Genomic DNA, 110,560 nt, shown 5'->3' on the forward strand with positions numbered 1-110,560 from the left:
CAGAGGCTGGAGGTTGCCACCCATCTCCAGAAGCCCAGCCGCCCGCTTGCTTTCTCCCTTTACACAGCCTGCTTCGTACATCTGAGATGCCCATGTTCTCACCAGACTCCGTGATTTGCTTCCAGGAATGCCTGCCGTCTGCAGCCCCGGCATGACACCCATGACCTTGCCACCGCCAGCCGTGACTGCCCGGCCCCGCTGCAATGAGGAGGACCTGAAGGCCATCCAGGACATGTTCCCTAACATGGACAGGGAGGTGATCCGCTCTGTGCTGGAGGCCCAGAGGGGCAGCAAGGACGCCGCCATCAACTCCCTGCTGCAGATGGGCGAAGAGTCCTAGAGCCGCTGCGCCTGGCCGCACGCCCCCAGGGCCCCAGGGCCGGCGGCCCACCAGACTCCTGCGAAGTCTCCGAGCTCCCCCCGGTTGTCGTGCCCCTGCCCGTCCTGGGATGCATGTGGTTTTCAGTTCTCGGCAGCCTCCGGGCCGTCGGGCGGCAGCTCCCTCCGTGCTCGGGTTGGGCAGTGGTGGCACCGCCACACCCCTGCAGACCCCTCCTGTTGCTTGGGGACGCGCGTCTCCCTCCTCACGCTGTTCTGGAAAGCCTTCCTTAGAAAGCAGCCGCCCTGCCAGGTGTTAGACACTGTTGCGCGTCCTTTTGGGTCCCCAAGTGGCATGGCGAGACCCGGGAGCTTCAGGCAGAACAAGTCCACGTGCTGTGACCAGGTCCGTCCGGGCACTCTCAGGCTGAGTGCTTGTGTCCCCTGCCGCTTCGTGAGCCTGGGCCACGCCCTGGGCATGGGCACGAGCTATGCTCCTAGCTACAGCCGCAGGCCCGGCTTCGCCTGGTCTCTGTCCCCTCCAGGCCTCGGCGATAGATTCTAGCGTGGTCACAGAATGGGATGGGTCTACGCCTGGTGTGTGAAGGAAGCCCCTGGGCCGGCCAGGCCCTACCCTTGCCCACTGGAGGCTGCCTGTCTCCTGCCACCCAGGCCCAGCTCTGTGAGGCCATCCCAGGTCTCCTTCCCGATTGATCCTCCCCACAGGGCCTGACGTCGGGGAAGGAGGTCCACGCAGGCGCTGAGGTGGTCAGGCGCCATGGCTACTGCTGTAACGACACGTGAATGCCGTGCGCCAGCACTGTGGTCCATCTGGACGGTAGAAGTAGACACCTGGTGAATGTTCACCTCGGGAGGCCTTGGGCTGGCCCGGGGTCACCTCGCACATCTTGGCTGCGGGTGCATGGACCCACATCCTGCTGCACGGGAGAGTCGGGCGGTGGGCGGCCTCCTCGTGGCTTTCTCAGAAGTGACGCACTTTAGTGACAGGCACCGTGAGAAGCTAGCTGCGCTGCTCGCATGTTTGTGGTCTGGTTGCTCTGCAGTTAAATTGCAGTTGCTTTTTGTTGTCTGGGTGTCGCCCCCAGCCTGGCCCTCGGGTATGAGAGCCCACCTATTCAGGCATGAAGGTGAATCCTCACAATTTGGACTTCTGTGAAAGACCCAGAATGAGAAAATTCATGCTAAGTTTCCATCTTTTTTCCCCTCTAAAAGCATAGGGTAAGTCACTGTCAGCTAGGGAACCTTGCTTTCTGCCACCTCCTGGGTGCTTTGGTCAGGTGCATTGCTCATGGATATTTACTGTGTAAACCTGAAGGGCATGAGGTGGCGCGGGGGAGGGGGGGCGGCGCGGGGGTGGGGGGGCGGCCCTGAGTGCTCGTCCTGGTTGTGGATCCTGAAGGCTGTGATTCTCATAACAAAGGACACCGATGTTTGTTAAGTAGACCGGCCACCCGCTCTAACAAGCGGCCCTGGCGTTCTCTCCCAGGCTGCCGTGTGGTCCCGGCCTGCAGAGCTGGTCCCCGCACGTGAGGACGAGGTGTCTGCCGGCCGGGACCCTCCTGGGGATTGGCAGTGCGCGCCTGCAGCGCGTGGCCGCGGGCATCTGGCTTCTGCCTTAACACTGCCGTGGTGCCCATGGCTCTGCCTGGTGTGTGTGGCTCTGCAGCGCCCCGCCTGGGGAGAGCGCCTCCAGGCAGGCACAGCGCCCGTCGGAGGCGGCACTCGCAGGTGGCGCTCACTTGGGGAGAGCAGTAGTTTTAAGATGACTTTGAACTTATCATGGTCTTTCCTTTTTCATGAACACTTTATTTTTTTAATAGATCAAAGAAAGATTGCGTTTTATAAGGCCTTCCGTTAACGATTCTTTGTTTCCCTTTTGTGCCGTCCCCGTTTGGAGTGTCGCGTGCACACAGCCTTCAGCATGGCGGGACGTGGTGGTGCTGTAGCACGTGCCGGGAACCTGCGCACAGCACGCTCACCCCCCTCGGTCCCCCGTGTGGGGGGAGAGCAAAGGCCGGCACCGTCAGGAGTGGCTCGAGCCCAGCTCACAGCGGAGACCGCAAAGTCCAGCGCTGGGAAGAGTCAGAGCCGGAGTTTAGATGAGGAGTGAGCCTTGCGGGGCAGGCTCGTCCTGTCTGAGGGCGCAGGTTGTTGGCAAAGCCGCGAGCAGTGGGTGGGACGGCCCGCGGGCAGAGCGCGGGCTCAGGCCGGGGCTGGCTGTGTCTTGTGGGTGCGGGTCCGTTGGAGTCGGAGCCCACAGGCACCCATGGCCTGCCGTGGCCTCGCTCCCATCTCTCCTGTGATGGCACCTGCGTGGCGAGAGGAGTGACGTGCAGCGACTCGGCCGTCCTCTCGGCCATCTCTTCCCCGCAGACACTCTGGCCTCCCAAACTCTTGCATGGGTGTTGGTGGGATGATTCTCAGAACTCTGTGTTCTTGTTGTTTGGGGAGGGGGGTTCGTGTCCAGATTTTTCTTTGATTGTAAAATACATTTTTACTTTTCAGCCTTCTAATTTAATACGTGGTCCATACAAAAATAGATAAATAAAATCCTTTAAGGGAAAGTTTACCATATTTGTTCCCGAGTGTTTTTGACAGTGTGCATGCAAGGCAGGATTAGTGAACCAATCAGAATCTATCAATTCACTCATTGATAAACTCACTGAATGGAAACACTGGAAGTGTACAGGGAGGGCGGAGGGTGCGGGGAGGTGCAGGACGTTCCCTAAGCACCCAGCCTGCGTTCTGTTCTGTTTTGCAGTGAGAGGAGAGAATCCCAGTGCCAGGTGCCAAGGGGGTGGCAGTGGGTGTGGGTTAGGGTTGTGTTTCTGGCTCCTCTTCAGAAGTGCCGCTTCTGCCTGCACTGTACTTGTAACCCCTCTTTCCCAAGCCATTTCAGCCTGGTAGTGTGCACAGAACTGGCCCCCAGCGGTCCCTTTCTCAGGGCCTGTTGTGACTCCCGCTCTGGGCTGGGTGAGCCCATGTGGCGTTTGGCTCATGCTTAGCAAGCCCAAGGCAAGCTCCTCGCAGCCCCGAGGTGTGTGGGCGCGCTCCCCACCACAGGCAGCCCCGGCACGTTAACGTGGCTGGGCAGGCAGCGCTGGTGGACCGCAGCGGTCAGGGTGGGCGTTTCCTGTGGTCGTTGGGTGCGGCGGCAGCGCTGTCCTCCCTTAAAGCAGGCGGGCCAGGTGGGACGGGCCATCACACACAGCGGCCACCACCGTCCAGGCCGCCGGGGCTTCTGCAGCGGCCTTACCGTGGCCCTGCTAATGTGCTGCGGCCTTCCATCCCCAAGCCTGCGCCACCATGAGTGCTCACCGCCCGGTGCGGCCGAGAGAAGTTGAGTGTGTCTTAGTACTAACTGGGTGTGAGAGGTGAAGGACTCTTACTCTAAAAGACGTTCCAGGACGAAACACCAGGAATACGGGGAGACCCACAAACACCCTTCTAATGCGGAGCTGGCCCGGAAGAAAGTGAGAAGTCCCCAGGGCGCGACTGCGCGGGACATCAGCGGGCCAGGAGGGGCTTGTGGTGCTGCGCTCCCTCGGCGTGGTGCAGCACCCGCCACTGGGACAGGCCCTCTGCCCGTTGACACTTGTGGGCACACACTGAGGTCAGCGCCCTGCCGTACAGGCACTAGCTGATGGCTGGCCTGGAGCCCTGTGCTTCAGTAGCAGGACCGGGGCTTAACTCCAGAACAGACCTGTCAAGCCAGGACGCTAGAGAGGTGGCACCTTCGTTGTGAGTCCCGTTGGGAACTCCCGCCCGTTGACAGCAGCGAGGAGGGCCCTGCCTGAGCGCTGGGCTTTGGTCTGCACTCCTGTGTGGTTGGGGAAGTCCCAGGTGAGCACAGGCGTGGTCTCCTGGAGGAACGTGTGGTCGACGTGGGCTCTTAGGATCCCAGCATTGACAGACAACTGCCAAGTGTGTGTTTGCAGTAAGGAATTTAAAACACTGGGTTTGTGGTGTTTTCAAAACATATGCTAAAATGCATTGCAAGCGCAGAACAGCAGACCATTGAAAACACTAGTGGAGCATCAGAAAGGACCAAACAGGGCTTAGAAACGGAAGGTACAAGCATTGGGATGTACATCTTCACCGACAAGTTTATTAGCAGGTTGGACGCGGCTGGGCAACGAACCGGAAGATGTAGCTGAAGAGGTCGTCCAGAAAGCTGCACCGCAGGGGGATCGGGAGGCGAGGGAATAGGCCTGACCTCTAACTGGACTCGGGAGTCGGCGAGGACGGAGTGAAGCTGCGCGACTGCGTGGACCGTGCGTCGTGCTGGATGGCCCTGCGTCTTAGAGGAGTGGGCAGAGGGTCACATCACTGTGGGTTGCTGGCTCTGGGCTCTCTGCCGCCAGCTTCAGCTCAGGCCTGTGCACTGGCTAGGGCGATCCCTGCAGACACGGTGCGGTTTGACTCTGGCCAGTACTGAGCAGGCATAGCAGTTGCTGTTGACGCACCTGAGCAACCCTCGCAGGCGCGTGAGGTCTGTTAGCAGGTGGATGGATGGGCAGCCCTGGGCCACTCTAGTGCCTGCCCCACGCACCCTACCTAGCCGGGGCCGTCTGTCTACAGCCCTGTCCTGTGTGGACAGCCCCTCCCCTGCACACTCCTCACTGCCCGCCTGAGGAGAGCATCCTCCAAGCTCTGTCAGTGAGCAGCTCCAAGCCTTCATTCCCATCTACACACACACACTTTTCCACCAGAAGGCCCGTCCGGTCGCTGCGTTCAAGTCATCTGAAATACTTCCTTTCCTGTCTGTGGAAGCTTCGTGCATGATGACAGGTAGACACATCGGTTTTCTGTTGGGCTCCGGTTTCAAGTAGTAATTGTAATTTTAAATTTTAAATTTTGGCTTGGTTCTATAGTAAGTAAAATATTTTAGGTTTCAGAGTCACCATGCAAAACAGGATGAGTGCAGAGCCGGCGTTCTCCCTGGCCACCCACCCGGCGTGTCCTTGGCTGTGGATTCCGGCTTCACCTCTGGCAGCTTCCTGGGATAGCCAGTCATGCAGCCTCTGCGGCCTCTCCGCCTTTCTCAGGTCAACAGCCCTCTGCTGCTGGGACTTCCTCAGTGCTGGGGCTGCTGGTTATGGTGGCGCACACTTGTAATCCCTGCATTTGGGAGGCTGAGACAGGATAGCCTCAGCTACTTAGTGAGGTCCTCTGCAATTCAGTGAGACCCTGTTTCAAAGTAAAGAAAAAATAGGGTAGGGGGTGTAGCTCGGAGGTAGAATGCCCTGGGTTCCACCCCCAGTACCACACACATACACGCACACACGTGTGCTGGGCTGTCCTGGCCGGGGGGGCACCCCTCAGCTGCCGAGTGTCCCCAGGTGTCTATGACTTGTCACCACCATCTTTGGGGCAGATCGCTGGCTGGGTTCCAGGCGTGCTCCCGGGCACTTCGGGCTCAGCTGCTCGGCCCTCCAGGGGGCGTGTTTCGGGGACACTGGCCTCGCTCTCCTTTCTCGTGAAGGGTCTTGTCCCATCCTGGCCCTCGCCTTCCCCATCCCCTCACGCCTTCCTGTGTTGCTCTCGATTGAGTTTCACGTGAGGTCCTTCTACCCTTTGTTTTTTATGTATTTATTTATTTTTGGCGGGTCTGAGGATGGAACCCAGGAGCATTTGACCTCCAAGCTATACCCCCTGCCCTAGTTTTTTTATTCTTTATTTTGAAACAGGGTCTCACTAAGTTGCGGAGGGCCTCACTAAGTAGCTGAGGCTGTCCGTGAACCACAATCTTCTGGTCTCAGCCTCCCAAATGCTGGGATTACACGCGTGCGCCACCACGCCCGGCTCGTCTTTCTACCCTTTATGCATCCAGTGTTCACGTGTGTCAGCCCTTTCCTTAGAGTCTCTGGAGTGTGTGTGTGTGTGGGGGGGTACTGGGGGTGGAACCCAGGGACCTTCCACCTCTGGATTTGAACCTGTGCAATCCTCCTGTCTCAGCCTCCAGAGTGCCGGGATTACAAGTGGGTGCCACCAATGCGGTGCCTGGGTTTTTACTCATGATCAGGAAAGCTCGTTGCACTTTGAGGGTTTAAAGAAGCTTGCCCATGTTTCCTAGGGCCCACGTAGTCTACCTTCTTTTCCTCTGCATGTAAGTCACTGACCTGGGAGGATGTGTCCTGGGCGCAGCCGTGGTGGAGCACTCCCCAGCATGCATGAAGCCCTGGGTTCCGGCACGTGTGTGTGCACGCAATGGGAGGGAACCGAGGTACGAAGGCGGGATCTGAGTGAGTCGTTTCCCAGCCGCCACCCAGTTATCGCAGCCCGCAGCCCGCGTGCCTGCCCGCACCTTGTCCATCTCTACTGCGTCTTTTTTTTTTTTTTTGGTGGCACTGGAGATTGAATCCAGGGACATTCTCCATCTGAGTACCCTCGTCCTAGTTTTTATTTTGAAATGGGGTCTCACTAAGTCGCCGAAGGTCTTGCTAAGTTGTCCAGGTTGGCCTAGAACATCCTGTCTCAGCCTCCCAGGACACGCACTACCCGCCTGGCTCTGGGCTTTGTTTTAATATCTGGCAGGGCTGGGCCACACCATAAATACTATTTTTGGCATTTTTTCTGGCTGTTGTTGCTAGGCTCAGAAATAAACTTCACAGTAAGTTTCTTTAGATCTGGAGAAAAGGGTGATCTATTATTGGAATAAACTCACACAAATTAGGGGAAATCCACTATTACGAGGTCGAGTCCCGTCCCCAGCATTGCCTGGTTTCCACATCCCAGCCTGTCTCATGTACTGAGCATCCGTGGTTGGTACGCTGCTCTTCCTGCTGTTTCTGTTTTGTTTTCCTGGCTGCCAGTCTTACGACTCTTGGCTTCCACACACGTGAACACTGATGAGTCGCAGGCCCCAAGGCAGCTTGAGATTACAGGCAAGATGTAGGGCTGTGGCTTGAAGGTGGCCAGGAGCGGCCCCGTGGGGGCCCAGGGCCGGGCCCATGACCTCGCAGCACAGCTGCGCTGGAGATTGGGCACCCGTGTGTGGATGGAGGCAGGCGGGCACTGCAGGATACTGAGGCCCTTGTCCACCTGTGGACTTGACGGCCTCCAGGGCACTGGCCGGGTTACAGAGAGCTCAGTCCAGGCTTTCCCAGGCCATTCTGTGAGCAGGTAGACCAAGGCTGGAGGGTGGAGTGGGTGGTGTGTTGTGCCCTGGCACGCTGGGGTCCTGCACCTGCCTCGGTGCCCCTCCAGCAGCACCGTGCACTTCGTGGGCTTGTGCTGTATCTTCTGTCTCATTTGGGTGGTGGACAGAGACCAGCTCCCGCCCCGCCATGGCACTGACCTGCTGGCTGCACCGGCGGGCCCTTCATGAAGTGCCAGCCACTCCTGGCCCCTGAGGCCTGCCTTCGGGCACTCCTTGTTCCCAGCCACCCCCTTCACACCCATGGGCCTGGCATACATGTCCTTGCCCAGCTAGTCTGTGCAGATCTGCCCAGCAGCAAGCGCGCCCGCATGGGGCTGCCCCCTGGCCACCAGGCTCCCAGCCTGCTGGCCTGCAGGTGCCTGGGCTGCCCCAGGGAGCACAGGGTGGGGCATCTCAGAGCCCTGCCCCAGCCCCAAGCAGTCCTCACTCCCCATTTGTTAACAGCGCAAGCCAAGGATTGACACTTCTCTTCCATTTTTGTTTTGGGGGGAAAAAAAAAAAACCCTCAAAGCAGGAGCTATGGCACATGCATGTACTTGGAGCGCTGAGTCCCTGGGAAGTTGGGACAGGAGGATCGCACACTTTACGTGAGCCTCGGCAACCTAAGAAGACCCCAGCAACTTAGTGAGACTCTGCTTCAAAATAAAAATAAATAAACTGGGCATAGTATTGTATGCCGGCAATCCCAGTACTTGGAAGGCTGGGGCGGGAGGCTACCAGGTTCAAGGCCAGCCTTAGCAATGTAAGCAAGACTCTCCGCAACCTAGTGAGACCTCATCTCGATGCAAACGGAATCAAAAAGGACTGGAGGTATAGATCAGAGGTGGAATGCCTCTGGGTTCAATCTCTAGTACCACAGGAAATAAAAGGGGCCTAGGGGCCTAGGGTATAGCTTGGAGGTAGGTAGAATGCCCCTGGGATCAATCCCAGTGCCACACACCTGGAGGAAGGGAGGGAGAGAAGGAAGAGGAATTTGAACTGGTCCCTTTGAGCTGCAGATTTCTGCAGAGCAATCTCGAAGCAGAACCCCACAGTGGAGGTTCATTTAAAAGCTGAAGGACCAGTTACGGGAATGGGGGCAGAAGCGGGTGGAGGCAGCTACCCCCAGCGCTGGCAGAGCCCCCTCCTCATGGTTTTATCCCCGAGAACATGGTGGTGCCCCTTCTCCAGACAGTCATCCTGCCTGGCCTGCGGCTGTGTGGAGCCTGCCGGGAAAGGCAGCAGGCGTCCTGTGGCTAGCGGGTAGGCAACATTTCCCAAGTCCAGGAGCAGCACAGGCACGTCGTCAGCCCCATGCCCACAGTGCGGAGAATGGCGTCCGCGTCCCATTCTACCCGGTGTAGCGCTGTTGCTAAGAGCTCGTCTGGTGTGTTTGAGCCAAGCGTGCCTCACCTAGGGGGAAGGGAAGGAATGGGGGCTCTCAGAGGGGAGGTGCCTGCCTTCGTGGGATGGGAGGATGGGGAGCCCCTGCATGGTGGCTGAGGGTGGCTTGGGCTGAGGCACCAGCCTCGTGTCAGCGCTGAGCTGACGCAGGGTGCCCGCGGCACACAGCTCACCCTGCAGGCCCCCGCGCTGCTCACATCACGGTCCAGGAAAGGGCCTGCTGTCCACGCCAGCCAGCTGCCACCCACCCTGAGGCTCGTGACCCTGCTGCTGCAGCGCCTGGCCCCAGGGCCCAGGACAGGCTGAAGAGTCCTCGGACCTCAAGGGAGCTGATGGAGGAGAAGACAGGACCCCAGGGTCACCCAGAAGCCAAGGGTCCCACAGACCTCCCCTGTTCCCTCGTAGGATGGCGTAGGGGAAGCCAGGGACATTTCACTGGGGAGCCAGCACCACACGCTGGAGTGGACAGCAAGCCTGCCCCGCCACCATGGCCCTCGACCCTGCTGAGTCCCCAGCAGGTGGCCCTGGACAAGTGTCTTCTGTAGTGAGCCTGCTGGTAGGGTTGGCTCCTGGCTCAGGGCTGCCGCCACCTCACAGGGACTCAGGTCCCAAGGCCAGGCGCTCACAACCAGGCTGAGGCCCACCCTGGTGGCAAGGGCTCCCACGGTCTGGACTGAAGTCCAGCCCGAGTCAGAGCCCCAGGTCTGGGGTTGAGGCTGGGTGCCCAACGGCAGAACTTGCCTGGAACCAGGTGTGAAGGGATGGTTCAGGTGGACCTGCTCTTGGCTCTGCCTCAGTGGTGGAGTCCTGGACGGGACCCTGGGCAGGACTGCCCTTGAGCACAGACCTGGCGTGGTACTTGCTCCTGGCCCAGGGTCTCAGCTGCTCTTGACGGCCTGGCAGTACAGCTCGTCCAGGCCAGACGGTGGCTTCAGGAGTGTCCAGGCACCAGGCTCAGGGCTGCTCGAGGATGCGGCTTTCCTCTGCTCACTGAGCTTTCAGTGGGGACCACGGGACTGGACATGCCACCCAGTGCTGGCAGGATCCGAGGTCAGCAGCTGGTGGGGTGGCCCATGCCGCCCAGCCGCACACCAGACAAGACTCGCAGGCCCAAGCAGAAGGCCACGGAGGCAGAGTCGGGCAGCCCTGTGCGGGAGCCTCGGAGCCCCTTCCATGGCCTGGCCGGAACCAAGGCTCCAATCATCCAAGGCCTGTGGTCCGTCTTGCCAGTGAGGCAGGATAGGAGAAATAACAGTAATAGAAATGGGGGAGAAAGGAAGGCCGTGTCTTGAGTCTAAACGCTCCACGATGGCCTCACCTCCACCCTGAGTGTGCTTTCCTTCACACCTACACTCCTGAAAGGTCAGTCAGTGTCAGCGCCACGCATCCAGTTACTGGCTCTTACACCTGTCAACCTACAGAACACATGGCAGACTGATACGTGCAGTCTAGACTGAAACTTACTTCCTTTCTTTCTTCCTTTCTTTCTTTCTTTTTTTGTGGTATTGGTGATGGAACCCAGGCACATTCCACCTCCGAGTTACACCCCAGCCCTATTTTGTATTCTTTATTTTGAAACAGGGTCTCACTGAGTTGCAGAGGGCCTCACTAACTGGGCTGTCGTCATACTGCAGTCCTCCTGTCTCAGCCTCTCAAATGCTGGGACGACAAGCGTGCGCCACCATGCCCAGACTAGGCCTAAAGTCTTCGAAGGCTCAGCTCGTCCCCCTCACGTGCTCACCATTTGCCCACCCCTCATGGAAGTCCTGTATAAAGAAGAGCCCTGCGATCCCGAAGCACGCCCCCCCCCTTCTGCGTTCTCTCTTGAATGCATATTGCTTACTTTCCTGGAGGAACCTCTGCTCTGCTCTAACCAGCACACGCTGACATTCTTTCCTGTCACATGTGCCAAGATCCCACAGAGCCCTAGTTGAACCGACTCTTGCTTGACGTGGGGACACCTCTTTCCAGGAATACAGCAGAGAGCGGTGGTTTACTGAGACCCTTCTTCCAAGGACAGCCCAGCGTGCTGCATAACATATTTACCAACTCTTCCTGCCCTTGCTTGTTTTCTTTGCGATGCTGGGGATGGAATCTGGGCCCCATGCATGCTCGCAAGTGCTCTACCACTGAACTACACCCTAGCCCTCCTCCTGGAGCTTTTTAAAGGACGTCAGTGGGCAGAGGGGCCCGGAGAGGCGAGCGCAACCCACCGGAGCTGTAACCCTTGCGGCTCCACAGGGCAGAGCGTGAGGCATCAGAATGAGTGCGCGGGGCCCAGCCACTGAAATGCTAACATGGAAGGCGTGCATTTCTCTCAGTCCACAGACAGCACAGCCTCATCGAAGTCTCGCCAGCCAGGTGTTATTGCCGTCGTAAGAAACAGACGGAGCCCAGGGGACTGCCCAGAGACCTTGACAGGCAGCTGCAACCACAGCGGGGCGCAGCAGAGGGGCCAGACCCCTGCTGCACGGCACTCAAACGTCACTCCTTGGGCGGATTCAGAGCTTGCGGTGGGCCAGGCACGGTGGCCCAGAGCAACTCGGGAGGCAGAGGCAGGAGGATGCAAGTGTGAGGCCAGCCTGGGCAACTTAGCAAGAACCTGTCTCAAAATAAATAATGAAAGGGCTGTGGATGAAGCTCGGTGACAGAGCACTCCTCGGTTCAATTCTAAGTATCACCACAAAAAAACAAAAGAAAAATTCATTATAGTGGAAAGTGAAACTATTGTGTTTTCAGGAATTAACCTGGAAGATAAGATTCCTGATCCCAGGGCAACAAAGGGGTTTCGTGTGTGTGTGGTACTAGGGGTCAAACCCAGGGCGTTCTACCTCTGAGCCATACCCCTAGCCCTTCAGCCCTTTTTATTTTTTATTTTGCAATAGAGTCTTGATAGGTTTCTGAGGTTCTCCGTGTGTTGCCAAGGCTGGCTTTGCACCTGTGATCCTCCTGTCTCAGCCTCCTGAGCGAGTAGTGTTCCATCAGACCCAGAGGCGCTGGTGAGCCTGTTGTGATGGTGGCATTCTGTCGTGGTGCTGTTTGCCGGTGTGCTGCTGCCTTTGGTGCGCTGGAGTGGGCGCTCTCTGGTCGCCCTGCACGGTGGGAGGTGGCCTCCGGAATTCCCGCGTGTGTGGCAGTGATGCTAGCGCCCGAGGCAGGTGACGTGTGTGACAGGTGAGCACACATTTCCAGGTGGGAAGGGCCCAGCCATAGGCTCTGCAGGTACGACTCTGAGGTGCAGGTCAACAGGGAGGTTGGCCCCTTGTCACCTGCCATCCCTGAAGCACGCCCCTGCAGCTCCTTAGCCCCTGGACCACCTCTGGTCCAGACCTGGGCGGGCAGGTCGGAAGGGTACAGCTCTGGCCATGACCACCGGGGGCACCTGCTCTGGGGCGGGGGAACCCGCTGAGGTTTCCTCGGCTCCTGGCCACACCGTCTGCCTCCCCGGGTAGCAGCCCCACTCGTGACCACCCCTTGGCACTTGGAGGTTGTTTCTTGCCTCTGTGCAGCCACACCCAGAGCTGGGGCCTCCTCTGTGTCCCCCATGCTGTGCGTGGGTCCTGGTGGGAGGGCATTTCCAAGCCGTGGCCTTCCGGCTGACCTGTGATCGGCCACCAGCCATGGGGTATTCTCTGGTCTGGACAGAGGGACAGAGAAGAAAGCGGATGTCCGGCCCTCGTGGGCTGAGAGCAGAAAGGCCACGTGCGCAGGTTACTTGTGACTGTGCCGGCCACTCCCAGGGCTGGCAGTAGCCTGTGCCCCGTGCGTGTCTCTGACTGGGCGTCTGGCCAATCTCCTTGCCCTGGCAGCCTTTGCATGCAAACCAGGTCCCTCAGTCTACTCCCACATCCAAGTGGTGGCTAGGCTATGTCAGGGCCTTGGCCAGTGCACCCACAGCCTGAGACTGACCTCCAGTGGTGCCCAGGGCCCTGCCCATCTCTCCCAGTGACCCTCCAGCCCCTGGGTCCTGCTGGATCCTGCCCTGTCTTCAGCAGCTGGAACAAGGCCCGGCGAAGGTTGGAGGAAAAGATGCCAGGACAGATACACACAGAATGCCAGGGTTTATTGCAGCTTAGGGCTGATGAGCCAGGGGCACTTGGCCAGCCCCCCGGAACCCCCAGCCATGGGAGCCTCAGCCCAGGTACCCTCCAGCAAGCTTTGAGGGCAGATGTGGGCAGGCAGCCCTCTAGCCAGATGCCCCTCCTGGCGCTGGCCTGGCTTGGACAGGCCGCAGGAGGCACCGGCGGAGGACCGTGCTCGTGGCTGCTGTGGGTTGGGGGCACTGGCACCCTGCTGAGGAGCGGCACCACACAGGGGCTCAGCTTTGCCTCAGGGTCTGGGTGCCATCAGGGAAGGTCAAGCCCCAGGTGGGGCAGGGGTCCCATGGCAGAGGTCCAGTTGTGGAGGACCTCTGAGGCCGGGACCTGCCTCTGCCCTGCTCAGATGGGCCCTCGCCAGCCCATTCCAGGGGTGCCAACTTTACCCACTGGGCAGGTGGAAGGCTGGGCAGAGGCGGTGGGAGCCTGAAGGGTTTGTGGGGTCTGGTCCACCGAAGAACCAGACCTGGCCAGGGGCACATGTTCCAGCTCCAGGCAAGGAACCCGGGCAGGGAACCTGGGCCCAGTGTCCTCGGCAGTGGCCCCTAGACGGGGGTGTTCGTGGAAGCCGCAGATGGCGAGGCGCAGAATGAGGAGCAGTGGCACTCGTCCACCAGGGTGAAGGTGTGCTGGAGGGCCGTGCCGTCGGGGCACCGCAGCATCATGGACTCCTCGTGGGTCCTGGCCTCCTGGCAGCAGGCGCACTGGTGCTGCATGGACTGAGCCTCCATTGAGTACCTGCAGACACAAGCTGTCCTCAGCGCGGCCCCGGGGCCCCGGCTCCTGGTGCTGCCCTGCCCACAGGTGTTCCCTGAGCACCAGCCACCCTCCTAGGTGCTCTTAGAGCCCTGCTCCACCTTCTGTGGCCCCGTGACTCTGCCCCGAGCCAGCCTCTCCGATCACTGGCCCCGTCAACCCCTCCCCTGGGACCCGCCCTCTGCCCTAAGCCAGCCTATGACCTGTCCTCTGGCCCAGCCCTCCCGCCCGCCCCTGCTCTCAGCTGGCCACCACCCCGGGGCCGTCTGGGGGTCTGCGGAGCACTCCACCACTGCCCACCCCTGGACCAGGTCCACATTGGAGGTGCCCGTCCCTCAATCCGGCTCCACCCAGGCCACCCCTGGCCTGGCTGGGAGGTCAGTTGCAGGCTCTGTGCAGGTGAACGTGGAAAGAGGGCTCCCTCCCACCTTCCTATCGCGGGCTTGGCCTCCTGACCAGAGCAGGGCAGCCAGCCAGCAGATGGGCCTGGGGGCGTCAGCTCAGCCACACTCCTGGATGAGGCCAGCCAACTCACGTGGACGTCCCAGGGCAGAGGCCCTCGCAGAATGTGACGTTGACTGCGGCCTCCGACTGGCAGCCCTGGTGTTGCAGAGTGATCGTGTTGAATTGCACTCGGCATTTGTCTAGGAAGAAGACAGGCAGGCACAGAGCCCGCCCGCACTGTGAGGTCCTGGAGGGGGCGCCCCCATAAATAACCACCCCTTCCCGCACTCTGGGACAAAGGTGGGGCCGGGGTGGGGGAGCCAGCCTCCACCTACCCTCCTCCTCACAGGAGTAGCAGCAGCCGACCCTCCTGAGGACCCCCTGTGGGCAAGACAGGACAGGCTGGGGAGCGAGGCCTGGGGCCGGGGCCGGCCGAGGTCTGCGTGGGGCGGGGCTCAGCACGTACCCTGCAGCTGGACACCAGGGGGCAAGGCACAGGCTGCGGGGTGAGCACGAGCACCCCGCGCTGCTCCGCGCAGTAGTACACTGTGCAGTTGTCCACACGGCTGTTGATCCAGGTCTCGTTGACCTGGACACAAGGCAGAGAATGAGGCCAGGTGGAGGCCGGCGTGCCCATGGCTCTCCAGGGAGGGGCCTGCCCTCCACACCGCCCGTGGTCCCTCGCTGGCACCTGGACTAGCTGGCCCTCCGTGGTGAGGCAGGAGGCCTGCACACACTTCCCACAGCACTCGCCGTCTTTCTTCCTGTACTGGAAGCCCTGTGGGGACAGAGCGGGACAGGTGTTTCCCTGGCCCCAGTGCCTACCTAGCAGTATCTGCCTGGGGCATGTCCCTGCCCAGAGCCACACCCTCACTTCCCACAGTGGGCAGCTGCTTATATTTATTTATTTATTTATTTATTTATTTATTTATTTACTTATTTATTTATTTTGTGCGGTACTGGGAATGGAACCCCGGGGCATTCTACCTCTGAGCTACACCCACAGGCCTATTTTTTTATTCTTTATTTTGAAACAGGGTCTCACTGAGTTGCAAAGGGCTTTGCTAAGTAGCTGAGTCTGGCTGCAAACCGTGATCCTCCTGTCTCAGCCTCCCAAATGCTGGGATTACAAGCGTGCGCCACCATGCCTGGTTTATTTGTTTACTTTTCCTTTTTGCAGTATTCAGGATGGAACGCAGGGGCATTCTACCTCCAAGCTACATCTCCAGCCCTAGTTTTTATTTTTTATTTTGAGGCTGTCCATGAATATGGATCCTCCCGTCTCAGCCTCCCAAATGCTGGGATTATAAGTGTCTGCCACCACATCTGGCTCGCAGTGGGCAGCTTCTATCAGGCACTACTGCCCTCCAGGACCCTGGTCCTCACCCCATCCCATCAGCCTGTAGGTCCTGTCCCCCAGCCCACTTGGTCTCCAACCCTCCCTTGGGGAAAAGCAAGACCCAGTGTGGGCTGCTGGAGTGCCAGGTGGCCGGGCGCCTCCATGGCCGCGGGGCGCCAGTTCACCTGGGGGCAGGCCGTGTTGCAGATGTCCTTTTCACACTGCACCGTGAGGTTGCGGGTGCCCAGAGCGACGCAGGTGCACGTGTGGCAGGGAATGGCCCCGGGGAAGGTGGCACCGACCTGCAGTGGCACCGAGGGGACAGCAGCCATGACCCTCCTCACCTAGGACCCTGTCCCCTCCAAGTGGGATGCAGATGTGTCTCGGGCGGAGGACAGGGGGGATGGTGTGGAGCCCGGCTTCTGGCTTCCTGGGGTCCCTGACGGAGTACCCACCCCTTGTCCTGGCTCCCAGGGGTCTCGTGGAGGAGTAGGGGTGGAGGGGTACCCCGTGTCCCACCCTGCCTGGGCAGAGTCTTACCCCATAGACGGTGCCGTTGTATGTGCATAGCTTAGGCTCTGAAAGGAAAGATTCTGTCTGAGCGAGGAAGCCGGGCCTCCCTGCCCAGCCCCACCCGGCGAAGTCCCGGGCCACCCACTCACCGCAGCTGTAGCTGGGGCAGCAGTTGTCCTCATCCTGGGTACTAGTCACCTCCTCCTCTGGCCTACAGGTGGGGAACTTCTGGGGGCAGGTTTTCGTGTTGCAGACTGGGGAGAGACGGGCCCCGTCAGGGCCGCCGCTCTGCCGGCCGGCCACCACCCCGTGCCCCCGAAGGTGCTGGTCCCAGGCGTGTTTTTCCCTTGGGGGAGGGAGTGCCCCGTGGCCCTCTGGGTCCCTTGGATCACCCTGAGCCTCCCCAACCCCTAGGCTGTGGCGGAGGTCAAGCCGGCCGCCTGCCCACGGCCAGGCGGGGCCGAGCTGCTGTGCCCGGTCGCCCTGGGGAGCTGACTGCCCGCCTCCTGCCAGCGGCGCTCACCACACAGCGTCTCATTACAGCACTGGTTGTTGGCCTGGGGCCTGGTCACGGCCACGAAGCCGGGACGTTCGCACTTCAGGGGCGAGCTCTGGGCCTCGCAGCGCACCGGCTCGCAGTGCACGGACACGGACTTCTCACACACACAGGCCTCGCAGTTGCTGAGCCACCGCTCTCCCGGCTGGAAACACCCCAACCAGGCCCCTGAGGCCCCACCTCTCCGCTGCCCTCAGCAGCCCGTCAGGCCTCGGGGTCCAGCCCTCTGCAGGCTGAGTGAGACGGACGCCCCCCGCCCCCCGGCCACGCGAGCCAGCCACCAGAGATGGGCGTCCCCTCCTCCCTCCTTCCTTGGCTCAAGCAGGGGACAAGAGCAGGTAGGGACAGAGCCACTCACAAACTTGGGGTATCCATTTGGTCCCACGCACGCTGGAAGGAAGGAGGAGAGGCGTCAGCAGGGTGCTGGGCTCTCAGCCAGGCAGGCAGGTCCAGGTGCGGACTGTGCCTCCAGGGCTGGCTGCCCGCCCGACTGGACAGAACTCCAGCCCTCCAGTGCCGAGCAGCGTGCTTGGGAAGGGCAGTGACCAATTCCCAGAGGCGGGGGCCATGCCGCGGGGTCCTGCGGGGCCCGGTGTCTGGCTGTGACCATCTCATGAGCTGCTCTGGTGGGATGGGGCCAGTAACGCATGGGGCCTGGCCGCATGGGTGAGGATGGGCACCTGAGGGGCAAGGGAATGTCCGGCGCAGGGCGCATGGTGCTTACGGCAGTCAGGCACACACTCGTCCATGTACCAGCTGAAGAGCATCTGGCCGTCAGGGCAGAAGCAGCCCTCAGTCAGCCCCCTGCTTGGAGTGGCTAGTCTCCTGAGGTGAAGAAAGCAGGGCTCTGAGCCGTAGGGCTGGAAGAATGTGCCCCTCCAGGGCTGTGGCAGAGCTGTCTACCCAAGACAGGCGTGAGGAGAGGGGGTCGTGGCCAGAGTGCCGGGCGGGGCGGATGGTCTCCGGCTGAGTCTCCGGGCTGCTGGCTCCTCTCGGTTCCTCGGGCAGGCCCTGGAGCCAGAAGAGCCTGCTGCCCTACCATCCCCCGCACCCAGTGCTTCTCACCTCCAGGAGTCACAAGATGGTGGCTGTACGGGGCCGCAGGGCTTGTACACCTTGGTGGGCGGGCACAAGAACTCTGTGGGCAGAGACAGGTATCAGACAGGTGTCCGCCGGGGCCGGGAGGCTGGAGCCCAGGGCCGCCACGCTCACCGCACTGTCCGCCGGTGGCATTTCGCCAATTCGTACACACGCCCCGCATGAGGCAGAGGGCCGCGTAGGCCTCCAGGTTTTGGCAGGGTGACGTGTCCTGGCAGCTGTCCTGCTTGCAGGTTTCGAAGAAGGGGCCAGGTGGCACAAATCTGTGGCACTCCCTAAAGACCCTAGAGGCAGGGGAGCCAGGGCAGAGTTCAGTACCTGCAGTGAGCCTGGCCCAGGGGTGCAGCGCCAGGCCCACCACACCCAACACCGCGGACTCACGGGCTCAGCAGCACCTCGCAGAGCTGCGCCCTGGGGCAGGTTGTGGAGCTGGCCGTGCTGGACATGACCTCGGGGCTGGTGCTCGGGGTTGGTCTGCTTGGCACCCTGCAGCCCTCACTGCTGCTCCCAGGCACCAGCCAACCATGGGCCATGTCCGGGCAGGAGGGGGCCACCGTGCCGTCTGGCCGCCGGCACTCGTCCTGCTGATTGTTGGTGCAGGTGCCTGGGGAGCAGGGCGGGCACCTGTCGCGTTGCTGGAACCCACTCCCGCCCCCTCCCAGCAGCTCCAGCCCGGGCCACGGGGCAGCCGGGGCAGGGGCAGCTGCAGGCCAGGCCCTGCCACTCACCACACTGGCCCTCGGTGTTGTAGTGGAAGTGGCTGTAGGAGAGCAGGATCTGGAAGATGTGCCCGTCGAAAGTGACACTCACGCCGATGGCAGGGATGTCCACGGTCATCCTGGTGCCCGTGCTTATGGACACACTCACGCCGCCCTGGCTGAAGCTTCGGCTCACCCGCTCTTGGTTGAACAGGATCTGGGGGTGTAGAGGGGGCCATAGCCAGGGGCAGGGCTGCGGAGCGTGGGGCACTGCCCTGTGGACCCCTGCTCCAAAGCGTGCGTTTCCCTTGGGGGCGCCTGCTTGGGACCAGGAGCGTGCTCTGCCCCGCTGGGGTGGCTCAGGGAAAGAAGGGCAGCCCAGGCTCCTTCTGAGGCCTGGTCTGCAGCTCGGCTCCCGCCCCCGCATGGGGCGGGGCTCACCAGGCACTCCTCCTTCCTGTTGCTGCTAGTGGTGGTGCTGAGGACGATCTCCATGGACCTGTAGTGCACGGCCAGGGCGCGGGGGCAGCTGGCACCGCCCGCCTCGCAGTACTGGTTGTACAGGAGGATGGTCAGGTTCCCGTAGCGAGGGCGGATCTCTTTCACGAGGACGTAGGTGCAGTTGCCCGAGAAGGAGTAGGAGGTACCGTCAAACGTCGAGTAATGCCAGTGGCCCCATCCGCTGCAGGAGCCTGCGGGACACACCTGGCTGCAGGTCTCCCCGCCGGGCCTCTGGAACCCGGCACCACACACTAGGCACTTGGCGCCCGGGCCTCAGCTGCCTCGTCTATAAAGTGGGCGTCACGGGCCAAATGGAGTCCCCAGGTCCATTTCTGCCCCAGGACTTGTGACTGTGGCCTCTTTGGGAAAGGAGTCTTTGAAGATGACTCACTGGGGAACCTTGAAATGGGATCGCCCTGAAGTCCATGCTGAGGTTAGAGCGAGGTGGCCCCGGGCCCCGGTGCCTGGAGCCCTGCCACTGGAAAAGGCTGGAAGGACCCTCTCCAGACCGGTCAGCCTTGACCCCAAGACTGCGAGGAAGGGACAGCGGTCGTAAGTCCTGGGTGTGGGGCGATCGCTAGGTGCCCTGCACCCTCAGGAGCAGACAGCGTCATCAAGGCCCTGGGAAGGACCCCCTGGAGCTCCGCCTGCTGCCTCTGCTCTGCTGGGTCTGGGAACTGCAGTGCTACCGCCCTTCCAGCCCTCCCCGGGGCCACTGACAGCCCTGCTCCGCCCCCCCCCCCCCCGCCCGGCCTCCCCGCCCCCCCACCCCCCCACCCCTGCCCGGCCTCCCCGCCCCTTCCCGCCCGGCAGCCTGCTCACACTCGCACTCATAGTGGAAGTGGCAGGGCTGGCTCTGGTTCTCCACTCTGACGGGCGGGTGATTGTTCACACAGGTGACATTGGGCACAGGCTCTGGCTCCAGCAGCACGATCTTGTTGTCGCCCTCACACTTGGCTCTCATGCAGTTCTCCAGGGGCCACGTCTCGTTCACCTGGCAGGGGCATTTGGGTGCTTGCCTGGGGCGGCCCACCGGACCGGTCCTCCAGCACCCACGCCCTCCCAGCTTCCACTCTGTGGCCCTGAACCGCAGTGCAGGCTGACTGGGGCCTTGGGTCCCGTGAGCCTCCCCCAAGAAGAGACAAGGATGAGGTGGCCGAGCGCCCAAGAGTCCCCAGGAGCTAGGGTGGTGCCCGACGTTGGCTGCGCTAAGCTTGCCTGGGGCCCTTGGTCCTGTGCCCACAGCCAAGAGCGGCAAAGGGCAAGGGAATCCCACCTGTCGAGGGGGCACAGTGTTGTTACAGCCAGGGGTCAAGGGCGTCAGAGAGGGCGAGGGCACGGGGGTGGACGACGCTGCTGGGAAGGGGGTGGTGCAGGGGCCCTGGAAGCGGTCGATGGCACAGTGCTGGCTGCACACGGCATAGAAGCTGCACCCAGCTCTGTCGGTCCGATTGTAGATAACATCCCCTGCCGGAGAGGAGGCCATAGAGGACGTGGCCACACTGTGGCCGAGGGCAAGGCCAGCCAGGGAAGGCGGGCGGAGGCGTGCTCCCAGATGGGGTGGGGCTGAGCATGGCGGGCGGGGAGGGTGCCCAGGTGGCCGGCACACAGAGCAGAGGCAGGTTCTGAGACTCACCGGGTGAGAACAGCTGTCCAAATGCCTGGCAGAAGCAGGGTGATGGGGAGAAGGGTGGGCTGGAGAAGGCGGTGGACCCGAGGGTGCTGTGGCCAGTGAAGGACATGGTGGACATGGTGAAGGTCAGCGGGCTGCTGTGGGAAGCTGCAGGAACATGGGTGGTCTCTGGGACAGTGGAGGGGGGAAGGGCGGTGCCGGCAGAGCCAGAGGTGGCTTGGGTTGTCGACACTGAGGGTGCGCGGCTGGAGGTGGCCGTGTTAGAGCTGGGGGCCACAGGTGAGGTGGCCGGCGTGCTCAGCAGAGGGGTTATGCGGGCAGTGCCCATGGTGGAAGAGGGGACCATGGTGGAGCCAGGTGCCATGGACGAGGTGGCCCTGGGGGTCAGCACTGAGGATGTGTGGGCCGAGGCATATGTGGTGCCTGTGGGCAGAGTGGTCCCTGTGGTCAGCTCTGGGGCTGTGGTGATGGTCCCTGGGGTAGAGGAAGGAGCTGTGGAGTATTGAGTGGTTGTGGGCAAAGAGCTCCTGGTGGTCTGTGCTGGGGTAGACCTCGGGGCCGTGGTGGAGGCAGTGGCCGTGGGGGAGGTGGTCTGGGCGGTTGTCTGCGCTGGGGTAGAGTTCAGCACCGTGGTGGAGGAGGTGGCTGTGGGGGAGGTGGTCCAGGTGGTGGGCTGCGCTGGGGTAGAGCTCACAGCTGTGGTGGAGGAGGTGGCCGTGGGAGAGGTGGCCCGGGTGGTGGTCTGCGCTGGGGTTGAGCTCGGGGCCATGGTGGAGGAGGTGGCCGTGGGGGAGGTGGCCCGGGTGGTGGTCTGCGCTGGGGTTGAGCTCGGGGCCATGGTGGAGGAGGTGGCCGTGGGAGAGGTGGCCCGGGTGGTGGTCTGCGCTGGGGTAGAGTTCAGCACCGTGGTGGAGGAGGTGGCTGTGGGGGAGGTGGTCCAGGTGGTGGGCTGCGCTGGGGTAGAGCTCACAGCTGTGGTGGAGGAGGTGGCCGTGGGGGAGGTGGCCCGGGTGGTGGTCTGCGCTGGGGTTGAGCTCGGGGCCATGGTGGAGGAGGTGGCCGTGGGGGAGGTGGCCCGGGTGGTGGTCTGCGCTGGGGTAGAGTTCAGCACCGTGGTGGAGGAGGTGGCCGTGGGGGAGGTGGCCCGGGTGGTGGTCTGCGCTGGGGTTGTGCTCGGGGCCATGGTGGAGGAGGTGGCCATGGGGGAGGTGGCCCGGGTGGTGGTCTGCGCTGGGGTTGAGCTCGGGGCCATGGTGGAGGAGGTGGCCGTGGGAGAGGTGGCCCGGGTGGTGGTCTGCGCTGGGGTAGAGTTCAGCACCGTGGTGGAGGAGGTGGCCGTGGGGGAGGTGGCCCGGGTGGTGGTCTGCGCTGGGGTTGATCTCAGGGCCATGGTGGAGGAGGTGGCCGTGGGGGAGATGGCCCGGGTGGTGGTCTGTGCTGGGGTAGAGCTCGCTTGCATGGTGGAGGAGGTAGCCATGGGGAAGGTGGTCTGGGCAGTTGTCTGCGCTGGGGTAGAGCTCGCCTGCATGGTGGAGGAGTTAGCCGTGGGAGAGGTGGCCCGGGTGGTGGTCTGCACTTGGGTAGAGCTCGGGGCTGTGGTGGAGGAGGTGGCTGTGGGGGAGGTGGACTGGGCGGTGGTCTGCGCTGGCGTAGAGCTCACGGCGGTGGTGGGGGCCGTCACAGTGGGTGAGGTGCTTGGGGCCCAGGTGCTGTGGGTGGGCAAGGGCAGGGCCGTGGTGCTGGTGGGCACGAAGCCCGTCCCGGGAACCGACGCCGTGGTACTGGACTGGGTGGTGGTGCAGTGGCTGGTGTCACAGCAGAGGACACGGATTTGGTAGTTGAGGCAGATCTTTTCGGGTTCCTCCTGGTCCTGGTTCCTGCACACCAGCCCCACGTCCAGGCTGCAGCTCACCACCTGCTCCAGCTCCTGCAGGGGCTTGCTGGGCTGGTCCGCAGCACGGCACTCCAGGGCCTGGGGCTGTTCGCACAGGGGCACTCCAGACGCACGGATGTTGGCGTAGGTCTCGTATTCGCCCCCCAGGGCCCCGGGGATGGGGAGGCTTTGGTCGAGCCAGCCTGTCCAGGCGCACCGAGGCCGGCAGGCCGTGGGCCTCACCTGCGGCGTCGGGGTGAGTCCCGCGGTGGAGCCCTCGGGGGCTGACGTGGTGTTGGACGTGGCCCAGGCTGTGTGTGCGGCAGTGCTGGGGGGCACGGGAGCGGTCGTGGACGGGGAGGTGGCCCTGGTTGTCACCACTGTGATGCCTGAAGTAGCGGGCGTGTGGGGCGTCTCTGGCAGTGCCGTGGGCGAATGGCTGGGTGGGGAGGGCCTGCTGGCTGTGGTCAGGGTCCCGGGGAGTGGCTGCCCCGAGGTGGAGCTGAAGCCGGCGGCCGTGGTCAAGGTTGTGGGGGGACTGGAGATGCCCCCGGTGGTCGTGGAGAGGGTGGAGCCGCCCCCGGTGGTTCTGGTGATGGGCTTCGGCAGTGGGGACGCGCGTGTGGCCGTGGTGGTCACAGCCTTGGTGCGGGGCCTGGGCGTGGGCATGGTGGAGGTGGCCGGTGGGGCGGCCGTCCCGGGGCAGCGGCTGTAGTCATTGCAGCAGAGAAACCTCACGTTGTAGTTGAAACACATGCGGGAGCCGCCCCGCTGGTCCTTGTTCCTGCAGACCAGCCCGGTCTCCAGGCTGCAGCTGACCACCTGCCCGACCTGGTCGATGCTCACCTCGGGGTAGTTCTCCGCGCGGCACTCGATCCTCACGGGCTGCGGGCACAGCGCGCCGCCCGCGGCTCTGATGTTGTCGTAGGTCTCCGAGTCGCCACCCTGTATCCCCGAAGTGGGGGAGTCCATGTCAAACCACTCGGTCCACTCGCACTTGGGCTGGCAGCGCGTGGTGCCGAGGCTGGGGGTGGCCGTGGCTGCGGTGCTCAGCGGGGTCTGTGACGCGGGTGTGCTGGGCTGGGCTCGGGAGGTAGACAGCTGGCGGGTCGACGTCAGACTCGTGGTCAGAGGCTCTGTGGGCCGGGGGCCGGCTGTGCTTGTCGGCAGCCCTGTTGTGGTGGTGGCTGGGGACATGTGTGTCGTCACTGAGGGTGACGCGGATGGCGGTGACGTGCTCCTCGTGCGAGGCGCCGCTGTGTTTGGGGGCGGAGTCACACTGGTCGGAAGGACCACCGTGGTGCGCTCAGGGGTGGGGGTTCCTGCGGTGGTCAGCTCTCGGGTTGAGCCAGGGGTCCCTGGGGTGGAGGAGGAAGCTGTGGAGTGTTCAGTGGTCATGGGCAGAGTGGTCCTGGTGTTCAGCTCTCGGGTTGAGCCAGGGGTCCCAGGGGTGGAGGAGGGAGCCGTTGAGTGTTTGGTGGTCGTGGGCAGAGTGGTCCTGGCGGTCAGCTCTGAAGTTGTGCCAGGGGTCCCCGGAGTGGAGGAGGGAGCTGTGGAGTGTTCCGTGGTCGTGGGCAGAGTGGTCCTGGTGGTCAGCTCTCGGGTTGAGCCAGGGGTCCCCGGAGTGGAGGAGGGAGCCGTTGAGTGTTTGGTGGTCGTGGGCAGAGTGGTCCTGGCGGTCAGCTCTGAAGTTGTGCCAGGGGTCCCCGGAGTGGAGGAGGGAGCTGTGGAGTGTTCCGTGGTCGTGGGCAGAGTGGTCCTGGTGGTCAGCTCTCGGGTTGAGCCAGGGGTCCCCGGAGTGGAGGAGGGAGCCGTGGAGTGTTCCGTGGTTGTGGGCAGAGTGGTCCTGGTGGTCAGCTCTCGGGTTGAGCCAGGGGTCCCCGGGGTGGAGGAGGGAGCCGTGGAGTGTTCCGTGGTCGTGGGCAGAGTGGTCCTGGTGGTCAGCTCTCGGGTTGAGCCAGGGGTCCCCGGGGTGGAGGAGGGAGCCGTGGAGTGTTCCGTGGTCGTGGGCAGAGTGGTCCTGGTGGTCAGCTCTCGGGTTGAGCCAGGGGTCCCCGGGGTGGAGGAGGGAGCCGTGGAGTGTTCCGTGGTCGTGGGCAGAGTGGTCCTGGTGGTCAGCTCTCGGGTTGAGCCAGGGGTCCCCGGGGTGGAGGAGGGAGCCGTGGAGTGTTCCGTGGTCGTGGGCAGAGTGGTCCTGGTGGTCAGCTCTCGGGTTGAGCCAGGGGTCCCCGGGGTGGAGGAGGGAGCCGTGGAGTGTTCCGTGGTCGTGGGCAGAGTGGTCCTGGTGGTCAGCTCTCGGGTTGAGCCAGGGGTCCCCGGGGTGGAGGAGGGAGCCGTGGAGTGTTCCGTGGTTGTGGGCAGAGTGGTCCTGGTGGTCAGCTCTTGGGTTGAGCCAGGGGTCCCCGGAGTGGAGGAGGGAGCCGTGGAGTGTTCGGTGGTCGTGGGCAGAGTGGTCCTGGTGGTCAGCTCTGAAGTTGAGCCAGGGGTCCCCGGGGTGGAGGAGGGAGCCGTGTAGTGTTCGGTAGTTTTGGGCAGAGTGGTTCTGGTGGTCAGCTCTGGAGTTTTGCCAGAGGTTCCAGGGGTGGAGGAAGAGCCTGTGGAGTATTTAGTTGTTATGGGAAAAGTAGTCCCGGTGGTCAGTGCTAGGGTTGTGTGAATGGTCTCTGGGGTAGAGCTCGCCTGCATGGTAGAGGAGGTGGCTGTGGGGGAGGTGGTCCGGGTGGTGGTCTGTGCTGGGGTAGAGCTCACAGCCGTGGTGGAGGAGGGAGCCGTGGGAGAGGTGGTCTGGGCAGTTGTCTGCACTGGGGTAGAGTTCAGGGCTGTGGTGGAGGAGGTGGCTGTGGGGGAGGTGGTCCAGGCGGTGGTCTGCTCTGGGGTTGAGCTCTGGGCCGTGGTTGAGGTGGCCGTGGGGGAGGTGGCCCGGGTGGTGGTCTGCGCTGGGGTAGAGCTCGCAGCCGTGGTTGAGGTGGCTGTGGGGGAGGTGGCCTGGGTGGTGGTCTGCGCTGGGGTAGAGCTCGCCTGCATGGTGGAGGAGGTGGCCGTTGGGGAGGTGGTCCGGGTGGTGGTCTGTGCTGGGGTAGAGCTCACAGCCGTGGTGGAGGAGGTGGCCGTGGGGGAGGTGGTCTGGGCGGTTGTCTGCGCTGGGGTAGAGTTCAGCACCGTGGTGGAGGAGGTGGCTGTGGGGGAGGTGGTCCAGGCGGTGGTCTGTGCTGGGGTTGAGCTCACAGCCGTGGTGGAGGAGGTAGCCGTGGGAGAGGTGGCCTGGGTGTTGGTCTGCTCTGGGATTGAGCTCGGCGGTGACATGCTCCTCGTGCGAGGCGCCGCTGTGTTCGGGGGCGGGGTCACGCTGGTTGGCAGGACCTCTGTGGTGCCCTCAGGGGTGGAGGGTGCTGAGGACTGGGAAGGCACTGTTGAGCTCTCTGTGAAGCCCGTGACCACGGTGCTGGTTAGCCTGGGGCGCCTGCTGGCGGCCGTGGTGCTGGTGAGGGGAGCTGAGGTCACCCCTGGGCTGCCAGTGGACTGTGGCTGTTTGGACGGGGCCTGGGCGGCCGTGGTGGCCGTCTCTCGCGTGGTGGCCTGCGCGGGCAAGGTTGCAGTGCCCCTGCAGTGGTCGCTGCTGCAGCACTGTGCGCGGATCCTGTAGTTGAAGCACATGGGGAAGGGCTGCTCCTGGTCCTTGTTGTGACACACCAGGCCGCTGTGGAGGTCGCAGGTCACCCGCTGACCCAGCTGGTCCACGGGCTTCCCGGGGAACATCTCCGCCTCACACTCGATGGCCTGCGGTTGCGCGCAGATCTCTCCCCCCGCCGCCCTGACCCTGTCGAAAGTCTCAATGTCTTCCCCGGCACTCTCAGATTTGGGGTAGCTTGTATCGAACCACTCTGTCCACTGACATCGGGGCTGGCAGGTGGTGGCGCCAGGGGCCAGGGTGCTACTGGCCGAGCTGGTCACTGGCACGACCAGCGGGGTGGACGTGGCCTGCGTGCTGAGTGTCACCGTGGTCCGGAAGGTGAGTGTTACCGGTGGGGTGGTCTTTTTGGGTGCCGGGGTCTGGGAAAGGCTGGGCAAGGACCAAGGTTGGGCTGTACTGGGGGCCAGCGTAGGCAGGGAGGTCTCCGAGGTGGTCTCTGGCTGGGAGGAAAGGGTGCTGGTTGCTAGGGAGGTGGAGGGCCCACAGGGCACGTGGTCGCAGCATAGAACCCGCAGCTCGTAGTTGTGGCAGAGTGGGGGGCTCTGCTCCCTGTTGCGGCACACCAGACCCCGGGCCACGTCACAGTCCACCTTCTGGCCCACAGTCTGCAGGGATACGCCGGGGAGCATCTCTGCTTGGCACTCGATGGCGGCAGGGTCCTGGCACACCGGGTACCCCCTCTGCCTCAGGTTCTGAAACGTTTCAAAGTCCCCGCCTCCCATGCCGGACTCTGGACGGCCACTGTCATACCAGGCTGACCAGCGGCAGACTTCACGAACACACACGGTGGACGGGGCGGGTTCCGAGCCTGTGGAGGTGGGAGGGCAGTCAGCCTCCTCTGGCCCTTGCCACACTCCAGGAGGAGCAGGTGACAGGTGGCCCCACCCAGGGCTGTCCCAAGCCTCCCTGCGTGCTTTCCCGCCTGCAGGGTTAGGCCTGGCGGGTCTCGAGGGAGCTCACTGGCTGGGGTGGCCTGGGCTGAGGGCAAGATGGTTCAGGAGGATTTATGGCACCTGGGGACTTTGCCAAGAATTTAGGGATACCCTGATTACGTGCTGGGATAGTGGGCATCATGGACCCCCGGCAGGGCCCAGGCAGCAGCCAGGAGGTCAAGATCCAGGGGTTCCCCCGCGTCTCCCCTGTCCTAGACATGGCCCAGCTTCTATTGCACGATGGCCCAGGGCCAGCGCTCCTGGAGAGCTTAGTGGGCCTTACCTGTCGTGGAGACAGGAGCTGCGCTGGTGGTAAAGGTGAATGGTGTTGTGGACAGGACTTCAGGACAATCCACGGCTTTCCGGATTACAGTCCCGTTGTCTCCGCAGATGGCAGTCAAGCAGCCACCCAGGCCGTCAGTGGTGTTGTAGATGACGTCCTTGTAGTGGTAGGTCTCGCCCTCATAGGTGCACGTGCAGGCTGGGGGTCGGCAGGTACCAGCTCACAGGAGCTGCCCAGCCACGGCCCAGCCCCAACCCCATCCATCGGCTTGTCTTACCTGCAAGGCTGTGAGCACACTGGAGGCCAGCAGGAGTGCAGCGACTGGAGGGAGAGCGGGTGCTGAGGGTGTGTGGTGCACGCCCACTGCCCCCCTCCCCGTCCCTTGGCCCACCGCCCCGCCCACAGCCCACTGCCCGCCCCGCAGCCCATTGCCCCACCCACTGCCCGCACCCCAAGGCCCACCGCCAGCCCCGTGGCCCGCCACCCCGCCCACAGCCCACCGCCAGCCCCGTGGCCCGCGCACCAGCTCTGGCAGTTCTCAGAGGTGGGCACCGTCGTGTTGATGTCGTGGTAATTTCCATCCTCATCGTAGCAGCCACACTGGGCCACACACTTCATCTGGTCCTCGTTGAAGAAGGGCTGGCCGGGCGGGCACTTGGGGTAGCAGCCTGGGGTGGGCAAGGGTGCTCACTGGGTCCCCGCCCACTGGAAGCAGAGATGCTTCAAGGGAAGGGGGCCCCGCGCAGGGTGTGGGCCTGGGGTCTCGCCCAGGACCCCTGCTCACCTTCCAGGCCAGGCAGCTCGACCAGGCAGTGTCCACTGGGGTTCCGGCAGGTTTTCAGGCAGGGGGCGCCGCAGGGCTGGTAGTGCCACTCACACTCGCCCTGGGAGTTGTAGTAGTCGCAGAACAGGGCTAGGCAGAGAGCGCAGGGCTAAGCGGGTGCCCGCTAGGCCAGGCAGGGGGGCAGGTACACTTTCTAGGATGGCTTCCCCAGCCTGCCCCCACAGCCCACCCTCGAGACCCAGCCCATCCTGGAGCAGCCAGTGGCCTGGCACAGATCTGCATCTGTGCCCAAGGTCATGCGCACGCGCGCGTGCACACACACACACACACACACACACGTTGGGCACCTGCGTGCCTACGTCCATCGGGACCCACAGTCAGGCCAGGACGTAGGCACGGGCTGCGCCTCCTCCTCCCGCCAGCCGCCCCTCAGCACCACGGACAGAGCCCCACTCACGGCAGATGTCGGGCGTCCGCCAGGACACGCACACGCCCGCGTCGTGGCAGGCCTGGGCGTAGGCGGCCACGGCGGTGCAGAAACACTCGCAGTCTCCCCCCGAGTCGCAGGCACACGCATCACCCACGCAGGCCTCGTAGTACTTGGTGGGCTCCACCTGGGGCGGGGGCAGAGCTGTGCCTCAGTGGGGACATCACCTGCTTCTGTCTGGGACAGTGTCCTGGCAGGTCCCTGGAGCAGTAGCACGTCACAACCCCCATCAGCCATCCGAGATCCCTGTCCCGAGCTGTAAGCACCGTTGGCTCACGCCAAAGGGGACGGCCTGCGCCGGCCTCTTCAGCTCACCTGCAACGCGCCCGCACTCCCACTCCCTGGGTCCTTGTATCTTGTGAATCTGGCCATGTGGCCCAGAGTGTCCGGCCCACCTGGGCCTCGCCCTGGCCTGGCCTCCACCCTGGCGTCTTGGCTTGCTCAATTCTAACGTGCTGCCTTCCGCCTCACCTCGGCCTTCCTGCTGAGCAGCCTGGTGGTCCCCCACTTGGGCACCATGCAGAGCCCTGCCCTGAACACCCTGAGGTCTCACTCCCCCAAAGGTGCTGTGAGAGCAGGTTTCATCCCCCATTCACTGGGAGAGCCTGGCGCCCGTGAACAGGCCCGGAAAAAGTGGTGATGGCATTGATCAACTCCCAGGCTGGCACGCTCCTGGGCAGTGTGGGTCCCTGCCCTGACAACCAGGAGCTGCTTTCCCCAGGACACCGGGGTGTGAAGTCTTGACCCATACTGCTTCCAGGAAGCAGACCCTGGTGTGGACCGCGTTCTCACTTGGGCCCTGCAGGTGATCTCTGAAGCTGAGGTCAGCCTTGTCTGCCACTAAGGCCCCTCTAGGCCAGGGAGGAGGGTAACCTAAGATACACCTCTGAGAGCTGCCAGGGGCTCCTCAGAGGCGCAGGTGCGCTGGCTGCCAGCTGCTTCCACATGAGCCTTCTGTGCGCTGCTTGAGGTCCCAAGTTAGGAAACAGCGTTCCCAAGCAGGCAGTCGGCCTCGGCTGAAGCCACGGGAGACGGCTTCTGGAAGTCTCCAGTCACCGCTTCCTCTGGGGAAACCTGCCTAGCTTCCTGTGTTGTGAACTAGACAGGTCTGGGGCCATCAGGGAAGATGTCAAGGGCCCTCAGCTGGGAGCCTTTGATGGGACATGTGGTCAAGGGCGGGCCCCCAAATAGTGGAGCTGGCTCTGTTCTGGGCATGAAGATCGCCAGCACCTGCCTGGTAGGAGATCAGACCAGGGACCCCATAACTCTGGACCACATGCTATGTGCCACGGTCAGATCAAAACAGTCCTCAGAGGATGCCCAGCCTGGGTCAGACGTCACCACCACCAGAAAGTGAGACACAACTGCAAGCCCACCAGCCCCTGCCCACCAGGCCCACAGCTCTGGGCCACGCTGAGCACTACCTGAGAGTGGCAGGCCTCGAAGACCGCGCTGTTGATGATGCTGCACTGCCTCTGGGCCCAGGCCTTGCGGTACGGGTTGGCAGTGCAGGGGTCCCTGGGCACCAGGGCATCTGGGCAAGTTGGGGAGAACTTCCAGCTGTTTCCAAACTCCAGCACATTGCCCACCACGGCCTGGCTCCGCGTGGTGAAGTCGTTTAGGGCATTGCCGTCAAAGTTCCCGCACAGGCCACAGACCTTGCCCTGCAGAGGCAGAGAGAGAGATGGAGCCAGGCAGCTGGGGGAGGGGCACAGGCCCCGCCATGCAGAGAGAGAGAGAGAGAGAGAGAGAGAGAGAGAGAGAGAGAGAGAGAGAGAGAGAGGCGCAGAGAGAGGGAGCCCGGCAGCTGTGGGCGGGGCGCAGACCCTGCCATGCAGAGCCACAGAGAGAGATGGGGCCTGGATGGCCAAGGCGGTGGCACAGAGCCAGAGTGTGGGCACTGGCTCTCCTGGCCAGTGCCCGTGAACTTGCAAGGACAGCAGGGCTAAAGCGGGCTCTGGGGTAGGCAGGTGGGCAACGCTTGCCCCCCGTGGAATCCTGTGCCAGTGAGGAGGTGGAGCTGGCCAGTGCTCTGGTGCCCCATTGGTAGGTGTGTTCCCAGCATGCCCCTCTCAGAACCTGAATGGAATGGCCTCATCCCCCAGGGCTCAGCGGGTTCCCCGCAGGGCCAGGACAGGAGCCGGGTCCTCAGATGGACTCACCTTGTAATGCTGCTGCAGCCGGATGAACACGCTGGTCTTGCGGTCCCAGGACACAACCATCCCGCCGCGGGTCTCGATGACCAGGAAGATGCCCATGGAGCGGATCTTGTAGGGCAGAGCCCCGCCCTGCCCCCTTTCCACCACCTTGAAGGTGCCCTCGTGAAGGGTCAGCTCATAGCCCTGCAGATGGAGACACACGGCATGGGGAGCTGGGGCCGGGGCAGGCCACGCGTCAGCGGCTCGTGGTGTGAGGGGCTGTGGTCAGGGCTGGCGGAAAGGGCTGCTGGCCAGCTCTCAGGCTGAGAGCCAGCAAAAGAGCCCTCGAGGCTCTGGTCCAGCTGCTCAGCACAGGCCTGCCATGTCACTCTCCTCTCTAGCCCCTCCACCCTCGAGCGAGCCCCAGCCAACAAGCCTGCTTTCTGTGCTGGGACTGGTCCCCCTTTGCTGGAGATGGCTGTCCCCGGTGTGCTGAGGTGGACCGAGGCCCCAGTCGAACCCCCAGGACCTGTGACTGTGGCCCTCTTGGGAAAAGGGTTTTTGTAGATGACTCAGTGGGGGATCTTGGAATGGCCTCACCAGAATGCGCTGGGCGGGGCTTAAAGCCCTTAATAGTGTCCTAGGAAGGGACAGCGGAGAGTCACAGAGATCACCACAGAGATCACGAGAAGAGGGAAGGAGGGATTGGAGCAGCGTGGCCACAACCCAAGGATGCCTGGAGTCCCCAAACTGGAGAAGGCAGGAAGGAGCCTGCCAGAGCCTCTGTAGGGAGGTGGCCCTGCCTGCCTTGACTGGGTTTCCAGCCGTGACAGCAGGGGTCTGCAGGCCTCGGTTCTGGCTGGGGTTCTACTAGTCTCAGCACACAGCAGTGTAGCCAAGAGCCCAGGGCTCCTTCAGGGGCTTGGAGAGAGGGAGCAGGCCCCCATGGCACAGTGCCCACCTCCAGGAAGATCTTGATGGCCTTGGAGCAGGTGGTGCCCGTGGTCCCACAGGGCACATTCTCAGTGAGGATTTGGAAGGTCCCGCCAGCGCTGGCATTGCCCCCGCAGTAGTCCTGGGCAGCGAGAGAGGGAGCGTTGGCCAGGGCCCGAGCGGGCAGGCCCATGGGAGGGCCCGGGGCCACCCACCTGTGCCAGTGTGTACTCGCAGCTGCCCTCGAAGGCATAGCGCTCCCCGTCAAAGGTGAGGAAGTGGCCGTCTCCATAGGCCACGCAGGTGCTCAGGCAGGGTGCCTGGCTGCATTCCCACCGGCGGCTCCTGCAAGTACTGTGGAGGGGTGCCTGCTCGTGGGCCAGCCCATGCCAGAGGCACCTGGCCAGCTCAGCCCACAGCCGGGACACCTCCCTGCCCACTGCCATGACGACCCGGACTCACCAGGTGTTGCAGTCCACCTGGATGGTCTCCCCAGGCCTGTAGCTGGCCTCGTTGTGCATGCAGGGGCAGTCCTCCGCTGCCACGCAGCCCCCTTTGCCGTCTGCCACCAGCCCGTCGGGGCACACGCAGCCCGAGACGCAGTGTGAGCTGAACTGTGGGGTGCAAGGGGCCTAGTCAGGGGCTGGGAGAAGGGCTTACTCCTCTGTCCCTGTTCAGGGTCCCAGGACACCAAACCCATGGGCGCTGTCCACCCTGGGGGTGGGCACACAGAGGCCACGAAGGGGATGGAACCACTGGCCACATCAGGACCCCTGAGCCCGCAGCGGCTGCGTCCCCACCGCTCCCCACCCATGGGGACCGTGGAGGCATCCTGGCGGTGCCCAGAAGACTCACGCAGTCCATGTCCAGAGTGTGGCAGCTTCGGAGGCACTCGACCCCAGAGGTGCCTGCAGAGGCATTGCTGCAGTCCAGGTACACCATGGGCGCTGCGCATCCTGGGGGGGGCAAACACGTGGGAGGGGCCCAGAGCGGGCCAGCCTGACCCCCAGCCCACCGAGCCCTTCCTGCGGATCGAGTTTCTGGCCCACGCTTCCATGCCGCGGCAAGTGCAGCTCTACGTGACCCGGCCCAGGGCCTGACCTGCAGGGCGCCCACCACGGTGCCGGATGGGGACCTGCTGCCCGCTGGGGCTGCGCAGCGCCCAGGCAGTGCTGGGCAGGGCGGGGCGGGGCGGGAGTGTTACCTGCGCTGTTTTGCAGTGTGTCTCCCAGGCAGGTCAGCTTCCCGGTGGCACATGAGCTACAAGAGACAGACCCCTGCTCCTGGACCAGCCCTCGGCCCGCTGCGCCCCAGGCCTCAGCACCTCCTCCCTGCCAGGGTCTCTATGAGGCCCCAAATCCCGAAAAGGTGCTCCGTGGGCGCGAAGGCAGCTGGACAGGTGTGGGGTAGGACCCTCAGCGGTGTCAGCCTGGATCGTGAGTGCCCCCAGCGGCCCAGGCGTGGGGGCACTATAGGAGCTGGGGCCTGGAGGGAGGAAGTTAGGACGCTGGGGGGGTGCCCTCAGGGGACGCTGAGGCCCGGCTCCCTTCCTCTCCACAGATGAGCGCTTTCAGTGACACTGCCTCGCTGGGGCACTGAAATCATGGGCTGGGTCCTCTCCACTGTGAGCCGCAACAAAGCTTCTCTCTTTATTTTTTATTTTATTTGTGGTACCGGGGGTGGAACACAGGGTCGTTCTACCTCTGAGCTACACCCCCAGCCCTATTTTTTAGTCTTTATTTTGAAACAGGGTCAGTCTCACTGAGTTGCAAAGGGCCTCACTAAGTAGCTGAGGCTGGCCGCAAACTGCGATCCTCCTGTCCCAGCCTCCCAGATGCTGGGACCACAAGCGTGCGCCACCACGCCCGGCTGCTTCTTGTTGTTATTATTGTTGTTGTGGTGGTGGTGGTGCTGGTACTGGGGATGGAATCATGGAATCCAGGGGCATTGTACCTCCGAGCTACACCCCCAGCCCTAATTTTTTAGGGTTGTTATTGTTGAAACAGGATCTCAATGAGTTGCCAATGGCCTCGCTAAGTAGCTGAGGCCGTCCGCGAACCGTGATCCTCCCATCTCAGCCTCCCCAATGCTGGGATTACAAGCGTGGGCCACTATGCCCGGCTTAACCTTCTCTCTTTTCTTTAGTAACAGAAAGCTAACTAACATGGCTTATAAAGAAGTCGTCCTTAAGGCCAGGTGGGGCAGGCAGGGGCGCACCCTCCTGGCCCCAGCAGAGCGCTCTCCAGCAGGACGTCCCCAGGTACATCCGCCCCGGCCTTCCGCCGTCCTTACCATAGCACGCTGCCGTCCTGCATGACCTCCCCAGGGGCCACCACGGCGCCGTGCAGGTAGCAGGGACACTCGTGGGCAGGCACGCACACGCCTACATCGTTCAGGAAGGTCCCGGCCGCGCAGGTGCAGCCGTCCACGGGCACAAAGGGGACTTCGCAGGTGACGTCGGCCTGGCTCAGGGCACGGCAGGTGGGCGTGCAGCTGCTCACCACGTAGGCGTAGCTCTGGGACTTGGGGCAGTTCTTCATGTACTTGGCTGCGGTAGGCAGGGGTGAGGGGCCGGGTCAGAGGCTGGCACTCCCCCCTCCAGTGACTAGACTTGAACTGCACGCTGAAGGTCATGAAGACAGGCAGGCCTTGGCCGAGAGCCCCGTGCACGAGGTGGCTGCCCCTGGGTCCCGGGCACCCCGCGAGCCCTGGCTGAGAGTCACGTGGGGTCCCCAGTCGCCTGCGCCCTTCCGGGAGCCGCACTCACCGCAGACGCCATCCCTCCAGCCGCGCAGCAGCACGCCCTTGGCGGCGCAGGCGTGCACGTAGGCGGACAGGGCGGCGCACAGGCAGTCCTCGCTCTTCTCACAGTTGCACGTGTCGAACATGCAGTTCTGGGGCGGAGCGGCGGCGTCGGGTCAGGGGTGGCCCCGGGCCTCAGTGGCCCTCCCGCCTCCGACCCGGGCTGGGAGCTGGGCCTGGGGGAGCTGCCCAAGGGTGGGAGGTCGCGATGGGGGACTGAGGAAGGCACACAGCGGCAAGCTCAGCACCCCTGCGGTCCTCATGGGGTGTGGCTGGGTCCGCCTTACACATGGAGACTGAATCAGTGAGGGGAGACCGAGGCAGGGGCTGGCGGGAGGCTGTTTGTGGGATAGGATGGCCTGCTGCCTGGAGACAGGGGTCAGATCAAGAGCGTTACAGGGCTTTGGGCTCCCAAGTGGCCGTGAAGCTGCCGTTAAGTGTTGAATCATGTCCCCACTAAGCTGGGCTGGAGACCTTCTCCAGGGCCGGCAGGGGGCTTCATGTGGGAAGGGTCTCTGCAGATGTAAATGGGTGAGCAGGAGGCAGCCCTGTTCCAGAGACGTGGCACAGACAGCCACGTGAAGGCTGAGGCAGGAGGACCCTCCCCAGAGCCTCCGGGCACGAGTCTGGGGCGGCACTATCCACTCCCAGGTGGGTTGGGGGAGCCTGAGGGAAGGGGCTCCTGCTGCCCACACCCGGGCCTGCAGGCCACAGTCTCTCACCGAATAGAAGGGCGCAGGGTTGACAGTGGAGTGGCAGGCGGCGAAGGCGCCGGCAGGGTCGGTCATCCGTGAGCACCAGTGCTGGGCATAGTTCTCTGGGAGGGGAATGGACACTGCCCCTCACCTGCCTCCCAGGCTCTGCCCCTCAGGCCAGGACTGGGATCTGGGGTGTGGGCTCCCGGGCCTGTCTCCCTCCTCAACCATAGCGCCCTCAAGCCTGCCTGCCCGCCCGGGCTCCCTCCCCTCCCCAGGGTCAGGAAGGGCTGTCCTGGGGCCAGGTGCCGGGGGACACAGGTACCGTTCTCCACGCTGAGCGAGCAGGGGTCCTCGAAGCTGTTCTTGGAGTTGGGGCAGGAGGCCTGGGTCTTCCAGGTGTTGGAGAAGGCGGCGCCTGTGCCCTCCACCACGCCGCTGAGGGCGGTGAAGTCATCCGCCTGGTTCTGGTTGAAGTTCCCGCACAGGCCTGAGGCCGGGAGCCAGGGGATTAGCGGCCCGTCCAGCCGGGTCCATTCTCCCCAGGACACTGCTTGTCCCTCTTGACGCTGCCAGGAGGCAGGCCGGCCTGAGAGCCCCTTCCTCAGACTTGCTTCCAGAAACATCTGCAGATAAGCCTCCGTGCGGGCCAGCCTGTGCCCACTCACTGTCCTGCCTGCTCTGCGCAGCAGTCGATTGTGAGGTGTCCTGCCCAGTGCCCTCCTCCACCCACCCCCTTGTTCTGCGCTGGAGCTGGTCCCGCCCCAAAGCCAGGCCCTGCCTCACCGCACATCTGGCCGCGGTAGGAGGGGTCCAGCCGGAGGAACACTTGCATCAGGGGCACGAGCTGCACCTGCAGCTGTAGGCCAAAGGCTGTCTGCACCAGGATGAAGAAGCTCGTGGGGTTGAAGATGGTGATGTTGGCTGTGGGGAGGCGTGGGGTGTGGCTGGCCAGCGGGCACCCCCAGGGCCCGGCCACCCCCGCCAGGTGCGTAGCGTGGGCAGGAGCTCCCAGGACCATGCCTCCCGCGTGTGCATGAGTCCTGAGTGACCTCTGACCCTCCCCAAAAGGACAAGAGTGACTGTGCCAACGCAGGGCCCCGCAGCAACCTGGGGTGGGATCTCTGTCACCCCCATTTTGCAGAGAAGGAAGCTGCCTACTGAATTGCCCGAGGCTGCAAAGGTCTTGACCGGCACAGAGCTGGACCCTGCCTGAGCTCCCAGAGTGCGGCCCACTCAGGATTGTCAGCCCCGCCCAGCTGTTTCTGGGACCACGTACCTGCCGACATGGGCAGCTGGGTGTAGATGGAGTTCATGAACACACGGCCGTTGGCCTGGACCTGGATGGTCTGGAGTGGGGCAGGCTGTGGTCAGTGCCCGCCCGTCTGCTCACGGGGGAGCGAGCTGTGGCCTGGGCCCCTGCACGTGGGGCTGAGCCCTCACCATGTCCCCTGGGCCCCCGCACGCGGGGCTGAGCCCTCACCATGTCCCCACCATTCAGGATGAGCGTCACCATCCGGAGGCAGTTCTCCGTGTCCGTCAGGCCACACTTCCGCAGCTCCACCAGCACGGTGAAGGTGCTGTCTGCACACCTCTGTTGGGAAGCCCAGGGTGAGGGGTGAGGGGTTAGGGGTGAGCGGGGGCGTGGGGTGCCCCAAGCGCATGCCCATGAGACTGAGAGGGCTGCAGTCATGACCTCAGGCGCGGGGTCACCCCCAAGCTGCTTGTCTTGGCCTAGAACCTCATCAGCCAGGGGTTCACCTTGGGGCAGAAGGGACCGAGGCCCCTGGACCCTGCCCGGTGGCCGCACCTTGGACAGGACGTAGCTGCAATCCCCATGCACGTCATAGAGCTTCTCGTCGTAGGTGGAGATGTGCGACCCTCCCTGGACGGAGCAGCTGCCGGGGCACGGCAGGTCCTGGCATTGCCACAGGCCCCCGGAGCAAGTGCTAGGGGACAGAGAGCATGAGCAGAGGGGACATGGGGGAGGAGGCAGGCCCACCCACACGTCCCACAGAGCCTGCGTCCTACCAGGAGCTGCAACTGGTGTTGAAAGAGGCCCCGGGCGTGTAGGTGCGGCCACGGTGGGTGCAGGGGCATTGTGCCAGGGCCAGGCAGCCAGAATGAGTGACATCGTCCAGCACAGTGCCTGAGGACAGGGAGGTGGTAAGCACAGGGCACAGGGCACCTGGCCTCTGAGAGCCCAGCCCCGGGATGGGAGTGAGAGTACTCTGGCCCCTGCCTGAGCCCCAGTGGCTTGGGGTGATTGCTGTACTCCCCTGGACCTCAGTTTCCCCCCCCCCCGACCCTCATGCCAGCTCTGACTTCCTCTATAGAGCAGCAGATCTCCAGCTTCCTAATGGTCAGCATCCACCCTGCCCTTGGCCCGGGGCAGGGGCAGGACCCCCAGCCCATGGACGTTGGAGGCAGTGACCGACTGTGCCCTGGAGATGGCGGGTGTGGGCCTGCCTGGGGGGCAGAAGCAGCCGTCAGTGCAGTGGGTCTCGCAGAGCTGTGAGCGCTGGGGGTTGGAGCAGGTGTCCACGCAGGGCGAGCTGCACTCCTGGTACTGCATGCTGAGCGGGCAGGCCCGGGCTGCAACCGAGGGGCGGCACTGAGTCCAGAGAGCTGCATCCTGTCCTGACCGCCCTGGTCAGCTGGGGCCGCACCTCCCTGCCTCCCGCCCTCCAAGGTCCCCCAAGCCACCTTCTGGGTGAGGAGGAGGCAGGAAGCGGGTCCCAGCACCTCCCACCTGGCCTACTCGAGGCCACTGCTCCCCCAAGACCAGCCACCCTCGCCTGTGTTTCTGGGTGATGTCCGCACCCGGGAGCTGGGCCTAGCCGTGCCCCAAGGCCCCCGGCCACGTGCCTCCCCTCCCCTCTCCCCACTTGGCCACCCTGCGCTGTGACCACTGAGAGACTCCCCCTGCCCTGCCCCCAGCCAGATGCTGCCGCCGTGTGCCCTTGGCCCAGGCCCTGGTTGGAGCACTCACGGCAGAGGCTGGGGCTCCTCCAGTCCAGGGGCTGGCCCCCCGCGTGGGCACACTGGCGCGAGTACTCAGTGAAGGTGTCGCATGGGCAGGAGGGGCAGCGGCACAGGTCCTGCACGCAGGCAGCCACGTAGGGAGCCGCGTCCAGCAGCGTGTTGCACTCAGAGAAGGCCGGGCTATGCAGGGTGCGGTAGCAGAAGTCCTCCTGGGGAGCAAAGGGAGGCCGGGCACCCTTGACTCCACACAGGGACCACCGTGCTCATGTGGGCATCCTGCCCTTTGATGCCAGGCCAAGGAGCCCCCTCCCCTTTGAGGCCCCTTCCACCCACCCACCCGCCTCTCCATCCATCCCTTATTCCATCTACCCATCTACATATCCATCCATCCATCCACTCATCCACCCATCTACCCATCTACATATCCATCCATCCACTCATCCATCCATCTGCCCGGGGGAAGGGGTGGTGGGCACGCCCATGCACCCTCAGGCACTCTGCAGGCTCAGTACTGAATGTCCCCCGACCCCGGGACCCCGGACTGGCTGTGTGCGAGGCTGCAGCTCCCAGGGCTTGCTGACATTCTCATCCCACTTCACGACTCAGGCTTAGGGATTTTCCTGGCTTCCTGAACACATCCCAAAGAAGGGTCCTCCCTGCCCATGGGCTGCTTCTTACTCTGGGTGCCTGAGTGCCCCACAGCCAGCCTGTGTGGACGTATGCACACAGTGGTCCCGCAGATGAGCACACACAGTCCCCGCACAGCCCCTGGGCACTCGGAGCGTGCGCACTGGGCGCACCTCACTTTCTCCTAGCCTGTCCTGGCGGGAGCCAGGCCCCGCCCCGCCTCCCGAGTCCCCAGTACCAGCATCAAGAGCACCAGCTGCTCCGTGACAACATGAGACCAGGGCCCCTCTCGCCTGTCACTTGACTTCCTCAGCACCCGTGCCCTGGGTACAGTCCTGCTGTGCCCGTCCCCGGGGGCAGCGGCTGAGCGCCTGGAGAGGGCCTCACCTCGTCTGTGCAGTTGTCAGCTGAAGAGGCCAGGGCGTCCTGGCACTGCTCCGTGGGACCATCCAGTTTCTGCAGGTTCCCGAACTGGAGAGGGGTCAGCTTGGTGTCTGCCGAAGAGAAAACACACGCTCAGTGTGGCCAGCTCCAGGGTGCGGGGCTTGGGCATGGGGTGGGCTCCGCCCCGAGGCAGCCGCCAGGAGAACCCACCCAGCTCAGGACCCTGCACCCCCTCAAGGGCGCCCCATGCCCAGTGCCTCTGCCCCTCCGCCCCCTGCGGGCGTCTCTGGGTCTGCCGGCCCTTGGCTGGCCACGCTCATCCTGGGCGCTGCTGGCACTCACTGTGGAGGTAGAACTCGTTGATGGCCGGGAGCCCGTTGAAGTCCCCGCACAGCCCACAGGTCTGGTTGGCGTACTTGGGGTTCAGCCCCACCTGGGGAGGGAGGAGCAGCTGTGGCCTGAGGAACTCCAGCCCCAGGGTCTCCCCGGCAGGCCAGGACCTGGGAGGGGCACCTTACCAGGGCATGGTCGGCTCCGTTCCACAGGAAGTTGAAGAGCAGCCGCGCCTGCACCTTCACAAAGCCGTTGCTGTGCTCCACCAGGAGGCCGGCCTGGCCGTAGGGCAGCTCCTTCCTAGGCAGCAAGCTCCAGTCCACGCTCAGCCAGGGCCTGGCCGGGCCGGCACCCCCCTGCCCGCTCTGAGCCGCACCCGCCCTGCAGTCCCCAAGCCAGCCCGGCGCCGCCCCGCAGGGCGCACTCACCGCCGCCCGTTGACGAGGACGGAGCCGTTGAGCAGGTCCAGCACCAGCCCCTGCACCTCGATGATAATGTGGGTGATGGTGGGCCGGGACCCCACGAGGCTGCGGCGCATCTGGATGCTGAAGTCCTCGTAGGCGGCGGTGCAGTGCGCGGAGAACACGTAGTTGCAGAGGCCGGGGAAGCGGAAGATGTCGCCGTCGAAGGTCTTGTAGTGGAAGTCGCCCCAGGTGCTGCAGATCTCCCTGGTGTGCACTCGCCTTGCGGCTGCCCTTGCGGCTGCGGCAGCCGCAGGGTGGTCACTGCTGGGTGCTGCTACCCACAGGCAGTGCCCACCGGCAGCCCCCTGCCACGCCTGCCTGCTCACCCAAGACCACAGCCCCCACCTGCCCCAGGGTGCTTAGCGACAGCCCCTGCCCAGCTGCACCAGCTTCACACAGACCTGGGACTCCCACCCTGGGCCTGGGAACCCCTCCCCGGCTGGCCGGGGCTCCGCCCACTTACACTTCATCCGGGGAAGGCCGGTGACAGGTGGGATGAAGGTCACAGGCTGGGACCAGGCTGTGGGGCTGGCTGGAGACAGCCGGGCACAGTGAGAGCCCTGCCCTCCCTCTGTGAGGCCTGCTCTGGGGACACTCAGGAGGCCAGGACTAAGGGGCTGGCTGGGAGGGGAGCTGCTCATCCCCACTGGTCACTGCTGGACTCTCCCTGTCTGCCCCAGACTGCTCCTGCCCTGGGTGGTGTGTGTGTGTGTGTGTGTGTGTGTGTGTGTGTGTGTGTGTGCGCGCGCGTGCAGCTGAGGTCAATGCTGTCTCCAGGCAGCAGGGCCCTGGGACGGTCTCAGCATGGTGAGGGCTGTGTGAGAAGGGGTTGGCCTGCCTGGTCAGGAGCTCCCAACCCAGAGCCCAGCTACATACGGCTGTCCATCCTCTGACTGTCCGCTGTGGGCTCTGTGCTCGGCTCCGTGTGGCCCTGGGTGTCTGCAGGAGAAGGGCCGGGGTGAGCAGGAAGCCAGGCTCTCAGCCCCTAGCCTTCCTGCGCCCATGGGCCTGTCTGCTGTGGCCCAGCTTGAGGCCCATGGACCGGCTTCAGCCTGAGCCTGGTCTCCTCAGCAGCTCAGCAACCTGACACGACCTGGCCAGCAGCCCCTCCCCGTGGGCTGCAGCACTCTCCGCCTCTCCACGCCACGGAGCCGGCCTGAGCCACCTGTGACTCCTCAGCTCTCAAGTGACTGGCCGATGCCCCTCCAGCTTGAGGAGGAAAATGGAATCAGGAAACGGGCCTGGTCCCAGGGACGGGGTGCAGCCCCATCCCTCCTGTCCCTCAGAGGACAAAGGCCAGCTTTGTTGGCGAGGACAGAGTGGGAGGCTTCCAGGCATGACTTAGCAGAAACCCAAGACCAGAACCAGCCCCTGGCAGGAACCAGCAGTTGGGTCAGGGTGGCATGAATGTCTGGCCCTTGGTGCAGGGTGGCTGCCCAAGGTGGCCTGGACTGTCTGCTGCTCCAGGGAAGGCCTCCCGCTCTTCACCCCACGACCCAGGCCCCGAGGTCCCAGTGGCCCATGCAGGGCCCTGTCCCGCACCATCCATGTCCCGGTCTTTTGGAACTCAGGCTGGCCTCTCACTCCAGCACCATGGGCAGCTCAGCTTCCTGTTTGACTTTCCCAGCCTGTCCTGCTGGCATTTGGAAACCGCAGGGACTGGCCTGGCATTCATCTTCGCTCTCGAGGGCCCGCTTGACTGCGTTTCCCAGAAACAGAGCCCCTCCCGCCGTCGGCCCTGACCTCAGACCCCAGCCTCACCTGTGCACGCATGTATGGCTGGCCGGCCTGACACTGCTGCCTGCTGGGCTCCAGCCCCGAGGACCCGGGTCCAGGGCCCTCAAAAGATACGGGGTACACAGCACCCCTCCTCCCCTCTCATGCAGACCTGCCGTGGTGCCCGGGTCTCCATCATTCGCCCAGAGGAATAGCACCGAGGTCTGGGTGCATACTACCACAAGCCTGGCGTGCCCAGGACAGACCTGGGCTCCCTATGCGGCCAGCCTTGCCCAACCAGCCACGCTCTGAGAGCTGCGTGCTCCCAGCCACAGGCTGGACCTGTCTCGAAGGTGGGAAGAGGCTGGAGGTGGATGGGGCTGCCTGTCCAGATCACATGGCCCAGAAGAGCCTGGGTATGGGGCCACTAGCATCCAGCCTCGGCCCTGTCCACAGCTTCCCAGACCCCAGAGATAGGTCCTGCAGGGAATCCTCCGCAGACCCCAAGGGAGGGAGATCTGGGGGGACCAGCCACTCCCCTCGGTGCCTCCCCTCTGCCGCAGATGGAGAGAGCTCCCTCCAGCTCCAGAGGGAGCCACGCCTTAGGGTAGCTGGGCCCTGCCAAACCCAGCCAGGCGCAGGCCAGTCTCCGGGGGCCACATCTTCCGTGTGGACACTAAGTATTAGCATGGTGGCTTTCCCGAGAGGAGACAGACAAGGAAAACAGCTCGGCTGACAGGGGCCGCGAGCGGAGTGCCATGAGAGCCGGCGGCAGGCAGCACGGCCTCACCGTCCGTTGCTTTGGGCACTCATTTGCCAGCCTGGTTCCAGCCTCACCCCCTGGAAGTAGTATGACCCTCACCGGAAGGACCCAGGCCCTGGGGGGGGGTTGCCTGTTGGCCGTGACTCCCACCGTGGCAGGCTGGGAGGCTGCGTAGGGACTGTCCTCCTTCACCCTGAGTCTGGGCCTCTCGGGGCCCCAGAGACCTCAACCTCTGTCACCTCTCTCTGAGCCTGTCCCCAGCCAGGGCCCCCACGGGCTTCCCAGGGCTCTGCCTGAGGTTAGCCCCCACTCTTCCTTCTGACGCCCTGGGTTCCCGACACTGCGCTGGCCACCGTGTGGGACATAGGCGGGGGCCGTGGTGTCTAGGACACACAGAGGGGCAGTGTCCACCTCCACAGCCAACCCCTGGGCTGAGGCTCCCTGCCGGGAGGAAGGCATCAAGCGGGCCTGGGGCTTACCTGCCAGCCACACCAGGAGCAAGGCTGCCAGGGCCCACTGCAGCACCCTGCTCCTGCCCCCGGAGCCCATCCTGGGGCTGGCACGGGGTGGCAGTGAGGAAGGAGTGGGCAAGGCGCTCGCTCCCCGGGGGCCTGGGCTTATGTAGCGGAACACCTTGGCCCGCTCCTGGGCCACGCGGGGCACCGGCCAGTCCTGGGGCAGCCACGTGTGTTTGCTTTTGGGGAGGGGCTGTGGCCGGCAAGAGGCCTGGAGGAGGAAGGATTGCTGCCCTGCCATCAGACACGGGCGCCCCCGCCCCCTGCAGCTCGAGGGTTGGAGGAGAGGGCAGGGCCCCTCGTGGTGCTGACTCGAGGGAGGGCGGATGGCAAGCCTGCGCCAGGCCACCTCCTTCTGGAACCTGGCCAGCGAGGGATGGGGTCAGGGTGGAGACCTCGCCTGCGTCAGCTGGGGGAGCCAGGTGGAGGTGTTCGCACCAGGGCCCGAGGAGTGGGGAGGGGCCGGCAAGTGGGGGCTGGGACTCCCGCTCAGCCTGGGAGGGGCCCTTGGCGGGTGTCAGGGTGGGGTGCCTGTCTGTGTGTCTCGTGGGGACCCCAGGGGGAGACTCCATGTTTAGCCTCTCTCAAGCTCTGTGAGGTCACGGCTCCTGCCTGTGGCGAGGTTCAAGCGAGGGGGAAACAGGGCCAGTGAGGGCCCAGGCAGGCCTCTCCCCCCAGCATCCCGCTGGGCCTCCACCTTCCAGGGCCAGCTTGTCAAACTCCTGCGGGGGACAGAGGAGACAGCCACTGCCCAGGGACCACAAACAAGAATGGAGGGAGCCAGGTGTGTAGTGCACGCTTGTGATCCCAGCATTCGGGAGGCCGAGACAGGGAGGGCTGGGGTGTAGCTTGGAGGTAGAATGCCCCTGGGTTCCACCCCCATACCACACACAGACACACAAAATACCCAAGAATGGTGGCATGCACAGGGGCTGCAGAGCCCCAGAGCTAGAAGCTGGGCCTCCTGCCCACCCGCCCTCACGGGAGCCTCGGGGGCCAGCCCGACGCTTCCCAGGGGCATCCCTGCTCGTTGGCACCCCCAGATGACACGGTTAGTGCTTATCTCCCAGCAGGCAACCGTGCCATGAGCCTGTCACCCAGGACCCCAGCCTGACCCAACCCAGCGGGCAAGTGCCATGTGGCTTTAACCAGCCCTGTGGAGCCTTTAGGCGGATCCCAGATTTGCAGTGTTTTCTGCCAGCATCACGGGGAGGGCCGCGCTGATGCCCCAGCCCGGCCCCACATTTGTCTTTCTCAGGAAAAATTTGTAGAGGTTGAATTGAAACCCATGTTAAAAGCCGGGCGTGGTGGCGCATTGCTTGTCATCCCAGCATTCACGAGGTGGAGACAGGAGGATACGGGTTTGCAGCCAGCCTCAGCTACTTAGTGAGGTCCTTTGTAACTCAGTGAGACCCTGTTTCAAAATGAATAAAAAACTAGGGCCGGGGGTATAGCTTGCAGGTAGAATGTCCCTGGGTTGCATCCCCAGACCCGCAAAAATAAATAAGTAAATAAAAAGCAACGCAGGCAGGATGAGGTGCCGGCAGCCACTCAAAGTGGCAGGTCACTGTGGGGAGAAGCCTGGAGGCTCCTCAGAGGGCTACAAATAAAACCACCGATGGTCCAGCAACCCAGTTCTCGGTATATGCTCACAGAATCGAAGGCAGGGACTCGGACACCACACAGCTGTGGTCCTCCCAGCGAAGCTAGTCACCAAGACCTGAAAACATCCAGGTCTCCATCTTCAGATGAGCAGACACACAAAACGTGGTCCATCCACACCGTACAGGCTTTTATTATTTATTTATTTGTTTATTTATTTATTTATTTTGCAGTACTGGGGATGGAGCCCAGGGTGTAGAATACCTCCAATCTACACCCCCCCAGCCCTATTTTTTATTCTTTATTTTGAAACAGGATCTCACTGAGTTGCAGAGGGCCTCACTAAGCAGCTGAGGCTGGCCACGAACCGCGATCCTCCCGTCTCGGCCTCCCGAGTGCTGGGATTACAAGCGTGCCCACCATGCCCGGCTTGCACAGACTTTGAGAGGAGAGAGTTCTGGCACAGGCGCGAGGCTGGGTAAACGAAGGCCTCTACGCTGAGTGGGCGAGCCAGGCGTAGAAGGACAAGTACTGCAGACCCGCTGCTAGGAGGCCCCTGGAGCCGTCACATCCATGCAGGGAGTTGGATGGGAGCTGGGCACGCTGGGTCACACCTGTAACCCGGTAACTGAGAAGTTGAGACAGGAGAATTGTGGGTTCAAGGCCAGCCGCAGCAACTGAGTAAGAACTTGTTTCAAAATAAAAAAGTAAAAAGGCTGGGAATGTAGCTTGAAGGTAGAATGCCCTGGGCTCGATCCCCAGTACCAAAAAAAAAAAAAAAAAAAAAAAAAACCCAAAAGACTTTTGAGACATTTTGCCCGGTCACCCTTGCTTGGCCCTCAGCCTGGCCCTTGGAGTCCCCGTGCTGGTGGCCACGCTGAGACCTGCCTCTTCCTCCTCCGGTGTCTTCTGCAGGGCACAGAGCCACCTGTGGCGGAGACCCCGGGCTCCTGCACAGGGTCTGAGTGCTCTAGATTATCCCAAATGAGCCAGGCGCCGATCTCTGCTCCCCAAACCTTTTGGCCAGGCCTGTGCTGCCGCCAGCTACTCCTCACCCTGTTATTTCTGAAGTGGAAGGTTCCCAGGGCTGAGGTTTTTGGGGTCTCCAAAGTCCTCTTTCATACCCAGACCCCTGCCAAATGGCGCCCTGGGAGGGTCTGGAAGGACGCCACGAGGCGGGCTGGGGCAGGCTGGCGCCCCTCTGCCTGGACCCTCTGGGCTCCCGGGCTGCAGCAATGCCCAGGCCCCTGCTGGGCCCCATCCTCCTCAGCCATGCCCACCTGCTCCTCTCCACCCCTACCTGGAAGGAGCCCCACATGTAGGCGCTGAGCCAGGGCCTGCGTAAAACGGGGTCCATGCGGCCCCCACCCCATGCTGCCCTGAGCCCTCCGAGGACAGGGCAGGGCTGGCCCAGTGAGGCCTGCCAGGGTCACTGCTATTGAGACACCCCGGATGCGGCCCACGGCCCAGCCTGTTTGCTTAGCCTACCGGAGTTTACCTCTTCACAGTTGAGGGAGCTGGACACGAAGGAGAGACGGCCGTTCCTGCTGGGAAGGGGGCCGGCCGCAGCCTCCAGGGCGTGTGGGGCTGTGGTGCCAGGAACCTGTCCTGCGGCTTTGATGGCGGAGCTCAGCCCGGCCTGGGGCGGGCCTCTGTCCCTCACCCCGGCCCGAGTCCAGGGCCAGCCAGGGCAAAGGGACTCGCAGAGCCCAGGGGTGAACGAGGTGACCAGGAACAAGAGCCCTGAGCCACAACGCCATGAAGGGTGTCAAGCCTCCCCCGGCACAGACACCAGGCCACACAGAGCCAGGCTGGACGCCTCCCACCAGGACCGTGGGCTGTCTTGGACCCCAGTGGCCGGTGACACCTATCATCCTCTGGGGTCTGTCCCAGGGCAAAGGCAGCCTGCCTGGCAGTGGTGCCAGATCAGCCCGCTGCCCACTGCCCCCAGCGGCCCAGCCGTCGGAGGACAGCTGTGCAGGGTCCTCCACCAAGGCGGGGGCCCCTTCTCAGCCCAGCCTTCCCCCAGGAAAGCTGTGTAGACTCAGGGACACAGGTCTGGGGCTAGTTGAGATTTTTTTGGCTATTTTTGGGGTGTTTTGTTGTTGATTGGTTTAGTTTTGTGCTGGGATTGAACCTGGAGACATTCTACCTCTGAACTACACCCCTAGCCCTCCTAATTATTTAATTTAAGCAATTCTAAGTTGTGAGCAATGTTGCTATAAGAGGAACACAAGATTATTATTCTCCCCAAGTGCGCTGACACACACCTGTGATCCCAGGGTTTGGGAGGTCAGACAGGAGGATCACAGGTTTGAGGACAACCTCAGCGACTTATATATATCTATATATTCCGCACTTTCCATTCCTTTGGGTATATGATGGGGAATGTGCCGGTATTGGAAAATTGCTTTGGTATTCATTTCAAAATGTAAAAAGTTGTCAGGGCCTGGGTGCTACGCAGGCGCTCAGGCAGGGAGGGGAGGCAGCTTGTTATAATGCAGAGTTCCCCTCGCCAGAAGTGATTACCAAGTACACAAAAGAGTGGCAGCCCAGGGCCTTCATATTTTATTTTATTTTATTTTATTTCTTTCTTTATTTTTATTTATTTATTTTTTGAGGGTCTGGGGATGGAACCCAGGGGCATTCAACCTCTGAGCTACACCCCCTGCCCTATTTTTTATTCTTTATTTTGAAACCGGGTCTCACTGAGTTGCAGAGGGCCTCGCTAAGTAGCTGAGGCTGTCCGCGAGCCACGATCCTCCAGTCTCAGCCTCCCGAATGCTGGGATGACAAGCGTGCGCCACCACGCCCGGCAGGCCTTCATATTTTAAAGACAAGTTGACATAATAAATAACTTCTAGCAGAGAGATATTTAAAAAAGACTAAAACTCCCCAAGGACGCTGGAGGATGGTACAGGCCTTCCTCAAAGAGGGCATATACCATGTGACCCTGACTTTGTTAACCAAGTAACAAAGGCTTGCACTAGAGCTAATGGGCGGGCCCACACCTGCACCAGGAGCAGATAGGAAGGCTATCTATTGGTCAAGCAGGATGGAAGATAATGAATCCTTATAAAGACTGTCCTCTGTTCAAAAGACCTCAGTGTCTAACTTTCCAGGCACTCCACTGCGTCTCTCTCTCTGACGCAGTGCTTTTTAATTCTGTCCCCTCTTTCTACCTTTGTAATAAAATTGCTTAAGCTCGCAGCAGCGTAGTTCTGGCTACCTTTTCTAAACTAGCTAAGAACGAGAACCCACATCGCCATCTCACAGCGTTACAGTTTATAGCCAGGAGCAGAGCTGGGGGGCCCTAGGATGCTGTGACACGGCACCTCTAACTTGCTTCCCGCAGCAGCGCGCCATGCCGTCCCAGCAGCAGTGTCCGGTTTCCCTGGAGTCCTTCACCATGCCTTGACGATGTGCATTTTCCTGGTCCCAGTATTCTTTGAAAAAGCAAGTTTGTTTGTGTCCCTGGTCCATTATTGAGCTGGGCCTGTTGTCGATTTTAGTTGTTTAGTTCTTTGTAATTTCAGATATTGGTCCTCTGTCATATTTGACTCGTGGACATTTTCTGCTGTTCTGTGCTGTCTTTTCATTCTCCTGGCACACAAGGTTTTAACACTGATGAAGTTTGATTTATCTGTGTTCTTCTGTGGCCTGCGCTCTGACTGGCATCTCCAATACCATCGCCAAATACAGGGTTTGCGTTTCCCATTTCCCTCTAGGATTTCTACAGCTTCAGCTCTGTGTCTGTGCCTCTGATCAATTTTGAGGGTTTTTTTCTGTTCATTGATGTAAAGTAAGGGTCCAGCTTCACTGTTTTGCATGTGCTTGTCCAGTTTTTCTGGCACCGTTTGTTGGAAAGACTGAGTAGTTTTAGCATACAAGCCACAAATCCATGGAGCATGTGTGTGAGTGTCTATCTCTGGCCTCTCCATCCTAGCCCGTTGGTCTGTCTGTCCGTCTGTCCTGTGCTGGCAGTCTGCTGTTTTAGTTGTTGTCATTTCTTACTAAATTTTGAATCAGAAAATTTGAGTCCTACAACGTTTTTCTTTGGCTAGTCAGAGTTCCAGGAGATTCCACGTAAACTTCAGGGTGGATTTTTCTATGTCTACAAAACACGTTATTGGAATTTTTATAGGAGTCGTGTGGAATCTGTAAATGTTGGGGGTGGTATTTTTGTCTTTTCAATACTAAGTCTTGAAATCCATGAACACAAGATGTTTTTCCACTTTGTGGTTTCAAAAAAAATTTCAGGCCGGGCGCGGTGGCGCACGCTTGTCATCCCCGCGCTTGGGAGGCGGAGACAGGAGGATCGCGCAGGTTCGAAGTCAGCCGCGCTGGCTTAAAAGACCCTGTTTCCAAATAAAAATATAAAATAGGTCTGGGAGTGTAGCCCGGAGGTAGAAGGGCTCCCAGGAACCCCAGTAACACACACACACACACACACACACACACACACACACACACACAAGAATTCAGCAGTGTTTTGTGGTTTTCCATGTGCAGCTCTATTGCCTCTGGTTAAATTGATTTCTCAACATTTTATTCTTTTTGGTGCTATGTAAGTGAAATTGTTTTCCTAATGCTTTTACTTTGGTGGAATATTTCAGGTGCTCTGCACACAAGATCATGTCATATGCGAAGCGACATTTCTTTCCTTGTCACTCTGGCTGGGACGTCCAGGGCTAGGCTGAGTAGAAGTGCTCGGTGGGCATCCTCTCCTTCCTCCTGACCTTGGAGGGAAGGCTTCCAGTCTCACCACCAGCCCTGACCCTTCCTATTGCTAGTTGTCTGAGTTGTTTCTTTTTAAACCCTGAAAGGGTTCGGAAGTTTGGCAAGTGCTTTTAATCCATCAGAAGAGATGGTCATGGGAGCCCCTCCCCTTTGTTATACTGATGTGATGCATCTCCTTGATTGAAGCTCATATCACAAGGCGTCTCTGCATCTGAGGAGTAAAACGTACGTGGTCATGGCACCGCGCACTGCACTTTAAAACGCTGCTGAGCCGGGCGTGGGGCGCACGCTCGTCATCCCCGCGCCTGGGAGGCGGAGACAGGAGGATCGCGCGGGTTCGAAGCCAGCCGTGCTGGCTTAAGAGACCCTGTTTCCAAATTTAAAAGTATAAAAATAGGTCTGGGAGTGTAACCCGGAGGTAGAAGGGCTTCCAGGAACCCCAGTACCACCAAAAAAAAAAAAAAAAAAAAAAAAAAAATCCTGCTGAATTCAGTTTGCTAGAATTGTAAACATTGGAATTTACATCATTTTATGAGGAATATTAATCAGTCTGAGTTTTCTCTTTCTGCAGTGTCTTCATCTGGCTTTGACGTTAGGGAAATCCCAGCTCCACTGCATGAGTTAGGAAAAGGTCCTTCTTCTTCAGCGAGGCCGCCGAATCCCGGGGTTGCCTTTTCTGGGAAGGTTTTGGTGATGATCCAATCTCCTTAGTAGCTGTGTGTCTATTCAGCTCGTGTGCTTCTTCATGGATCAACTTCATTAAATTGTGTTTCTAGGAATTCGTGATTTCTTCTGGGTGAGCAGATTTGTTGAGTATCATAGTACTCGCTCACAATAATTTTTTTATTTCTGTGATGTTGGTAGTGATGTCTCTTCTATTTCCAAATTTAGTAATTTGAACCTTCTCCTTTTTTCTTAGCCAAAGGTTTGTCAATTTTGCGGGTCTTTCCAAAGAGCCACCTTTGGGTCCACTGATTTCCCTTCTGCTTTCCTGTTCTCCGTTTTATTTTTGACTGAGCTAACTTTCTTGTCTTGCTTTCCAGCTTCAGGCGCAGTCCTTACTCCTTTCCCAGCTCCTTAGGGTGCAGTTAGACTCGAGGCCTGTCTCCTCTCCTAACACAGATGTCTACGTGTCCACCTGTCTGTGCGCTTTTGTTCTCCTCCTATTATTGATTTGTGGTTTCACGCCTTTGGCTGAAAACACACCTGCTCCCCGACTGGCTGCTCTGAAAAGCCATCTTTGCGCTGTTCCCGGGTTCGCGCCCTGCGCGCCGCCACAGACTCAGAAACTTCCTCGCCTGAGTCCCCCATCTCGCTTTCTTCCCATCCGGCTGCTTTGGCTCACCCGCGTGCCCGCCACGTCAGACGCGGCCCTGGACACCAGCTCCGAGACCACCACCAGGGACTCAGAGGAGGAGAAGGGGGTTGTGGGGGAGGCAGAGAAGGGAGAGACGCCCTGCTGATGGGAACGCGATGAGGAAAACGGGAACAGGAGGCTGACCGTGAGTAGATGAAGAAGGGAAGAAGGCGGTGAGGAGGAGGAGGAAGGTGACGGTGAGGAAGAGGATGTAGATGAAGAGGAGGAGGCCGAGGTGGCAAGTGGGCAGCTGAAGAGGAGGAGGAGGACAATGTTGACGCCAAGAAGCAGAAGACTGATGCGGATGGCTAGACAGCAAAAAGGAAAAGTTAAACCAAACTAGGCCGCCGTGACCTCTTCACCCTCCACTTCCCGTCTCAGAATCTAAACGGGGTCACCTTCGAGTAGAGAGGCTCGCCCGCCCACCGTGGGCAGCGCCACCTCAGATGACACCCGCTCTCCACCACCCAACCAAAACCACAACGCGAGTTTGCAACAGGGGGGGAAAAAAGAACCCTAACTCCCAAGGCCCTGCTTTCTTCTTAAAAGTACTTTAAAAAAGGAAAAATTGTTTGTATTTTTATTTACATTTTATATTTTTGTACATATTGTTAGGGTCAGCCATTTTTAATAATCTCGGATGACCAAACCAGCCTTTGGAGCGTTCTCTGCCCTACTTTTGACTTTACTTGTGGTGTGACCATGTTCATTATAATCTCAAAGGAGAAAAAAAAAAACCTTGTAAAAAAAGCAAAAGAACAAAAAACAATCCTATTCCGAGCATTCCAGTAACTTTTTTGTGTATGTACAAGCTGTACTGTAAGTCGCTGGTTTGTATGAGATGGTTAAAAAGGCCAAAGATAAAAGGGTTCTTTTTCCTTTTTTTGTCCACGAAGTTGCTGTTTATTTATTTTTGTCCTGTTTGATGTATGTGTGGAACCATGTTGTCCAACAATAAACCAGAATTTTATTTTGCTGAGTTGTTCTAACAGAAAAATAAAGAAAAAGAAAACACGCTTGCTGTGATTTCGGTCTTAAAATTTATTATGACTCTTTTGGGGATCATAATACGTAGTTTATCTTGGAGAATGCTGCTTGCGTACCTGAGGAAAATGTCTCTCCTGTTAGCAGAGTGCTCTGTATCTTGCATGGTCTAACTGCTTCAATGCTGTGGAAGTCTGCTTTCTAGTTATCTAGCGCCTCGATCCTACATATTATCAAAAGTGTGATGTCGAAGTCCCAAATGTTATTATAGAACTACCTTTTCATTTTATTGTCAGCATTTGCTTCTTATGTTTCGAGTGCTGTTTGGTGCATACATGTTTATAGCTGTTAGGTCTTCTTGTTGATCTGACTCTTCCGTCAATATATAATGTCTGTTCTAGTCTGCATTTTTACATCTTTACTAATATGACTGAAATATCCGACACACAAGACATTGAGGAAGGTATTTATTTATTTATTTGCAGTTCTTGGGATGGAACCCAGGGGCATTCTACCTCTGAGCTATACCTTCCAGCCCTATTTTTTATTCTTTTTTTTTTTTTTTTTTTTTTGTGGTACTGGCTGGAAGCCCTTCTACCTCCGGGCTACACTCCCAGGCCTATTTTATACTTTCTTATTTTTGGAAACAGGGTCTCTTAAGCCAACGCGGCTGGCTTCAAACCTGCCCCATCCTCCTGTCTCCGCCTCCCAAGCGCGGGGATTACAAGCGTGCACCACCACGCCCGGCTTATTCTTTATTTTGAAACAGGGTCTCACTGAGTTGCAGAGGGCCTCACTAAGTAGCTGAGGCTGGCCGTGAACCGCGATCCTCCTGTCTCCGCCTCTCGAGTGCCGGGATCACAAGCGTGCGCCACCACGCCCGGCCAGAGGAAGGTTTTTATTTGCTCACAATTGTGAAGATTTCAGTCCACGTTAGGCTGGGTCACAGCTGCAGAGTTCAGAGCACGGCAGCAGGAGGCAGAGAAAGGAAACAAGTGAGAAAGAGAAGCCTAAGGTGGCCCGGCCTGGGAAGGACACTGCCCTGTCCACACCCGGGAGCCACCCCTCCAGCCTTGTCCCACCTCTGAACATGGCTGCCTGTCTAACACACGAGGTGTTGTAGGGCATCTTAAATCCAAACCATAACGATGTCTTTCTTTGTCTGAGAAACCTAGTGAGTCTTTTGTCTGACAGTACGGTTACCCCAGCTCTCTCTGGCTACGGTTCGTGTGGGGCATGATTTCCCTTCCTCCCTCTCGGCCTGTGTGTGTTGAGCTCTACGGAGCCTCTCGTGCGGAGGGCAGAGTCAGGTCATGGGGCTTTTCATCAGCTCCACCGATCGCTGCCTTTGCAGTTGAAAGTTTAAGCCCATCACCCGCGTCAAGTGCTCACCGCAGGATGACGTCCCGCTGCTGTGCTTTCTGCCGTTCTGGTCTCTCCGCTCCTCGCCTGCTCCGTCACAGTCTCGGTGCTTAGTTGGACTTTTGGAGTGACAGCTTCTGATTGCCTTCTCATTTCTGTCTGTGTATACCCTACAGGTGTTTTCTTTGCGGTGACTGGGGATTACATATAATTAGTTATAACGGTCCAATTTGAACTGACACCAACTTGACTTCAATTGCATCCAGGAATTCCACATCTGTACAGATGCATCATCTCCTTTGTGTGTGTGTGGTACTGGGGGTTGAACTCGGACATTCTACCTCCGAGCTATGCCTCTAGCCCTATGTTTTGTTTTGTTTTTTTGCAGTGGAACCCAGGGGCATTCTACTTCCAAGCTACACCCCCAGCCCGATTTTGTTTTGTTTTGTATTTTTGTGGTACTGGAGGTGGAACCCAGGGGCTTTTCTACCTCTGGGCTATACTCCCAGACCTATTTTATACTTTATTTTGGAATCAGGGTCTCACTAAGTTGCTGAGAGCCTCACTAAGTGGCTGAGGCTGGCTTCGAACCTGTGCGATCCTCCTGTGTCAGCCTCCTGAGTGCTGGGATTACAAGCGTGCGCCACACGCCCGGGCTTCCCAGCCTGACTTTTTATTCTTTATTTTGAAACAGGGTCTCACTGAGTTGCAAAGGGCCTAAGTAGCTGAGCGGCTGGCCTCGAACCGTGATCCTCCTGTCTCAGCCTCCCAAATGCTGGGATTGCAAATGTGCACCACCTCGCCCTTTTGTGTTACTTATGTCACAAGTTATCTCTTTAATCTTGTGTAGCCAATAATAGATTTATAATTATTTTATGCATTTGCTTTTTAAAGCCTGTAGAAAGTAAAAGTGGAGCTGCGAACCAAAATGACAAGGACACTGCCTTCCTGTGCCTGCCCTATCTTAGTTACGCATGTGGTCTGGGATCCGCGGACAGACGTGGCTGGGATGACGGAGGCCACCCGTGTGGACGGCAGTGTGTGGACGTGAGCTCCTCTGGGTGCGTCCCCTGCCCCGTTTGCAGGGACATGCACCCATATCTATGGGGCAAAGGGGCATGCTTCTCAAACTAAAGTGGTTAGAGAAAATATTTAGATACAGAGAGAAAGAGCAAATAGTAACACCCTCGGAGCAGAAGCGGCACCGGGGAATCGGGAGAGGGCGCAGGAGCGCTGGGCGCCGCTTCTGAAACTCACCAGTAAATTCAGAATCATATCAAGATCAGAATTCCCCGGTGAGCTGAGCTGGCTGGAAGAACGAGCTGGTGGGAGGTGAAAGAGGCCATCACAATAGCCTCCCTGGACGTGGACGCAAGGGTGGATGTGGGGCAGCTCGAGGAGGGAGAGGACTGGAGGGGGGGTGGCCCTGGGCGGAGCCCACCTGAGCAGGTAGCGGAGGAGTGAGCGTCCTGAGGATGCGGCTGGCCCGAGCCAGGCTCCCAGCCTCCTTGTCCCCACCCACCCGGTGCCCCCATATGGGCCCGGGCTGTGGGGTGGCCCTAGTGCCGGCAGGCAGGGTGGGGATGCAGGCGGCGTGCCGAGAAGACAAAGCAAGCCGCAGGCCCCAGGGCCACTGCGTTTGCTCAGGATTAGACAAGACGGAGAGCAAACAGGAGCGGGGGCTGCGTGTCCTGTCCCGAGTGTGGTGCCAAGAGTCAGTGGGCAAACAGGCCCTCCTCTGCTCCAGGAACCTGCTGTTGACTCAGTGCCCACAGGGTTTGCAGAGGGGCCTGGTGTGACCGAGGCCACCTTCCCGCTGGCCCCGTGCTAGGGGGCCCCTGGTACCGAGGCTGGTCAGGCATTCACGCCCGGGCCCCTCTTCCCACCAAGCTGCCACACCTGACCTGGCCTGGCTTCCCGCCGTGGTTAAGGAGGCCTCTGCCCAGCCCAGGGGACACGCCCAGGCTGGGCCTGGCCACTGGGACGGGGAGACACAGCTGCTCTGCAGGGCCCGTCTCGGTCTCTTGCGGGGGACAGATGTGACCCATTGCCCCACCTTCCTGCCCCGATGTCTTCCAGTCCCTGTTTTCTGGCTTTCCGGGGACCCTGCCACATCACCCTTTCCGGGGACCCTGCCATATCACCCAAACCGGGGACGTGGAGTGAACGCTCCTGAGGTGAGTCCACGCTCCTGGGTGGAGGGTCAGAGTGCCCGAGGCCAGCTGTCAGTGGACCGTGCCGAGCTGTTCCTGGGGTGTTAGGAAGCTCGGGCGGGGGTCGCAGACGTGTCTGGGGGAGCCGGGCCTCTCACCCAGCTCCGCTCAGGTACAGCTGCTGGGGACACGAGGAGTTGCCTGGCCCGTGGCCAGCTGAGGCCTGCCAGAGCTCAGAGCTGCGGCCAGGGTCCCCTCTCAGGAATGGGCTGTGCGGGAACAAGGCACAGTTGTCCAGGACGAGGAGACCCAGCCAGAGGAGGGCACCCTTCCCGCAGGCAGGCCTCCCCGTGATCCCCTGGTGGACACATCTGTTGATTAAGCTGGGGTGCTGTGGCGAGTACTGCACACACCTACGTGCAAACGAGCAAGCATTTGCACCCATCGCTCCAGAAAGTCTGCAGAACTGGTCCAGCCGTCACTGCAGCCAAGGCCCAGCTGGAGGTGAGGACACTGCCCTGGGACCCGTGCTGCCGAGGGCCTGGGGGAGAGGGGCAGACTCCGCCCTTGACCCTGCAAGGAGGTAGGGTCTCGGACACAGGCTCAGGCACCCTCTTGCCTGGGGACTCCTGGGGGCTGCCCGCTCCTGCACCGCCTGGCTCCACGTTGGGCACCTGGTCCTCAACCTGGAGTGGGGCCTTCTGAAAGGGGCATGGGCTTGGCCACTTGCCCTGGAGGAGGGGCACCTTTGTGACGGCCGTGTCAGTGCTGCACTCTGTCTTGGGGACCCCCGTGGCACACTCCTGCAGCGCCCTCAGGCATGAGGCCCCAGGGGAGGGTGCGGGGCCTGACAGAGCAGCAGGCAGGAATGGGTGCCTTCCTGAAAGAAAGGTTCAGGGTTGGGAGCGAGGGAAAGACAGAGGCCCCTGGGCCTAGGGCAGGCTCAGCCTCGGGCCTCCAGATATCTGGGAGAAGCCAGTGGGGTGGCTGCCCAGACGGCTCTGCCCAAATTAGGGCGCCAGCCCTCAAGCTATATCCTTACAGCCTCTGGCAGGCCTGAGTGTAATGGCGTAGTGTGTGGGGACAGGGGCTGCGGCCGGGAGAGCCGGGCGGGGACAGGTCAACCTGGGCAAGCCCAGGTGGGACCCCGCACAGGAGCCCGTGCCTCCCCCACCCCACAGTCACACATAAGGTGGCTAGTCTGGGAAGGACCGGGGATCCCCAGACCAGGGACATGGGTGGGCCAGCTGTGAAAGGTAAAAGGCTGGGGGAGGTATAAAGGGTAGGTAAACCAGGTCACCCCGGACAGTGCAAGATGAGATCAGAAGATGGAACACAGCCTCCACATCAGGACCCTCAACGGGGCCCTCACCGGGCCTCCCTGGACGCTCAGATTCCAGGTGGCCGCCGCATGATGGGCAGCCTGTGTCACACCCCCTTGGAAGCGCGCCACGTGTCCCGTGCCTGGCGGGCGCGGCCCTCCGGGTGCACAGCTTTCTGTACTCCAAGCCTGGTGTCCCTGTGCTGTGGCTCCGTCCCAGGCCAGGACTGCGCCTTCCAAGGTCGCCCCCAGGTCTCAGGTTCCCTCTGTGGCGTAAGAGGGGAAAAGCCTAGTGGGCTTAGGCATGGCGTGGCCTCCTCTGGGACGAGGAAGAGCCGCTGCCACATGGGAAGCAACGTGTGGGGGCTGGGGGCACATTCTGGGCAGCTCTGCTCTGGCTGCCTGCTGGCACACGAGGCACCGGGGGAAGGGGCCTCTCCCTCCTCTGGGCTGCCCCCGTGGGCCATGCAGTCATGAGCAACAGGAGGCCCCACAGGCTGGAATCCAGGAGCGCCCGGCCTGAGGAAGGCCCATTGACCACTGCCCTCCCTGGGTTCACTGCCCCGTCATTCCTGCTGAACCCCCAAGATGACCACAGGACCCCAGGGCCCCGACTCTAGCCTCAGGCCACCTGCCTTGCCCTGGGGTCAGAGCAGGCTAGGAGAACCCTGGGGCGGGGGAACAGGAGGAGGCCAAGAGCCCAATCTGCCCCCAGAGCCCTGCGTCCCTGCCCACCTGATCCCCACCTCTGCAAGCACCCAGATCCTGTATCTGGCAGAGGCTGTCCCAGCATGGACCCCAAGTGTGAAGGAGGGCAGGACTCAAGTTTGTGCTCCAAGGGCGGCCCCCAAGATTAGGCCTACCCTGGGGCCAGCCCTGCCCACGGCCTCTTCCTGCTCCCGTCAGCTGTGACAGGTCATTCTGACCCTTCTCTGGTTTGGGGGGGCGGGGATTGGGGAGGGCGGCCACCCACAGGCAGAGCAGGGGACCCACCAAGGTGTTCCGGGCCACATCCAGCACTGCGGCTCTTTCCAGAAATGGGGATTTGCACAATCTGGCTGGGGCTGTGGCGGGCAGGGTGGCCCTCCGCCCAGGACATGCGATCTGATTATTTCCGGCTACTGTGCTGCGGTTCCAGGCAGGGAGGTGACGCCCGTCCGCGAATGCTCTGGGGGGTGGAGGATTAGTCACTGTGGTGTCCACCCCGCTGCCTGAACAGGAAGAGGTGGCTTGCGGAGACACCTGATCCGCTCCGGGGGCAGCGGTGCCGATTAGGGGCAGCAGTAGCGGCTGAGAGGTCCGTGGGGTCAGCCAGTCACAGCGCAGAGCTGCAGGGCTGGCCGAGCGCCCAGACTGTGCCTCCCACCGCCCCCAAAGGTCACAGCCAGGGAGGCCCCTCAACTGCCCCCACCTCGGTCTCTGGTGGTTGTCAAGCCCTGAGGTCAGTTCTGCAGTGCACTCGGCTGGGAGCAGACGTCCCTGTCACTGACCAGGTCTGGGGGGAAACTCAGGCACCCCAGCCTACCATGAGGCCTGCCCTTGTAAACCAGCAGCCCAGCAAGGACTGGACCCTTGCTTTTCCCCACCTGATCTCCCAGCCCTGCAGACAGCACCCAGGCAGGTCCTGTGGGGACCAGCACAGGCCTTGAAGTGCAGGGCGAGGCAGAGGGCACGCCTCTGCCCAGTGGCTCGCTATGGAAACTCTAAGGGGCTAGCCTCACCCTTACACAAAGCCCTGAGGCTTTGGGCAGTCCCCCCAGGGATGACCTCAAGGGACGGTCAATCTAAGAAGGACACAGCCCAGACCATGATCGGGGCTCCAGACTCAGCCTGAGCTCTCATGGTGGCCAGAGGAAGCCCGGCCACACTCCTGGAAACAAAACTTTGGTACTGCCGCTGCCCAACCCGGACCCTGGACTCAGCACAGCAGAGCCTGGTTCTGGAAACTGGGGAGGCCTGGGGTTGGAGCAATGGGCATCGGACTCCAGGTGCCGGGGCTGGAACAGTCTCCTGCACAGACCGGGGGCACGAGACGATGCTGCAGCCGCCAGCCTGACACCTTGCCGGGCCTCGGTTCCCTTGGTTAGACAAGGACTGGGACTGCAGACCATGTCCCTCCTTCCTGGAGCTCAGGGACGGCTGGCTGCAGTGTGACCACGCCACCCTGCTGGCTGTTCCTGCCCCGCGTCCGGGGCTCTCTGCCTAGGCTGGCGGGAGGTCTGGGCAGGATCCTCAGCCCCAGGGGCCCTCGGGCAGCCAGCACTGTGCAGCCCACCCACCCCCGGCCTCTGTGGTCCAGCCCAGCCTCCAGCATTGGCTGGCTGAGGTCTTCTGAGGTCCATTTGGCTGACGCCTCACCCCACCGGCATCTGCTCTGAGTGCCCTTCCTCTCCTGACCAGGCCTGGAGCCCACTGGACACTGGAGGGTGTGGCCTGGCCCCAGGGCTGACCGCAGGCCTGTCTGGGCAGTGGCTTCCCCAAGCTACCTGGCTCAGCCCGGTCACCGCCATGAACTTCTGCCATCTGAGAATGAGGGGCCGGAAGCTCCGACCACCACACCCAGCACTGCTGTGTGGCCAGGTGTCTCTGGGGGCGTGGGCCTCCACAGAGGAGGCCGCCGGGCCCTGGGAACCCGGCGGCTCTGCGGGCGGGTGGAGGCCACAGGGAGGAGCAGGGGAGAGGCAGGCCCAAGGCCGCCGCACTGCAAGGTCTGAGGGTCCTCTGTGGGGCTGTGGCCTCTCCAGGGCCAGCCATGTGCATGCGCGACACGCTCCCTCTCACTCGCCTCCCTCATTCATTCACCCAGGCACTCTCCCTCTCATTCATCCACTCTCTCATGCTCTCTCCACGCCTGGGCCCCCTCAGCCATTCACTCCCCATACGTGCACCGTGCTCTGACCGCATGCCTCCTTGACTTAGGGCAGCTCTGCAGGGTGACTGACCTCTCAGATGGACCCGCAACCGTGCTGTCCTCTCTGAGTGCACGGACGCTCTCCCTCCCCGTAGTTGGCACCAGCAGGGCTCCCGCAGGTGGTCCTCACCCGGCCACCCAGCTCCCGTTGGCCGGCCTCGGTGTGAACCCCTGGGGCCCGGCCTGATACCACCGATTCTTGGATAAATGGACAAGTTAAAAAACACAGAGTCCACAAATCGCAAAATGCTCCAAGTGTATTTACGAAACAGTTGGGCCATCTCCCAAGAAGAGGGGCACAGGCGGCCGAGGGAGGAGTGCGGCCAAGCAGCCGATCCCCAGGTCCAAGTGACCGTCATTGCCGAGACCCTTGTGTGACGCTGAAGTCCCCCAGAGAGCAGGCTGGAGCCCCGCTGCCCCCGTGTTCCTGGGCAGGGGCTGCACGTGGATAAGGGCCTCCCCACCTCCCCACGCAGCTCGGGATCAGAGCTCCCCTTGGAAAGGAAAAGGAAGTGGTGGTCGGACAGCGTGTCCAGGACTCTGGTCACCTTGGCGAGGGCACATGCTCCCCCGGCCTCGGAGCTGGGGTCGGGGACACCAGCCGGCTCACCGGGCGGGCCTGGGCAGCCCCTCCCGGCTCCTGCGCCCTGACTCCCGGCTCTCCTGTTATCTCTGCCTGGACTCCGACTCTGGGGACTCAGAGGAGCTGGCGTCCTGCGGCGAGTGGCAGTGCTGGCCCGCACAGCCGCACTCCTCCACCTGGGTGTAGCTGAAGTCCCGGCTGGAGCCGTCGGCGCAGTGCAGGGTCACGTTCCTCTGCGAGGTCCGCAGCTCCTGGCAGCATTTGCAGGTGTGCTCCACGGCATTGGCTTCCAGCGAATACCTGCGGGCACAGCCACTCAGCGCCAGGCACTGCCCGACCCTCCCCAAGCCCCAGTGGACGCCGCAGCGGGCCGGGGCATCGCCAGGGTGCGCCGGGAGCCCTGTGGCTGGGTTGTGCTGACTCCTGTGCCAACTGTTTGGGGCAAATGCTCCTGCCAGGGCTAATTTTGGCGGCCATTATGCTAGCACGTGTCCTAGCGGTGGGAAGAGACAGAACCGGCCTCAGCAAGTTGCTGATGAGGCGTGGCCCACCGCGGCTCCCTCCGAGGCCCTCGGCTCTCTCTGTCCCCTCCAGGTTGTTTTTCATCTGGCAGCACCCTGAGCCCTGGGGGCCTGACTGCACCCCACTGCCGACCACGTCTGTGCACTCCTCCCGGTCCCATACATACATGGAGGTGGTGTTGCCGCAGTTGCCCTGACAGTAAGACAGACGCACGGGCCCGCCGGAGCTGCAGCCCCCCTGCCGGATGGTCTGGGTCCTGTGGCGCAGGGCGCAAGTCGACTCTGGGGGGACAGAAGAGAGGGCAGAGGTCAGCAGCTGCCCAGCAGCTTCCTGGGTCTCCAAGGCCAGAACCCGGTCTGCCCGGAGGACGCGGCCGCTTACCGTTCCAGGCGGGGGGACAGAAGAGGCAGCAGCCATCCGTGCTTTGCTGGGCCTGATCCTGTCCCAACCAAGGGATGCTGTGAGTGCCCAGAGGCGGCTCAGCAGGCCCCAGAGATGGGGCCAAGCTCAGCGAGAGTGGACCTCCGAGGAGGCCGAATGCTCTGCTGGCCCGGCAGGCCCCTCGTCTGCAGGAGAGGCCCCAGCTAGCAAGGGGGAGGCGGAGGCCAGAGCTTACCCGAGGACAGCTGAGCGGGGGGCACTCCTTCTTTGTGGTCACCACCACAAGCCCGTCTTGGTACCTCTCACACTTGTGGGTCACACAGTGGTTCCCAGGATCTGACCAGGACTCGCCAGGCTGAAAGGAGGCCCAGCCTCAGTGAGTGTCCTCCCCTGGGGCGCCCACCTCACCGGCCCGCCGGCCCCCAGCCTGTGGGCTTCCGGGGAGACCCCGGAATTGCCCATGTGGGTGCCTGACAGAGAGCGTCCCAAGAGCCCCAGTGCCCAGGACCCTGCCCACGCGGCCTGTCTATCAGTATCCCTAGGACTCTGCATGCTCAGCCTAGCACCCCTAGTACCACACCTGCGCAGTGCTCCCAGGGCCTGCCCCCTCAGGACTCTCTGACCCCATGCCCTCCAGATCCGCAGGTGGGGACCTGCGCCTGGGCCCGAGAGCTCCTGTGACGGGGCGGCGGCTTTACCCCAGCCTGTCTGGCGCCCATAGCTGTCCTCCCAGGAGCCCAAGCCTGGGCCCAGGGCCCCTGCTGCAGCAGTCACCTGGAGGAGGCGGGCCGGGCTGCTGCTGGTGTTCAGAGAGCAATTCACTTGCACGCACTGTCCGCAGCACTGTCCGCTCGGGACCTGGTACTCGAAGCCCTGGGGGAGGGGCATGCGGCCTGAGCTCGGGTTGGTGGTGGGGAGGGTGGGCAGGAGTGGGCCGCTACTCACCACGGGACAGTCTCTGTCACACATCTGCGTCTCACAGTTGACCATGAAGCTGCCTGACTCGGGGCTGCTGGGCGCCTCGCACCTGCAGGTCTCACAGGGACCAGAGGAGACCACGGCCCCGGGCTGGGAAAGCCGGGCCAGGCATCAGTGGGCTCCAACTGGGCCGATTGCCGCGGCCTGCCTACCTGTCCAGCCGGCACTTAGGGGGTGGTCCCTCATGCCACACACTCAGAGGCCCCCTGGGAGACTGCTCCACTCAGGAGGGTGTCGATGGTGGCAGGCCGCTGGAAACCTTGCCGGCCCAGCTGCCAGATATTGGCGCCCCTGGGGGCCCTGGGTCCTCAGCCGCGCCGAGCTGTGGGCTGTGTCCACACACTCGGTCCCCGGCCTGGGCAGGGAACTTTGCACCAGGGATCTGCAGGGGCTCAGAGCTCTGCTGCTCTGCAGGTGGCCTGACCCCCAGGGGCTGGCCCAGGACACTCGGGCCCTGGGGCTGGGGGCATCTGAGTGTCAGCTGGTTCTTACCTGGTAAAGCGTCCCGTTGACATTGCACGCTGTTGGGCCTGTCAAGAAACACACAGGCTGCGACACCAGCCGTGCAGGACCCGGGGGCTCTGCCACCCATCCACCCACCCGCCCGCCCCGGCTCACAGCCTCCTGGCCACCGTGCCTTCTGGACAGGCCCCGAGCAATGGCCAACGTCAGACAAGCCATGGCTCCGTCCAGCGGTGCCCTGGGAAGTCCCAGGCCTGGGCCCTGCCTGCGGTCCAGCATGGCCAGAGCAAGGGGCAGGGGCACTCACTGCACTTTTGGCTCGGGCAGCAGGCCCCCTTCTCCTGGGTGAGGGTCAGGTGGGAGCCCTTGGGACAGTCCAGGGTCTCCGGGCAGTAGCTGCGGTTGCATACTGTGGGGTGGGAGAGGTGAGTGGTCAGGGACTCACTCCCACCCACCCAAGAGCCCATCCCTCCCCCGGGAGCGCTGCCAGCCCAGGAGGCCCGGGAGCAGACTCCTGACCCCTGGACAGAGGAGCCCTGCCTTCCCTCACCCCTAGAGTCCCCAGAGACCACCTGCTGGGGGCACCAGAGGGGTGCAGCCTGGGAGGGAGCGGCCTCCGCAGTGCCTCGCACGGTGCCCAGCTGGCCGGCCCCAAGTAGGACATGGTGACCCCAGCCGAGTCAGCCTGCCCCACCCACTCCAGGTGTGGACAGCAGCCCATCCCCACCCCACCAGGGCTCACCGCAGTGGTACTCGGGACAGCACTGGCCAGGCTTCAGGGCCACAGGCACAGGCACGAAGCCGGCCGTGGGACAGGCGGGGGGCATCGGGCAGGGCTGTCTGCGGCAGGACATGGTCAGCGTGCTCTCCTCGCAGGTGCACTCCTGGCAGTCAGCGCTGATGGTGCGGCCCAGCTGCAGGGGAGGGCGGCGTGAGCTCCGCCAGCAGCTCACGTGAGCTCCAGGGCAGCTGAGCCAGGCGGCCACCCGCAACGTGAAGCCGCATGCGGGACAGTGGGGAGGGGCTTCCGGCGCAGGTAGAGCTCAGGGGTTGGGCCTTGAGGAGGGGGCGTCCTGAGTTCCATGGGGTGCGGCCGGCTGGTCCTCTGAGCCTCTGGCACTGAGAGGAACCCCCAGCCCCAGCCCCACAGGCCATTTCCAGCCCTGCATTCCAGGAGCCTCCTGCCTTAGGCTCCTAGGGCTCAAGGACGGCCGCTCACCTCCACCGGCTCCCCGTGGAGGCCCTGGCACCCTGCAGGGGAAGAGTTCAGAGGTCACCATGGGGCAGCCATGGGACGGGCAGGGCAAGACCCCGCAGCGCCCTGCCCACCCGAGCCAGCGGGGGGGACGTACTGCGGCAGTCGGCGGGCACACAGACTGGCACGTCTGTGCTGAAAAGCATCATACTGTCCGGACAGAAGCAGCCTTCTGTGATGGGGCCGGCCTCCGGGAGGGCCCTGTGGGAGCAAGGGTGGGCTGAGTCCCCGGGCCCGGGGTCACCGGGGAGGCCCCAGGGTGCTCTGGCCCGTCGGCGGGAGGGGTGTGGGCACCTACAGGAAGCTGGTGCTGTCCTTGCCGTGGCAGTAGGGCGGGTCGGGCTTGCCGCAGGCCCGGTACACCTTGCCAGCAGGGCAGACAAAGGCTGTGGGGAGGGAAAGGCCACACTGAGCACCCGCCCACCAAGCACCAGCACCCCTCGGTAGCCATCAGTGGCTGCCAGTGGCCACCCGCAACCCAGGCTCCACCACTACCGCCCACAACTACTGGCACCCAGTGCCCTAGGGCCACAGGGAGGCTGCCTTGTGTGCCTCCTCCTCCTCCTCTTCCTTTTCCCCCTCCAGGAAGCCCACCCGGATTGCCTGCCCAGTGCTTCTGGGCCCCGGACAACCGAGACCGGTTGGCAGCCAGGCTGGCACTCACGGCAGGAGTTGTTGGTCTGGCCCCTCCAGTCTATGCAGACGCCTTGGGCCGCACACAGCGTCGCGTACAGCTCCAGGCTGGAGCACACCACCTCCAGGTCAGTTATGTGGCAGTGGTCAAAGACACAGCCCATGTAGAATGGCAGTGGGGGGATGATGGCGTGGCAGGCCTCAAAGACGCTGCGGACAAGGGGGGTGGGTGTGGCGGTGGGCGCAGCCCTGCCTGCCCCTCCTGACTGGCAGCCAGCTCTGCGGTGGGGCTTCAGGACACTGGCAGACCCGCGGAGGCCAGTTTCTGGGCAGCGACTCGGGACCCAAGCCAGCCTGGCTTCGATGAGGACGGCTCCCAGCAGCGCTGGTGCACCAGGAGGATGAGCCAGCACCACCCGTTGTTCTTCCTGCAAATTCCTCCCCACAGGGCTGCCCTCGCCCTGCAAACCTGGGTCTGCCCAGGCACCGGATAGCGACCAAGGCCCACAAAGGCAAGAGGGGCCAGCAATGGGCTCCAGAGACCCGCCAGCCTGGCCGCAGCCGGGCCCCACAGCGGCACCCAGCAGCGACCAGAAGCCAGGGCCCCAAGGACAGCATCGCCCCCCTTGGGAACCCTGAAGCCCCAGCCCTCCTCCTCACAGTCTTACCTGCTCAGGATCAGCTGGCAGATGGATGACGAAGGGCATGGGGTAGGCTGCCTTGTGGGTGCCACCGAGGTGGGCGCCGGGGGCGGCCCGAGGCAGTACTGCTGGCCAGGGTCGGTCACTTTCCAGTGGCCTGCCATCTGCGAGCAGGAGTCAGCCACCGCGCCCCCGGGCAGGCGGCACTCATCCTTCACGTCGTTGGTGCAGGTGCCTGAGCAGGTGAGGCGGGTCAGACAGGGCAGGGTGCCCCGGCGGGGGAGCCAGTGAGTCAAGCCGGCTTCGCAGCTCAACATGGGACCTGCCCTCCCCCGAGCAGCCCAGCCGGGTGACTCCTGGTGTGTGGGAAGCCACAGTGCGGACAGGCGTGCTCCTCGGGTGTGTGCGCCGATGCTGGGACGGTCTCAGCCCCCCAGCTGCTGCCCTGGCCACCCAGCAAAGCCCCTGTGGGCTCATGTGGAGAATGGGGATGGCCACTGTACCGTCTAGACCCCACGGCGTCCCCAGCTCCTCCCCGCCACCCCTGCAAAAGCCATCCACAGCCCCCAGCTCCCTGGAGGGGCCCAGCTGTGCGGAGAGTGTCCCCCCCCCCGCTGTCTCCCTCCCACAGCGTGTTACCAGGACAAGAGCGCTCACCACACTGGCCCTCGGTGTTGTTGGCAAACGTGCTGAAGGGCACCTCCACGGAGAAGATGAGGCCCGAGAACATGACCTGCACGCCAAGCTCGCGGATGGTCACGTACATCTTGATGCCGATGCGGGAGACAGCGATGCCGTCCTTCTGGAAGCCGGGGCTCACCACCTTGCCATTGAACAGGATCTGGATGTGGGCCAGCGACAGGAGGTCAGGAGGGCGGGCGGGCTGCGCACGGGGCCCAGACCAGACCCCCGCCACACGGGGGCGCCCCACCTGGTTGGTCATGACCCCATCGACCGGCCGGCGGGTCAGCACCACGCGGTCCTGGTGGTACTCCACGATGATGGACTGCGGGCAGGAGAGCCCGTCTTCCAAGTCACAGAAGTAGTTGTCGACGAGCACGCGGAAGTGGCCGTACACGGGCACGATCTGCTGCACCAGCACGTACGTGCAGTTGTCCAGGAACGTGTAGTAGGTGCCGTCGAACGTGATGTAGTGGGGGTCACCCCAGCCACTGCACACACCTGCGGGGCCGGGAGGCTTACGGAGGGCCAGGCGGGTGCAAGGGGCTGCAGGGCCTCCCCACGATGGCGCGGCCCACACCCATAAGTGGAGCACGGGGCCTCCGTGCCGCCAGAACGCAGGTGGCCGGCGGGCGCCTGTGCGCTCAGCCCTGCAGGTTTCGAAAGGCTTTTGAGAGGCCTTCCCCTCTCCCGCCTGGCAGGAGGGCCTGCTAGCTCTGGGGGCCCCACTTTGTCCACCCATCCCCGCCTGAGGCCAAGATGTCCTTCCTGGTGTCCGCCCCACTCCACCCTCCTGTCCTGCGCCACCCATGGGGTCCCCGGCTTACACTGGCACTGGTAGTGTTGGCAGCAGCTGTCCTGGTCGGCCACCTTCAGGGCCGGGTAGCCATTGGCACAGGTGGGCGGCGTCAGCTCTGGGCACGGGCGCTGGTGCACGGAGACGATGCCCTGGCCCTTGCAGGTGGCCTGGGAGCAGTTGGGCATGGGCCAGGTCTCGTCTTTCTGCAACAGCAAAGGTAGCTGAAGGGCCTGACCCTGATTTGCAAGGCTCCTTCAGCTTGTGAGGCAAAGTCTCTGTTTGCTCATGTGGGGAGCGGGGACTGGCCACTGTACCGTCTAGACCCCATCCGGTCCCCAGCTCCTCCCGGCCACCTCTGCCAAATCCCACCCACAGCTCCCAGCTCCCCCGGGAGGGGCCCAGCTGTATGGAGAGTGTTGCCCTGTCTCCAAGGTCACCTTCCCCACTGTGTTACCGGGACAAGAGTGCCAGCTCCCACCTTATACTCAGCCAGAGGCGGTTCAGCTCAGGCCTGCGGGCCCAGCCACCTGGCGAGCCACCCACCCAGAGTCCTAGGGGCCCGACCTCCCGGTCCACACAGACCCATCTCGCCACGGTCGGCCTACAGGGTACGGGGGCCAGTGACCTCATAAGCGCATGTGCTGAAGTCTAACCATGAAAACACTGGATCCCTGCGGCAGTCGCAGCCCCCCTCTCAGGGCAGGAGGCAGGATTACCTCTCGTGGGGGAAGCACATTTGGACATCCATGTTTGGCGCCATGCTTGGGGGTGGGTGTCCACAGGGATGATGCCGGGGTGGTGGGAGGCGTCGTGGAGGGACAGGCTTGGTCAACGCCTCGGACCACGTGGCAGTCCTGGTTGCACAGGGCATAGAAGCAGTGGCCAGAGAGGTCCACCTGGCGGTATATGATGGAGCCTGCAGACCAGGAGACCGGGTGGTAGGTACCATAGCTTAGCTGGTACACGTGGGCAGTTATTATCCCAAGTCCAAGGGCCTGTTCTACTCCACAGTGGGCAGAATAAGAACTTAAAAGATGTGTATGGCCGAACGTGATGACAAAATATAGCCCACATCACGCGAGAGACTGCTTAACCTCAGAGCACGGCGGCCTTCATAGCAAGAAACCCATGCCAGGATCCCTGGCATACCACGGGTACATGCTTACCTGCAGGGAACAGCTTGTCCAACACATTGCAGAAGCAGGTGGTGGTGGGTTGTACCGCAGAGCTGGATGGCCACTCAGAGGACACGGCTGAGGTGGATGGGGCTGCAGATGAGCTGGCTGTGTTCATGGAAGTTGTGCTGGCTGTGTGCACAGGACCTGTGCTGGCTGTGTGCCCAGAGATTGTGCTGGCTGTGTGCACAGGGACTGAGCTGGCTGTGTACACAGGGGATGAGCTGGTTGTATGCATGGAAGTTGTGCTGGCTGTGTGCACAGGGGCTGAGCTGGCTGTGTGCACAGGGGCTGTGCTGGCTGTGTACACAGAGGTTGTGCTGGCTGTGTGCACAGGGGCTGTGCTGGCTGTGTGCACAGGGGCTGTGCTGGCTGTGTGCACAGAGGTTGTGCTGGCTGTGTGCACAGGGGCTGAGCTGGCTGTGTGCACAGGGGCTGTGCTGGCTGTGTGCACAGAGGTTGTGCTGGCTGTTTGCACAGGGGCTGAACTGGCTGTGTGCACAGGAGCTGTGCTGCCTGTGTGCACAGGGGCTGAGCTGGCTGTGTTCACTGAGGTTGTGCTGGCTGTGTGCACAGGGGCTGAGCTGGCTGTGTGCACAGGGGCTGAGCTGGCTGTGTGCACAGGGGTTGTGCTGGCTGTGTGCACAGGGGCTGAGCTGGCTGTGTGCACAGGGGCTGAGCTGGCTGTGTGCACAGGGGCTGTGCTGGCTGTGTGCACAGGGGCTGTGCTGGCTGTGTGCACAGAGGTTGTGCTGGCTGTGTGCACAGGGGCTGAGCTGGCTGTGTGCACAGGGGCTGTGCTGGCTGTGTGCACAGAGGTTGTGCTAGCTGTGTGCACAGGGGCTGAGCTGGCTGTGTTCACTGAGGTTGTGCTGGCTGTGTGCACAGGGGCTGAGCTGGCTGTGTGCACAGGGGCTGAGCTGGCTGTGTGCACAGATGCTGAGCTGGCTGTGTGCACAGGGGCTGAGCTGGCTGTGTTCACAGAAGTTGTGCTGGCTGTATGCACAGGGGCTGAGCTGGGTGTGTGCACAGAGGCCGAGCTGACTGTGTGCACAGAGGTTGAACTGGCTGTGTGCACAGAGGTTGAGCTGGCTGTAGGCCCAGAAGTTAAACTGGCTGTGTGCACAGAGGCTGAGCTGGCTGTAGGCCCAGAGGTTGAACTGGCTGTGTGCACAGAGGTTGTGCTGACTGTATGCACAGAGGTTGTGCTGGCTGTGTGCACAGGGGCTGAGCTGGCTGTTTGCACAGGGCCTGAGCTGGCTGTGTGAACAGAGGTTGAGCTGGCTGTTTGCACAGGGCCTGAGCTGGCTGTATGCACAGAAGTTGTGCTGGCTGTGTGCACAGGGGCTGGGCTGGCTGTGGATACAGAGGCTGAGCTGGCTGTGTTCACAGAGGTTGTGCTGGCTGTGTGCAAAGAGGCCGAACTGGCTGTGTGCACAGGGGCTGTGCTGGCTGTGTGCACAGAAGTTGAACTGGCTGTATGCGCAGAGGTTGTGCTGGCTGTGTGCACAGGAGCTGAGCTGGCAGAGTGCACAAAAGCTGAGCTGGCTCTGTGCACTGGGGCCGAGCTGGTTGTGTGCACAGAAGTTGTGCTGGCTGTGTGCACAGGGGCTGTGCTGGCTGTTTGCACAGGGCCTGAACTGGCTGTGTGCACAGAAGCTGAGCTGGCTGTGTGCACCAGGGCCGAGCTGGCTGTAGACACAGAGGTTGTGCTGGCTGTGTGCACAGGGACTGAGCTGGCTGTTTGCACAGGGCCTGAACTGGCTGTGTGCAGAGAAGCTGAGCTGGCTGTGTGCACCGGGGCCGAGCTAGCTGTAGGCTCAGAGGCTGAACTGGCTGTGTGCACAGGAGCTGTGCTGCCTGTGTGCACAGGGGCTGAGCTGGCTGTAGACACAGAGGTTGTGCTGGCTGTGTGCACAGGGGCTGTGCTGGCTGTGTGCACAGAAGTTGAACTGGCTGTGTGCACAGGGGCTGAGCTGGCTGTAGGCCCAGAGGTTGAACTGGCTGTGTGCACAGAGGTTGTGCTGGCTGTGTGCACAGGGGCTGAGCTGCCTGTGTTCACAGAGGTTGAACTGGCTGTGTGCCCAGAGGCCGAGCTGGCTGTGTGCACAGGGGCTGGGCTGGCTGTGTGCACAGAGGTTGAGCTGGCTGTGTGCACAGGGCCTGAGCTGGCTGTGTTCACAGAGGTTGTGCTGGCTGTGTGCACAGGGCCTGAGCTGGCTGTGTGCACAGAGGTTGAGCTGGCTGTGTGCACAGGGCCTAAACTGGCTATGTGCACAGAGGCTGAGCTGGCTGTGGGTGCAGAGGTTGAACTGACTGTGTGCACAGAGGTTGAGCTGGCTGTGTGCACAGGGCCTGAGCTGGCTGTGTGCACAGAGGCTGAGCTGGCTGTGTGCACAGAGGTTGTGCTGGCTGTATACACAGGGGATAAGCTGGCTGTGTGCACAGGGGCTGAGCTGGCTGTGTGCACAGAGTTTGTGCTGGCTGTAGGCACAGAGGCAGAGCTGGTTGTGTGCACAAAAGCCGGGCTGCTTTCACTGGGTCTTGGGGTGCTTGGGGAAGCCCTGCTGGTTTCATTGTGTCTCGGGGTGCTGGAAGGCATGGCGGGCAGCTGGCTGATGCAGCTTTTGGGTGTGTGGCAGCACAGCGCACGCAGCTCATAGTTGAGGCACATTCCGAGGCCGCCCTTCTGGTCACGGTTCCGGCACACCAGGCCCACCTCGGGGTCGCACCGCACCACCTGGCCCAGGCTCTCGATGCTCACGTCCGGGTGGTTCTCTGCCCGGCACTCCAGCCCCGCGATCTCCCCGAGTCCATGGCAGATCCTCTCTCCCTTGCTGAGGATGTTGCTATAGGTTTCCATGTCTCCACCATGGGGCCCGGGCACTGGGAAGTCCACGTCCAGCCACTTGGTCCAGTTGCACTGTGGCTGGCATTCTGTGGTCACGGGCAAGCTGACCGTGCTTGTACTTGCAGTGGACACTGTTGCTGTGTGGACGGCGGTGGGCTGTGTGGAAGGAGAGTGCGTTCCTGTGGTAGGGTGTGTCCGTGTGGTGTAGTGCGTGGCGGCTGATGCCGGAGGGACGGTAGGGGTCCCTCTGCAGCGGTCCACCACCTCGCAGCACTGGATGCGAATTTCATAGTTGTAGCAGATTGGCGGCAGCTGGTCCTTGTTCAAGCATATTAGCCCTTCCTGGGCGTTGCAGGTGACGTCCTGGCCCAGCTCGGCCAGTGGTGTGTTCGGGAAGAACTGGGCTCTGCACTCCACGCTCGTAGGGCTTTTACAGAACTTGAATCCTTTAGATCTTAGGTTTTGAAAAGTATCGAAATCTCCACTGTTTCTGCCAGGCCCAGGGTAGCTGCCATCCAGCCACGGGGTCCACGTACACAGCTCCTTTAAGCAGGTGACTGGGTAAGTTTCAGGGGACGTCAGCTCACCTGTGACCGCAGAGCTCCCTGAGGTGGACATGGAGGAGGTGGCTGTCGTTGTTGCTGGCGTTGGGCCAGAGGTCAAGAGAGACGTGTCAACGGGCGTGGAGCTACCTGAGGCAGGTGTAACGCTGACCGTGGCTTGCATTGAAATCGCCGTAGGGACAGTGGCCGGGCCAGTTGTGGTGACTGGGGCTGGGGAGGCTGTGGACGGTCCCTCCGAGGCTGGGGAGGCTGTGGACGGTCCCTCCGAGGCTGGGGAGGCTGTGGACGGTCCCTCCGAGGCTGTAGCTCCAGTCTGGCTCTTCCTGGAGGTGGCCGGGTAGCTGGAGGTGGGACAGGTCACGGGGCTGCAGCACAGGACCCGTATCTGGTAGTTGCGGCAAAGTCCTGAGGCCTGGTCCCTGTTATAACACGTCAGCCCCCCCGTCCGGCTGCACTCCACGCGCTGCCCCAGGGTGCGGAGGGGAGCCTGGGGGGCATCCTCAGCTCGGCACTCCACCTCTCTGGGCTCCAGGCAAACCCGGTAGCCGTGGGCACGGAGGTTCTCCAGCGTGTCGAAGTCCCCACTGTCGACGCCCCGCCCGGGGTGGCTGACGTCCAGCCAGTGGGACCATCGGCACTCCTCCCCACAGTCCCCGTCGGGCTGGACGGAGGCCGTGGCAGGTGTCTTCCTGGAGGACGTGGTGGTGGCTGTGGACGCAGCAGTGCTCGGGGAAGCCGGGGGTGCTGTGCTCTGGCTGGGGCCAGGAACCGTGCTGGGGGGCTGCGTCGAGCTTACCACTGTGGACACAGAAGGCGGCAGGGTGGGCTGAGCTTCGGGCCCTGCCCATCAGCCTCCTTCCCAGGCCGCTAGGTGAACCTGTCTGTTCAACCTGACCTGCAGCAGGCAGGTGTGGAGCGCGGCAGTTCAATAAACAGAAAAATTAACCTCGTTTAAAGGGAAGCCCAGGCCATGCCCCAAGCAAAAGCCTCACACAGGCCCTTGAACACCAACCAGTGTCACGCGCTGAGAGTGGAACGGCCCCCAGGACACCGTGAGAGAGTGAGGAGCAGGTGCCTGGTACCCCCAGCAGTGAGGTGACCGGGAAGCCCTGAATGCCCAGTACTTTCCAACGCCCTCTGGGGCTGTCCGGGCCACTCTGTGCGCCAATCCTTGGCCAGGGCCCATACTTCCCCACGCTCAGGCCAGCAGCTCAGAGCTGAACTAGGTCTGTGGGTCTGCAGTGCAGCTCAGGAGGCCGGCCCCTTGCCCTGCAGGCACCTGGCAGAGGGGCGTGGCTCATCCCTGTGCCCAGCACCTGCTGCTAGGCCCCTTCCCGGCCACCGGCGCCAACAGTTGGGTGTGAACTTGGTGTCCGGCAGGAGCTGTGCAGGGCGAGGGGCGCCCTGCGGCTCAGCTGCTTCTGCCTTACCTACTGGGGACGTGAAGAAGGAGAAGGTGGTGGTCGGCGTGGGGGAGGTGGGGCTGCAGGCGTAGACCTTCCTCTCCACGGTGCCGTTGGCCCTGCAGTGGGCAGAGATGCAGCCGCCCGTGCCATCCGCCGTGTGGTAGATGAGATCGCCCGGATGGAAGGTCCGCCCGTCGTAGATGCAGACACAGGCTGCGGGAGAGAAGGTCCCCACGTGAGGGCCCGCGGCGCAGGCAGGGACCCCGGCCCCGGGCCCGAGGGGGCTGCAGCTGCTCACCGTCGGCATCGTAGATACAGCGCACACCGCTCTCGGTACAAACACTGGTGAGAAAGGAAGAAGGGGGCTGTGGCTACGGGGGCCGGCCACACTGCAGGACAGAGGCCTCGCCAGGCCCCACCTCAGCTCTTCCAGGTCAGGGTGCCAAAGTCACACCCTCTCCAAGACGACCCCTGCTGCCCATCAAAGGCCCCCAGGGGGCTGAAGCTCCGCCATCGCTCCCCAGGCAGTAACGCTGAGGGCATCCACCCCCGCAGTCCCTGCCGCATCTCAGCTCAGAGCCCCCTCTCCAAACCTGTGCCCCAAAGGGTCCAACAGGCAGCTGCCTCCCAGCTTCATCCCTGAGCCTGGGAGACAGGGACGATGGCCCCTGAGGAACACAGCTCACGGCGCCTGCACCAGGCCCACGGTGGATTCCAGCAGTCGGGAGGTCCTTCCTCCCTGCAGCCCCTCCCCTGAGACCCTGCCAAGGGCCCTGCCATCCACCCAAGACCCCGGCCCTGGGCCCCTCCTGCCCAGGCTGCGGGCCTCCTCCTTTCCCCTGAACTCAGCTCTGGGGACCCTCTGGGCCCTGAGGGGTGAAGGCCTGGAGGCTGGGTGGGTTGGGGCTGGCCCGGATCCCCACATCTCCAGGCCCCATGCCCTCTGCTGAGGGACTCACCAGGAGTGACAGCTCTCCTCCGAGGGCACCTTGGCACCCGGCCAGTACGACATCCCACGGACACGGCAGGGTGGCGCTGGTGTGGGGGCCGGGCACTTGTCCACACATAGCATCTTGTCCTCATCAAAGATGGGGGCCTCCGGTGGGCACTTGGGGTAGCAGCCTGCAGGCCAGAGAGGCTTGAGTCCCAACCCGACAGACCAGCCACTACCTTGCCCAGAGGGCCAAGCACTGTCCCAGCCCCGCTCATCCCCACAGCACACGCAAGGCTGAGGCCCGGGCAGGGCCGGGGGAGCAGGCCCGGGCCTTGGACCCCAGGACCCGAGAACAAACCCCAGCCCCGCCCAGGCAGGCCGGCCCAGACCTCGGCTCCCGCCCGCTCCCGGCCCACCTTCAAGGCCGCGCACATCGTGTTGGCAGCGCCCACTCGGGTTCCGGCAGGTGCGCATGCAGGGCGCTCCGCAGGGCTGGTAATGCCACTCACACTGGCCCTTGGTGTTGTAGTAGTCACAGAACAGGGCTGCGGACACAGACAAGCTCGTCCCAGGGCAGCGGCGGCGCCCCCTCTAGACATTTCCCTCCCCTGTGCCTCCAGTCCTGTGCCAGGCAGGAGACAAGGAGGGCGCGCCAGGCCGAGGTCGCCCCCGGGTTCCCAGAGTGCCAAAGGAACTGCTGGGGGAGGGGTCTGCAGTCAGAACCCCCCACACACATACTATACCTTCTTTTTTGTGGGGGGGGTCTGGGGACGGAACACAGGGGCATTCTACCTCCAAGCAACACCCCCAGCCCTATTTTTTTTTTCTTAATTTTTGAAACAGGGTCTCACTGAGTTGCAAAGGGCCTCGCTAAGCAGCTGAGGCTGTCAGCCAACCGGGATCCTCCGGTCTCAGCCTCCAAATGCTGGAATGACAAGGGCACCACCACGCCCGGCTCACACTGTGCCTTCTTCCCCGTGTTCACTCTGCCGACCCCCCTTCCAGAAGGTCCCACAGTGGCAGCAATCCCCTCGGCAGCACACGCACCACCATTTCACGTTTCTTTGCACCCTCTGGACCCCCCACAGGCAGGCATGCGGCCAGGCACACTCCCACCCCCGGCCACTCACGGCAGATGTCGGGCGTCCTCCAGGACACGCACACGCCCGCGTCGTGGCAGGCCTGGGCGTAGGCGGCCACGGCGGTGCAGAAACACTCGCAGTCTCCCCCCGAGTCGCAGGCGCACGCGTCACCCACGCAGGCCTCGTAGTACTTGGTGGGCTCCACCTGGGGGAGGCGGGCTTCAGACTCCAGCGAGCCCCCGCCTCCCTTGGGCTCCCTCAGGCGTGTTCAAAGTCCACGCCCCTCCGCACCACGCAGAGGCCGAGCCAGCACACCGGCCTGAGCCCACTCCACCACCCGGCCCCGAGCCCCAGCAGCCCGGCCCTTCTCATCCGCCCCCTCCCAGGACCACAGCCAGGGCGCCACCCCAGATACCGCCCTGCCCCGGCCCCACTGGCCATACGTGGGCATGGCAGGCGTCGAAGACCGCGCTGTTGATGATGCTGCACTGCCTCTGGGCCCAGGCCTTGCGGTACGGGTTGGCAGTGCAGGGGTCCTCGATCACCAGGGCATCTGGGCAGGTCGGGGAGAACTTCCAGCTGTTTGCAAACTCCAGCGCATTGCCCACCACGGCCTGGCTCCGCGTGGTGAAGTCGTTTAGGGCATTGTCGTCAAAGTTCCCGCACAGGCCACAGACCTTGCCCTGCAGAGGCAGAGAGAGAGATGGAGCCAGGCAGCTGGGGGAGGGGCACAGGCCCCGCCATGCAGAGAGAGAGAGAGAGAGAGAGAGAGAGAGAGAGAGAGAGAGAGCGAGCGCTGGGGGAGGGGTGGTCACGGAGCCTGCCCTGAAGAGGCACAGGAGAAGGGGTGTGGGCCAGAGGTCTCCACAGCCTTTTTGGACCCGAGGTCTCCACAGCCCCACCAGCACTTGAGCTTCCCGAAGGACACGCTCCCAGGAGGGGCAGGGGCGTGAGGTTTGGAAGGCGACCTCATGAGGCCCGGGGCCATCGCTGCGAGGCACCGGGGAGGTCCTGCCTGTGCCTCTGGGGAGGCCGCGAGCTCAGCCAGTCTCTCCCTCCACTCTCCTGAGCAGCAGTCTCTCCTCTCCTCCCCGCTCAGAGCCCTGGGCGCGAGGCCTGGTCACTCAAAGGTCTGGTCTGTGCTGGAGTGAGGGAGCCGGGAACGCGGCAGTGGGTGGTCAGATCCGCGAGCCCCGACCACCCCCGAGACTGCCTCATCAGAAAGAGTTCTGCAGCTGTACTAGGACAAGGTCACACTGGGGAGGAGCCTAAAAGCCCCACACCCTGGGTCCCTATAAAAGAAGGCATGTTGACCCGGCACACCACAGGGGCTTGGGATGGCAAAGGACCGGCCAGAAGCCAAGGATACCCGGGCCCGGCCTGGAGCGCTGGGCTCCCTGAGGGCAGCCTGCTGGCTCCTCGCTGGACCCCAGTGTGCAGAGCGAGGGACCCAAGACCCAGCCTGGGCGGGCCGGTCTAGCAGGAGCCCAGGCCTCAGGCATCTGCCGCCCTGCTGCAGACCGGTCTCCGTCCCTCCCTGCCCATCGGTGTCTCTGGCCCGCCTCCGTCTCTGCTGCACCGTTAGTCTCTCCACCTGTCTCCCTGTCTGGCTTTCCCTTTGTCTCTGTCTCTTTCTCTAGTTCTCTGTCTCTAGCACTCTGTGTCTCTGTCTTTATCTCTCTGCTTCTGCCTTTTTGCCTCTGTCTGTTTCTCTTCATCTCTGTCTCTGTCTGTCTGTCTGTCTGTCTCTCTCCATCACTGCCTCTCTCTGTCTCGGTCTCAGTCTCTGTCTCTGTTTCTGTCTGTGTCTGTCCCTCTCTGTCTTTATCTTTCTCTCTCTCTCTCTCTCTCTCTCTCTCTCTCTCTCTGCCGCTATCTCTCTCTGTCTCTTTCTCTCTTCCTCTGTCCCTCTCTATCTCTCTCTCTGTGTCTGTCTGTCTGTCTGTCTGTCTGTGTGTCTGTCCCTCTCTGCCTCTATCTCTCTCTCTGCCGCTATCTCTCTCTGTCTCTGTCTCTGTCTCTTTCTCTTTCTTCCTCTGTCCCTCTCTATCTCTCTCTCTGTCTCTGTCTGTCTGTCTGTGTGTGTGTCTGTCCCTCTCTACCTCTATCTGTCTGTCTCTCTCTGCCTCTATCTCTCTGTGTCTGTGTGTGTCTCTCTCTCTTCCTCTGTCCCTCTCTGTCTCTCTCTGTCTCTCTCTCTCTCTCTGTCTCTCTCTCTCTCTCTCTCTCTCTCTCTCTCTCTGCCTCTATCTCTCTGTCTGTCTGTCTGTCTGTCTCTCTGTCTCTGCTCCTCTCGCCCTCTGGGTGTCCTGTAGCCCTGGCAGGGGTGACGGTAGCATCCCGGCTGTCGGGGCCTCACCTTGAACTCAGGGCTGAGCATGAGAAATATGCTGGTCCTCTGGTCCCAGAGCAGCACCAGGCCGACATCGGTGTCCACCACCAGGTAGATGCCCATCTGGCGGATGGTGTAGGGCGGCTCCTGCCCGGTGCCCCTCTGGACCACCTCCACCTTCCCGTCGACCAGCTTCAGCTCGAAGCTCTGCACACAAGGGGTCCCTCAGGGCCTGGCCAGGCCCTGACCCCTCTAGGTGCCCGTGGAGCCCCAGGGCCCCCCGCCCTGTCCCCACCCGTGCTCACCCCAGGGAGACCTTGATGTCCTTGGACAGGTGGACCTGGGCCCCCTGCCTGTCCCCACCCCTGCTCACCCCCAGGGAGACCTTGGGGCAGGTGGACCTGGGCCCCCCCCCAGCCTGTCCCCACCCGTGCTCACCCCAGGGAGACCTTGATGTCCTTGGACAGGTGGACCTGGGCCCCCCGCCTGTCCCCACCCGTGCTCACCCCCAGGGAGACCTTGATGTCCTTGGGGCAGGTGGACCCGGGGTCCCCGCCCTGTCCCCACCCCTGCTCACCCCCAGGAAGATCTTGATGTCCTTGGAGCAGGTGGTCCCCGTGGTGCCGCAGGGCACGTTCTCCGTGATGACGCGGAAGCCATCCTGGGTGCTGCCGTTCCCAGCACAGTTGTCCTGGGGAGCGGAGGCCACGGGCACCAGGGGTCAGGTGGGGCCCCTGGGACTGCCACGTCCCGTGCCAGGCTGTGCCAGGGAGCCCACAGCCCACTTACCTGGGCCAGCGTGTACTGGCAGTCCCCACTGAAGCTGTAGCGCTGCCCATCGAAGGTGAGGAAGTGGCCGTCCCCGTACACGGCACAGGTGGCCAGGCAGGGCTCCTCCGTGCACCGCCACATCCTGTCCTCACACGTGCTGCGCAGGGTGCGGGGTCAGGCCGGGCACCCCTCACTGCGGGAGCCCTCAGTGCCCCCGGGAGACCCAGCAACACAAACATGTGCAGAGTCTCGCTGTCCCAGGCACCCCAGGTGGCCCCCTCCCGCCCAGCACCCATGCCTGAGTGTCGGCCCAGAGCCCCGGGCTGGGGCCGGCTTATTTCTAACGGGGGCCTCAGATGGACCTCGAGGCTCTGAGCCCCACATACCAGGTGTTGCAGTCCACCCGGATGGTCTCCCCGCGCCTGTAGCTGGCCTCATTGTGCACGCAGGGGCAGTCCTCCAGGGCCACACAGCCCCCCTCACCGTCCGCCACCAGCCCGTCGGGGCACACGCAGCCCGGCACACACTGGGTGCTGTACTGTGTGTAGGGCAGAGGGACACAGCCGAGTGAGTGGGACAGCCTGGCCGCACAGGTGCCGGGCAGGGAGCAGCGAGCCCGGCCAGCAGTGGCCCTGCAGCCCTGCCCCGGGAGCACCACGTGAGCAGGAGGGTCGTGGGAGGGCCGCCACTTACACAGGCCATGTCCAGCGTGTGACAGCTCTTCTGGCAGCCAGCCCCAGCAGCCCCGGGCGTGGCGTTACGGCAGTCGAAGTAGACCATGGGTGCAACACACACTGGGGAGGAGAGGGGCCGTTCAGGAGACCCCACCCCTGCCGGGCCTGCTCTGAGGGGCACCGGCTGCTGCACTGCTGACAGCCCAGCGTGGGGGGTGGCCCTGTGCTGTGTGTGGACATGATGTGAGGCTCGGCGGTTTGTGCTAAGTGAGTCTGTGAGAACCAGTGTGCCCCGCACCTCATGCTCCCTCTTGCTAATCCCAGAGGGCGCAGACCACGCCAGGCCCAGTGGTCAACAACCGCCTGCCCGCTGCTCTGGGGTGGGTTTAATGCAGAACCAGCGTGGGGCCTCTCATGGCGAACACGGGCCCAAGGGCAGCGGCGTGCCCTCGCTCGGGGCTCACCTGGCGTGGGGGCCTGGCCTCCGATGCAGGTCAGTGTCCCCTGTGTGCAGGTGCTGTGAGGAGAGGGTGGTCAGTAGGTCCGTACAGGCCAGCGAGCACCCAGGCCACCCCCAGCCGGCACGGCTCTCACCAGACGGCCCCACTGTCGTGCACAGATTCTCCGTTGGGGATGGCGGAACCCCGGTGGTAGCAGGGGCAGCTGGTCGCCTGCACACACTTGCCCGAGTCGTCCAGGAAAGTGCCGTTGGGGCAGGCGCAGCCGTCCACAGGCACGAAGCCCAGGTGGCAGGTGACATCCTGCTGGCTCAGAGAGCGGCAGGTGGGCTGGCAGGTGCTGATGTGGTAGTGGTAGGTCATTGTCTTGGGGCAGCTGGTCGTGGGCTTCGCTGTAGGAGGCCAAGGAGAGGGGCACTCAGGACACCGGTGGGCACAGGGCCTGGTCTCTGGCTCCCCCAGACACTGTCTCCTGGGCAGGGTCTGGACCACCGAGTGCTCCCAGCCTCCCAGCGGTGTGCCCTTGGGGCGTCTACTTAGCCAGCTAGGGGACAGGCAGGGGCTCCGGGGCAGCAGGAGAAGGGAGGGCTGCCACCGCACTCACCGCAGACGCCATCCCTCCAGCCGCGCAGCAGCACGCCCTTGGCGGCGCAGGCGTGCACGTAGGCGGACAGGGCGGCGCACAGGCAGTCCTCGCTCTTCTCACAGTTGCACGTGTCGAACATGCAGTTCTGGGGCGGAGCGGCGGCGTCAGGGGCCGTCCCTGGCCGCATGCATCCCGCGCTGCCAGACCCATGTCCAGGAGCCTGTCCCAGCAGCTCCCTGCCTTCCCTCCCCCTCCAGGCCTCCTCCAGCCTCCTTGCGTGGGGCCTCCCTCCTGGAGCCGAGCCCTGGGGGCTGACCTCCCCTGCTGAGCAGGGTTCCCGGGGAGACCTGGCTTCTCTATCCATGACCCGCCCGCCAGGTCCAGCCCTGCCTGGCCAGCCTCAGACACCATACATCAGCCGATTATCTGATGAACTTGGTGCCTGGGTCCCGTTGTTTGCAAACCCTCAGGGTCGCCCCTGTGTCTGGTTCAGGGCGGGAGGCATGAGATCAATTCAGCGAGCGTGTGGTGGGGGAATGAGTGAGTAAGTGAGTGAATGAATTAATGAGTGAGTAAGTGAATGAGTGAGTGAATGAATGAACGAGTGAGTGAGTGAATGAGTGAGTGAATGAATTAATGAGTGAGTGAAAGAGTGAGTGAATGAATGAGTGAGTGAATGAATGAATGAATAAGTGAGTGAGTGAGTGAATGAATGAGTGAGCAAATGAGTGAGTGAATGAATGAGTGAGTGAATGAATGAATGAATGAATAAGTGAGTGAGTGAATGAATGAGTGAGTGAGCGAATGAGTGGGTGAATGAATGAGTGAGTGAATGAATGAATAAGTAAGTGAGTGTGTGAATGAATGAGTGAGTAAGTGTGTGAATGAATGAGTGAGTGAGTGAATGAATGAATGGGTGAATGAATGAGTGAGTGAACGAATGAGCAAGCAGTACTGGGGATGCATCTAGACCCCGCTGCCCACAGCCCTCCTCAGCGCCCTCCCGGCCCTCCCTGGGGAGCCGCCTGTCCCGTGGTGGTGGGCAGGCATTACCGAATAGTAGGTGGCAGGGCTCACGGCGGTGTGGCACTGGGCAAAGGGGCCTTGGTCATCAGTCAGCCGGGAGCACCAGTGCTGGGCAAACTTCTCTGTGGATAGAGGGAGCCGTCAGGCGCCACCCAACCCACCCCCGGCTGCTCCTGCCTGGGCCTGGGGTGACCCCTGGGCCCGGGGTGTCCAGGCAGGCAGGCACGGCCAGCCCTGGCACACTGCGTGTGACACACAGGCCGAGTGTCGTGTCCTGAGACCTCTCCAACCTCTTTCTGGGCCAGTGGACACTTGCGTGGACCACAGGAGGGAGAAGGAGGCCGGGACCTGTGGAGAGCGGGCCACATCTCCCCCGGCCCTGCCCATCACGAGTCTCCTTCCAATTTTCCCCTAAGCCAGGACCCCAAATGCACCGTGCTCCATATAAAGCAGCCCCGGCAGATGGGGTGCCTAGCGCCTGCGAGCTGTCACGAAGGCCCCTGCTGGCCTCTGTGTGCCCTGGACACTCCCTCCCTCTTTATTTCTCCTGGGCTGGCCTCGCTCAAAACTTGCATCTATAGGCCAGTTCACCTGCCCCTCAGGAGGCAGTGGACAGCTGGACCTTGGGCCCAGCTCAGGGAGCATGGAGCATGTGACCAGCTCAGACATGGATGCAGGTGTACTGGCTGCCAGCAGCCAGCCACACGCACCGTTCTCCACACTGAGGGAGCAGGGGTCTTCGTAGCTGTTTTTGATGTTGGGGCAGGAGGCCTGGGTCTTGAAGGTGTTGACGAAGGCGGCCGCTGTCCCCTCCACCACCCCGCTGTTGGTCCGGAAGTCGTCGGCCTGGATGCTATTGAAATTCCCGCAGAGACCTGAGGGCAGGAGGGCAGGTTGCAGCCCCGCGCATGCTCAGCGAGGGGTGGGCTCGGGGCCCCCCGGGCGATGGCGTCACTTACCGCAGGTCAGCCCCCGGAACTCGGGAGCCAGCTGCACAAACACCTGCATGGTGGGCACCAGCTGGATGTCCAGCTGCAGGCCCAGGGTCGTCTGAGCCATGATGAAGAAGGTGGAGGGTCTGAAGAGGGTGACGTTGCCTGCAACACGGAGGATGAAGGTTTCACTGGACGTACAGGGCAGGACCCCCGAGGGCCCACGGCAGGCGGGGCCGGCCCTCACCTGCAGACACCGGCAGCTGCGTGTAGATCTGATTCACAAACACTTCCCCGGTGGCCTTCACCACGATGACCTGGAAGAGCCAGAGCCAGCAGGGTCAGCGTGGGGCTGGGCAGATAATGCATCTGTGATGCTGGGAGGCCATCGGGGTACAGCCCTGGGCTCAGCCTGATTTCTGAACTATCTGAGAATGGTACATGTTTTGGGTTGTGGTGGTGGTGGTGCTGGTGGTGGTGGTAGGTGTGTGCATGTGTGGTACAGGGGATTGAACCCAGGGGCAGTCTACCTCCAAGTTACAACCCTAGCCCTTTTTAGTTTTGAAATAGTCTTCCTAGGTTGCTGAGGCTGGTCTTGAACCTGTAATCATCCTGTCTCAGCCTTCCAAATACTGGGATTACAGTAGCACCCCACCATGCCTGACTTCCCAGATGTTTTTAATAATATGAAACCCAAAGTCAAGCCGGGCATGGTGGTGCACACTTATAATCTCAGCATTTGGGAGTCTAAGACAGGAGGATCGTGTCTTGAGGACAGCCTCAGCTATTTAGTGAGGCCCTTTGCAACTCAGTGAGACCCTGTTTCAAAATAAAAAATAAAAACTAGGGCTGGGGGTGTCGCTCAGAGGTAGAATGCCCCTGGGTTCCATCCTCAGTGCCACAAAAAAAAAATTAATAAAAAAAATTAGCCGGGCATGGTGGCGCACACTTGTAGTCCTCGTGCTTGGGAGGCAGAGATAGGAGGATCGCGCAGGTTCGAAGCCAGCCGCGCTGGCTTAAGAGACCCTGTTTCCAAATAAAAAAGTGTAAAATAGGTCTGGGAGTGTAGCCCGGAGGTAGAAGGGCTTCCAGGAACCCCAGTACCACCAAAAATAAATAAATAAAATTTAAAACAACCCAAAGTCCGTTCGTAAACACTGATTCCAACGGAGAAGCCAGAGAGCTGCTGACTCTCCCCTTCTGGGCTGGCGGCCGGGGCCAGTCCCTGACCTGCTCCATTAGGGACAGCCATGCAGTGGACCCTCAGTGGACCCCACAGTGGGGGGAGGGTCCTCCCTCGCTGCTCCGCAGAGCCAGGGCGACACGGCCGTGCCCTTCCCCTCCCAGCACCTCCCCGTGGTCCTGGCCCCTGGACTCACGGTCTGCGTCCCGCCCAGGCTCAAGGTCACGCTCTTCAGGCAAGTCTCGCTGTCGGTCAGCCCACACCTGCGCAGCTCGGCCAGCACAGTGAAGGCGCTGTCGTGGCAGGGCTGCAAGACACGGGTGGGTCCTTACCACCATCTGGCCCAGACCGCCCAGCCCTCCTGCCTGCGTGCCTGCCCCTTGCTGGAGCCCCAGTTGGCCACACCCACACGCTTAGGGGGTCTCCCAACTCAAAGAGGGCGATGGTACCGGGAGCCCCTCCCTGCAGCCAGCCATGCCGAGTGAGGGCATCCGAAGAGGCCCCACCAAGGCCGACTGTGGAGAAGGTTGGGAGGCCCATGTTTTGGGGGTCAGCGGGAGGGTGAATGGGGCGCGGGCTCTGTGACTCAGTGGCAGTGGACACGGGCAAGTGAAACGGATGCCCGCACTAACATTTTCCTGATATTAGTAATAGGAAAGCTGTGCTGGGAGGAGGCCCACTTGGGGATTCTCTGGGCTTTCAGTTTCTGTGTAAACCTAAGATTGTTCTAAAAAAATAAATCTATTACCAAACTAAAGGCCAAAGAGATCAGGCCACTGGACGGTGGTCACCCAATTCCGCACCCAGCAGCTGAGCCAGCCCGGCACCAGGGGCTCAGGGCTCCCTGCAGGGACACGGGGCCAGGCGGTGGCAGCTGGGCAGGGCCCACAGCGCAACCGTACCTTGGTCAGCACATAGCTGCAGTCCCCGTGCGCGGTGTACCACTTCTCATCGAACGTGGAGACGTGAGCGCCGCCCAGCAAGGAGCAGGTGCCAGGGCACGGCGCCGCCTGGCAGCTCCACCGGCCTCCGGAGCAGGTGCTAGGAGCGGGAAGAAAGCGCCTGTGTGCCAGCCCAGGACTCCCAGCTTCCGCGCGGCCTGTGCGGGCTGCTCTGGCCACGGCGGGCCTGTGACCACTCCCAGCCCATCGCGTGTGACTAGGCCTGGATGGGCCCTGGCCCTACCATGTGGTGCAGTCTGTAGAGTAGCTGGCTCCTGGTGCATAGGAAGTCCCGTTGTACACGCAGGAACACCGGGACACGGGCACACAGCCAGTGTGGCCGATGTCATCAAGCACCGTCCCTGCAGGGAGCAGCCAGACATGTGGCAAATGCCAGCAGAGCCCAGCTGGCCCCCGAGGCCCAGGGCACGCAGGGCACATCTTGGGTTGTGTGTCCGCAGGGCAGGGCCTCACCCTCGGGGCAGAAGCAGCCATCGGTGCAGTGGTCCTCACAGAGCCGTGAGCGCTGGGGGTTGGAGCAGGTGTCGGTGCAGGGCGAGCTGCACTCCTGGTGCCGCAGGTTGAGTGGGCAGGCCCGGGCTGCGGGGGACGAGGAAGGCGGGCTCTGTCACCTGGCCACCTCCGGTCCTTCCCTGATACCCACGGGACCCTGCGCTGGCCGGGGAGGGCACTCACGGCAGAGGTCGGGGCTCCTCCAGTTTGGGGGCAGCCCTCCAGCGTGGGCACACTGGCGGGAGTACTCGGCCAGGGTGTGGCAGGCGCAGCTGGGAGCGTCGGCCTGCCCGCAGCGGCACAGGTCTTGTCGGCAGGCCTCCACGTAGCTGCTGACGTCCACCAGGGCCGCGCAACCAGAGAACAGCTGGCCTCCCAGGAGCTCCTCGCAGATGCCCTGTGCAGAGCCCCAGCCTGCCCTGAGCCCAGGCTCAGCCGGAGGCGTCCGGGCACGCGGGCTCAGGGCCCCTCCCCGCCCAGCCCCTCAGTCGGAGGCTTACGAGGCCGGTGGAGCAGTTCCTCGGGGGCTCGGGGGCGGGGTCCTGACACTGCTCTGTGGGACCGTCCATTTTCTGCAGGTTTCCAAACTCCACAGGTGTCAGCCTGATGTCTGCGGGCAGCGCAAGGGGGTCAGCCCAACATCACAGGTGGCACAGAGCAGGCTCTGCCCGTGCCCCCTACCCAGCACCCTGGCAGCAAGTCCCAGGGGCTGGGACCCCTGGGAGGGGTAGAAGGGCCCCGGTTGAGGATGCTTGAGCCCCTGCTCTGGCCTTCTGTCCTCACTGTCCTGGGACACTGGGACTAGTGTGAGGAACCAGGAAGGAGCCTGGGCCCCAGGGGCAGGGTGTCAGGCTAAGGCTTTGATGGACACAGAACCCTGGTCCTGCTGCCCAGGCTGGAGACTGAATCTGAGCTCCACCAGCCCTCGGCGCCTGGCTGGAGTGGCCAGGGGCGGCTGGGCTCTTGGGCAGCTGGGCTCAGTCCCCCATGGCTGGACATGGGGGCGTGGCTGGGCCTGGACGAGATAGTCAGGGATGCTGGCCAGGGCCACCACGTTTGCAATGCCACTATTGGGTAGCAAAGACCCGAGGGTCAAATGGCAGATGTGACTTCCAGTGAGCGTGTGTGGACGCGGCCACTGCCCAGAGCAGGGCACTGAGAACGAGGCCTGGCGGGGCTTGTCGGGGCTGTGTGTACACGTGCATGTGTGTGCAGGTGCATCTGTGTATGCACAGGTCCACGTGTACATGCGATGGTGCACAAGTCCACGCAAGGATCTCCGTGCTCGGAACATGTGCAAGCGTGTTGCACATGCCCTGGAGAGGTCTGACTTGAGATTCTGGAAGGCTGAGCCTCGGGAGCACCAAGGAAGGGCCGGCGCGGGTCGTGTCCCCACCCCGCCTGGCAGGGAGCCTTACTGTGGGAGAGGAACTCATCAAACACCGGGATGCCGTTGAAGTCTCCGCAGAGCCCGCAGGTCTTGTTGGCGTACTTGGTGTCCAGCTCCAGCTGGAATTGGAGGAGACCTCAGACGCCCATCCCCACAAGGGGTGCCCAGCAGGCGAAGGACACTCCCAAGGAGGGGCTGGGAGCTCCCAGAGGAGACACGGGCCATGAGACCCTCACACAGTGCAGGCTGGGGGTTTCCCCACACATGCAGGGCCTCGTCTTGAGAGTGCAGACCTGAGCTCAGCTGATGCCCGCGCCCCCTTCCCTGCTGTGTGGGGTGGGACTGGCCTCACCCTCCTTGCCCAGAGCCCTTGGTATCCTCCCTGGAACAGTGATCAGGGCAGACGTGGAGGACCAGAGCTGGGCACCCTCCTAACCAATCTCCCCGGGAGGCCCGTACACCCCTGTCCCCAGCCTCCCCAGAGACCTGTCCACCCCATCCTCCCAGCCTCCCCAGGAGTCCCGTCCACCCCGTCCCCAGCCTCACCAGAAGGCTGTCGTCATCCCGGTTCCACATTAAGACCAGGCCCAGCCTGGCTACCACCTTCAGGTAGCCACTGCTGTACTCCATGAGGACCCCAGACTGGCTAAAGGGCAGCTGGACCCTGTGGAGAGAGGGTGGGCGGAGGTGCCAAGGGGCAGTGCTAGGAGAGGGCCCCTCCGGCGTGTGTGATTGGGACGGGGCCTGAGCTCTGGTTCCTGGGAGAATGGGCAGGCCCCCCAGAAGGGACAGGTGGGCCAAGTGCAGGCTGGGGTGCCTGCCTGCTGCTCTGGGGGCCTCTCCCCAGCCCCTCATCCCTCCTGGCACTATAGCACCGCACTCTACCCCCACCATGTGCAAATACCCCCCAGCGCCCCAGCGCCGTCCTGGGGCCCAGACTCACGGGCGGCCGTTGACCAGGACAGAGCTCTTGTTCAGCTCGATGACCAGGCCGTCCAGCTTCATGACAACCCTGCTCAGCACAGTGGCATTGGACTCCTGGCCACGGCGCAGCTGGATGTTGAAGTCCTCGTAGGCGGCGCCGCAGTGCGCGGAGAACACGTAGTTGCAGAGGCCGGGGAAGCGGAAGATGTCGCCGTCGAAGGTCTTGTAGTGGAAGTCGCCCCAGGTGCTGCACACCCTCCCATTGTGTGCTGGGTTCTGGGCTGATGGCCAGAGAGGCGTGGCCATTACGGCGCGCCTTCCCCTGAATCTCACGTGCACCCACCACACCCGCCTGGGGTCTGTCCTCCACCTGGCCTGGAGCCCCCAGGACACCCTTCTGCCCCAAGGCGGGGCTCTGGGGTCCACCTGTGTGCAGGAAGCCCTGGAGCTGGCCTGCAGCAGTGGGGACCCTTCTCCAATCCTCATTCACTGTCCCCCAAGAAGCGGGAGCCCCTTCCCAGCCGGCCTCCAGGTCTGAGCAAGAGAAGCCCCGCTTTCCAGTCAGGGGGCTGAGATCCCACTCACCCTGGATCACTGGGACAGTCCCCAGAGGCGGGATGACGGTCACTCCGAGGAGCCGGTCACCTGAGGAGACAGGGGCTCAGGGCGTGCGTTCGCAGACCAAGAGGGCTGGGAGTTGCCGCTGCCTGGAGGAGATGGTCCAGGGCCAGCCGATCCGCTCTCGGCCCACGCCCCATCGGGCGCACTGTGTGCTGAGGCCTCCACCCACGCTCCGCACACACGGGGCAGAGCCCCTGCCAGCCCGCACCCAGCACTCCCCCTGCTCCTGGGAATGCCCCAGACTCCTGGCCTCACGTGCCCGGGCCCAGAGCCCTCGCCTTCCGCTCAGGTGTGGGGACCTCCCTGCCCTGGAACCTCAGCAATGCCGAAATCAAGGTCAGCACTTGAAACAATCCCCTGGATGCTGACATTAGCCCCCGGGGCCAGCCAGTCCATGCGGCCAGGCTTGGGACATGCAACCTGAAAGATGCTGGCTGAGCCCCAAAGCACCCCAAAACCTTCTTGCCTTGAATGTCTGGCCGCCCCACTAGCCCCATGGTCAAGACCTGGAAATTGCGGGCAGACGTGCAGTTAAACAGGAAGAGATGAAGGAGGATCCTTTCCCTGGTGCTGGTCTTGGGGATGCAGCCAGCAGCCTCTCTCTGCAACCCCTCACTCTCCCCCCACTCCACAGGGCCCCCAAGCTCTAACGCCTCTGTGATGGCCAGCCAAGGAGCTACCCCAAGACAAGTGGACCCCAAGGCCTTGCACACTCTGGGGCGGGACCGGGGGTAACAGGATTGGGAGACAGAAGGCTGAGACTCACCGCTGTGCCGGTTCTGAGGAGATGGGGCGGGGTGGTGTTTGTTGCTGGATTTTGGGGCGCTGTCCTGGGCCAGGCCTGCACGAGAGGAGGCCAGCCTGAGACCATGTGCAGGGCAGGTTCCCCGGGGCGGCCCTGGGTGCCGGGCCCCAGGTGTTCAGGAGAAGGGAGGGACATAAGGGCCAGCCTGTGTGGGGTGGCCGGGGCGAGGGTTCTCTGTGCCAGGCCGGGGTGCTCGGGCATTTCTGTCCACTTGGGCTTGGTGTCTGAGGTCAGGCGCCTGCTGGCCCCAGGCCCCTCATCTGGCCACTGAACTCGCAGCAGGGGGAGGTGCCGCGTCCTGCCCCTGTGTCTCCGGGGGCCACTCATTCATTCATTCACACTGAGTGTCCGCCACTGTGGGGTGAGGGGGTCAGAGCCTGCCACACGCCCTGTGCAGTGACCCCACTGGGGATCACATGGTAAAGACGAGCTGGTTAAGCTGGCCACGGTGGCCAGGGAGCTAGGCAAGTGGGGGTCAGTGCTGTGGGTGGCCAGGGCTGCTGGGCAAAGGAACTGGCTCCCTCCAAATGGCAGGCTCTGCAGGGAGGCTGGTTTCTGGGTCCATCCAGGGTGTGTCCAACATGCAGGGCTGCACAGGGTGGTGTGGGGGGCAGGCCCAGCCCTCAGCCCTGCCCAGGAGGGCTTGGGCAGAGCATGGTCTCTTATCCTCACACACCCCAGTCCCTGCCCCTGCATTGGGGTTCTCGGGCCAGCCTGGGAGCCCCCATCCTTGCGTGCCCTGCCACCCCAAAGCATCTATAAACCCGAGGGTCAGATTGCTGGCCATGGGGACAGAGCGAGAGCAGGCCCCACACCTGTGGGACTTCCCTTTCCTCTGCCTCCCTAGGCAATCTGGACATGAGCCCCAGCCCCGCGGGACACTGCAGAGATGAACCGGGCAGGGCCAGCAAGACCCAGACATGAAGACCTGCCCAGGGGAGGGCGAGGGCTGGGGCCAGCTGGGACCTGGGCAGCCATGTGGGGCATCAGTGTGGATGCCGGGGCCGGCTCAGCCTCCGGGAGCCCCATCTCTGCCACACAGTCAGCAGAGGGGCTGGCCGATTCCAAGGGATAGAGAGAGGCCTGGGCGAGCTGGTCCTTCTGTGGCCATCAAACCCTCCAATCCGAGGCTGAGACCTCGAGGCAGCCCCACAGGACCCAGACAGGGGACAGCACTGGTGGGCTGCATGGGTGTCCAAGGGGCTGAGAGCCTGTCCTGGCCGGGCCTGGCAGGGCTCTGACACTTGGGTTCCTACTTCCCCATCCCAGAGAGCAGCAGCCCCAGGAGCCCCTGCAGCCTGGAAGCCCCCAGCCCGCCGAGCCGGGGACCACTAAGGTAGTTAGTGGAGGCTAGAGGCAGGGTTCCTAGGCACGCTGAGTGGCCAGGGCTTGGGGCTTGGGTCTTGGGGCAGGACTCCTGCTTCTGCTGGCCCCCCGGGACGGGGCCACCGGGGCTCGGGAGCAGCGGGAGCTCCAGGCTGCGCCCTGGGGAAGCTGGACAGCTCCAGGCTTACCTGTGTGCTGGGTGCAAGCCAGGGCGAGAGCCAGCGCCCAGAGTGGGGCCAGCCTCCTCCGGCCGACACCCATGGCGTGGAACACAGGAGATGGCCCCCCAGGTGGTGTCTGAGGAATGACTCCAGGCAGCAGCAGCCTTTTGTAGACCCGGAGCTGGCCCCAGTGGCTTCACGTGGGTGGGCGGGGCCGGCCTGTGGTCCCCCCCCCCCCCGCCTCCGTCATCCAGGTAAACAGTGGGCACCAGCTTTGGGCCGGCCAGTGGCCGCAGCCGGCAGAAAGGGGAGTGTCTGCAGGTGGAGCCTGTTTTCCCAGGGGTTCCCCCAGGTACTGTGGTGGGAGTCCTCCCCATGAACCCCCACCCAGACTTTCCCCAGCACCCTCCTGCCTGGCCCATGAGCTCCAAGGCTGGCCAGTGCCACCCTGAGCCTCCCAGGCCAGCTGTCCTCACCCTCCCTGGAGAGGGGCTCTTGGGCAGCAGCCCCCACGCAAGGGCAGAGCCCCTCCCCACAGTGCAGACCCCAGCTCCACGAAGCCCAGAACCCCAGCTGTGCCTCAGGCTCCCAGCCCAGGCGGGCAGTGGGCAGCAGGCAGCAGAGAGCTAGTTCCATCCATTGATGGTGCCTGGCTGCCAGGAGCCAGAAGCACTTGGCACTCACTGGCTGGACCCCCCCATGGGCTCCATCTCCTGATGAACCTTGCCTGCCCCGGGCATGGGTGTTGGGTCCTGTCTCACTGCTCCCACACGGGGGCTAGACACTCCCACCCAGGAGCCACACTCCCCCGCCTACGTCAGCAGCCCGTGGCCCACGGGTGGGATGGCGTGGAGCCCCCCCCCCCCGGAGCAATGGCGGCACCGGGAGCAGGCTGTGCCACCCTGCAGGGGAGGAAGGGTCAAGACCCAGAGCACCCACAAGCTGCGCTGAGTACTTGCGTCTGCCCCCCCGGGGTCATCCCAAGCTCCTGGGCTCCCCTCGTTCTCCGCCTCTGCAAGGTCCTCTCCCCAGGCCCTGTGCTGGCCCTGGGGCCTGAGAGCACTTCACACACCACAGGAGCCCTCACTGGGATCGGAGCGGCAGAACAGTGAATGAGTAAATGATTTGGTGAACAAGTGAATTACTGAATGAGTGGTGGATGAATGAATGAGGGAGTGGGTGGTGATGGGCACAGGCCGGGCAGGCTGGGGCTTCAGACCTGCAGCCCCGGGTGCCGTGGGCTCTGGGTCCCGATGCTGCTGAGGGCCAAGGTGGGCCCTGGTCAGGTGAAATGGTTTCCCGTGGGGCAGGCCTGGCCCCAGAGGGGCTGTCCGGCTTCCCTGGTTGGCATAGTGGGGCCTGGAACCCGCCGCCACGGGGGAGGCCCAGGGAGCTGCAGGTGGTGACCAGACCCCAGGTCAAGGGAGAGTGTGGCCATGCTCCACCCTCCTCACACCCTCAGAAGCCAGCCAGGGTCTGTGGCCTTAGCACAAGGATGCAGGCCTGAGTCACCACCTGGATCCACGCCTCAACCCTGACCATCTGAGTCACCAGCCTGCCTCAGGGTATCCCACCCTGAGGGTTCCCAGCTAGGCTTAGCCACCAGGCAGCCGACCACCAGCTGCCAGAGCTTCCAACCCAGCCATATGGCCATGTCAGGCCATGCACACAGAAGCTGCCCAGGGCTGTTGGGGTCCTGCTGTGTCGGTGACCCTGGCTGCACTGGGTTTCTCCTTGGGACCCAACTCTGGACACCTGGACTATTGGACATGGGTCGCCAGGCTGACCATTCATTCAGTCCATGAAAGTCCAACCTAGACTGGATAGCTTGGGAGGCCGCAGGGTCCCCGCACCTGGGAGTCCGGCCACTCGGAGGCACTCTGCAGGGTCTTCCAGCCCCGGTGGTCCAGCCATCCTGCCCACCGCTGTGGGGCCCCTCGCCAGGCCCGGTGGTTCCACATGCTCTCCCCTGCCCTGGGACACAACCAGCCCAGCCTTTGGGGGCCAGACTCAGTTCTTGGCCCTGAAGGGGCCCCGAAGTTCACTTGTCCCAGAGCACAGGCCGTGGGCTGGTGGGCAGAGTGGCACAAGGGCACCTGGCTGGGCTGTGGGCCTAAAGCCCTCACCCCTCTGGTCCCCGAGGCCACTCAGCTCTGGGCTGGGCCAGGCTGAGCCAGGGCCCTCCCTGCCGGATCTGATAAGCTAATGCTTTCTTAGAGTCCAGCAAGAAAGTTCTGGGACTGTGGCCCTGATAGGATGCCCCAGGCATTGCCATGGAGACAGGGAAAATGTTGGGGACCAGGCAGGGCGGAGGCCTTGGCCAAGTCCCAGAGCATCCCCGTCTTGCTGTCGTCAGGCACCGATCCCGCCTCCGGCCCCCAATCTGGGACAGGAAGCAGGAGCCTGATACCCCTTTGTCTTGGCAGACTATACCCAGTGACTCAGTGGAGATTATTTTCTGGACCAGCCCAGATCCGGTTGGTTCTGGGTCCCACGGTGGGGCAAGAGGCAGCTAAGTGTAGATGGCCTGGGCCCCTCGGAGCTGGAGAGTGTGACCTGGCATGCCAGGGCCCCCCGGGATGGCCCACCTCCATGCTATCTTGGGATGGGATGTCTTGGCACAGGCCTTAGGGGGGCCCTCAGGCCCCCAGGGATTCCCCCAAGTGCTCCTCATGGCTGACATGAACTCAGAATCAGCCCCAGCCCCTTAGGGGTCTGTTCGCCTTGGGCAGAGCCCCAGGGCTGCCCCCTGCTTCCCGCCACTGTTAGGGGGTCCTGGCCACTCTGCTGTCTTCTGCCCCACCAGTCAAGGAAGCCGCTGCTAGGTGCCAGAACAGGACCCCTGCCCAGCCTGGCCCACGAGAGCAGGACAGGACCGCAGGCTTCAACATCTGGAGCGCCGGGCCCCCCACCATCTCTGCATGTCACTACCAGTTTCTGGGCGTGACCTTATTAGTGATCTGCAGGGTACTGGGTCAGCCCAGTTCTGGTCAGCAGGACCTGGGGAGGCTCTGACTCCCTGCTCAGACCAGCCAGCTCTCAGCCTTCCTCTGTGCCCAGGGGCGGGGGCAGGGGACTCTGTCCTGGGGAGCAGCTCCCCATCTTCCCATGCAGGGCCCACAGACTCATGGGGCTGGAGGCAACGTCCATGGTCCAGCATCCACCAGCTGTGCAGCCCTGGGCTGACCTGCCGCCCTCTCTGTGTCTTGGGGGCCTGGGACATAGAACCCACTGCCCAGAGAATGAAATAAGCTGACGGGCAGCACACCTTTGAGCTGTGCCAGGCCCTGGAAGGTGCTCAGCATCAGCTGCCCCTGCCCTTTCAGGGGTCCCTGCCCCCACATCCCAGAGACCCGGGCCCCCGGAGGCCCGGAGACACTTGCTCCGCACGCTGCAGGATGGCGCCGTCCAGTGTCGCCACCTCTGAGGCATTTATAATCTTGGCTCATCAGTCACTCGTCAGGTATTCTTCCTGTCTTTTGTGGTAGCATTTAAACTCCTGGCAGGTTCCCGGCCCCTACCCTGCAGGGCACAGCTGGGTTCCAGGGTTGGGCCCCCCGGCCAAGCCAGCAGGCCAGGAGGAGCCCCATTCCCGTCGTCTTCCCGTCTGGTACACTTGGTGTGACACGTGGGAATGCTTTCGTGAAAGACAGTCGGAGTGTTCAGAACTCCTGAAGAGGAAGCGGGCTGGAGCTGGGAAGGGGCAGTCCCCCGCTGCCACCGACACCAGGGAATTGCTGTAGGTGTTGACAGAAGGGGCTGGCTCCGCCATGGATTTCACCAGGCCAGGAACTTCTGTGCCAAGCAGGAAGTCCTCTTGAATTTCTCCCCTGATTGACGTGGAGGCCCCCGGAGGAGCCCTGGCGGGCGATGTCCACAGCGGGTCTGCCTGCCCTGCCCTGGGGGAGCCACGGCGGGGGGCGGGGAGGAAAGGACTCGCGTCAGTTTGAGTTTGCGGCGTGGCTGCACTGGTTCGGAGCGCCTTGGTTTGTTTTCTCTGAATCATTGGCAAACAGAATTCCTCCAAGCCTGGCCTGGCAGCTGAAGGAACCCCAGGCCTCTTCGCTTCCACAATTCTGGGCGAAGGACCAGCTCCCGGCAGCCAGGCCCACGCAAGGGCCACACTGCCGGCTCCTGGGCAGCGTCTCCCAGCACCCACTCTACCCGCCGGGTAGGCCGGCCTGGGTCCCCGCCATCCCTGGGTCTGGCACGGCTCTAGGAACCCGCCTCCGATCCTGTTCATCCTTTTTCCACCCAGGCCCCTTACCTCCCTCCTTCAGCCCCTGCCCTCCACCCCTGCGTCCTCCAGAGCAGCTCCAGGATACACACGCCTGCCAATGGCGGGGGAAACCACAGACTCCAGGACAGATCGCAGACCCAGATCCCACCCGGAATCGCCCAAATAGGTTCCGACCCCGAGAGCCCCAAGGGTCTGCCATAGTAGGGGTGCACCGTGGGTATCACCCCTCCACGTTCTCCACCCCAGGCCAGCCTCCTACCTTCCTGGATCACCCCCAGTGTGGCCTTGGGGTGGAGGTCACGAGGAGCAGGAGCACGTGTGCTGCCTGGGCCACCACTGAGACTGTGAGAACCCAATCCTGGGACATCAGGAGCATCGGTGAGGTGGGTGTCACCCAACAGGCTGCACAGTTAAAAGTGCTTTCTCAACGTGAAATCCTACTCATAAAAAGGTAAAGTGCCACTGCTCGGTACACACCCAGAATAATTGGACACAGGGTCTCCAAGGAGACACGGTCAGTTCCTAGCTGGTCACAAGAGCATGTCAGCAACCCACTCGTGCACTGGTAGGTGGGTGGCTACACAAAATGTAGTGTATCCTCACGGTGGAGTACTGCTCAACTCTGAAAATGAAGAAGCTGGGCGCGGTGGGCACGCTTGCATTCCCCGCGCTTGGGAGGCTGAGACAGGAGGATCGCGCTGGTTCGGAGCCAGCCTCAGCTACTGAGTGAGGCTCTCAGCAACTTAGTGAGACACGGTTTCCAAATAAAATATAAAATAGGTCTGGGAGTGTAGCCCAGAGGTAGAAAGCCCCTGGGTGCCACCCCCAGTACCACAAAAAAAAAAAAAAAACCCCACAAAGATTCTGATGCGTACAACATGGGTGAACCTTTAGTGAACTAGCCAGGCCCAGAAAGAGCAATCCAGCACAATTCCACTCACAGAAGGTCTGTAAGTTGTCGGGTTCACGAGACAGAAGGCGGGCAGGGAGGGGGGGGGGGACAAGACTTGGGGAGCCGGGGAGTCCCTGCGGCGGGCGGCAGCAGCGGCTCGGTGTGACACATCTACGGTGCAGATAACAAGTCTTATGTTGTGTGTCTTTGACCCTGATTTAAAAATCGGTAAAAATATACAGCAAACATTGTGTCCTCACATCGAGTAAATACATGTTAATAACTGGATGGGGGTCTTCTCTGGTCTCTCAACGCACCTCTTAAGGAGAGGCTGCGCCTGGCATGCCCTCCTGGAGCTCCTTCCTGCCCACAGCTGGGGTCCCTCATGCCTCGGCTCGACCCCACCCACCATCCCTCACCAAAGGAGCTTCCTCAGGGCTGATCTTCCCAGAGCAGGGGCAAGCCCATCTCCAACACTAACCAAGCTGACACCATGTTCTGGGGCCAGAAATTCAGAGGTGTGGGCAGCCACCGCCCGAGAGTGCACAGCACCCATCCACAGACCCGGGTCTCCCAGGAATGCTTGGTAAACCAGCCACAGTGGCCTGCTCTGAACCACTGCCACCTCCCCTGGGTGGGAGCCCCTTGCCTGCAGCTCAGAACGCCATCAGCTGAACCACCAACCCATCTCATCTAACCACAGCCGTGGTGTGGTCTGTCCCAGGGCAGTGGGAGACGTGGTTGTACTTGGGAGCCTGAGACAGGTGCATCACAGGTTGGTTGGAGACCAGCCTCAGCACTGGGATGAGACTGTCAGCAACCTAGCGAGACCCTGTTTCAAAATAAAAGATAAGAGCCGGGTGTGGTGGCGCACGCTTGTAATCCCAGCATCTGGGAGACTGAAACAGGAGGATCGCGGTTCGCGGTCAGCCTCAGCTACTTAGTGAGGCCCTCTGCAACTCAGTGGGACCCTGTTTCAAAATAAACAGAATGAAAAATAGGGCAGGGGTGTAGCTCAAAGGTAGAATGCCCCTGGGTTCCATACCCAGTACTGCAAAATAAATAAATAAATAAATAAATAAATAAATAAATAAATAAAGGGCTGGGGTGTAGCTCAGAGGTAGAATGCCCCTGAGTTCGATCCTTAGCACCACACACACAAAAAAAAAAGTAAAGAAAGTACAGTGAATGGCAGGGCCCAGCTCAGGATGGGACAGTGGGCAGCCGCTCCTTCCCGATCGACACATGAACCAACAGAGCTGGGACGCAGAGGAGAAGCAGAGCACGCGTCACACACACGCCCAGCCATGCAAACACACGGCACCTACACACGGCCGTGCACCTGCTCACTCTGTGCCGACACCGTCTCACACCCTGCAAACACACCCAGGCACAGAACACACAGGCAACACGCTAACGCGACATGTGTGTGAGTGTGCACGCAAACTACCACTCACGGGCTGCAGAGACCTCAGCCTGCACCCGGAACAGACCCAGCCAGCACCCCGGGTGCCATGTCTGTGGCCCGCTCTGTGTGAGAATCAGCTGTCTCTCTCTCAGCTGTGCACAGCCTCAGCCTGCACCTGCTCTGGCATCCTGTGACCCGTGTCCTCCCTGGAGACGCCAGGCCCTCCCGGCACCCCAGAGATGACACAGGAAGCTCTGGGGTCCTTGGGTGCAGCAGAAGCCCCCATCGCTCCGGCTCAGTCCTGAGGCCGGATGCCCCTGGAGGCCTGGGCTGGGCCAAGGGATCCCAGGGACTCGGGGGCTCCAGCGAGCCCTAGCCCTGTGGCTGGGAGGTGGCCGCGCCTGGGACAGGGAGGTGGCTGGGCGAGCAGAGCAAGGGGTTCTCCTCCTCTCACCACAGCAGGAAGCTGCAGGCCCAAGACCATCCCCATTTTAAAGTCCTGCATCCCAGCCCCCCACAGGCGAGTCCAGTCAGGTTCCGGCACTGCCCTGCATGCTTCTGCAGGGATGCTGGGCATCAGACAGCTGCCCCCACCTGCTCAGATACACAGTGGGCAGGCGGGAAGGAGCCGCCTTTCATCTGTGTCTTAGCGTGCTCACTCCCGTGACCCGGGGAGCCCAGCCACACAGCCCAGAGGAAGGAAGACATATTGGCTCGCAGTTGTGGGGATCTCAAGGGCTCAGTCCATGCCTCGGGGCGGGTAACAGAACCGCAGAGCTCAGGGCATGGCGGCGGCAGAGGCACTTAGCACAAGCAAAGGCTCTGCTCTCACATCGTGGAGGCAGGAAACGAGAGAGAAAGCGGGGGAGGAGGAGTCCCCAGGCCACGCCTCAGGACCCTCCTCAACCCAGCCCCATCTTCAGCATGGCCGCCTACTCCCATGAGCCCTTGGGGGACACTGTAGACCAGAACTGTTGCCATCTGGGGCTAGAGCCGGAACGTGCTTCTCCTGACGATTACCTCCAGAAAGTTCAGTGAGGGGGACACTGGCCTATTGCCTTGGAGGCACGAGGAGCCCAGCTATGATGTACCTGTTCCTGTTCATGCTTTGCCTACCTCGTTAAAACCTGGGGGTTGTTTCGTGTGTGTGTGTGTGTCTGTGTCTGTGTCTGTGTGTGTGTGTTACTAGGGATGGAATCCAGGGGCATTCTATCTCTGAGCTGCACTCACAGCCCTAATTTATTTATTTATTTATTTTTATTTATTTATTTTTTGGTGGTACTGGGGTTCCTGGAAGCCCTTCTACCTCCGGGCTACACTCTCAGACCTATTTTTACATTTTTATTTGGAAACAGGGTCTCCTAAGCCAGCGCGCGCGGCTGGCTTCGAACCCGCGTGATCCTCCTGTCCCTGCCTCCCAAGCGTGGGGATTATAAGCGTGCGCCACCACGCCCGGCTATTTTTATTTTGAAACAGGGTCTCTCTAGTTGGTGAAAGTTTCCCTCCTTGCTGACACGGGCCTCCAGTCTTAGATCCTCCTGTCTCAGCCTCCCAAGTACTGGGATTACAGATGTGCACTTCCACGCCCGGCTGGCTGTTTCTTTTCTGTGCAGATTTACAGGGGTTCTTTATATATGCTCCACACGGGTTCTTTGTCTGAAGTGTGCACTGCAATTTCTTCTTTAAAAGTATCTTTTGATGAAGTCCCTAATCTTTTTTTTTTTTTTTTTGGTGGTACTGGGGTTCCTGGAAGCCCTTCTACTCCCAAACCTATTTTCTATTTTTATTTGGAAACAGGGTCTCTTAAGCCAGCGCGGCTGGCTTAGAACCTGCGTGATCCTCCTGTCTCCGCCTCCCAAGCGCGGGGATTACAAGCGTGCCCACCACGCCCGGCTAAGTCCCTAATCTTGATGGAGTCCAACTGTTCCCTCTGAGGGTCAGCGTTTTCGTATCCTGGTTAATGAAGTGACCGTTGCCACAACCCCGACCCTGCCGCGCACGCAGACTTGGCCCGTGTCTTCTCCTTAGGACACTCGCTATGCAGGTCTTGCTTCAGGGCTGTGAGTGTGATGGTCCCTTTCTGGGATCCCCACTCTTTGTATCTACGTCTACTCCAAGACGGCTCTGCCTTGACTAGCAGAGCTTCATCCCAAGTCCCCAGAGCTGTGTCCTCTAGCGTGGATCTGCAAGACGGACGCAGGAACTAGGCAAGCTTGTCAACGTTTACAAAAGGGAATTGTCAGTCTTCGGTGGGGATGCAACCCACAGATCAGCCTCGGGAGATGTGAGAGTTAGCAATAATGAGCCATCTCTTCTGCTAACATAACCTATCTCTGCGGCCAGCGGGGGGGGGGGTGCACACCTTTGATCCTAGGACTTGGGAGGCTGAGACAGAAGCATTGCGGGTTCGAGGACAGCCTCAGAAAGTAGTGACAGTCAACAGTCATCAACCTAGCAAGACCCTGTTTTAAAATAAAAATAAAAGCTGGGCGTGGTGGTGCACACTGTAATCCCAGTAAGTACTTGGGAGGCTGAGACAGGATCACACAGGTTCGAAGCCAGTCTCAGTTACTTAGTGAAGTTCTCAGCAACTTAGACCGTTTAGAAATAAAATATAAAATAGGTTGGGGGTGTAACCTGGAGTAGAGGCCCCTAGGTTCCATCCCCAGTACAATCAATCAATAAATAAATAAATATAGAAATGGGGCTGGGGGTGTAGCTCAGAGATAGGATGCCCCTGGGTTCAATCCCTAGCACACAAAAACAAAAATCCTCAATTTTTTTATCTCTTAAATTTCTCTCTGCCATTCACAGTTTTTATATTTTGTTCAATCTGTCCCTAGGTATTTCAAGTTGTTTATAATATTTGTTGCTAGCCTACAGAAATAAACTACATAAGATGCTTACAGTTTTTAACATGGACAGTATTAATGGCTCCCAAAGATGTCCGTGCCCCCGCCTCTGGAATCATGGAGGACTGGAGAAGGGAGATTGTCCTCGATTACCTGGGTGGGCCTGAAGCAATCACCACGGTTCTCATAACAGAGAGGTCGCGGGCCAGAGGCGGCGGCAGGCAGAGGGCGGCAGTCGGAGGATGCGACCCCAGGGGCCCTGGAGACCAGGAGAGGAGAGGACCCGGGAACGCAGGCAGTGGAGGAGCCGGAGAGGGAAGAAAGCCCAGGCACCCCGGGGGGATCGTGGCCCCTCTCGTTCCTCTGACTCCTGACCCGGGCGCGATGGCCTCGCGTGCGTTGCATTGAGCATTGGGTTGGTGGCGGCAGAGTGCTACGGGAGCCCACAGGATGGCCACTGCGTTGGCGAGGAGCTACAGTACACACAGTCGTGTGTAAAGCGCCTGTGACCCCGCACCCCACGGCGCCTTGGGCGACCAGCTCCCACAAAACGCGTCTTGGCCAGCGCCCCACAAGGAGCGGTGCCTGTTACGGGGTCCTGGGCCCTGAGACACAGTTCAAATTCATTTCCCAAGACGTTCTAACTCAGGAGGATGGGGAGATCAGGGCACAAAGGCGACTGACCCCCCCATTATGCTGTTCTGTTTTGTTCATATACTTGGTATCAACTTCCAGTTGTGGCTTATATAATTTTTTTTTTCATTACTGGGGATGGAACCCAGGGGCATTCTACTTCTGAGCTATATTTTTTATTTTGAAACAGGGTCTCACTGAGTTGCAAAGGGCCTCACTAAGTAGCTGAGGCTGTCCTCAAAACGCAATCCTCCTGTCTCAGCCTCCCAAATGCTGGAATTACAAACCTGCACCACCACCCCCAGCTTGAAGCTGTATTCTTAATGTGTGTGTGTGTGTGTGTGTGTGTGTGTGTGTGTGTGTGTGTGTTACTAGGGGTGGGACCCAGGGGCTTTTCTACCTTCGGGCTACACTCCCAGACCTATTTTATATTTTATTTGGAAACAGGGTCTCACTAAGTTGCTAAGAGCCTCACTAAGTAGCCGAGGCTGGCTTTGAACCTGAGCAATCCTCCTGTCTCAGCTTCCAAGCACTGGGATTACAAGTGTGCGCCACCACGCCCAGCTTATAATTTCTTGCCTATGGAATTAATCACATTTGCCCTGGGCATAGAATAATATTAACCTTTGTGACTGTTCTGTGGATGCCTCAAATTAGAAACTCCAGCTCTATCGGGGAACACCGCTTAGGACCTGCTTGATAAATGTATTCATCAATACTGCTAGATCTGCCGTGAGCTCAGACACCGTAACGGGGCTTTTCTTCATTTCTCTGTGCTTTTCTCTAGCGACTTTACATACATTTTTCTGTTTTCTTAAGGTATAATTTACACGTGGTAATTTCACTCATGCCATCAGACAGGTGTGTAACCAGCACCGCACACCAGGCACAATGACTCCATCACCACGCACGTCCCCGAGCCCCGGAGCCAGCCCTCTCCCACCCTGGCCCTGCAGTCCCGATCTGGTCTAGCTCTGGAGTTCTGCCCTTTCTAGAAAGCTCTATGGAGTCATACCACATGCCCCTTTGACTCAGCATCGTGGAACTGACCCCTTCCCTGCCGCTGCACGTCACTGGGAGTTCTCCCTTCCCTCTTCCTGTGTAGGATTCCGTCCTCGAGGTCCTACGGGTCATTATCCACCCGCCAGCGGAGGGCGGAGGGACCGGCTCAGCATCCGGGAATCCTGAATTACATGTTGTCAACACTCACATACAGGTCTTTGTGGGATCCTAAGCTTACCGTCCCCTTGGGCAAACCGCAGGGCTGCCAACGCCGGGGCCTGCGGCGAGTTTATGTTCCCTTGCAATAAGCTACCGAGCTGCTTCCAGAAGGCTCCGCCACTCGGCTCCCCCACCTCCGAGCTATATTCCCTGCCTATTTTTATTTTCATTTTTATTTTGAAACAGGGTCTCACTGAGTTGCAAGGGCCTCACTAAGTAGCTGAGGCTGTCCACGAACCTGCGATCCTCCTGTCTCAGCCTCCCGAGTGCTGCGATTACAAGCGTGCCCACCGCGCCCAGTGGTAGACATTCTTTGTCTCATTGAGGAAACGCCCTCTCCCTTTTCCCTGTTTTCCTGGGAGCGCATAATGCACGAATGCTCAGTTTTGCCCAGCACACCTCTGCGTTACCTGATATCCTCTCTGGAGCGTGGTTGTGCAAGAGGTATGTGTGCCCCTTAGTTTCTGGGATTGGGAGGGCTTTCCGTTGCCTTTCTGTGTTTGGGTCTGATTTGACGGCGCCGTTTTCAGAGTCAAAAGTGTGGAGGCTCTTCCAGGGCCCAGGACCAGGCCTCTCCTGGCGCACACTCCGTAAGCCTTTGGACAGAGTGTCCCACCGTCACAGGTGGGGTGTCACTAGACACGCGCCGTGGATCCTGCTGGCCGACGATGCTTAGCACGCCGACGTTGCCCTGATCCTCTGTCTCGTTGTTGTGTGGGAGGTGTCGCCTCCTGATGCACTCGTGTGCGCTCTCCTGTGGTCTGGCCGGGCCTGGGTGCACAGCCTCGTAGCTTTCCCGGGGTGTCTCTTAGTCTTCCTGCCCCAGGAGTGTCTCGGCGCCCTTCGGCCCTCAAGGATGTGTGTGGTGTTTGAGGCTGAGCATTCTTCTCTGTCAGAACGTGGCGAACGTCCTGCCGTTCTTGCTCGGCCTTGCTGGTTTCTGGGAGCCATCTGCTCTCAGGGAATGCTCTCCTTCCGCGGTAGTGTGGCTGGGATGTGATTTCTGTCTTGCCGCTTTGAATACTTGTCCTTTAGTTTCCAGAACTTGGCTGTGCTGGGCCTCGCTCTGGATTGGGTCTATCCTGCTGGGGTTCGCTTGGTTTCTGGACTCGGTTCATGTTCTGCCATATTGCGGTTTTTTTCTCTGGGAAGCCTTCTGTCTCCAGCTACATTTTTAGCCCCACCCTGCATCCCTTCTCCTTCCAGGACTGGGGGTACCAGGCGTTAGTCAGCTTTGCGCCAGCAGAGCGCATTCCTGAGATAGCGACGGACAGAGATAAGGTTCGTTTGGGCTTACAGTGTGGAGACTGCAGTCCAGAAGGGTTGGTCCTGGTGCTCTGGGCCTGAGCCATCATAGCGGAGCACGGGGTACAGCAAAACTGCTCATTCATGGCCCGAAAGCAAGAGAGAGAATGAGGAGGGCTGGGGCCCCACAGTGCCCTTCCAGGGTGCACCACAGGGACCCAAGACCTCCCACCAGGCCCCACTGTCCCCGGGCCCATCACCTTTCCATAGAGCCACCCTGGGGCCAGCCTGCACCGCCTGGGCCTCAGGGACACCGCAGACCCACGGGACAGCTGCCGCCACTGCCACACCCTCTGCTAAAGTCCTGGGCTTCGCTCAGCCGCCTCCCAGGCTCCTGGCCGCGCTCCTCTCTGTCTCCTGGCTTGGGTCTCTGTGTGGTTCTGTCTCCCAGTCACTGCTTCCCACTCTCATTTTTCTTCCCCTCCATTCTACCCTGGAGCCCATTCGCTGAAGTTTTGTCTTTTTTTATTTTTATTTTTTTTTATTTATTTATTTATTTATTTTGCAGTACTGGGGATGGAACCCAGAGGTGTTCTACCTCTGAGCTACACCCCAGCCCTATTTTTTATCCTTTATTTTGAAACAGGGTCTCACTAAGTTGCAGAGGGCCTCACTAAGTAGTTGAGGCTGACCACGAACCACGATCCTCCTGTCTCAGCCTCCCGAATGCTGGGATTCCAAGTATGTGCCACCACACCCGGCTTTGTTTTTTATCATTTTGAAACTGCAATTTTCAATACTAAAAGTTCCACTTGGTTCGGCCTCCCATCTTCTACTTTCCGCTGAGAGTTTCTATTTCTGTCTCAAGACTTTCTACTTTGTGTGTCTCCATGTTTCACCATGGGAGCCTCTGTACCCCGGCTTTACGTCTTTGCTGGCCTCTGTTGGTGGCCTCAGTGTGTTCAGCTGGAGATTCTGGTTCTTGGAATGATGAGCCATTTTCTATTGAAACCTAGACGTTTCGGCCATGTTAAGGGCTGTGGGCCCTAAACCTTTTCGTTGACATCCTCTAGCATGGGTTCGCCTAGGGAGGGGATTCCTGGGGGAGGCGGCACCCACATTCCCCATGGCGATCTGGTCATTACAAAAGGGAGCTCTCCTCCCGTGAGCCTCACTCATCCTTCCTGGCCAGGGAGGGGGCAGGGTGCCCCATTTCTGCTCCCACCACTCTTCCTCTGACACACAGGGATTTGTTGCCACTCGGTGGAGACCAAGGTCCTGGCCCCCGCCAGGCACTGATACCCCGCGTGAGAAGGGGAAGGAACACTTCATTGCTGACCGTGGGCCACGCTCCATCAGGCCCCATGGGACCTGCTGACCTGAGATGAAGCCCCGCTGCCCGCTGCGCATGGGAAGACCTCGACCTCAGCTCGGCCGCCAGCATGGGCATCTAGTCCTCACCAGCCCCTGCCAGCTGCTGGGCAGTGTTTTCTTTGAGAATGATTAGAGCAGGGCGCTTATTATCTAGAACTTTTCAGCACTACTAAGCTGCCCCTGTCCCGACCATTCTGGCTCTGGGAAGCAGGATCGTTCTTTCTCCTCTCCATGGTTTTTACTTTGCATCCCCTGATAGTCCTGTGTTGCCATCTTTTTCTGCTTCATATCTGGGAGATGAGAGGCAGAGATAAAAGCCAGGAACTCACTCCGGCGGCACTCCTCGGGGTCCGAAGCCGAGAGCGGAGCTTCCTCCTCCTTTGCACCTTTCAAAGACTTCTCCTGACTGCTTCACTGATGATGTGTGGGGGGTTAGTTATATGTAGGAAGGAGAACAGGAGAATATAGATTTACGCCAACTTTCTGGAAGCAAAAGTGCTATAGGTGTGTGTGTGTGTGTGTGTGTGTGTGTGCGTGTGTGTGTTACTGGGGGTGGAGCCCAGGGGCTTTTCTACCTCCGAGCTATACTCCCAGACCTATTTTATATTTTATTTGGAAACAGGGTCTCACTAAGTTGCTGGGAGCCTCACTCAGTAGCTGCGGCTGGCTTCGAACCTGCGCGATCCTCCTGTCTCAGCCTCACAAGCGCAGGGATTACCAGCGTGCCCACCATGCCCGGCAAAAGTGCTACAGTTTTTAATGAGTAAAAAGCAAATCAGACCATCGGCATGGGTTGTTTCTTCCAGAAACCCAAAAGGATCCTCTTTTATTAGTGTATGTATTTATTTATTGTGTGTGTGTGATTTATTTTGTGCGGGTGAGATGGCGCTGCACGAGGCATCCAGCCGCCCCGTCCGGGTGCCTGTCTCTGTCTTCTGCTTGTCTTCAGCTGCACAGTGGCTTCTTCTGTCTTTGTCCCCTGGGGACCTTTTCTGTTTTAAATTAGGGCAGGGACGATCTTTTAAACTCTTGAGTCTATATTTCTATTAGCAATAGCTCAGCTCCATGTGGAAGAGAAATCCTTCCCTTTCTTTCTCCATAAACACCTCCTTCTGCCGGGCGTGGTGGCGCACACTTGTCATCCCTGCGCTTAGGAGGCGGAGACAGGAGGATCGCGCAGGTTCGAAGCCAGCGAGGCTGGCTTAAGAGACCCTGTTTCCAAATAAAAATATAAAAAATAGGTGTCTGGGAGTGTAGCCTGGAGATAGAAGGGTTTCCAGGAACCCCAGTACCACCAAAAGGAAAACCCACCTGCTTCTGGTATGTTCTTCTCGGATGTTCTTTCTGAGTTACGGTAACGATCCCTCCCCTTGGGTTCCTCCGAGAATAACTGTGCCCTTTTCTGTCTGCGAGGTAGCCTCAGGACGACCTCAGAGACCAGCTCACTGCAGGGCACCCACCGTGTTCTAATGGTGAAAACCCCGATTTCCAGGAAAAGACTCTATCTAAGCCTCTGACTCTGTTCCCTCAGCCCCACTCCCACTGTGGCCTCCCCTGTCTGAGCTCCCCTTCCACCCACCAAGGATACCTCCCTACCAAAATGAATCTCACTAAACGAGTCCCCACAAGAGTGAAGATCTCGCTAGGCATGGTGGCACACGCTTGTAATCTCCGCGCTTGGGAGGCTGAGACAGGAGGATCGCGCAGGTTCAAAGCCAGCCGCAGCTACTGAGTGAGGCTCCCAGCAAATTAGTGAGACCCTGTTTCCAAATAAAGTATAAAATAGGTCTGGGAGTATAGCCCGGAGGTAGAAAGCCCCTGGGTTCCACCCCCAGTACCACACACACAAAAAAAATGAAGATCTCATATTTTTTGTGCACTTTGATGAATAGAGAAGAAGACCTCGCATGGCCAGACCAACAAGTCGCACTGTAGCCCCAGCTCAGACCCTGCCATCCCGGGTGCTGGGCCTCAGCCGCAGTGCAGTTTGTCTAGACCTCACCCATCTGTTCTTCACGCCTTCATTCTTCTTCAGTGCTGTCCTTTTAGTGGACCAATTTTTTCTTTCAAATAAATTGTATTGAGCTATAATTTACATATAATAAAATCAATTCATGTAAAGTTAATATCGCAAGGACCTTTGGCAAGTGTATGTACAGCACGTACAATTGGTCTTACTTTTTCATTCCATCTGAAAAGTCCTGCCTTTTAATTAGAGTGTCTGATCCGCTTACATTTAATATGTTTCAATATAATTGGACTTATATCTATCACTTTATAATTGGTTTCCTATGTATTCTGTGTGTTTTTTTTTTTTCCTTTCCTGGCTATTTAAAAAAAAATTTCTTTTGCCTTTTCTTTTCAACAGCCTTACTGTCGTTTGTATAGGTTCAGTTTCTTTTATATTTATTGCATTTTTTTTTGCAGTACTGAGGTTCCTAAAAACCCTTCTACCTCCAGGCTACACTCCCAGACACCTATTTTTTATATTTTAATTTGGAAACAGGGTCTCTTAAGCCAGCGCGGCTGTCTTCGAACCTGCGCGATCCTCCTGTCTCCACCTCCCAAGCACAAGTATTACAAGCGTTGCGCCACCACGCCCGGCAAATCTTGGGTTTTTAAAGTCTGTATTTGTTCATTGGCTTTCAGTTTTGATATTTCCACTTGTTTCTTTATGTAGCGTTTTCATATTGTCCTGAAGCTCCCCGCCTCTTTCCCGTTATATCCACTCTCCCCTGTAAGTTATCCCGTATTTATGAGGTTCCTGTAAAGTACTGATCCACCGGCCCCAACGCGCGGGTCTGTGGGTACGCTGCCGCTGTCTGACCTTGGCTGTGGGTTACATTGTTCTGTGTAGTCATTTTTATTGTGCGCTGGACATTGTGTGTGATTCTTTGTAAAGAACTCAGAATTTAGCTTTCTTCTAAAAGGCAGTTACGTTACTGGTGGATCAACCTGATCTCAGCCGCGTAGGAATCTTCCTAAGGTTCAGTGTCCAGCGCTCTCTTAGCCAGGTCGCCCCTCACTAGCTTAGTCTGGGAGATGCGCTCCCGGTCGGGCAGCCTTACAGAGCACGGTGTTGATCAAGAGCTCAAACTCGACCGAGGTGAGCTCTGAACTCAGCCCAGGCTCCTGCCCGCCTACCTTCTGGCTGTTTCTTTCACTCAGATGCTAAGGTTACCCTCTATGTCCTTGAAACTCGAGGTTTTCATAGTTTCTCCTGATTTCCAGCCTGTCTGGTGACGCAGAGCCTAGAGCTGGCCTGCCCCAGCCAGCGACCTGCTGCCCTCGGCCTGTTCTTCTCCCCCGGGGCCCCACCCCAGGCAGGCTTCTCCAAGAGAAGCCAGACGGACATGGACAACGCCTCAGCCTCGCCCCTCCTCAGGGGTTGGACCCCCTCTGATGCTGGCTACTCGGACCGCTCCCCACCTTGAACACGGCGGTCCTTTCTGCGACGCCTGAGTCTGCCGTTGTGGCGGAAGGTGTTTGCCTGGCAGCCTCGCCCAGCCATCGCTCTCTGAGTTTCCCCGGACTCTCGACGCCCTGCACACACCTTTCTCACTCTCATTCAGTGTGCCTCTGTCCCTGCTGCTTATGAAAAAAAATGTGTGTGGTACTGGGATGGAACCCAGGGGGCATTCTACCTCCCAGCTAAACCCCCAGCCCTATTTCTTATTCTTTATTTATTTTTTTATTTTTTATTTATTTATTTTTTTTTTTTGGTGGTACTGGGGTTCCTGGAAGCCCTTCTACCTCCGGGCTACACTCCCAGACCTATTTTATATTTCTGAAACAGGGTCTCTTACGCCAGCGCGGCAGGCTTCGAGCTGGCTTAGAACCTGCGCGATCCTCCTGTCTCCGCCTCCCAAGCGCCGGGATTACAAGCGTGCGCCACCACGCCCGGCCTTATTCTTTATTTTGAAACAGGGTCTCACTGAGTTGCAGAGGGCCTCACTAAGTAGCCGAGGCTGGCCGTGAGCTGAGATCGGGTCTCACTGAGTTGCAGAGGGCCTCACTAAGTAGCCGAGGCTGGCCGTGAGCTGAGATCCTCCTGTCTCGGCCTCTTAATGCTGGGATGACAAGCGTGCGCCCCACGCCCGGCGTTTGTGGATCTCTTCACAGGCCTCACAGCAGTGGGGGGCTGGCTGCTGGGATGTCGTCTCTCTGGCCTCTGGAACTCTCCCCGGGAGGGGTCCCTGGATCACCAGTTGGCTGCAGTATCCACCAGTAACTTCCAGGTCTGACTTGCTCCGGGCTCCCACGGCATGCCCGTCACAGGCCAGCTGCAGTTTCTCCTGGCTGATGGAGTGGGACCATTAGGAGCATTTCCAGGCACCGAGCTGGGCCTGGGGTGGGAACTGCTGGGCTGAATGCATCTCAGATATGCAGAGCTCCCCACAGCCAGGACCGAGGAAGAACAGAGCGGGGAAGCGCGCTGGCGGCGCACCATGGGAAGGTGGGCCTGGTGATACGGCAACTCCCCCCGCCGCGTGAGCACCCAGAGTGGGGAGGCACGGGGAACTCCCCGGGCAGGGACAGTGTGCACGATGGTATGGAAGGTGTAGACAATGGCCCCTGGACTGGGAGGCCACAAGGAACGGGGCAGACTCAAGAAGCTCATGGGTGCAGCCACGGGTCCCTGCATCGCAGCGGGGCTCTGAATTGCATATGGCGGACCCCGGGGGGGCAGTGGATGCTACGAGGGCCCCGGGAGGACCACATAGCTAGGGTGAACAGCAGCCAGAAAACATCACCCTCCCCCTGGCTCTGCCGTGTCCCGGGGACAGCCACGTTGCCCCAGCCCCTGGCTTCTCGGTTCACATGCCCCATGGCCCTATCCAGGGTTGTTCCTGAGGCTGGAATGCACGGATGGGACTTTGGGGTGGCCGCTAGGACCTTGGAGGAGGCTCACATCCTTCTGGCTTCGTGGTGGTGGCATGAGTGGAGGGAGGGAGGGAGGGAGGGAGGGAGGGAAGCCTTGGCCAGGGCACAGGGTTGACCCTGAGGCTGACCAGCCCCACCCAGGCAGCGATCTGAAGGCCCTGCTCCAAGAAGGGCAGCAAGACTGACCAAGCTGTTCCTCCTCTGGCCCCTCGACAGGTCCCCAGGGCCTCTGGAGTCCAGAGGACTCAGGACCTGGCCAGGGCTGCAGCCTCGCTGCCCCCGCCATGAGCCGGGGCCCCGCCATCTCGGGGACACCGAGGGCCTGCCCAGGCAGCTTCTGCGCACTGCCCAGGTGTCCTCTCCTCCTGCCGGGGGTGGGGCCGTCTGTCTAGACTGTGGGGCTCCTCGGCCCCAGCTCTTCTCCCCAGAGTACCAGGAGGAGAGGAGGAGGCTTCCCCCTGCACCTCCATGACACCCTGGCTCCTGGCCAGCCTGGGCCCAGCTACCAACCGGAGGGGCGGGCCCAGCAGGCTGCCACTCATCTGTTGCAGGGCGAAGGGACGAGGGGCAGTGTAGGTGAGGACGAGCTCAGGGGCTGCCTTCCCACTGAGGGCGGGGGCTTCAAAGAGGGGCCTTGGACACCAGGCAGGACTTGGATAAATGGGGCTGGGGCGTTCAGTCAGGTTCAGAACAGAGACCTCAGGGAGTAAAGAGCAGGAACTTGAGGGGGAGTATTTTTTTTTTTTTTTTTGCAGTACTGGGGACAGAACCCAGAACCTCCTCTACACCCCCAGCCCTATTTTTTATTCTTTATTTTGAAACAGGGTCTCACTGAGTTGCAGAGGGCCTCACTAAGTAGCTGAGGCTGTCCTTGAACCTGTGATCCTCTGGTCTCAGCCTCCCGAATGCTGGGATTGCACGTGTGCGCCGCCGCGCCCGGCATATTACTCTATACCACTCTAGTGCTTGGTGTGTGTGGCTGTGAGCCTTGGGATGAGGTCTGTCTGAAAGCAAGCACGCAGTGAGGCGTGGGGTCCCAGGAGTCAGCTACTCAGCTGTGAGCGGGAATCCACTCTGGACCCAGCCTGTGAGGCGCTCTGGCCCAGCCCAGCTGCAGAGCCTGGTGCTTGGGGTCACTCCCCGCCGCCCACCTGGCCTTCATCCACGCTTAACGCACAGGGTCACGCGTGCAGACAGTTCTGTGACAGATGGCAGAAGAGGGGGGGAGGCGGCGCCCTTGAGGACAGGACGGGAGCTAAAGCGCTCAAGTCCCCCCACTCTTGCCATCATGGCCACTGGCAGCAGGACCCTACCTGGCCGCCCTTGCCTCCCCGCCGCAGTGGGAGCTGGGCAGTGCTCCCTCTCGGTGGCCCGGGAACGCCCGCCTCGCCCAGGCCTGCCAGCTCCACCTGAGACAACATCCTGGCCTTGATAAAGCCAGAGACTCCATGCAGCGGGCACACACCATGCTAAGCTTATCTGCTGCCCAGCAGCCGCCCGAGAGAAGCCCACACCGGGGTAGATAAGGGGACAGGGGCGGTCACGCCCAGGTGTCCAGGGAGGCCATAGCGCAGGCCCGGCAGGCCCCTCCCCACCCGGGGCAGCCTCAGATTTCCACCCGGGGGTCATTAGGAGCCTGTCTAGATTCAGGACAGCCGCCCAGGAAGACACCACCGGCTGGTGGCCGAGGCTGGGGAGGGCGCTGTCTGTAGGAGGGAGGCTGGGGGGTCCTGCCCCACCCTCCCAAGCTCCTAGCCCCTCTCTGGGCCTTTGACTGGTCAAGCACTGGCCAATCCACATCAGGACCAGCTCCAAGAGGGGTGGCAGGTGCAGCACAAGGCCGACTCCAGCAGGACGTGCTCAGTGACGCCAGGCCTGTTTCCCCAGCTGCATACTGAGTGCTGTAGCAGGTGTCCCCGAGGCCTCTGAAGCCAGGCCCCGCTGGCTGGAGCTCTGGGCCCTGCGACAGCAGGAGGCAGGTAGTAAGAAGGACCTCTGAGCGCTGCAAGGCACGCGCGGGGCCACGCTAGCCCCTCCGGGAACAGGGCTGCTGAGCGTCGCTGCCAGGGCTGGACACCCCCAGCCCCGGGGACTCACCCTCCCTGGGGAGCGGCCCTGACCTGGGCCACACCCTCCCAGCAGCCCACACTGGCCCCTGGCCCGGGAGGGCGCGAGGCCCGGTGCTGGACGTCCCTCAAGTCTGCAGCTCGGCCTGTCCCCGCCCCATGGGTGGACTCCTAAGCCCCCGGCCCCATCTGCAAACCCCAGGCCCAGCCCCCAGAGGAGCTCCGAGGCCTGGCCAGGTGGCTGCACATTGGGGTGCATGGTGGCAGAGCTGAGGGGGCTGCTGGGCCCGGAGCCTCCCGCCGCCCCCCTGCACTGGGTATATGTCTCAAGCACCCTGCCCTTCCCTCCTGCCCCCGGGCCTCCCTCCAGCCTCAGCTAAGGTCTCTACTGGACCTCAGGCGCGGCCACACGTGAGTGCCTTTATGGGGTGTGGCCTGGGCTTACTTTCCTTTATGACCAGCCTAGGGTAGGCCGTGTCTTCCCACCAGGGCACCCAGGTTCTTTAGATTCTGAAAAGCAAGGTCAGCCCACCGCCCACACTTCACCCAGGGGTGGCAGGGGTGGCCTCTGGTTCGCAAAGCCCCGGCCACTTTGAGGTTCCCAGGACAGTGGGATAGCAGGGCCGGGGGGCCCACAGACACCATTAAACCCGCCATTAAGCCCTAGGCAGGGACAGACTAGAAGGCACAGGGCCAGCCCCCCTGGAGACCCCCGTTGCCTACGCCAGGGTCTTGGGGATACAGAGGCCAGGCCAGCGCTGTCTTTCCACACCGCTGGAAACTGACTGGTGTCTGTCCATCT

General features: G+C 61.4%; 3 protein-coding genes across 3 annotated transcripts in view; 1 reads left to right on the forward strand and 2 right to left on the reverse strand.

Moving 5' to 3' along the window:
• TOLLIP (toll interacting protein) overlaps window positions 1-340 on the forward strand; it is a gene marked incomplete at both ends in the record, with an annotated part of 19,751 nt that extends 19,411 nt beyond the window's left edge. The window contains one exon of the mRNA XM_080705939.1: window positions 126-340. Coding sequence (XP_080562065.1) covers window positions 126-340 — 215 coding nt within the window. The remainder of the gene's footprint in view (window positions 1-125) is intronic.
• Window positions 341-13,526: 13,186 nt separating this feature from the next.
• LOC308261772 (mucin-5B-like) lies at window positions 13,527-50,577 on the reverse strand (the record flags this gene model as incomplete). The annotated part of the gene is made up of 54 exons (XM_080693896.1): window positions 13,527-13,719; window positions 14,273-14,381; window positions 14,517-14,562; window positions 14,648-14,770; window positions 14,873-14,959; window positions 15,607-15,822; window positions 16,061-16,098; window positions 16,183-16,287; window positions 16,557-16,734; window positions 16,948-16,979; window positions 17,314-17,414; window positions 17,655-17,727; window positions 17,802-17,971; window positions 18,069-18,291; window positions 18,416-18,602; window positions 18,827-19,077; window positions 19,709-19,880; window positions 20,163-20,353; window positions 20,523-26,891; window positions 27,299-27,496; window positions 27,576-27,619; window positions 27,822-27,966; window positions 28,083-28,211; window positions 28,540-28,696; window positions 29,994-30,233; window positions 30,732-30,911; window positions 31,669-31,782; window positions 31,856-31,994; window positions 32,103-32,254; window positions 32,496-32,596; window positions 32,845-32,900; window positions 33,933-34,188; window positions 34,408-34,534; window positions 35,165-35,259; window positions 35,463-35,627; window positions 35,924-36,061; window positions 36,417-36,486; window positions 36,621-36,731; window positions 36,948-37,086; window positions 37,169-37,286; window positions 37,607-37,732; window positions 38,130-38,331; window positions 39,137-39,243; window positions 39,476-39,566; window positions 39,652-39,766; window positions 39,895-40,204; window positions 40,394-40,462; window positions 40,807-40,869; window positions 42,889-43,158; window positions 43,622-43,646; window positions 45,807-45,826; window positions 46,015-46,269; window positions 46,353-46,431; window positions 50,473-50,577. 54 exons carry the CDS (start codon window positions 50,575-50,577, stop codon window positions 13,527-13,529), a joined length of 13,575 nt encoding a protein of 4,524 aa, XP_080550022.1.
• Window positions 50,578-50,672: 95 nt separating this feature from the next.
• LOC308261782 (mucin-5B-like) lies at window positions 50,673-101,580 on the reverse strand (the record flags this gene model as incomplete). Its single annotated transcript, XM_080693906.1, has 69 exons — window positions 50,673-50,873; window positions 54,227-54,328; window positions 54,411-54,528; window positions 55,026-55,160; window positions 55,281-55,391; window positions 55,540-56,002; window positions 57,307-57,733; window positions 58,165-58,227; window positions 58,930-59,084; window positions 59,433-59,552; window positions 59,827-59,936; window positions 60,043-60,237; window positions 60,626-60,740; window positions 60,841-60,898; window positions 61,076-61,195; window positions 61,249-61,310; window positions 61,464-61,908; window positions 62,311-62,348; window positions 62,588-62,689; window positions 63,023-63,194; window positions 63,500-63,531; window positions 63,633-63,736; window positions 63,834-63,921; window positions 64,200-64,378; window positions 64,837-65,044; window positions 65,467-65,650; window positions 65,741-65,991; window positions 66,318-66,492; window positions 66,833-66,890; window positions 67,070-67,205; window positions 67,456-67,542; window positions 70,003-71,676; window positions 72,309-72,497; window positions 72,583-72,626; window positions 73,244-73,406; window positions 73,635-73,763; window positions 74,349-74,505; window positions 74,744-74,983; window positions 76,660-76,839; window positions 77,210-77,323; window positions 77,422-77,560; window positions 77,790-77,941; window positions 78,097-78,197; window positions 78,542-78,594; window positions 78,672-78,927; window positions 79,140-79,266; window positions 80,175-80,269; window positions 80,858-81,022; window positions 81,107-81,244; window positions 81,327-81,396; window positions 82,459-82,569; window positions 83,165-83,303; window positions 83,448-83,565; window positions 83,678-83,803; window positions 83,900-84,113; window positions 84,217-84,326; window positions 85,135-85,225; window positions 85,653-85,770; window positions 86,050-86,311; window positions 86,616-86,675; window positions 87,418-87,492; window positions 88,971-89,137; window positions 89,760-89,845; window positions 90,089-90,202; window positions 90,797-90,917; window positions 92,465-92,842; window positions 97,484-97,666; window positions 98,489-98,594; window positions 101,487-101,580. The coding sequence occupies 69 exons, from the start codon at window positions 101,578-101,580 to the stop codon at window positions 50,673-50,675; spliced, it is 11,673 nt and encodes a 3,890-aa protein (XP_080550032.1).
• Window positions 101,581-110,560: the final 8,980 nt, after the last annotated feature.

This window comes from Muscardinus avellanarius (assembly GCF_963383645.1).
Source record: "Muscardinus avellanarius genome assembly, chromosome: 1".
NCBI lineage: Eukaryota > Metazoa > Chordata > Mammalia > Rodentia > Gliridae > Muscardinus > Muscardinus avellanarius.